The sequence below is a fragment of the Lepisma saccharinum genome, chromosome 13 (genome assembly GCF_977018435.1).
Source record: "Lepisma saccharinum chromosome 13, izLepSacc3.1, whole genome shotgun sequence".
Classification (NCBI taxonomy): domain Eukaryota; kingdom Metazoa; phylum Arthropoda; class Insecta; order Zygentoma; family Lepismatidae; genus Lepisma; species Lepisma saccharinum.
The window spans coordinates 6,021,371-6,165,549 of record NC_139241.1 but is presented as its reverse complement, the minus strand read 5'-3'; the positions used below and the strand labels follow the sequence as shown (position 1 = coordinate 6,165,549).

General features: G+C 39.5%; 1 protein-coding gene across 1 annotated transcript; it reads left to right on the top strand.

Annotated features, from left to right (window-relative positions):
* Positions 1 to 32,947: 32,947 nt before the first annotated feature.
* On the top strand, positions 32,948 to 95,801 carry Faf2 (Fas-associated factor 2). The gene is made up of 8 exons (XM_083133829.1): positions 32,948 to 33,296; positions 47,041 to 47,362; positions 57,157 to 57,343; positions 61,942 to 62,115; positions 67,267 to 67,362; positions 73,641 to 73,812; positions 83,289 to 83,432; positions 95,370 to 95,801. The coding sequence occupies exons 1-8, from the start codon at positions 33,240 to 33,242 to the stop codon at positions 95,547 to 95,549; spliced, it is 1,332 nt and encodes a 443-aa protein (XP_082989955.1). The 5' UTR covers positions 32,948 to 33,239; the 3' UTR covers positions 95,550 to 95,801.
* Positions 95,802 to 144,179: the final 48,378 nt, after the last annotated feature.

Here is a 144,179-nt window from a genome sequence, read left to right as displayed (position 1 = left end):
ATAATTTAAAATAGCTTCAATGGGCGATAAGTAGGAGGGAACAGCCTGTTCCCTCTGTTCCATGGAGGGACCGCCACTGCTTTTAAGGTGTGGTAATATTATAATGGGATTGAGATACAAAACTCTCGGATCCGGATCCGGATTTCTCGGATCCGGAATTTTCGGATCTGGATCCGGATTTTCGATTCCGGATCCGTTTCCGTTTGGCCATCCCTAGAGTCGAGAACTTACAGCTAAAGCGTGTGGTGTAATGTGTGCATTCTGTGTTGCGCATTATAAAACAGGGTAAAGTATCTACCACAGAAATCGTCGAACCCCTATTCAAATCTCCTGGGAAACATGCCAGAAAACAGAAACGAGAGCGATGATGATGACCTTGCAGTTCCCCTACAATAAATACGTACCTTCAAACTTCTTTCAAGTACGAGTTTCTCTTATATGCTACAGTGATATGATATAATCCTGTGTAGAATTCTTCACTACATATTTCATTGCACTCAAATATCACGTGCATGAATTATACCCATAAAAAGTTGAATATTGGACACGGCGAATGTGTTTCCCTTCCTCTAGCAGTTGTTTTGGCAACAGCGCGACAGCACGAGCTGCGTATTGGCTGAACTCATATTCCTTTAAAAGCGTACACCGTATAATTGACACAGATCCAATGAAAGAACAGGGTTGCCAAACAAAAAAATATCATAGACTATAAAATATCAACCACCAAAATGTGTTTTAAACTCTTGAAAAAAATGTTTAAAATACATTGTTTTAAACGTTTAAAACATTTGTAAAAAAAGCAGTCTGGAAAATGGTCATTTTAAAAAGTCGTCAATTCTCGACGTTTTCTGCATTGTAAATGTCTGGAACTTATCGGAAATTGTTAGTTTTTGTACCAGAAGTGCAGAAACAAGCACTTAAGATGGAAATTACGTGTAGAATTCGAGATTTCAAGAGCTTTGGGAAATTTCGAATATATCCCGTCCCAAAAATTTCTCGACTTTTTCGGGAAATTGAAAATTTTCCCCGTCCTGAATGTCGGGATTTAAAGAATTTCCCTTCCCGACCCAAAAAATTCTGTCCCGCACACCGCTACCCTGCAGTATAGTAAACCTTATCTCCAAAGGTAAATAAACTGTCCTTGCCATCACTGTACTCATAAAAATGAGTATTTTTTCTATAACGACTTTCACTATAATTTACTGGGAAAAGGTTGACTTTCTTTGGTTTAAAACATATTTAAAACATGTTTAAAACTATGTTTAAAACAAGAAAACATGTTTTAAACAACAAAAACAGTTTGTTTTGTTCTTTTTTTTAAAAAAACATAAATTTTGCCAACCCTACTACTGATGCTTTTGTATAGGATGAAGATTAATGTAAAGAAGACAAAGGCAATGGTTATAGGACGGAAACCAAGGAATATTAATGTGAGATCAAACAGTGAAAGAATCCAGCAAGTGGATAGCTATAAGTACCTCGGATGCACTATAAGCAGTGACATGAGCTGCAAACAAGAAGTGAAAATGAGAATCGGAATAGCAAAAGAAGCTTTCAATAGAAGAAAAAATCTTTTTGTGGACCCATGGACATAGGTCTAAGGAAGAGATTAGTGAAATGTTTTGTGTGGAGTGTATCACTATATGGTGCAGAAACCTGGACGTTGAGAAGAAATGAAGAGAAACGACCCGAAGCTTTTGAAATGTGGACATGGCAAAAAATGGATCGTGTAAAATGGACGGACAAGGTAACAATGTCTAACATTCTTTTAACAAGACTAACCCCATATGCTAATGAAATTATAAGTGATTATCAATGTGGATTTAAACGTAACAGATCAACTTCAGATCAAATTTTTCACATCAGACAGACACTTGAAAAAAGTGGGAATATAATCAAAATGTCCATCAGCTATTCATTGATTTCAAAAAGCATATGATTCGGTCAAAAGAGATAAATTATATAATAATATGGGATACCTTTTGATCCTCGTGAGATGAACAACAATCAGGTCATTATCCACAATCACCTTCGCCATCTTTCGGCCCATCAATTTAAAATTTCTCCGATTTTGTACTTGGATCCATGGCTGGATTGTTTCTTGTGACGTTCCACAAGTACCTTTTCCCCCGGAATAAACGGAACGGGACTAATAGGTTGATTCTTGGAACCATTTGACGTGTCAAAAGCGGAAATGTCTGTTCTTGGCCGAAACTTAAGCAAACGTTCTGCTGGACTATACCCGTGCACTGGAGTATTCCTTAATCTGCCTAAAAGCTGAAGAACGAACTTGTCCATCTCTCTCAACGTGATGCATGAACGATTTGAAAAGTTCTTTTCTAGTAAGTTCTTCACCACCCCAACATTCCTTTCAGCTAGACCATTTGATTGGGGGGTGTACGGAGCTGAGTGAAAAAGCTTGATATTCCTCTTTGAGCAATAAGAGTTCAACTCTGAAGATGCAAATGGTTGGCCATTGTCAGTTACATAGGTTTTCGGATATCCAAAGCATGAAGAAAATTCATCTAAATGACCAATCATGGTGTCAAATTGCATATTCTTTACTCTCCATACCGATATCCAATGAGAATAAGCGTCAACCAGCAACAGGAAATTCATGTCTGAGAAATGGAAGAAATCAAGATGAACACGCTCAAAAGGCTGCGATGCAATAGGCCACGTTTCGAATGCGGTACCCGGTACGTTGGGCCTGTTATTGGATCGCAAACATGTGTCACACAAAGACGTAACCCTCTCAATATCTTCGTTCATCGTGTTCCAGAAGAACGATGAATGAGCTATTTCCTTCATTTTGCATGTTACCTGGTGGAATTTGTGCAACAGAGTTAGGACACTTTGGATACAAGATTCAGGTACGACCAGTCTTTCGCCCACGAAAATACATCCCTTCTGTATGTGGACATCATATCGCCTGTCGAATATTTTTCTGAGAGGATGACCTTTTGTTCTCCCGATGAATTGTGGCCATCTCCCTTGAACATATTCGAAGACTTTAGAAAGCTCAGGATCACGTTGTGATTCCAGCGAAATGCGCGTCAACACCGAAGATTCAATAAGATTAAGAACAACCGGCTCAGCTGTCAACTGACATGCGAAATCATCATAATAATAATGAACTGGATCATCTGCAATACAAATTCTAGACAATGCATCAGCCAACTCATCATGAGGCGTGTAAACAGTTTTGAAGTCATATTCTTCCAATACTAACTTCCATCTGTTTATTCTGCTGATGGCTAAAGCAGGCAGGTTACTTCTAGGATACAGCAGGTGAGATAAAGGTTTCGAGTCAGTGAACGCAACAAAATGTCGTCCAATGAGATACTTGTGAAAGTATTTGACTCCACGGACTAATGCAAGTGATTCCCTTTCTAATTGAGTGTAGTTCCTTTCCGCAGCGGATAAAGTACCAGCCATACACATGATAGGCTTTAGTACTCCGTTTATCTTGTGCATTACGGCTGCTCCCGTAGCGGTAGGAGATGCATCCGACATGAGGTATAAATCTTTGTAAGGATCATACACAGTACGTACTAAGTCCTTAGATAGCAGATCCTTGACATCCTGGAATTCCTTCTGATGAACATCTGTCCATGACCAGCGCACCCCATTCTTCAACAAATCATATAAACTGGCAACACAGTCAGCTAGGTTTGGCAGGTACGAAGCGTAATATGTGACCATACCGAGAAATGACTTCAATTCGCCGACATTAGTGGGTGGCTTACACTGAATTATTTTATCAATGTTTTCTTTCAGAGGACGAATTCCCTCCTGTGAAAGAGAATGTCCCAGATACTTCACATTTTGCACAAAGAACACAGACTTTTGTTCATTTATGCGGACGCCATAATCGGAGAAAAGATTCAGCACCTTTCGTGCTGTGACGAACCCTGAGAGGTGAGAACTCCCAATCAGAATGTCAATGCCTGGTGGGTAGGTATACTAAGTTAATGTGAACAATTTAGATGACATCTCAATTACAAAACACTGAAATCACACCAAATTCTCACACGTGACCCCACCCATCTCATCGGTAACGCTGGTAGCCGTGTTAAAGAATTACAACAATTAAGCTTAAACAAACTAAAGAATCTTGACCAAAATTACCCTAAAAGTTTATGTTCACCATTATTGACCTCAAGAAGTATAAAACCGCAGCAGAAATGAACTTATGCTTTATACTAAATTCCGCTGTCACATGTCCACCCTGTATATTAAAATGAACCCATCTCCGTTGACTTATTGACGCACCCGAAAGATGAACTTAATTTAAATTCTTTCCCGATAACGAATACGCTAAGGTAAAAGTAAGTAACAATTTATTGAGTTATTATTCATGCACGAGTGACCAGTAAGAAGTGAACCCCCCACCTGTAAGAGATCACTGACATTAGTATGCACATGGTTATCTTACATGAATTGAAATCTGTAAATTAATAATATTCACACTAGAGAGTTGATTTATGAGCATTTATTAACTAAAACAATTGCAGAAATAAGATCTGCTGGATTTTATTTTGAATTACGACGAACACATAACACAACATTTTGTGTAAGCAACATTTTGCACCTTACCAACATGCCAGACAATGGCGTATTAATACGTGAATATCAACTGATGTGACCGTGGTCTTTTTCCTTAAAATCGATCACACCATGCTCATTGACACCGTCAATTATTACGTGTGAAAATAATTTGAAAAATTATCATTTAGATCATTTTGACGTTGCTGACGAATACAATTTTATACCATTTCAACGTATGAAAACCAACAACGAAATTTGTCTATGTAAGTTTTAGCAGCCAAAATTATTGACAGCTAACAGACGTAAACATACGTTACAAAATCTCTCATTCGATATGAGGTAAATTTTGACAAATATCACAGAAAATAATGAATGAATTGAGCACAATAAATTAAAATTATATGCAATAATTAATATTTACACAGTCTTAGGCAGCGAGAGATTTCCTCGTCAAGATGGCTACCCTTAGCATGTGCTTCGCGCGCAAATTAACGACGTTTTAAGTTCCGTATTATGGCCATAATATACGCACACGAAAGCTAGCTTAAATCACGTATAATGCCGATGAGTTTCATGTATTCCAAGTTGGATTTGAGTTTATCCGTAAGCACTTAGATAGAAAAGGATTCCTACTTACAATGCATCCGGGTCCTTCAATTTGTGAATATTGAGCGAAAATAAAATTCACATATCCGCTCACACCTTCACTTGCGCTCACAAATTTCTCGTGAAACAGGTAATCTTATCCTTTGTGGGTCATAGGCATCCTTCAATTTGGATGGATCGCCTATAAATGGACCGATGTCCCTTGATATCTGCAGCATCAAAACAGCTCACTTCTGCGTCTACCATATTTTCTCCCCGAACTCCTGAATCGCTCTTCCGCGACCCGTTCCTCACGTTCAGATTCCAACCTGCGATTTCCGGCATCAAGTCCAATTCCCAGTGCAGAACTGCTTTCACATCCAACGTATATCCGAGAATGATTAAAACCCATGGTTTAATCTTTGTTTTTCACAAACTCGCCAAATCACATTAAAGAAAGAAGCATTTTCTTGCTGGATCCCGTTCGGAAATCAAGATCAGTTGTTACCAATGAACCGTTCAAAAGATCTGTTACTCGTATCGCGCTGCACAATGTTGCCAACAGATATAAAGATTTTGCTCTGTGAGTTCCCAAGAATATAAGCATGCGCGCAGCAACAGCCGTGGTTAATTTTCAATAATCATTATCAATAATATAGAGAAAAACATGAATACAGTTGAATATAATATGACTCGTATAACGATACCCGTTATAATTGGCGCCCAACAAGAGGCTGAACCCAATTAACACACAATTTCTTATTCCTTACAACATCCAACATGAAGGTACACTCAAAACACAAATTTACACACCATAACAAGATTAGTATTACACTACATTTACAATATTAGCAATCATCACTCAATATCAAAATATTTACATATATATCAACTTTTGATTATAGAATCTTTACAATATGTGCGAAGTTCAAATCGCACTGGTCACTCAACATTAGTGCACCTCAACTGGTGCTGATTTGCAAATTAAATCTCACGATGGCACGCAGTCCCTACAAAAAGTATGGCCCACTAGTTTAAACAGACCACCGCTGGCAAACGCTAATTTGAACCATCCAATCACAATAACCACCACATCAACTGCTTTGACATCAAAGAAACCTTCAACAAAAAAAAATATATTAACTTTGTACAAGCTTGACGATAGACTTGACATCCTACTCGATGCCCACACCTTTGTGCAAATCTAATTGCGTTTCTCACCAAGCCCCAAAATTTATTTTCAACTTACGCCCCTTACGATCAGTGAAGTGAACTCTACCTTGAACTCAGCACGATCTCTCCTATCAGATCACCTCCATTCCTAACTTGACCCAAGTCTGTGCACAAAAGCAAACCACCGACTTGAACTACCGTATGAAAATGATCTAGAGGGGAGGAACAATAGGAATTAACTTCATGTTCAAACCCGCCGCGAAATTGTACCAACTTGGCAACATTGCCCGCCGCAGGCACTATCTCACTTGGCAACAAGAATATCCTACCCTTACCCTCTAATCTTCATTTCCCTTCAAATCCCTGACCAAGGAATCTCCTTGCTCCCAGGTACTTTTCAGGTTCATCAATATTTCCTGAACCCCTGTAAAATTCCCGTCTTGCATGTACTCTACCCAATACTTCAATTTGTCCAAGGAACATTTCCATAATTTACAATTTTCTATTGATTGATTATCATATCTTTCCCCTGTAACACAATCAATCAATGCCAGTATGGAATTACCACTATTTTTGATGCAAAGATAGGGCCCAACAAAGAGTTCACAATATTTCTTTATTACCTTATCTCTCACACCGCCAGAATTTTGATTTTTAATGAAAACCAAATTTCCTACTTTAACCTTTGGATGAGTTGACTCGTTTGCATTAAGCTTTTTTAACCTTTCTTGCCTTTTATTGAAACTGGTTAGATTTGCCATGACCAATTTGCCATCCCAGGTCACATTATCACCTTCGTTCACAAGCGGAATGTCAGTCAATCTTCTTGGCATGTTTAAACGAAGTTCTGAAGGCGAATAACCCGTTTGAGGAGTAATAGATCCATTCAGTAGATATAAGGCTTCAGCAACGTGCTGTGGCCACTTCGCATGATTTGAATTACACAACACTCTCATCAGGCGATTCAATTCCGAATGGTAGCGCTCAACAAGGTTAGAGCACGGATGATATACCGGAGTATAAATGAGTTGTACCCCCCATGCTTTCATTGCTTCTTGAAAAATGTTTGACTTAAATTGGGGACCATTATCTGAAACTATTTGTTTTGGAACCCCCAAATGTACAAAGTAAATTTGCGATAATTTATTCACAACGGTTATCGCATTGCTGTTAATCACGGGGTAAGCCACCAAGTACCGCGATGCCGCATCCAAGACCGTAAAAAGAAACCTTTCTCGTTTTGGTCCTAAAGTGAATGGGCCTTGCAGATCAACAAATAACAGTTGACCAGGCTTATCCATTACATGTGATCTAGCAATAAATTTAGCCGGATGCTTGTTAGGTTTAGTACGCTGGCATAACTCGCAATCTTTAACGTAGGATTTTATGTCAGATTTCATACCTTTCCAATGAAATACTTGATAGATTTGGGATAAAGTTTTGGCAACGCCAAAGTGCCCCATATCGTCATGACAAGCCCTTAACACCTTTTCGATTAACTTTATAGGAATACAAATCCTATACCGTGAATCTACATGAAAGTCCTTTATGTACAATACATCATTATCTAAACTGTAAGTTTCATTCCATGATCTCGAACGAGAGTTTACCTCCCCTTTATTACCCTTTAAATGGTAAATGATTTGCTTCAAATCGGCATCATCATTCTGCAATGAGATTAACTCCTCTCGAGTGAAAATTTCCTTGACCGACCGTAAGACGGTTGAGACATTAATCAAATAGTGCATGTCTGGAACACCAGGAAAATTCCTGCTAAGTGTGTCGGCCAGCACGTTCTCTGAACCTTTACAGTATTGGACGACAAAGGAGTACTGCTGTATCTGAATGAACCACCTGGTTAGTCTGGCATTCCAAGAGTGAGCAGATTCCAACCATGTAAGAGCTTTGTGATCGGAAACTACAACAAATTGCCTACCCTTAAGGTATGTAGAAAATTTCCCAATGGTGTATAAAATAGCCAACACCTCAATTTCAGTAGAAGTGTATGACTTCTCGTAGGATCTCAGCAATCTGCTGACGAAGCCTAAAGGTTTCATATTCCCCTCTAAAACCTGATAACAAAAACCCCCTATTCCAATCAGAGATGCATCCGTCTGGATGTAGAACTTTTCTTCGAAATCTGGAAAATTCAGAGTGACCTCTTGGACCACCAACGACTTTAAGCGTTTAAAAGCCTCCTCAGCCTCTGCGGTCCACTGCCACTTCGTCTTCAACTTTAACAGAGCATACATGGGATGCGCTATGAGAGCATAGTTCGGTATATATTTTGCCAACCAATTGAAACATCCCAAGATCTTTTGAAGTTGTTTCAAATTCTCCGGCTTACGCAAGTTAACAATGCTTTCTACATAAGACGGATCTTTTGTAAAACCCTGTGTGGAGATGACGTGTCCCAAAAATTTGAACTCTTTTACTGCAAACCTACACTTCTCCAGCTTTAACGTGAAACCTGCACGCCCTAACCTTTCCAAAACCAATTTCACATGCTTTAGATGTGATTCAAAATCCTTAGACTTTATGATGATGTCATCCACGTACACCACCACAAAGTCCAAGAAGGAACCCAACACTCTATTCATAACATCTACAAACACCGCAGTGCCGTTCACAGAACCAAATACCACCCTTTTGAACTGATACAGTATACCCTCAAAAGCAAACGCTGTGAACTTGCGACTATCAACATGCAAAGGCACCTGCCAATATGCATTCCCCAAGTCAAGCGAAGTAAAGAACTTACAGCCTAGAAATGACGTCAAGAGCTCATTAACTTTCATAGGTGCAAGTTGCATAGGTCTCACGTGCTGATTTACTCTCTTCAAATCGACACATAGACGAATCCCTCCATGAGGTTTTGGGACTACTAACAAAGGCGATCTATGTTCTGAATCAGACAGTTCGATTATTCCCCATGCTAGCATTTGATTCAATTGTTCCCTCACTCTATCCCTGTATGCGTAAGGAATGGGATAATTCTTCGCGACGATTGGTGCATCAGTATCTAGTTCCATACGATGTACATATTCTTTGCACAAACCCGGAGTGTCAGAAAAGATTTGTTCAAAAACGCTTAACATTTCTTCGAATCTTAACTTTGAATCACCTTCCAAACTTAGCGATTCTTCAATTTTAAGTTCGAAATTTGAATGCTCAACTGCGGCATGATCAAGTTCCGAAGAAACGTTAGTTATCGCCATATCCGATTCAATGGTGTCCACATCTTTGAGAGGAGTAAATTTTAAAAAGGTTCTACCGTTAGGAGTACTATAGAAAAATGCATCCTCATCAAAATTAAGTTCCCCTTGAATCCCGTAAATTACATCTAAGCCCAACAAAACTGGTACATTTAAATTCTTAACCACAACAAATCGTACATAGTAATCATAACCCCCCAAATTGATCATTAACTTAACAATCCCTTCAACAGATTTTGATTTTGTACCCGAATAATCTATTAATTTAATGTTGGAAGCCGATTCCAACCTTGGCCTAGAAATGAAGGATGAAATTGATTTCCACGCGTTGAATTCAAGCAGACTCACCTCGGCGCCACTATCACAGAGGGCATCATAAGGTTTGCCTAATATAGCTATCTTAATCAAAGCTGAAGCATGTCGCTGAGGACCAGCATTAATTGGTATTTCTAAGTTCATTGAATCGTCGATATCACTCCCTTCGCCAACATCATTAATATGTACAAAACAAATAGCAGGATGTTTTATCTTGCCCTCACCCCCTGCCCAACGGTAAGAGCTCCTCTCCGGTTTTCCGAACTTGGATATTCTCTGGATGGCTCGTCCATCGCATGGATCTCAGCTTCAACTATGATTTGAGAACCAGGTTCAGAAGCCCCTTGTCCTATCCTTCTTAAAATTCCCCTTTTCCTAAGAAAATTCAAAACCAGAGACATTCCTACTCCATTCCAATGTATTCGATCAACTTTTCCCCGCGAAGGATTTCCCAAAAATTCTTCATAAACGTCATATCGAATTTCACCCGAGCTATCAAAAAACAGAGAAGAGATATCGTGTACTTTGACATATCTTGCATCATGAAACGAGACTATGAAATCATTAATTCCTTTCCATTTGTGCCAGACATTGGAATTTTTGTTACGCATTATACGTGCTAAGGGAGGTAGGGTCAACCAATTGATCTCCTTAGTCCTTCCTTTCAACAAATCCAGCGTCTCCGACATGTTGCGCTTTATAGTTTCTTCCGTCTGAAAGTTAAGTATATCGTTCGTACCTATCATAATTATTACAGAGTCAGCCAACTTTGAGCACGACTTTAACCTGCCGTTCAATTGCTCGGTAGTTTGTCCGCTGACTGTTAATCCAATCCTACGATTTCCTTGTTCATCGAAATTGATCTGACAATTACCAAACTTTTGAGCTACTCTGAGTAACATACTGTCGCCGATTAATTGTTTCCCTTCTAACAACGGTTTAATAGCACTCGTCTGTTGATGTGCTTCCATACTACCCTGAGGTGACGCAGATGCAACTCTATTGACTGGAGGTTTATTCAAGCCCGAACCCACATCACCTCCTACGATGTGAGTTGGTTTCCGTTTCCCAACAAGGAATCATCGGCCGAAACCCTATTGTACTGAAAACGTCGTCTTGATTTGGGACTGAAATTGGTGTTCTTTCTAACGCCAGTGGGTGAAGTCTTTAAAGTCTGTGCCCCTGGTTTACCCTCCACCTCATCACCCTGAGACGTGGCGATCGTGATTTTGTTTACCCCAGCTTTAAAACTCTTACCCTTTTGAAGCGGAGCTAGATCTCGCTTCACGGGTAAATCCCTTAATGACTCAAAATTTTCTATAGTATGCATGGCATCAGCAAATGACGAGATGTCCTGCATTACGAAGTGCTCTCTTAATTTATAGGGCAATAGTGAACCTAACTGAGCAACAATATGAGCCTCTTCCGCCTTAGGTTGTATTGAACGTAGCAACTTGAAGTTCTTAGAAAAATACTGTAATACACTTTCTTCAGATGTTTTCTGGTAAGGAGAGTTCAAGATTTTGGCAAGACAAGTACTACGCCATCTAGAACTTTCGTAATGGCTTATGAATTCCAATTTAAATACATCATAAGAAATCAACTGAGCCTTTCTCTCTGCAAACCAGAGCTTCGCACTTTCAGTCAATAGTTTAGGAACATATTTAATGTAATGCGCTTGATCAATTCCATATAACTCCAAAAGTTCCTCTACCTTTTCCAGGAATTCGGTTGGAGTTACATTCGTGATCAAGCCATTAAATTTTGGGAATTTTACTAAATCCTGGGGCTTTATGCTATATACTTTCACAGGAGCAACCCCATGAACAGCATTAAAATCAGATTGTTCCTTCTTCCCTTCAATCTCTCCCTTAGGATCGTCAACTTTTTCCCCGTCCCCACACATTTTAGATTTTCTGTGCCTGGTTTTTAGATAACCCTTCTTTCTTATCGCTGAATTAACTCTCCAAGATTTCTCTGCATCAGTCGATGACTCTGCACTAGAAACACAATAGCCTACAAATGGTTTTCGCATTAAACCTGACTTGACATTCCCTGCGTCCGAATTGTCCGTGGAAGTGGCCTTATCCAAGCGACCCACCCCAGTGATTTCAGTTACCGAGGGATCGACACTTTTACCCTTAACCGGTTTTTCTTCACTATTCTGCATTTCAAATACCTTATGAGGACTCCCCTGCTCCCAGCTGGCCATAACCTTGCTAAACCTATCCATGGAATTCTCGAGAGACTTTAGCGTTACCATAACTTCTGGCGGCAGAGTATTCATAACCGAAGTTTGAGACCCTAGGTGCTGAGAAGAAACATGCACAACCGGTTGGGAGGATGATAGAGACTCCCTCTTTACCACTACCACTTCACTATCACTGATCGCTTTTCCTAATCGATAATTTTTAGGAGCTCGATCGGAGACCTGACTTCTACCTGCAATCTTAACCAACACCTTTTCTACAATTTGCCCTTCCAAAGATCTAATGTGACTTTCATTATCAGTTTTAATTTGTACCAACGATTTCTGCACACCCTGTACTTCCGAATCTATCCTACGTGCCAATTCATCATACTTCCTTTCTAACCCTTCAGCTCTATCCATGCATTCTAGTCTGTATTGAGATACTGTCAAAGTGAGATCATGAAGACCCTCACCTGTTTTGACCACATCCTGTTGCAAGTCTAAGATACATTTGCTGGTATCACTGAGGTCTGACTGAAGTTTCCCCACCAACCTACTAGTGTGAGCGGTAAGTTCAGACTTCAGCAATTTGTTACTGTCATCCAATTCTGACTTCAGCAATTGGTTACTGTTATTTAATTCTGACTTCAGCAATTGGTAACTGTCATTTAATTCTGACTTCAGCAATTGGTTACTGTCATTTAATTCTGACTTCAGCAATTGGTTACTGTCATTTAATTCTGACTTCAGCAATTGGTTACTGTCATTTAATTCTGACTTCAGCAACTCAATACTTGCTTTTGACGCTTGGAACCGTTGATCATTCCTTTCATCACTCTGCTTGATGAACGCGAGCAACGATTCCAACGTCACAGGTTCGTTTTCAGTTCCCATTTTTTTTTTTTTTTTTTTGCCAAAAATTTAAAATAAAAATTTGCTTAATGCCTATAAAACTTTTAACACTGACGTCTCGTAATCTTAATGTGGCGAACCCTGAGAGGTGAGAACTCCCAATCAGAATGTCAATGCCTGGTGGGTAGGTATACTAAGTTAATGTGAACAATTTAGATGACATCTCAATTACAAAACACTGAAATCACACCAAATTCTCACACGTGACCCCACCCATCTCATCGGTAACGCTGGTAGCCGTGTTAAAGAATTACAACAATTAAGCTTAAACAAACTAAAGAATCTTGACCAAAATTACCCTAAAAGTTTATGTTCACCATTATTGACCTCAAGAAGTATAAAACCGCAGCAGAAATGAACTTATGCTTTATACTAAATTCCGCTGTCACATGTCCACCCTGTATATTAAAATGAACCCATCTCCGTTGACTTATTGACGCACCCGAAAGATGAACTTAATTTAAATTCTTTCCCGATAACGAATACGCTAAGGTAAAAGTAAGTAACAATTTATTGAGTTATTATTCATGCACGAGTGACCAGTAAGAAGTGAACCCCCCACCTGTAAGAGATCACTGACATTAGTATGCACATGGTTATCTTACATGAATTGAAATCTGTAAATTAATAATATTCACACTAGAGAGTTGATTTATGAGCATTTATTAACTAAAACAATTGCAGAAATAAGATCTGCTGGATTTTATTTTGAATTACGACGAACACATAACACAACATTTTGTGTAAGCAACATTTTGCACCTTACCAACATGCCAGACAATGGCGTATTAATACGTGAATATCAACTGATGTGACCGTGGTCTTTTTCCTTAAAATCGATCACACCATGCTCATTGACACCGTCAATTATTACGTGTGAAAATAATTTGAAAAATTATCATTTAGATCATTTTGACGTTGCTGACGAATACAATTTTATACCATTTCAACGTATGAAAACCAACAACGAAATTTGTCTATGTAAGTTTTAGCAGCCAAAATTATTGACAGCTAACAGACGTAAACATACGTTACAAAATCTCTCATTCGATATGAGGTAAATTTTGACAAATATCACAGAAAATAATGAATGAATTGAGCACAATAAATTAAAATTATATGCAATAATTAATATTTACACAGTCTTAGGCAGCGAGAGATTTCCTCGTCAAGATGGCTACCCTTAGCATGTGCTTCGCGCGCAAATTAACGACGTTTTAAGTTCCGTATTATGGCCATAATATACGCACACGAAAGCTAGCTTAAATCACGTATAATGCCGATGAGTTTCATGTATTCCAAGTTGGATTTGAGTTTATCCGTAAGCACTTAGATAGAAAAGGATTCCTACTTACAATGCATCCGGGTCCTTCAATTTGTGAATATTGAGCGAAAATAAAATTCACATATCCGCTCACACCTTCACTTGCGCTCACAAATTTCTCGTGAAACAGGTAATCTTATCCTTTGTGGGTCATAGGCATCCTTCAATTTGGATGGATCGCCTATAAATGGACCGATGTCCCTTGATATCTGCAGCATCAAAACAGCTCACTTCTGCGTCTACCATATTTTCTCCCCGAACTCCTGAATCGCTCTTCCGCGACCCGTTCCTCACGTTCAGATTCCAACCTGCGATTTCCGGCATCAAGTCCAATTCCCAGTGCAGAACTGCTTTCACATCCAACGTATATCCGAGAATGATTAAAACCCATGGTTTAATCTTTGTTTTTCACAAACTCGCCAAATCACATTAAAGAAAGAAGCATTTTCTTGCTGGATCCCGTTCGGAAATCAAGATCAGTTGTTACCAATGAACCGTTCAAAAGATCTGTTACTCGTATCGCGCTGCACAATGTTGCCAACAGATATAAAGATTTTGCTCTGTGAGTTCCCAAGAATATAAGCATGCGCGCAGCAACAGCCGTGGTTAATTTTCAATAATCATTATCAATAATATAGAGAAAAACATGAATACAGTTGAATATAATATGACTCGTATAACGATACCCGTTATAGTGCGTTCTCATTGCACTCCTCAAGAGTAACTCCTCCTACTAAAATGTCGTCTTGGAAAATGGAAACCTTGTCTACACCCATCAATATCTGCTCCATCGTGGCTTGGAAAATGGCACTGGCAGAGTTTACTCCGAAGGGAAGCTTCGACTGTCTGAATAACCCGAATTCCGTGTTGAAGACAAGGACCTTCTGAGCCTGTACAGATAGGCGTAACTGAAGGTAAGCTCTTCGAAGGTCGAATGAAACGAACCAACTGCAACCAACCATCTTGTTGAAAAGGTCCTCTATTTTAGGTAACGGATGTCCCATCTTCCTAAGTTGCGGATTTACAGTGTTCTTGTAGGACACACATAGCCTTAATTCACCGTTTTTCTTACGAACAACAACAAGAGGAGAAGCCCACGATGATGATTTGATCGGTTCAATGACTCCGTCACTAACCAACTTCTGTAATTCATCCTTGACTGGTTCCTTAAGCGAGTACGGGACGTCGTAATATCTCTTGATCACTGGTGTAGCATCGTCTTTCAATGGCAAGTCTATCTCGAAGCGCTTGATCGACTTGGACATGTCACCATCAAAAGGTATAGGAAAATCTTTCCTTAGATTCGCAACCAGTTCCTTTATTGCTGATGGTTCAACAGTAGTTGCAACCATCTGAGGAACATGTGAAACAAAAATGTTTCGCCATTCAGGCATGAAAATATCAATCCAAGATAAACCCATAATCGAACGATTCAATTTTGTCTTTACAACAATCATATCTAAGTTATGTTTCATTCCTTGAAATACAACTTCAACGTTAACTTTTCCTAAAACACCAAGACTATTACCATTTGCTGCTTTCAAGATGATAGGAAAATTGTGTATAGTGCAACTTCGCAATGAAGACTCAAATTGCCTACTGTCAATTAAAGTATAAACAGAACCTGTATCCACTAGGAATGGAATCTTAGAATTGTTGACTTGTAAGTCGATAAACAACGATCCCTGTGTATGCCAAACAGATTCACTTTCTTTAGTAACGAAAGTAGTGAAAATTTCTGGACACTGAGCGTTACATTGGATACAGCGGCGCTGTAATCAACAAATTCGCTCTTAGATTTTTCTTCTTGAATATCTGCAAATTTGTGATCTATGGGAATGCAGGGCACATTAAAATTTGAATAATCAATGGATGATTCTTGGATTTTATGTTTGAAATCGCTGTGATTGTTAGGTACAACCGTAGGTTTTGAATAAGCTGGAACATTAATAGATCTTTCATTGATATGTGTGTTAAGCACAATGTTTGTGCTAGAAATCAATTTGTTTTTGCTAGAATTGTTATATTCTCCCTTCTTGCAGGCTGTTAAGAAATGATTTTTCTTTTTACAATATCTGCAAGTAGCTCCGAAAGCTGGACATTTTCCATTAGGATGAAAAGAATTACAATTATCACACGGTTTACCAGAATCATTGTTTGATTTGTTACCAATGTTCCTTGTATCAGTTTTACTTTGTCTGATGTTCATTCGAAGATTGCCCTTGTACCTGTTTTGGATTTGCGAAGTGAATTCAGTAGGAGTTTCAGAATGTTCCACAGCAATCTTTGAGTGACTTTGGTTAACAATTCCCTCATTTAATTCTAGCTCGTTGAGATACATGGCCGTATCTATTGCCTTTTTCAAGGTCAAATCAGGATCTGATAAAAGTCTATTTCTAACACGCACACTTCTCATACCAAGAGTAAATACGTCGCGACACATTGAATCAATGAGATCACCAAAATCACATTTTGAGGCTTGCTCTTTGATTTGCACAATGAAATCAGGAATGCTTTGATTATCTTTCTGTTTAATAAGAAAAAACTTATGCCTTTCAAGTACGAGATTCTTCTTGGGCTCATAATGGCGGATTAATGTTTGTTGAATTTGAGCAAGACTGAGCTCTGATATTGATTTAGGTTGTATGAGATTGTATAAATCAGCATACGTTCTGTGTGCTATTGCCTAATCTGTGCTATTGCTGCTAATAGAACATGCTTAGCCTTATCATCGGGAATGTCTGAAGCTTTGCAGAAATGCTCGAATCTATCGAAATATTGTTTAATACCTTCCTGCTCCCTGCAGAATTCAGAAAATTGTGACAACTTTTGCATTGTGTACAGAGATTCTTACCTCCAACAGAAAGCTTGAAGAACAATCACAAGAAATATGTAAAATTACGAGAAGTAAGTATCAGATGAAGTTTCCAAGATCCTCGTCGCCATTGTTGGGTTTTGATGACTTTTTAGACATACATGACAGGGACAATACACAGACTGATGGCGAACAACATTTAATAACTAGGTCTGGCGTTCAAGTTCAATCGGCATACGACAGAAATTATAAGTGATTATCAATGTGGATTTAAACGTAACAGATCAACTACAGATCAAATTTTTCACATCAGACAGACACTTGAAAAAAGTGGGAATATAATCAAAATGTCCATCAGCTATTCATTGATTTCAAAAAGCATATGATTCGGTCAAGAGAGATAAATTATATAATATATTAGTAGAGTTTGGAATACCTAAGAAGCTTGTTAGTATGATAAAAATATGCACCAGTGAAACAGAAAGTAAAATTCGTGTGGGTATTAATATGTCTGACAAATTTACAATTCATGATGGGTTAAAACAAGAAGATGCAATATCTCCATTGCTCTTTAATTTTGCCTTAGAATATGCTGTTAGGAAGGTAAAAGAAACTAAAGAAGGACTAAAATTAAATGGTGTGACTCAGTTGTTAGCATATGCAGATGATGTAGACTTACTGGGGGATGATGTGAATACAATTAAGAATAATGCTAAAATATTTTTCAAAACTGCTAAAGAGATAGGTTTGGAAGTTAACAAAGAGAAAACTAAATATATGCTTACAGGCCGAAACCAAGTGTTAGGTAATAATCAAAATCTAATTATTGATAACAACTCGTTTGAACCAGTTTCCAAATTCAAATACTTAGGAGTAATATTAACAAATCAAAATTATATTAAAGAGGAAATAAAAAGTAGGCTTAATTCAGGAAATGCATGTTACTTCTCTCTTCATAAACTTTTGTCTTCTCGTTTAATATCTAAGAAACTAAAAGTTAAAATATACAAAACAGTAATTTTGCCTGTAGTATTATATGGGTGTGAAACTTGGCCCCTTACATTGAAAGAGGAACATAAATTGAGAGTATTTGAGAATAAAATCCTTAGGAAAATCTTTGGACCTAAAAGGGATGGGGAGACAGGTGAGTGGAGAAGGTTACATAATTTAGAACTACATAATTTGTATTGATGTCCAGATATTATTAGAATAATTAAATCAAGAAGACTTAGGTGGGCAGGCCATGTGGCACGAATGGAGAGGAAAGAGGAGTTTACAGGATTCTTGTTGGGAAACCTGATGGTAAGAGACCTCTAGGAAGGCCAAGACGAAGATGGAGGGACAACGTTGAGATGGACCTAAGGGAAATCGGTAGGGATGGAAAAGAGTATATAGATCTTGCTCAAGATAGGGAAAGATGGAAGGCCTGTGTTGCTGCAGCCATGAACCTTCGGGTTTAAGAAGGCTAGAGCGTTAGTTAGTTAGTTAGTTAGTAAAATGGACGGACAAGGTAAGAAAAGAAGCCGTACTGAAAAGAATTGGTGAAAAAAGATCTGGAGACCATCAAGAAGAGGAAAAGAAACTGGTTAGGACACTGTCTAAGAAGGAACTGCCTGCTAAGAGATGCCTTGGAGGGAATGGTTGAAGGAGGAAAAGTCCGTGGAAGAAAGATCTATCAGCTTATGGATGATATTAAATTAACTGGGTCGTATGCTATTATGAAGCGTAAGGCAGAGAATAGGGAAAGCTGGAGATTGCAGTTAAAAACCTGCCAATTAGGCAGAAAACAATGAATGAATGAATGAAAGATAAGATAATAGTTTCCTGTATAAAATACACATATAAGTGCTAATACGTGTTTTATTGAGATATTTATATACTTCGCTGTTGATAACGAAAGCCGATGAGAATGGAGAAGAAATAACAAGTCGATCTTATTTCTGTGTTCTGGGGATAGCTGTGTTCAGTGTCCTTAGAGATGAGGGAGACTCTTTGATGTCTGTTCCTTTTGTACGTTTTCGATAGTATTCCAATCAAATATATTCGAATCCCAAATTAATTGTTTATGTTTCTTGTTATAACAAAAACTCTCCTCCCCGGAAGAGATTGGGGGGGGGGAATTTCAGGACAAGATCATTGGTGGGGGGAAATTCCCCCGTGGATTTCGCACCCTGCGTTTAGAGCACTCGGGTTTACACTCCAATTTCTTCAATATAAGAGGTGCTATGGTAAAACAACAAAAAGGTACGCAGAGTTTTTAAATTTCCTGCAGTAAACGAGAGTATGGCAAATTTATGTATTTTTCCTACTTTTACGTCGCTTTTCCGCCATATTGTTTAATTGTTAGTAAGTATCTTCTTTAATGTCACATTTCTTCCCACTTTTGGGCAATCGCGACAATGACTACGAGTAGTATTCGAAGTCGGGGTGCAGGAGAAACTCCCCCACCCCCACTGCCACCAACACCAACCAGCACAATCTAAGTATCACCCAACCTGCCCACAAGTCGAGACGAAACTTTGGTCTGTCCCGTCTCATTTCGAAACATTCTCTTTTCCAGTCTCCTTTTATGAGATGAGACGGGAAATGTCTCGTCTCGTAAGCAACACTAACGTTAACAATAGAAGTATCCCCACGGATGTCGTTAGGGGGGGCACGCAGGGGCACTAGCCCCGGCAAACGTCCACATGGCCCCGGGAAACTGTTCTGTATTTGCTAGAAATTTTACTTTGATGACAAATATTGCAAAATAATTCTTCAGTAAATTTTGCTTCCGGTTAGAAAGACTTCTTCAATTTTCAGTAGCACAAACCCAAGCAAGGCATTTCTTTCTTATTTCCCTGTTTCTTGCTTGTTGAACACAAACATATGTATTGGGAGGGGATGCAGTTAATGGTTTTGTGGTCCCCCCCGGTCGGGGAAGTCTGAGCCCTATTGAAAATGCATTTTTCCTTCCCGCTGCACACCAGATCCAGGATCCCCCCAAAACCCGCACTTTCTCTTCATCTGGCCCTGCACTGTCTCCATGAGCGCCGAAAGGACGACACAGACAGGAAGATTTAGCTGCGGGTGGCTAGAACTTTCTGCGTTAATTATTTTATTGTTCAGAAAAGATATACCCATGCGTTTCAAATTCCAAGAACAGAATTCTATTGCTTGTCCCTTTTTCGGCGCGGGAATGAATGGCATAACGGTTCTTCTCACATGCACTCAACCCTCCTGTTATTGACTGCCCTGCAAGGAGAGAAAGGCCACTTTCTGAAAATTCGGAGAAACATCGAAGCGGTCGGTTGATCTGTTGATTTGGTGGACAGTTGATATCTGTCAGTTTGAAGTAGGATTTGTTGTCCGAGCGGTGGTAAACTTCTGTAAACGTGAGAAGATAGCATCACGAAGTGTTTGTGATCTCGTTTTCCTACATCGCGAGTAAAATGTCGAATAAGAAGCTGCCAGATTGTCTTCCTCTGGAAACAATGGATCAGGATCGACTGATCGACCAAATATCCAACATATTGGCATTCTAAAAGAGAGCCTGACTACCACACAAGATCCTGGGTTCGACTCCCAGGGTGGTTGATCTCATGTATTATGAAGAATAAACCATGTTTCAATTAAGGAAGGAAACTAGGTATGTAGCAATTGTTTTTACAGCCGTCTGCATGCTCTATAAGTATTATGTTACAAAATTTGTATATATTTCTGACTTTCTGTGATTTTTCTTCATTTAGCCTCCACCTGCAAATGCGGAAGATGCTGCTGCTTAGGTGGCTAGGTTGGCTAGACATACAAATATAATTAATCCCTAGTCATACAGCGAATAATACTTATAATATAATCATGAGTTATGGAGAAGCAAATAACTTATCAAGCATTTTCTGTTTCTATTTATTGTACAGTGGTTAACAAGGTGCATTACGATGCCAAGGGTCCTGGGTTCGAATCCAGGACTGGGCGTGTGTGTTTTTTATGATGGTCCTCTCATCAATTTCACATCACTCATCTTCATCTTCACGATTATCCAAAAAGTGTCAGAAAAGCGAAGTAAAATAAACCTAATCAATCATTTATATATTTCTATATTACGCCGCTTTTCTACCTCTTGGGTTAAATGCGACGATGAGGAAGAATTATGAGCCTAAGGAATGGCGATGGGACAGACATGATATAACCATACCTGTCCAATGTCCGAACCTTAGACCTCTGGTTTCGTAGCGTGTTATACTCAGTGGAATTCTTAGGAAGAATGGGTCTTACCCTCTAAGACAGCAGCGGCGTTAGTCAGCGCGGTCTCTCGTCGTCTCATCAGTCCGCAGGACACCCACACGTACGGTTGTGTGCAAGAAGTATATATTCACAATACGACCTTGTCTTCATCCTCAACCCAGCTCTTAGTGCTACCAACCTTGTGGCTATTTTATAAATCTGTCCATTTTGGCCTTGCTGGCCCTGACGGAGGTTTTTGTGGTTAGGAGACCTTGTGGCCTATCGTCAGGGCCAAGGTCTTGCCCTTGTTTATATTTACTAAGCCACCTTAACGTCCTGTCGGTCGCCTTGTCGGTAACCTTGCCCTTGACTAAGAAGGGGGAGGGAAGGGCCTTGTCTCAATCACACGCGTTGATGATGATACAAGTGTATGTGACGTAAGTCATTACTTGCTATTAGTGTCTTAATACTTCCTTGAAGGCTACGCCCTGTTTTGCAACACAATGAGCTGTGCGTTACAACTGTAAAAGTAGGGTGATAAGAAGCAAAGTTGTACGATACATAAAAAGCCATGTTTAGTTCTTCTAAAACCTTACAATTATCGAGTTCGTGTTTTAAGTCCACTGTATGCACAGTAAGGCTAACCGGGGATCCGAACCACTATGTGACTCCACCGGGCATCGAACCCGGGACCCCTTGATTACAAGGCGGAGACGCTACCACTGTGTCATCGAGGAGGCCGAGAAAAACTTACAATTAGTCAGTAAAATTAATATTGAGGGAAAAGGCCTGCGAAGAGTTCTTTCATTCGGTTGCGCTTGGTCATCACATCGAGTCCCATAGTTTCGAGAGCAGAATTTGCTTCCATATCGCTTTCAAGAACTTCCCAAATTGTCCTCACGATGTTGGAACAACACGGAAATTTTGGAACTAATACAAGCAGGCACATACCCAGGGAAGGGGCTCGGGGGCTGCAGTCCTTTCCTGATATCCTACAAATATCTGATTTTAATAATGTGTAGTAGTAATTAAATTTACTTCATTAACAGGATTAAACATCTTGTATATGGTAAGTTGCAATATACCAAGAAATTAATCTTCAGCGCATTTACTCGCCCCCCCCCCAACTTTTTCGTCTTTAGATGGCGGCTGCCGATAAGGGATAAGCCCCTTCCGAAATCAAATTCTGGCTACCGGTCTGACCACCAGGGATCGAACTTTGAACCTTTCGTTTGATTGATTAATTGAACTGGTGTTTTAAGTCCACTTTATGCACAGTAAGGCTAATCGGGACTGGACCTACAGTTTAAAGTGAGATCGGAACAACTATGTGCCTCCATCGGGAATCGAACCCGGGCAGGTTGTTGAACCTGCCGAACCAAAGACGAGAGCGTAATCATTTGAGCGTGTGGGAACTTTGTTTTATGCAGTGCCATCATAGTATTCAGTTTTCCACACATAAATAAGATTAATTTTAAGAAATTAGACGTGTGCATATAATTTCTTATCTTCATCATTTCCCAAGTGAACAATCAGATGCCATAGAAGACTCGGGCCCGCCCTTGAACTAAGAGATACCGGATTCGATTCCGGTATGAACTGTATACATGAGATGCCTAGCTTGCACTCATTAAGCACACATTTCATATTAGCACTCTTGCCAATACTTGTAAACCTGGTTCCAGCACTTTATATCTAAAACCACCAAATTTACAAATCTAGAGACTAATAACATTGTTCTTGGTGTATAAGCCATTAAGCTAATGAGTTCATTCTGCATTTAGTTTCCCGAATAATGGCTGTGTATTTCGCGAGAGTATATCCGTAGACTGTTGGGGACTACAGAAGAAAATTATGTTCCTTCCCAATTTATTGATTGGATTGAGTTGGTGTTTTAAGTCCACTTTATACACAGTAAGGCTAATCGGAACTGGTTCTACAGTGTAAAGTGGGATCCGAACTACTATGAGCATCCACCGGGTATCGAACCCGGAACCCCTTGATTACAAGGCGACGATTCTACCATGCGCCACCGAGGAGGCCCTTGATCCATTTCTTTCCAAGTCTATATATATATATACACACACATACATATATAATGTATGTATACAACATAGGCCTATATGGTTTATAAATAGTTTGTTAATTTATAATAGTTTGATAGAAAAAATCTTACGTTTGGGTCTCCCCAAACTGATCAACCTAGCTACGTCCCTGAGTATCCCCTTAGGCCTACTGTCCCCAAAGGCTCGAGCAAATCCCCCTTCCTCCACCAAACAACTTCCACTTCAATGAAAGGACATTCACAAAGGAACAGTCATGCCCAGCTCGAGAGTCAAACCTGGAACATGTGAGTTCCTCAGTTAAATTATGAATTTTGTGTATAATAATTACAACGGCAGTTCATTCGTGGTAATTCTGAATCGGCAGTTTGGTTTGCATATACACGTATAAGCGGGATAATATCCAGTTTTAGAAGGCTGGTAGCGTTGAAGCGAGGAGTCAAACAAACAAAAAAAAATAATTACGAAAAGTTGTTTTGTCTTTATGATCACTATGCACTGTGAAAGTTTGTACGATAAACCTTTTTATAAGTTGTCAATTCTATCTTTTTCGAGACTTGAGACAAGAACGAGAATTGCCCTCCGAAACCGAGACGAGACTGTCAGCGAGGCATTTACAAATAAACACGAGACATACATTTACAACTCTCAACGAGAACGAAACCAAGACTGCCATGTCTCGTCTCGATAGGATCCCTAGTGATGAGGTTGTGAACCAATTAATTAATGTGTTCGGGGAAAGAGATGAGGCAGCTTTTTCCGCAGTACAAAATTCAAAATATATTTCAGTATGTGATATAATGTTATATACATTATTTCCTTGTAATAATTACACATAAACTTAGCTTTCAAATGTGCTGTGCAACTGATGTAATCTTCTCAGTGTATTTTCTCTTATCTGCACAAAATATTTTATCATAATTTGCGTAACAAATGAAACACAGACTGAAAATGCTTTATGGAAAAGAAAGTAAAAATAGGCGTTATAAGTAAAGTGAAGAATGTGAAAATTCTTATTTTGCACTACATGGTTTATGGTAAATTTCGATAAATATAAGTTTAAAATATATTTTTGAAAATTTGATCAGTAAACAATTTTACAAGCAATAGTTTTCTCGTGACTTGATGAAAACACGCACACAGCAGAACTTTTTCGTTTATCTTCCACGTGAGCAGCAGGTATATTTAATAGAAGAATGACCATTATAATGCATAGTTTTCCCTTCCATTATTTAACTCTGCACAGATTTGCAAAACTGGTGTACCCGTTGGCTCTCCGTGGGCTACCGCTACCCCCAGTAAACTGGACGCTCGAAGCAGACGACAAACGAGCTCTCTCTGAGTAGTGACGTATTAACATGGCGGGGCGTGTTTTTCAGCGCAACGCTAGCCTCGCAACTTTTTGGAAGTCTGGTTTTCCCCTTAAACTGAACGCAGAGAAACGTGAAAAATTGCAGGGGTCATTTTCTCAGGGTGTAGTTTTTAAAATTGCTTTAAAAAATGAGTGGAAATGTCCATTTGGCCTGTTGGCGTAGTTTATAAACGATCTGAAGGATTAAGAAAATTAAAACATTCATGCGAAAAGCCGCAGACCCAGTTCGAGCCAAGGTCTGTAGAACGCTTAAAGCGTCTGTGAGATTGAGTGTATGAGACATACCCTGTCGTTGAACAAAGTTCAATGCTCGAAAGATTGCATAACTCTCCGCAGAAAAATATGACATATCGGTTGGTAACATATACTGATGATGAGCTTCCGTTTTTCCTGTTACATAAAATGTACAGTCCACGTCGTCTCCGCGCTTGGAGCCGTCAGTATAAATAAATGTTGCCTTAGACCATTTTTCCTTATGATTATGATGTTGTTCTCTATCTTCGTAATGAATATCCAATGGAGCGACTAATGGAAATTGTAGCTGATAGATCAGCGGTTGGGTATACGTAAATGATTGATGATATGCATCCCGATCCATATTCGCGATTAAAATTACCACCTGAGCGCTAGTGTCGCTTCCAATATGGCCGCTCTAAGTAGGATAAATCTTTGTTTACATTCAGCACTAGTACAAAATAGCAGCGTGTTGTCATGATTGGTATGGTAGAAAACGTTTAAATTACGCATTATTTTTAAATATTGCGAATGCGATGTGAATTCCAGGTACTCTAACAAAGGTGAAGCTATACTGAGAACGAAGCATTTAATTATGATAGGCAAAAATAACACCGAAAATGCACTGGCTGCCCAAAGCAGTGCTGTAGGGCTATCATCTGCACGTCATGTTGTAACTAGGGTCTCGGAAATTATTTGAAAATAAAGGAATCGAAATTGCCTACTTGAAAAGCTGGGACAGGAGAAAATTGCGAACATATCGTTGCAGTTCTTTCTCGTAAGAGAAAGGTTGGTTTAATAATAGGCTAATATTCACGATTTCATGACCAGGCTATACTCACTGAAAAAGGTCATCGTACTGAATGAAACAGTAACATTAGCATGTCCACCTTTTTTTCTGGTTACATTTGACATTAATTCTCAAACTATTTTCATCTTCTCTCCTAATCGACTTGCACCTGTTCCAACTTTCATACATACGTAATACCGGTAATACATGGACGCATTGGGTAAGACGATTCATGATTTTTCAAAAAGAAAAGCTTTATTTATAAAGTACAATTTAAAACTTTACTTTCATGGTAATATATATTTATCTCTCGAAAAATAAAGTAAGCAGACTCGTGCATTCTTCGTAATTTCCTTGTCGAATTACAGTGTTATATCTCCCATACTAATCTTCTGTCAATTACGTTTTCCCTGATTTATTAACAAATTTAATTTTGTTGATTCCACGGGGTGGAAACAAATGAAAACTTTTAATTTGTTCTGACCCATAAAACGATTTAGAGAAAAAAAAACCTGAACACTAGACCTTACTCTCTCGCATATTTCCCATGCTTTAAACGACTACAACACAACGTATCCTACTTAGAGTACTTCCTGAAAATCCCACCAGATGGCATATCGGTTAATTTTAATCGCGAATTATAACAGTGTAGAAAGTAATTTGTGGGATGAGATGAAGTGAGAACCTGCACGGTTTCCCATTCTCGTTGCAATGCAAATTCTTTATTGAAAGGATGAGCATTATTTTCCCAAGTTTTTAATAAATATTGGGTAGTCAATTTTTGTCTACAATGGGTTAGTGAGGTTTCGTTACTTTCGAAATAGACGCTTACGTTTGGACTGGATTTCATGAGTCCAAGATAGATACGTAAAGTCTGTCTTTGTAAGACATAAAGCATAATCAAAAAGAGATCGGAAGCAATGTTTGTAAAATAACAGCATTACATAGGGGTTGCTCCCCCATCATGTGGTCGCGTGGCAGCATAGAATATTATTTAATTGTCGTCCTTTATTTTCAAGATAATTAATATGTGCGATCCAATTTTCTATCAAACCTGACTCCCAAATAAGTACCTGTTTCAACGACTGGAATATTAGCTTTGAATTTTTGAATTTGAATTTGAATTTAAAATTTTGGGAGCGTCAGCACTTAGGCTATTTTGCTCCCTTCACATTATACGGGGGCCAGCCCCTTACCATTACATATAACAACTCTAACGTTGCATTAAAAATCTTAAAATATTCTGACTTCTGTTAAAAGCACACACAAAGACAAAAACAGGACAACACACACAAAATTATACTGGCCATAGTGCCAGTCGCCAGAGCCTCGTTAGTCTTTAGTCCAGGGTGCACTACGTGGAAGTGAGGTTGACTTTTGGGTGCCTACGTGCAAGGTACCCCTTACACCCCTGGAATATTAGCTATCTGGGTAATTGTGTTCGGATATCTATGTTGAGTGCGTAAATTGAATATTATGATTTTTTATTTTGGACGAGAGAATGTCAAACCCATGTTACGTAATGATTTATCGATCAGAATTAATTTCTTTGGGGTCAGTAAACCCTGTGTTGCATCTGGGGTGGTCCAATAATAGCAAAAATCGTCGGCAAATTATAGGATTTTAAATTGACCATGAGGTACAGTATGAAATTGTTGAGTATTGATATTGAAAAGCAAGGGACTGAGGGGGGAACCCTGAGGTAACCAATGTCGTTGTTTACCCGGTCCGTCTATTCTATCCTCGAACCAATACACGAGATTGCGTTCGTGATATAAATGCCATAAGATATATGCAAGGTTTGGGTAAATTTGGAGTTGTTCTACATGTTTACAGAGAAGTGTGATGGGGACTGAGTCACATGCTTTGTCGATATCCATAAATAGACCAAAACAGTAATCTCTCGTTACTTTACTATTTTACTATTTTGTACAGCTTCTGTGAGGGTATTGATGACATCCTGACTGCCCAGGCCTAGCCGGAATCCCATTTTGGGTGGTGGGGGGGAATAATTCCTTCTTTCCAGGTTCCAAGTTATCCGTTGATGGAGTGTTTTCTCGAATAATTTCTCAATGACAGATATCAACACAATAGTACGATACGATTTGGCGTCGTTCTTTGGTTTGTTGGGTTTTAATATTGGTATTACAATGTGATTTGTCCATTCAACAGGGACCTGGTCACCTCGATGTATATAATTAAAAATACGAACAATAATTTCGAGACCTGAATCGGGTAAGTGGTGAATGATGTCATAAGTGATATCATCATATCCAGGGGCCGTATTTTTCACCGATTGTAATATAGATCGGAGTTCGGAGACCGTTACTTTTGGAAAATCCGTTGTAAAGGTAGTGTCCGTGTTGGCCCGAAAATGTTTTCTAGGTGCCATGGAAGGTGGGGTGATAATATTCATAAACTCGGCTTCCCATTCATGTGTTAAGGAGCTGTGACCAGTGATGTTCGTCTACGCGTAAACAACGATAGTCTACATTCTACACGTAGACTATTTTATACACGTAGATTACGTAATCTATGTAAACAACATGGCGAAAGGTGATAACTTAGCGAAGGGCGCCGTGGAATTAAAAGAAAATTATACTGCATATCAGTTGCTGATGTGTGAGGAGAACTTTACATACTATTTCTTGCAAATTTGAACAATTTCTCACCTAGGAAGAAAACTAATAAAGGAAATATTCTAGTGTTTTATGGGAAAAAGACCACTCTTGCTTCACGACTGCCATCTGTTGTTTTTTGCATACTATTTATTTTCTTCCATAGTTGGTAATATAAGAGAAGAGAATTTTTGTTGTAAATAGGGTTCTTTTCATTTCGTTAGGAACCAATATAGTTGAAAATGTCACTATCCTTTCATGAAAGCCTTGAAAATTAATTTTAGTGCACTTTAGATTGTCTACGTAGTCTATGTAAACTATAACCCTATGTAATCTACGTGTAGACAACACATGTAGACGTAAACTTATAGTCTACGGCACATCACTGGCTGTGACGAACGATTTTTGGTTTGCGAAAATTATTGAATTTCGTCCAGATCGTGCCGATGGATTCGGTGCGATCTAGGGATTGAAAAATTTGTTTCCAAGCCTCTCTTTTCACTTGAATGTATGTTTTTTTTTGCTTTCGCTTGTAGATGTTTCAGTTCAATCCACGTGTCACGCGATGGGGCCCTGCCATAGATTTTCCACTGGTATTTTTTTCTGATATTTAATATTGCCGCAATCACTATTCCACCACCGAATGGCTGGAAAGATATCATGTTTTCTAAACGCTTGTCTTTTCCCGCAATTATCGAGAGTTAACGTGAGCAATGAGATAAATTGAGAGTAGGATATTGCAGCAACTTGATTGTCACTGTCAGTGGGATATAGTTGCTCAAACGTTTGTGCAAATTTATCCCACTGAATAGTCGCGTTCCTCCATCTTCTCACTGGAACATTAATGTGCGGAGTAAGTCTACTGGTCGATGAACTCTGGGAATTGAGAAGAAAAATGGGGTTGTGATCACTGCCCCGTAAATCATGATTTTATACCAAGTAAAATGTGGAAATAAATCCTGGGATGAAATAGTTAAATCAATACGTAAAGGGGTATTTCCATTCCGCGGGTAATGAGTTGGTGTATAATCGTTATAAATAATAAAATCATTCTGAATGATCCAATTATGAATCGCTAACCCTAGTCTGTCCTGTTTTTTCCCGCTCCATAGGGGTGAATGTCCATTGAAATCTCCCAATATGATATAGGGTGCCGGTAATTCTCTCACAAGTTCCTGGAAAACGTCGAGTGTGATACGTTGAGATAACTGGTGAGAAGGTATATATTGATATTATAGAATTATAGTAACCTGTCGGTTCTGTACCTTCACTCTGACTGCTGTGATTTCAACTTGAAAGTCGTTTGTTAATTGTAGTGTGGGAGGGAGGCTTAAATTATTGTGGGGTACATTGTCATGGACGTAAATGGCAGTACCATTATACTGAGTGGGGAACCATAAAGAATGTAGTGTGACAGCGTATAGGTTTCATGTTGGGTACCTTTGACTTCTTGTAAACAAATTTCCTGGGGGTGGTAATCTGCAATAATATCGAGTAATTCTAATTGACGGGCAGAATAACTATTGACATTCCACTGTAAAATATCCATAGTATCGACGTGTTCCTGTCTTTCCTTGAAGAAAATTAAGAAATCTCTTACCCAGTAATGATTAACCTGGATAAACCTCCTTTATTAAAGGTGCTGAGAAAGGTAGAGTGAACGTAATATCTGACTAATTTACTTAGTTTAGTCCCGGTGGTGATAAGTTGTGATATTGTAAGAATTGGATTAAGTTATCAGTAAGTTCTTGCTTATTTTGTAAAAGGGGTATTTGATCTTGCGGTGAGGCCAATTTGACTAACGTCTCCCAAAGTTGGTGGATGAGATTGACACGTGGAAGTGTGATTACTCTTGTGGGACTTGAGCTTTTTTCCGTCTGCATATTCTAGGACTGATAATTGTTCAGGATGGAAAGGTTGAGGAGGGAAGGCCCCATCTCCTATCGGTGGAGAGGGATGTACTGCCGAATTTATTTCGTTATCAGTATCAGAGCTGGAACTGGAGTCAGTCCGACGATCCAAGTGTTCTTTACCCTGAGCCTAGTCTTTGTTGTCAAACTGCCGCGTGCCCGATGGCGGGGTCTGGGAAATTTGGTTTGTTTGTCGGAACCCACTGAGGCGTCGGTGACACTGGGGCCTGCTTCCGGGTTGACTGTACTAGGTTCTTCTGTTTGCAACGCTGTGAAAGGGTTTTCCCAAGCGCTGAGGAGTGGGCCGATTTGACGAGAAGCCGGAATTATTTTGCTGGGTTTGAGGGTTGGAAAGTCCCTTTTATTATTAATCGGGTTGAGTATCTCTTCCCTTGAAGGAGGGGCCAAATATGTTCCCATTTTTTTTTTATTGCGTCATGGTAAGGTAAATTTTCCATGGCCGTCCTAGTTTGGATTTCTAATTCCTGTTCCCAGCTCTCACAGTTGCGATCGAGGGCTTGCTTATAGTTAATACAGAATGGGGGCTTGGTACAAGGAGTATCGTGTCGTTCGGATCCGCAGTTACTGCATATAGTGGTTTAGATCTGCATTGGGCCCTGCCGTGCGAGTATCTCATACAAACGGTACATTGCAACACTGCCCGACACGGGGTTTTACTTCCATAACTTCACTATTTATGATCACCTTTTCCATGAAAAGTGATACAAACTAATTTTGTATCAACTAATCTGGCTGTTTCGTCAGCATTCCATTTTTTTTCTTTAGACGTTTGGCACTTATAACTGGAAAGGGTGAAGTTATCCCATTAAGTACATCCTGTTCTGTGACATCCAACTCGATGCCATAAACTAAACCTTCTCCTTGGACTAAACTTTGGGGAATTTTTGTCCGTACTTCAAGGTTGTCTAGGAAAGGGGTAATTTTGACAAAAACGTTGGCATGTTCTGCGGAATTGAATGTAACACGCACGCGGTTTTTTCGGCATTGTTCTATTAGATATACTGAAATGTCAGCTTTTCTCAGCCTATTGCCGAGGCTACCGGCAGAAAGTTTGCCAATATTTCTGTTCAACCCCTCTAATAAAACTACATAGGGTCCAGGGATATCCGAAGAGTACCAGTAAACATTGGAAGTGCGTGATTCCTGATCTGGCCGCGAAATTTTTTCGTGCACTGTAGTCTCGTCACTCACCTCATGTGTCCGTTTACTTGGACCTTTTGTTAATTCAAGCATGGAGATATCTTCTGTGACGAGGTGGGGATGGTGTGGTCGACATAGAGAGAGAGAGAGAGGAAGAAAGAGAGACAGAGAGAGAGAGTGAGAGAGGGAGGGAGTATTCCCTTTCTTACACCTTCTCCTCTCCAATTCTACAAGTCCTTCTGCCGCCGAACGTTCCTGTGCGTCCGTCATGGGAGGTAGTTGAATGAGGCCGGCAAATGCCGGCTTCCACACACACCAATTTAGATTCCCGCAAGATGTAAAGTAATAACACTAGAACACGTATCAACGGGATATGAGTCGAAATTAACAAAGTGATCCTATCTCACACAACACAACACTACTTTTTCAGCGCACTCGATCACGACTTGATCCTTTCGCCGCGAAGTCTTGCACACGAAATCTCTGGTTAAATTAATGGACAGAATAGGACAACAAGAAACAACACGTTTCGCCAACTGAACTTCATCATAATTTGTTTTCGTGATGATTGCAGGATGCCTCTCAATCAAGATGAAAACTGCACTTCCGGTGCTAATCCTCGCCTATGTGGAAAAAGAAAGAGCCTGCTGCCACACGCGTGTCAGCAGTAAGAATAAGCGTCAAAATTGCTCCTGCCACGTAATTCTTCTGCTAAGAGGATGTTACAAATCTTAAGAACAGATGAAGACGAGAAATATGCAAGTTTATGACTAGTTGGAAGGAATGTATAGATAATTTAGAACTTTTTTTAGAAAGCATTTAGCGATATTATTTTAATGCTAACAGAACCTAACCTAACCACGAGAGCATTTAGGTTTATTATTAGAAGACTCGCGTTGAACAAAACTTAAAACATTTTTGTGTAAGTAATTGCTAAAACTTCACAGTATGTGTTACAGACGTAATTGCATACCTAACATGATCAAATCACGATAAAACAAAGAACAAGTCTGATGCCACGCGCATGCTCCTTTGAGGTTACAGCAAAAAAAAAGAACGTGGCAGCAGACACTACCAAAACAATTGGCCCTCGGGACATATAGCAAGTGCCCCTGTGTCCTCCCGTAAGGCTGTCTCAGTTGACATTAGTAGCTGAGTTCCGTGCTCGTATCACAGGCGTACTGTTACGAATTCATGGACAGGAATGCTCAACCTCGACCTGTTCAGTCCGATATTCACATATATATTTCATACAGTAGCGGCGATTAGGGTGGGTGAGGGGGCGGTTTCCCTAGTTAGCACTATGCTAACCCTTATGTACAGCCAACGGCAAATTGCACCAAGGGAAAGTAAAATGTACTTGCACCCCTTCCCCCACTGTTTGCACCTTGAACTCCTAGTTTTGGAATCCAATCGCCGCCACTGATCTCTAATAATTCATACATAGAACACACTGTATACAAAATAGGTAAGTATATGTGAAATTGTCTTTTAAGAAGGACTCGTTATCGCAAGATGGCGTTAGTTGCGTAAAACAGCTGGAGTGAGTTTTCGCTCATTCATTGGTCGTCTTTTGTGATGCTGTGTACAGTCTTTAGGGAGTTGCGTAAATTTGGTTGTATCTGTATGTGAGATGTAAACAGTGAAAAGATACGGTAGTCATTTGGTAGTGAATGTTTAAAACAGTACATGTGTGAAATTAAAAACATGCATTCTTGTGCCGTACGTCAATCGTGAAAGTATCTTCTGTAACATGTTGTGATTTGTTTCTCATATCGTGGTGTTAGTTGAAAAGACAGCAATCATTATGGCGGATAACCAGGATTTGAGTGCTGAACAAACTGAAATATTGCTGCAGTTTCAGGTAAACATGAATTTATTTAATTCCTGGATATAAATAGCATGTACTACAGATTGTGAGAAGTTCGAGTCTACGGAAATGAATGTGAGAGATTGTGTACGTAGAAAACCACTTTGTTTTCTTGTGAAGTTATTGCCATATTAAAGTTTTCATGCATAAAAAATGACCAGTAGCCGTTTCATCTAAGGCAGGTGTAATTTTTGCAGGAACGAATCCAAATACGTAAAGTATACATTGATAACTATCTGCTGAATGCAATAGTTTCCCTTGGTCAATTGATTTAAATGATAAACTTACGTGAAGTCATACATGCCCTGGATTTATTGACGTGAATAATAACTTTGTATAAAATAAAAGCTTTGCTTGACCCGTCGGACCTATTAATAGATGCTAATAGCTTCATTATACATGCACCTGTTACACATCATATGGATTCTCTTCGGTACTACTTTACTATGCCGGAGACACCTGTCAATGATTTATTTTGCAATTTTTTACATCGCTAACGTACTATTCTGCATTGCGGAACATTTATTTAGGTGAAATAATGAATTTCTAACGAAAATAATATGTAACAGTTTCATACATCGGAGACACATTTAAATCGGATATTTTGTCTTTCTCGTGGTTAGTACTTACCAATTGTGTATTGCGGAACATAGTGGAAGGTGCCATTATGCTTTTTGCACGAAAACAAACACTTTTTCTGCTGAAATAAACCATTTTCCTTAAGGCTACGGAAAGCACGTCACGGTGCGATATCGCTTGCTTTGCGAATGATAACGCTTCTTTTGTTTTCGAATATCAATGTTTCCAACTCTATTGTGCATGAAAGTTTTAAAAAACCGAGGGTCATGTCTGGAAATTGTACATTTTCATGAAACATTGTTCGTTAGCCCCTAAGAGCATCCACGGGTAGCCCCACAAACCATTGACGTTAGCCCCAAAAACCATCCACGGGTAGCCCCACGAACCATTCACACGAGGTTAGGTTAGGCCTGTTAGGTTAGGTTCCATTAGCACTCATTTCAGCCCTAAATTCATCGAAAAACCAGTTTCCTTTCTCGACAAAAAAGCGCACGTTTCTCGAAAAAATCGCACGTTTGGAAACCCTGATCCCAATAGCGAGATCGCGTGACTTCTGATGCTAGAGCCATCTGCAGGTACATCTTGGAAACAACGGCATGATGTTGTCGATTTTCACAAAATGCGCAATATTGTTACATGAAAAGTGATTATTTATTGTTCTGCTACATTGTACGATGAAGTTTTAGGAAGAATATATATCGTCAAAGGTTGTAAACCTTGGAGAAACTCATTTCTGTAAGTAGTTTCTTGTGTAAAATTGAAGAAATGTGTCTCCGTTGTATGAAACTGTTACCAAATAATGCCTATTTCTTATATTTGCGAGTACTTATTGTTCTTCCTTATTTCCACACAATATGGCGATAGCTTACCTGTTCATCGTGGGTTGTGCCAGTGTTTTGTCGATTTCAAGTGTGCATGCAGTGTTGCAACCTAGTTCACCAAAAAATACCTAAATTTAAAAAAAAAATTAAAAACACTTCACGAAAAAGAGTTCAAATTTGACATAAGGAGTAATTATTAAACCATTGACGTTAGCCCCACGAACCATCACGGGGACGAAGTATGCCTACTAGTTTAGGTTAGGCCTGTTAGGTTAGGTTCCATTAGCACTCCTTTCATTCAATTTAGCATATACGGACAACATTGGTTTTTCTCGAAAGAAAATACACGGAATTTTTTTAATTTTAACTTTCCACGTCCTGCATTCCACTTCTTTCTTCAAGATTCCGTGTTGAATTACAAATTCCACGGCATCTTCCATGCCCGGCAACAACTTCACGTCGCATCTCGACACGTCATCTTATAGCGAAAAGACGGCGTGGGTTGAAACACTGACTACGGTGTTTACGTCATCAAACACATGGAACATTGTGCTCTCATGCAGAAAGCATATTGCGGAAGCAGCAATAGCGTGTCGGAAATAGATTTTCGTTGAAAACCACATGCATTCGCATTAAAATGGATTAAAACTACATTACCGAACATCAACAACGCTACAGAAAATGATTTGCGTAAGTACTTTCTCCTGTAAATTTGAAGAAATCCGTCTCCGGTATAGTAAAGTGTTACCTTCGCTTCTTGTTTAAGGGACATAAATAATAAAATTTTTCATTACCTTTTGCCGATCGGCCGAACACCTCTCACTCGTTTATTTCGTCGGTTTTTGCAGTTGTACTTAACTATTGTGCATTGCAAATGATTGTTTAAGGTGTGATTTTGCTTTTCTGGTGTTTTGTAACGAAAATAATGTCAATAATAGCCCCACAAACCATTCACGGCAAGGTTAGGTTAGGCAAACATAGTGGTCGTAGTAATATCGTGAAAAAAACATGATTTACCGCTACGATGACAGAAAATATCTCCAAGAAGTATCCAAATGCTAGAAATACTCATTCCAGTAAGAACTTTCTTGTGTAGAAATGAAGAAATCCGTTCGGCCGATCTTCAACTGTTACCGCACTCATTGTTATAAATTTTAAGGCTGCAGACTATTTTCACCAGGTGGTGAGAATAGCATATAGAGCTATTTTCACCAACAAAAGTAATGGTAAAATTCTTATCTCCGAGAAACGTATGTATTCAATTTTACAGGAGAAAGTACTTACTGAACTGAGTTTCTGTAGACTTTAGAAGGTCGTCAGAGTGTTTTCTCCCGTCGTTCAATTTATCCGGCCGGTAAATCATGTATTTTTCGACGTTAATGTATCTCCGATGCACAAAAGCTGTTGCCTCCATTACCTTCCACTATGTGAATGTTCCGTGCGCTTCATGATGTAACCCCCGGTCAGTGTTTCCAAATGCGATTTTGTAACTGTGAATAACAATTTTAACTGTGTTTGCCTTACCTAACCTAACCTTGCCAAGCATGGTTTTTGGGGCTATCCGTGCATGGTTCGTGCTTATTAAAGGGTTTTTGGGGCTATCCGTGCATGGTTTTTGGTGCTAGGTATTTTTCGGTCAAGAACGTTGGAAACACTGCATACCCACTGATCATCAACAACGCTAGTCAACCTTTGGCCGCCATATTGCTTGTTATAGAAGCGAAAAACAAGGAACAATAATTACTCGGTATGTCGAAAATAGAAAGAATTTTTGTTTAAAAAGCAAAATCCCATCTTAAGCAATGTTTCGCAATGCAGAATAGGTAAGTACGAATATTAACAATTAGGGAATAAACGAGTTAGAGACGTTTCTCGGAGATTGGAATTTTAATAAAGTGATTACCTGAATCATACCATAACATTGTCTTTTATCAATTTTTTTTAACCCTTTGGTACTGTTGCTGAAGTTACTGCTAAGATGTGAAATTACTTCTGTTACCAGGTAATGAGAATACCAGAAAGTGCTGAAAACCTGAAATTACATGATTTGGCATTGGGAAGTATTTACAGAAGTAATTTTAATGCTAAATCTGACATGCCTAACCTAACAAGAAAATCATTTAGAAACTTACGTCATGTGACATATTAGAAGCACAAGCACCTTGTGATATTGTCCCAACTCCATAGTGTGCAAAAGAAAAGAAAAAAGTACTTGTCGCTGACATGAAGCAGGCCAGGTTGCCGAAGGGTAGGGTTACTGATCCATTGTACCCCCCACCCCCTCAAAAATTGTTATTTTTTTTTAATTGACAGATTTCGGTATTTTACATAATATAAAATTGGTCCAGCATTCCAAAAACACAAATAACAGATATTTGATCTCAAGAGTATGGCGAATGTAAGTAAAAACTTGCCATTTCAGAGTACTTCGCCGCTTTTTATTAGTAGGAACCATTTGCAATGCACACTCAAATAGTGAAAGAACACATTGAAAATAGCTATCAATCCAAAATCTAATGTTGTAAAATTATATCAGCTGTTGTGGATGTTGTGCTGGATGCTATATTCACTTGCGAGAAGTATTTGGGCTGTTCTGCTTCACTGTAAGATAACAGACGTACTTTACTTCGCAATAACACATTTCGGAGAGCTAAGGATTACTGAAAACATTCATAAGCAACAAAATCTTCATAATCGATGCAACATATTTCACTTCCTCGAAAGAGTACAGAGGGTCAAGGGTATCATTGTAGATCATAAACATGCACAGGTTAATATGTGGTGAAAATAACTAAAAAGCTAGCTACACCACCCCACCTGGTGGAGATAGTCACTCCGAGATTTTAAAGCAATAACATATTTAGTTTTAGTTAGGAAGAATTGTGCGTCATATAGCAGTATTCACTTTTATATACCTCAGATGAAGAACCGGTGTCTGATTGATTTAACCATGTATTTTAATTCACCCAGATAAATGAATGACAAGTTTTGGTAACACTTTACTATACCGGAGACGGATTTCGTCAAATTTACAGGAGAAAGTACTTACGCAAATCATTTTCTGTAGCGTTGTTGATGTTCGGGAATGTAGTTTTGATCCATTTTAATGCGAATGCATGTAGTTTTCTACGAAAATCTATTTCCGACGCGCTATTGCTGCTGCCGCCATTTGCTTTCTGCACGAGAGCACAATATGCGCTATTGCTGCTGCTACAAGATGACGTGTCGAGGATGCGTTGTGAAGCTGATGACGGGTGTGGAAGATGCCATGGAATTTGTAATTCCCATGTCCGTATATGCTAAATTGAACGTAAGGAGTGCTAATGGAACCTAACCTAGTAGGCATACCTCGTCCCCATGATGGTTCGTGGGGCTATCGTATGTAAGAAATATACATTATTTTCGTTAGAAATCCATTATTTCACCTAAAGAAATGTTCAGCAATGCAGAATAGTACGTTAGCAATGTAAAAAATTGCGAAATAAATCATTGATAGGTGTCTCCGGTATAGTAAAGTAGTACCCAAGTTTTTATGTGCAAAGTATACAAATACATCTTTCAGCTAAATTACTTTCTGCATGACATTTTGACTTTAAGTGAAGAAATGTGGCAGTATAATTAAATTTTTAAATTTTCCTGTTCATCAGTGCATTTACAGTTTTCTTTTGAGCAGTTAAAACCCCTTTAAATTTTTCTTAGTGAACCTATGACAGGTATGCTTAATTGCAGCAGGTGTAATTGAAACAACTATAGTAAGTTTATGTGCGTAATGAAAAGGAAGTTTGCATTTATCCAAAAAGTTGATGATAATATTACAGATCTTGTTCACTCTCATTTTTGTATTGGCCGAAGTTCCAGTTGTTTAATTCTGAACACATCATTGTACACTCATATTTTTAACATCATTTGATTTCTGCACATGTTTGTCCACATATGCTTCATCCTCATGTATGTATTATCATGTGGGTAACAGTTCGGTATAGTGGAGATTGATTTCTTACTTTTTACAGAAGAAATTACTTGCGGAAATCATTTTCTGTAGCATTGTTGAGGTTCAGGAATGTAGTTTTTATCCTTTTCAACGCCAATTCATGTTTTCTTCCTGGAAAATATCTCTCCGACACTGAATTGCTGTTGCTGCCATTTGCTTTCTGCACGTGAACACGATGTTCCGTGTTTTAGATGACGTAACCTGCAGTAAGTGTTTCAAACTACACATAGTGTCTAGGATGCATCGTGAAGTTTTTAACTATGTTTGCCTAACCTAACCTTACCGGAAATGGTTTGTGGGGCTAATGTCGATGGTTTGTGGAACTAATGAGGTATTGCATAATTTCCAATCTGGCCATGGAATTAGCTATTTTTCGGTGAATAAGGTTAAAACACTGCATTCACACTCCAAATCGACAAAACACTGCCACATCGCGCGATGAACCAGTATGCTATCGCCATATTGTGTGTTAGAGAACCGAGAAAAGGCAGAACACTAAGTACTCGTAAATGTAAGAAATAGACGTTATTTCCGTTAGAAATTCATTATTACACCTAAGGAAATGTTCCGCAATGCAGAATTGTATGTTAGCAATGTAAAAAAGTGCGAAATACATGATTTCTAGGTGTCTCCACTATACAGAACTATAGTTTTTCTTGTATGTACGCATTGCTTGCATGATAGAATTATTTTCCTGTAGTTTACGGTTATTACAAGCATAAGAAAACAGTTTTTTCTTTGTGACGTTTCAGGAGAACACACGCTCCTTTCATCAGACATTTATTTTCATTTTGACTAAAGATACAGTTATAACAATGGTTAGTAATTTTTAAACAAAAAGAATCTGTTATATAACTGTTTTCTTATGCTTGTAATAACCGTAAACTACAGGAAAATAATTTTATACAGAACTAGTACCATCATGTGTTTTCTGATTGATAAGTGAAGTACATTGACAATATGATCATAATTATCGGAAAGGTTGTTGAAGATAAGGTTATCGTGTATTATTTTGTAGATCTTAGTCTTGTTGGCATTTCCTATAGAATTCCTATATGCAACAAAAATTTCTCCAGATGCTGTGTACTTATAAATGTAAGCATAAAAGCAGCATTTTCTGTGATACTATAAATCCGCCAGAAAATGACATCGTGGAGATCTGTTATGGGAAATAATGTACCTCTGTTACCTTAGCCTGAAGGCTATATGCACGTGATTGTAGCACCCAATAAATTTGATTCCGATTGTAATTTTACATTTTACTCTTCGAATTTTCATGTGTTCTTGTTGTATGTGTAGAATGAAATTTGCTACAAAGAGTTGTGAAAGTGAATATTCATAATAATTAACAGATTATATATTTAATTGAAGAGCACAAGGTTCAAAAGCAAAAATCATAATGATAAACATGTCTGGAAAATTTTCATTTTTGGACTGGAAAACCTCGAAATGTAAGGATATTTCATAATGAAAAAATGTTAGCAACCTTGAACCAGACATTCATTTGCTGTTGTCTTGATTATGGACTGCTGCTCGTGTGTGTGTGTGGTGCAAAGGGGTTTTGTAGTTATGTTAGGTATAGGACTCTTAGTATTTAAGCAACATCTCTGAATGCTTTCATGATTAGGTTAGCCAGACCAGGTTTATGGCTTTTAGCATCACATTAATTTCCCTAAATACTTTCAACATCTCATCATGTTGGTGCTGGTTTCAAGCATGACATCTGTTTGATCCTCGTTTTGGCAGTAGTCTGTGGAATGCCTTGTCAATGTGAAGCAGACATATTTGCATAAGGTATTTAAATCTTTTTATGGCTGATCCATTGGACTTTTCGGAACTGCAAACGGTTAATTTGGCCCAGGTTCCTTCTGTTTTATTGTGATTTCATCATGCTACAAATGCAATTTTAACATGGTTTAGTTTCGATTTACTTCTGTTAACACATACTGTGAAGTTTTACCGATTACTTCTAATATATTCTTTCGTAGTTAGGCTAGGCAGGCTAGGTTTGGTTCTCTTAGCATCAAAATAAAGTCCATAAGTGCACTATACTAAGGTTCCAATTTACTTCTACATTAATCCCACTAGTCTACGATACTTACAGTTGCTTGTCAACGGCTCAAAAAGTCACTTAAAACCCCCGGTACGAGGCCACTGCTGCTCGCAACATGGAAAAGGTGATGACCAATCCTTATCAGGCCAAGGGGGAACCATATTGACGCCACCCACATGGTCGGTGGCCATCTTGATGTCAGCCATCTTGAATTCAACTTCAGAATTTTAAATGGGAAAGGGGTGATATGATATTTCAAATCAGGCTAGAATTTCACGAGAAATTCATTGATGTAGGTTGTTTCGACGTATCTTTAACCAGTAAAAAGTTATGACTGAATTATTGTACCAATTTGCTGCTTTTCAAGGTGTTAGAAAAATGTGTCTAGGGAGAGAAGTTTGCATGCCATTGCACACGATTTTAATCGGATACATTCACGAAGAGCTGCGCATTATGAATGGTTGTCGCGAACAATTTACAGTGGGACGTTTCCATTGAATTAAAAGTCCTTCAAAGTGACAAGGCTAATGTTTATGTTCATAAGGAAGTTCATAAACAGAATATGCGACCCTTGTTATCTGATAACTAACTTTGGACAAAAACTGATTCACAACGTTCTGTTCTGGTGTTCCTCCCTATTGAAAAAACTGTGTAAAAAGTACCTTCTTCCATAAGCAAGGATGAAAAAACCTGTTTATTTAACAAACCAAGTAGCCCTAAGCATTTCAGGTTCCGTTGATGGAAAATTGACTAACCAATCATGTTCCACACAGCACGCCAGACCATTAACTTACCAGCACTAACCATTCAGCTTTGATCTGTCGAAAATGGGTTATCAGATAAAAAGCATCGAATATTCTGTTTATGAACTTCCTTATGAACATATACATTAGCCTTGTCACTGTGAAGGACTTTACATTTAATGGAAGCATCACACTGTAATTGTTCACGACAACCATTCATAATGCACAGCTCTTCATGGATGTATCCGATTAAAATCTTGTGCAATTGCATGCGAACTTCTCTCCCTAGACGTCACTTTGATCTCGATGCGTTACCGATGCACTAAACAAATTTTAAGGCATTTTTCTAACACCTCGAAAAGAAGCAAATTGGTACAAGAATTCAACTACATTTGGAGTAATCTGTCACTGTTTCTGCTCTTGCTAAACTTTGACCTCTCTAGCAGAAACCACATTGTGTTGTCACTACCTTTTGGTGGGTTAGCCAGGATGCAAATATGCTACACTGAAATGCACAAATGTATGTACAGCACACTAACAGGTACCAAGATAATTGTGTAAAATAAACTTCTTGATTAACATAAAAGAAGATGAGGAATGAACCACCTCATGGCAACAGTATGTGCGTAAGTGATGCTTTCAATTTGCTCCTCGCGGTCCTGCAGATAACATTTTCCTGGATTTTGATGGACACAAAAGTTATCTAGGGATCGCAAGCATGTTGAAGGTATAGGTTGGGTTGGACTAATGAAAAAGACTGCTAATGTTTATGTACTAGAATGAAATTCTTTGTAACTATTTATGTATTAGATTCATAAATGGACAGGGTTTTGTTCAGACTTCAGCGGTGTCACTAGGTTTTGCAATTCATTGATAACTATTTGTCTGACTTCTAATTGCAATATAATTATAATTTCTTGTTTTTATGTCCACTTTAGGCTCAAATAGGCTAATTGGGACTGAACCTACAGTTTAAAGTGTGATCTGAACCACTGTGCCATGCTCCTCCACTGGGTATCAAACCCGGGAACCCTTGATTACAATGTGACGATGTTACCACTATGCCATGAGGGAGGCCAGTAGTTGGAACATGACTTTCACAAGTTGTTTGAACTTCTTGCCTAAGCAAGTTTCCAGGTTCAAATCCCAGACTGGGCATGGTTAATCTCATCACCACAATTAGCCAAAAGTAGGAGATAAGTGATGCTAAAGAACAAAAGTAGAAGTTGTAGTGGATGTTAAGACATGTAAGCCTTTTTTTATCACATTGCCTTCCCTACCGTACATATACAAATATGTGTTGAACAAAAATTAACCTTTCAAAGAACACATCTGATTTTCTTGCACGTACCATTTTTTAAATGAAATTAAATTTAAGGCTGATATTTATTAGGTGGTAGATAATAACTGACAATCAGTATTGCCACATCATTCAATGGAAATGAAGTATCTCTGTAGTGCAACAACACTTTCAGTCTTGTGTCCTGTCTGTTTTTCATTGAATTGTTGGCATACAAGTCCTGATTCTGTTTCCAGAAGTCAAGTATGCACTCTTTGAAAGAAGGTGTGCGACGGCAGCCTCCTATTTGAAAAACGTTCCCCATACAAATGCAGTGCTATTACTTCCTGTCTCGCCATAAATGAGATGCATATTTGCCAGCTCCTCTGCGGTGTATGCAGCCATCACTATTGTGCCTGTCGATAACACCTATCAGTGATTATTGCGAGGTTTTCCCAATACGCCAAGTTCACGTCCTTCCACTCATACATATTCAACCGCAAATGTGTGATGGTAACCTGATGCATGGTGATGCTGATATCACAGTACTTGAAGCACGAATTGCAGCGACTGGTGCTTTCCTGCCAGAAGAAAACTAATGTGTTAAGGCCCCTAGCGGGAAAATACCAAAGTCAAGGCCACGTCGGCCTTTCTGCATGTTGGTATGTACAAATATCGACAACACAACATTGCCCAAATTACCTTGCCCGGGTCACCCATGCTAATCACTCCATAAAACCCTTCCCTACCCCATAACTTTAACAGACCCATTTGCTTCCTTTGGGAAATCCCTTCCACATCAACTTGACACATCTGCCATGTGCTTTTTTGAATAGAGCATGCCGTATTTCTTTGTGGAACGCTCTTCGCCGCGGTCATATGGTTGGCCATTGTGCCACTATTTCCTTGTAAACGTAATTTTCGCAATTTTTCCTACTTCAATAAATCTGAATGGGTGTCATTTTCGGCATTTCGTCACATGAACTTGTGTGTTTATTTTCACTTGTAGTATCACCTCCTACGCATTAGAAATAAACTTTAGAAACACCCTGTATATTGTTACTGGCTTTACCGGTTGTAGCGCAGTACTCTTATGCAAGTTACCAGTTTTTCTCACATTCCTACTTCAACACTGAAATTTTAGCCTTTTGCCGGAAATCGAATCGAGGATCATTGGCATCAAAGGCAAGAGTGGTAACCGTTTCCTGTGTCATTAAATGAGCTGGTAATTTTTAACTTTAAACACATCATATTTCATTTTGGTCTTTTTTGGTCATAAACATCCAATTTTCAAAATTTGCCAAAAGTTAGTTTTCAAAAATTCTTCACATTTTCCATTTTTCTTTTCAAAATTGGAGGACAGGCATTATGTGTCCTCAAAGAGTGGTCTTTTGTCCTGATTCCCTGCACATTTGGTCCATACAGCATTCATAGGACTGAAGCTAGATTTGATTGTCCAAATTTTTTCCCACATGGTGGCAATGCTGCTTTCCTTGTACGTTGTTATTATTTTCCCCCTTAAAATACTATCAGCCTATTTTCAGCACAACTTTGCAATTTAGTAGGAATGTACCACCGCTACATACATTTTTCCTTCACTTTGGTGTATTGTTGTGGCCGCAAGGACATGCCGAATACTTTTTTTTTTCGATGCTTTTCTTCTTTGGACCTTTAATTTTCATTATCTTGAGGTAAAACATGTGAATTTTACCTCCACTAAAAGCTGACATTAAAAAAATAATAATAATAATAATAATAATAAAAGGCTGGTTTCGCAACAATCCAAATTCCGCACCATAATTGTCATATATTTAACCCCACACTGATCTCCATATCTATTTTCCCTGATATTGAGAGCAATGTATGCGCTCGAAACGTTAGAAGCTAACTCCAATCTAACCTGGTTGGTAACCTGAGAACACCTGTTCGAATCACGTTGCCAGGAAAGCTATAATTCCTAAAAAGCATGTTGGTTGCCATTTGAAACCGCGATCAGTATAGAACAGAAATCAGTGGGGAACTGAGCTTAGGTCCACTATATGGTAGGATCCTGTATGGTAGGTATCCTGCTTACTTTACTGGAAGTCAGTATTCATGCACCTACTAAGAGTGACAAATTTTAGAAGAAAACAAAACCTGAAATTTCATTCTTTACGCCTCTTTAATTATCCTTGATCAACAAAAATTGCTTCTTTTTGGTGTTTTCTGAATAAATCGAACCTACTGAACATAATATGCAGTTCAAAAGACATAATTTTCTTTTTTAATAGTGATCAATGATGATATGGTGTATTTTTGCAAAGTTTGAGGTAAATAATTCCTACAAGAAAGAATCAATTTTTTCTCATAGGTATATCTTGGAATTGCAGAAAAATGTTATTGCTGATCTTGAAACTTTTTTTATAGTAATGGTAAGATCACAAAATGGCCACCACACGTTTTTCATACACTACTATTTTATGCTCATATGTTTCGAATGACATTTTTACCATGCAGTGAGGCACTTTTGTGAGGACACGTAGGGCATGCCTATAATTTGAGGGGGGACTCATGTTGCTTTGTACTAGGGTGAAGTGACTTCCTGCAATGTTCTTTTCAAGGCAGGGGTAGAAACGTATCATAAATCAGTGTTAGGTTGATCTTAACCATAGATAGATTTTACTTTAATAAGGAGTTTTATGGCTTAAAATATATTATGGTGATATTTCAGTGTGGCTAATAATTGTAACCCGTTTCTCCCACAACCAGGTTTGATTGATTGATTGATTGGTTTGGTTTATTTTACTTTGCTGTTCTGCCACTTTTGGATAATCATGAAGATGGGGATGAATGATGAAATGCATGAAGGGAGTCATACCCAGGCTGTGATTCGAACGTGGGACCTCGAGCATTAAAGCACGTTGTGCTAACCACTGAATGAAAGGTGTAGACTGGAGATTCCACTGATGTGTATAGCTCATTCGGGTCGTGGAAATTATCCCCCACTCCAGTTACGATAAAAATATGCTGTCTCAGAATATGTTTTGACATTAATTTTATTGGGTTAAAAGAAGTGCAATGCTTCTTAAAGCCACTTATTCTGTTTGTTTGAAGAGTTGGCCGATTTTTCTGGCAGTCGTGCTGGTCCAATTGTGATGGACACCACTGCTTTTATTCTCCCACGTATTCCTCCAGTGGAGTGTCATGTGTTAGGTGTCTTTGTGACATCTCCATCTGTTTACGAAGCAGAAAAGAATTTCTTTGCCTTAGTCGGTAAGGCATCTGACTGCCACATGGGAGACATGGGTTCAATTCCTGGTGTGGTTGATCTAAGGTCGGAATTTTTCCACCCTTCTCCCCACATAAATCAGCTCTGGGTCTTACCCAGTCTCAAATCAATGGGTAAAAAAGTGAAGTACTCCCCTGTACTTGGCACCATGCCATGAAGGCATATAGGGACTGTGAAGACTGTGGAGTTAGAGCCCCATGCTTGCTTTATTATGGCCGGATGTGATGTGATCAGCACCAGACCAATACCCACCTTTACCCCCCAGAGTTTCCTCCAGGTCCCCACTTTCTACGATGCTGGGTGGGTACCGAAGCTGCTTGAACAGGTAGAATGAGTCTGTTTCCCCCCGCCGGGGATCAAACCTGGGTCTCTGACATGGTAGTCAGATGCCCTAACGACTGAGCTTCCGTGGCTATTCATATCAATGGGTACCTGCGGGTTAAAGAGAGAGACAGCATGGTGCTGATCACGTTACCTCAAAAATTGCCGAGATCGAGAATGTGTAGGGCCCTACACCCCCATTCCCTAAATGTGCCTTCATGACATGGTGGTATGTACCTTTTTTCCCCTTACCAGTTGAACTGTGTGCTGCGCAATTGGTCGTTAGATAAAACTGTCACCTTTTTTCTTTGCTTACTTTTTGTCTCAATCACTTTTATATCTATCCAGTGGAATATGTGGTGGCATGTGTTGAAGTTGTCTTTGTTATACCTCCATTTGTTTACATTAGTAGAAATGCATTTATTTTGAATTTTCTCTTCAGGCACTGAGTGAACTACATGCACCACACGATTCATTCTTTTATTTTGGACCTAACACTTTTAAGCCGTTTTTTGTCCGCTATAATATCCATATAAAACATTACACCACATGATTGCTCATGAAAATATAACTGTCACCTTTTCTTTACTGCCCATTATTATTGTACAGCGAAAACAAATAAATAAAAGAAACATTTTTAAACTCAAATACTGAAATTTACCATAGTATTCTTTCCATTGCAGGATTTAACTGGCATCGTTGACATTGAAGTGTGCCGAGATGTGCTACAGAGACACGGGTGGGACCTGGAGGTGGCCGTTCAGAATCAGTTGAACATTAATGAAGGGATTCCCTTAGTGTTTGGTGACGCAAATCATACGCCGGCAGTAGTGAATGATAGAGCTGCTCAGCGAGTGTTCTATTCACCACCTTCGGAACAGTACAGAGGAGGAATAGGAGGACTATTTCGTTTTGTCGTTTCGATAGTCTACCAGTTCTGTTACAATTTTATGTCACGGTTCCTCCAGTATGCATTTCAGTTTTTCAGACCGGACCCCAGGAGATGTAAGTATGGAAAGATATTGTCTACATGTTGTTGAATATGTCTAAGAAATTGCAACATATTTGCATTTTTTTATTAACACTTTAACTGCTATGTGTATCAGATTATTACACCACTTGCAGGCAGCGTGTGTAGTTCTTATGCACACCTCCTTTGAAAATAAATGTGTGCATGAGTTTCCACGGCAGCCTGGAAAGGACATGCTGTCTTGGTTTCCAAGTTTTCTCATAGTTGGTATGGGAATCAAGTTTTGAAAGCAACTGCCTTATACAATACTACATTCTATACAAGTGTTTTATTAGACTATTACCAGTTTTTAAACTTGCCCTCTAGTCATACTTTTAAGTTTGTGAATAAACATTACATTAAAAAAAATCTATTTTGCTACTACAGGATGTGTGTTGTTATTATACACAGCCCAGGGAAGACAAAATTTTATAAAGTACATCATACAGGTCGTGTACATAATAATTAGGGCTGAGCTGATACCACATTGAACCGATACCGATACTCTCACCGATACCGATGCTTGAAAATTGTAATATTTAAAAGTTGTTCAAAATATTGAATAATATTAATGTATAAGTATTCCATTTTCATTATATGCATTAATTTACCAAGATTTTGCTTTAAAATATAATGAGAATATTGTTCATTTGAACTAAATTGTTTTTTTTTGTTGTTTTTTTGTTAATCAGACTGGACCTACAGTTTAAAGTGGGATCCAAACCACTGTAAAATGTGCCTGCACGGGTATTCAACTTTACTTTTTTACAAAGTTACTTTCCGATACCGATAAATCGGCATCGCTATCGGCTCAGCCCTAATAATAATCATAATCACCGTCAAAATAGCTTTAAACTGGCAGTTAGTGTTAAATTGAAGTTTTGTATAATTACATTTATGGACATAATCATTTGTATTTTTGTTTCTTAGGTTTAAGTTCAATCATCTTTTTTTGTTCTTGTTGCAGGGGTAGAGAGTGATCAGTGCAATCAGTAAAAGTTTTTTGTTACTTTTTGTTTTGATGACTACAATTTGTGAATGCATCAAGTGGCCATGAATTGATTTTGTCACTGAAGTTTTCGGGTTTGTCTCTCAACCTGGGCATGAGTGTTCTTTGTGAGTGTCACTTCATCAATTTCATCTAATCATCGCTTCTCTTCATCCTTGTGATTAGCGAAAAGTGCTAGAAAAGACACTAAGTGACAAAAATACGATGGTTTTAATTTTTTTTTTCTTTACTGCATTTTAGGGAGTACGAGAAGGCTGGTGGAGAAAATAATACAGTTGAGAGTGCTTTATATGTAACTCAGTTCTGCGTAATTCTGTTTTATACATAAATTACTGTAGGTCCCGGCTAATTATAATTTAAAAAACATACTAATTAAACCGTATTTGTACATATTGCATTTATATGTAACTTGGTGTTATACATAATAAGTTTTATAAAATACAGTTGATTTGTACGTAAGCAAGCTACAATAATGTCACAGAAGTATACATTTCTTGTCGTTACAAAAACACAAGGTGAGTTTCAAATACGAAGCATGATAGGCGAGCATGTTGGCGGTCGGTCTCGTGTTGCAAGAAAGACGAGTGCGGTATCACAGAGAAGGCAAGCAGAGCCAACATGAAATCAGAGGAGATAGATTTGCTGCAGTTGTTCAGAACATGAGATGCATTTTCTTTTGCATGTAATCATGATACGAAAGTACACACGTTAAAAAGATTCCAATAGGTGGCATTTGCTGTGTTCCAGGATGAAAATAGAACAGCGGTTCCTTCAGGGGAAGTTTTCAGTTGCTACTGGTTGGCCGTTGAGAAGGGAAAGAGGAAATGTTAAATGTTTAACCAGAAAGTAAACTTTATTTAGGAAGTGGGCGCTAATCTACATAAAACTTAAGAATCAAACTTTCAGATTCGTTAATTTACCACTTTATGACAGAAATAATCTGTATTACATATATCTTCTTCCTCAAAATAGGTACATTTATAGTATTTTAATAATTATATGACATGGTATGTAAATCTGACTTGTAAGTAATTCTTAGAGGCACACATTTTTAGTAAATAAAAAAGCAAAATTTTGGTACAAAAACAGTCTATTTCGGGTTCAAAAGTGGTAAATAAAATAAAATTTCTGTGTTATAGCTGTGAAAAATCGGATCAAAAGTGTTATATAAAATGACATTTTGGTTTTAAAATGACATTTTGGTTTGAAAATGATGAATATAATCCTAAATTTGATTTAAAAACTCCACTTATTACACAAAATCAACATATCCCTTATGCAGTTAACAGAGTATTAAGTTTATTTATGTATATAGGGTTCCATTTTTTTGCTTCTCAAATATTTACAGTAGAATTAATCAATTTTCCGTGAATTGCATAAATCACAGGAAAATTCAGAAAGTGTCACGTCGGTAAATAAAACTCCAAATTTCGTGTTTAACCTCTTGAATCCCAGCCTGTAGATAGAGAGCAGAATCCCACGACCATGCTATGCGGAGAGCATTAGGCAACACCTAGTGATAGTGCAAATCATCTATCATGTTGGTAGCTGATTCCATAATTTTTGTATTCAAATGATTAGATTTGTTATTTTGATTGATTTGGTGTTTTAAGTCCACTTTGTGCTGAGTAAAGCTAATCGGGACTGGGCCTACAGTTTAAAGTGGGATCTGAACCACTGTGCCATGTGCCTCCACCGGGTTACGAACCCGGGACCCCTTGCCACTGCGTCATCGGGGAGCCCCTCCAATGAGTAGAATTAACATTATTCAGTACCCCATCAGACACATGTAAAGGGACGTTGAAAAACAAACACAAGAAAAAATGTGAAAATCCAAACTATATTGAAAAAAGTGTCAATATCGGATGATCCGATTTAGCATACTCCATGTCGGCTCTCTTTGTTAGTCCATGCACACAAATATTTTACAGCATGCGAAAAAAAAATGCTTCAATACATTTGCCAGGTGTTGATAGTTCTTCAGCCACGACGGCAGGATGAAAATCATAGTCATTTTGAAACTTATAACACGGATTCTCACGTGCATCACTGAAAGGATCATTCACACATGTCCAATCTCCGACAGACTTTGCCTCATCTTCCAAAAGGAATATATGTGAATATTCAGACTCGCTACAGTCACTCTCCTCTTCTTCCGGAACATAATCCGACGAACTACTATCCTCCTCCTCCTCCCATATTTTTCTGCTTTTGTTTTACAAAATATGCAACAAAACAAATACACACAGGTCTCCTCAATAACACGGTTACGCACTTTCAGCAACAGATGGCGTAACGAGCATGCTTTGCTCATTGCTTGCGATAATCACATGCTCAAATGATGTCACAGCAACATGTAGACTTCGGTTCTTCCCAACCAGAGGCATTCGTACTTTTGCTTGGCCATTACCATGCAATAATATTTCCCTTTCAGCCAATAGTACCAGCTAAGTACGGGCCGTACGTAGTGGTAGGAGGGCATGCAGGCTTGACTACGTAGAGGCCATACGTAGTGGTAGTCAAGAGGTTAAGAGTCTATTTTGCATTTTGCAGTTCATTTCTCATCATTTCATGACAAAACAGTGTAGGAAAATGCACCTCACACCTTTCAGAAACATTAAAGATTAATGTTGCAATGTGTTATTTCACATTTCGTGTTTTCATCAAAAAGGAATTTTGCATGCCTCTAGTAATTCTCAGTTATACGTATAATTTTTACTTCATCTTGACATACATATAACTCAGGTTCAACTGTATTACTTTGTTGAAATACAACACAAAAACCGCATGATAAAAGATGTGCTAAAAAACCTCCTGTGCCTTTGACTCCTTCCCCGAGTCATCATTCATGACTGCAATTTGTGTTTGCAGAGAATGTGTACCATTATGGGAGTCAGCATGGCAAAGCTAGTGCTAGAAGGGATGGGAGAGCAATGGAAGAAGAGCATTAGATAAATGCATGCAATAACAATGCAGAAAACTATTGGGAATTTGGTTTTAATTCAATTTTTGTTATTTAGCATTGGTTTTTTGCCTCTTTTGGCTAATCGTCACGATGAGAATGAGTGAGGGTATGATGACATTGAGGAAAGGACATCTACAAAGGACTGCCATGCCGAGCCTGGGATTCAAACCGAGGACCCCTGGTGTTGTAGAGCATTATCCAAACAACTCTGCCACAAAAGCTGGATTGAGGAATGACGGGTTTTGTTAATAACTTCTTTTTTCTGCAAACTACTATCTGGCCATGCTCTCAGTCAAAAATATGCGAGGGATGGCCTGTGGAGATCTGGATCCTAGATAATATATTTTTTAATGTAAACCCAGTTCTTTAGAAATACTAATTTGTCACTATGTTGTAATTAAATTGGTCACTATTTGGCATTTTCATCAGTTAAATCAGTAATTTTGGTTGTTTGACTATTAACAACACCTGTTGTTTGATCTGTTCTGTTATACTCTCGCTTCTCGTCTCAACAACCCTTTTTAGTCTTAGGTCACCTTGATTCTCGAATCCACTACATTTTTTGCTAGTTTCTCTCCAGTTGATAATCCTCATCTCCAAGTAAGTCTTCCATCTGCCTCTGACTTGGTGTTCCTCCCTCTCTTCCCTGTTGTAATATTTTTGGAATAAAAACTTCAGCCATTCTTGCTAGATGTCTATATTTTTCATGTTAGATTTTGTTTTTGTGATTAAAACTCTTGAGAGGTGTTGAATGGCTGTATCGAAGCCAATGCCAAAATAAAAGTGATGTAAATCTTCTTGGGACTACGCTTGAGCCCACACCACTTCCCTACCTTTTACCATCACCCTAATTGTGACACGTATTCCTGGAACTGCCAGTACGTGAATTTGCTGTTATTTTTTTCCTTGTATCCATTCCACCCCTACATGCGATTCCTCGCCTTTTAACTTGCACACTGAAGTGCCATTTTGTTTTGAGACTCTTTTTTTTTTTTTCTATGAATGAAGAGTGCTTTGTGAATGGAAAGCACGGATGCTTGGATAAGGTACTCTTTATGTATTTTTTCACTGATAAATTGCACATTTTGGAACTCCAATTTCTTTTACCAAGGTTGAAATTTACTTTAACAATTATTTCTACAATATTTCGTCTTTCTTCTATGAAACTTTGAAAAAATCATTAAACATTCGGAACCATTACCACAATTTTTCCAGAAAGCTTTTCCATGTCCACCAATCGTTATACTGTGTGCAGAATTTTGCTTTTTCAGTTAATTACTTTTTCATTCTATTTGATGCATTCTCTAGCTATCTCAAAAGAATCATATTCTACTTTCAGCTAGCTAGTGTGGAAAATGTAGGTTCTTCAGAATCTGCAGGTAGAAGAACAAGGCGAGATGAGGTTTTCTGTTCCCATGGCATACAGGGGACCAAAAGCTCATATTAGTGATAATATCCAAGGGTACTCAGATACCAGGTGACCGGTCACCATGATCCTGAAAATTTTCACCTGGTGCCTGAATTTCCAAATTCAGTTCTATTAATTTTTTTTTAATATTTCGAATTTGCTTAAATGGAAATTTCAATTACCTTTTTTTTTTAAAAAAAATAACAATTACAGTATGTGTTTTTTGTATCATGTGTATCATTAAATTAGAGGAATAGACGTGCTATTATAAATTTTTGCACTGTTGCTAGCCGAATTTTAACATCTGCTGCAATATGGTAGAGTTGCCTGTAATTATTCATACTGTTACCAGTATAGTTATGTGCAGCTCCTGAATGGAACTGTTCAGATGAACGTCTCCACTGCCACGGGTTGTGTCTGAACAGGCGAACAATGTTTCCATGGCAAACTGATTGCCAGACTTGCATCTGCCTAAGCGTGGGACACTTCTGCGCATGCGCACCTGTGTTTCGACAGGATTGCAAATGATATTGGTAGATACAGTATGCGTCACCATGTACATAGCGTTATTTAGAATGGCCAGTCCAGTGCAAGAATTATTTACTTTTAATCCAATCTTCTATGAATTAATAAGTCAGATGTTTTCAGGTCACATTTCAACATGTGTAGCTTTATCTTAAGCTGCTCGTCAAGTCAACCTTGCAGCAGGTTTTATGTATCAATCCGCGCGAGAACTGAGCTCAGAATCTTCCGTGCCAGTCTTTCCTCAACCGCCGAGCTGCTTACATCGCAGACACTGAGAAAATCCACAGTATTGCCAACCGCACAACACATCAAAACCCGCATGCATGTCAAGTGGAATGTATTTTTGCTTCTCTTTGTCTCCTGAAACATAAAATTTTAAAAGTACTTTCTGCGCATAGATTATTTAATAAATGTGTCATTACTTAATATAAATGCGAAATATCTTCGAAACATGAGAGCGTGTGTGTATATTTCGAGCACGCAAAAATAAAAATGAACAAAGATAAAAGTAAACAACGATAGGCCCTCTTGAATTTAACGACAATTTTTTTTTTTTGGTTTAGAAAGAAATACATTTATGAAAAACGTGGTTGCTTCGTCCGCAATACATCCGTTCCTGTAAGACACACGCAATTCAAGTTATACCACCAAAAAAACATGATTTGTTATTGGTGATATATACAATCAGGTGCATTGTCTGTCGCTATTACTCTGGTTTCAATTTATGAATCACTTCACTAAACCAGGATTCAAATCTTGGTCTGTCCATTTCTTGCGGATAATCACCCTTCCCTTTCTTTGCGCGGAACAGTAAATATGCACCTTCAACAAAGCTTTCATTGCCGCCAGTGGGTGAAACAATAAGCCTCCCCTTTCCCCTCATCGTTGGTTTCTTCAGCCCTGGCGTGGTTTTGCATGCTGGTATCCTTCCATGTTTTATTCCCCCTTCCCCCACCCACCGAGTTGAAGGACGTCTCGTCCAAATAATAAACATGTTTCTTCTCACTGCGATATCTTTTAATACCGCGGAGATTCTTTTGTCGTCAAAAAACAAACAATCGTTTCCTCTTGCTAAACTCAAACAGCAAATCATTCAACACCCGTGATACAATTCGTGCGCACATTGACGGCAAATCACCTCACGCCCTGTTTTACTTTGATCTTGTTGCCGCAAGGAGGATTATGCATTCAAAACAACTTGCTTGTCTTTGAAGAAAATTTCCCTTCGGACGAAGTCCAAAATAACATTCGGGTAAAACCGCGTGCTGAACAGTAGATTCAGCCATTCTCGCCGCTCTACAATAAACATAGGGTTAAAAGAGTGGGATGTGCAACACTGGTATCGCCGATTCCACGCGTTCTGCAACGCATTCAGTCTCGCTCGACTCGCTCTAAAGTTTCAGTGTCTTTTCAACGCACTACACATTGCAGTTGGCGAATCTACGGTTCTAAGTTCGTCTGCACAGTGATTGCAACCAATTAAGTCCATACCTGCTAATGGATGTACTATTTTGTCTGTATATTACAAATTAAATAACTGTTTTCTTGCAAGTATGCAGTTGTGTCGGAATAGAACCCGTCTCAGTGGAACTATGTTCTTGCGCGCACGTTTGGAACTACATATGCGAAAACCTGCTGCAAGGTTGACTTGACGAGCAGCTTAGTTGGATTCATAGCTTTCTTGGGCCTCCCCGATGGCGCAGTTGTAGCGTCGTCGCCTTGTAATCAAGGGGACTCGGGTTCAATACCCGTTGGAAGCACATAGTGGTTCGGATCCCACTTTAAACTGTAGGTCCAGTCCTGATTAGCCTTACTGTGCACGAAGTGGACTTAATATTACCAAACCAATCAAGCAGTCATAGCTTTCTTAGACCATGTTTGGAGAAAAAAGCATCTGAATTATTTTTAGTTTTGTGTACCCATGGGCATATCTGTGTGATTCCTTCATTCCTTAAAGCACAATTGCCATGTAATCAAAGGGTCTCAGTTGACAATGCTGCATTGCAAGCATTGTGTTTTTCAACTTTACATTTCAGCTGTAATGACTACAGGCTGTAGTTATATCAATTATGTATGGTGCAAGTTGCCTATGTTACAACCAGTGGCGTAGCAACATATCACGAGACCCTGGACGAGATCAGAATGTGAGGCCCCCATCCTTTCTTTACACTTCACATCTCAATGTGAATCGATACAAAATCTTCAGGGGTACGTCAGCAATTTATCATATTTAAATATTATTGATGAAAATGATATTTAATAATTTCACTCATGCTAAAAATGTCTTTCTTTGCTTTCCGGGAGCTGAAATCTGAAGCTGTAGGAGAGGCCCATACCTTGGGGAGGGGCCATGATCCCCCTCGAACCATGATATATTATAATGTGAAGATATAAAAACCTGTGCAAATGAAATTGACAATATTTCAGATAATGCAAGAATTTCAATTTCGTCCTTGCATATTGAATGGGTAGTTTGGGGAGAGAGGCATGCTCCAGAAGTTTGCAGTCTGTAACTATGAGTATTTTGTGTTTTATAGCCATTAATACAGGTCAACAAGACATCCTGATTTAGTCGGGACAGTTCATTCTTTCTAATCCCTGTCCCAACTTTTTTTCAAACTGCAGTATGTTGTGGAAATGTTTGGATTTTTTTTATTAACTGACATTTAGACATGTTCTCCATTTTGATAATCATTGCTAATACATATAATTTAATTTATAAATATATTATTTTCTAACCATGGAGTAATCATGGCTGTTCAATGGTGCTGGTATACGAAATTAAAAAAAAAAATTAAAACATTGTTCATTTGCGGAACACACAACTATTCAAATACTTCTGAGAATTGAATGCAACAATAAGCACCAAGCTGTATGCCATGTGACAACCTTTGTCTGTAAACGACTGTGTTGCTGATGGTCGAATCGGGAGTGGGGGTGTATCGGAGAGTTGATTTTTTCAAGTTACTTTGGAGCAGAACATTGGAACTCCACAATTGCACAGCTGCAAAGATAATAGCTGGCAAATTGTTCATCACCATTTTCATTCTGTTTTTACTCTACACCTTGTGTTGTTTTAAGAGATGGAATTATTTTGATGCGAAGCTGAGTTGACATCTGCTTAGTGGCATTTTTATTTCAACCCATTATCATCACACTGTGGAAAACAGACTGAGTATAAATACAAGGGACATGCTACATATTACTTTGCCATTGGGTATACACTTAGCACTAGCTTCAATACTAACTTAACATTGGTAATCAATCCATTCCATTCCCTGATTATTAGCAGCTTTCTCTATGTACTGATAAGGCCTCCCTGATGAGTCATATTGTTCATCACCTTGTAATCAAGGAGACCCAGGTTTGATACCTGGTGGAGGCACACGGTGTTTCAGATTACACTCTAAACTGTAGGGCCAGTCCCAGTTAGTATATCTGTTCTGTGCGTAAAGTGGACTTGAAACAAACAAACAAAAAAATAACCTCGATGTACTGATTTTTTAAAAATTATTTAAGTCCATTTTATGCACACATAGGCTAATTGGGACTGGATCTACAGTGGGATCTGAACCACTGTGAAATGTGTCTTCACCGGGTATCATACCCAGGACTCCTTGATTACAAGCGATGATGCTACCATGGTGCAATCGGTAAGGCCCGATGTACTGACTTTCCGATCTGGTTATGTCATTAATTCTTACAAGTATCATCTAATATGTCCTATTCCTAATTAAAAGTCTTATGATTTGAGACACTCGGGACTTATACTGTATAAAAATGCAGGGCCGTCATGATCAAGCTAGCAGTTTCTGTTTAAATTGGTGTCTAGCCATAAGTTGAAGATTTTATGTCACTGACGATTGCATATTTCTTGTTTCAGTTGTAACAGATCCCCTGCACGATGTCTTATCCTTCATCCAAGAGTACGAGACCAAATATGGAAGCCAGCATCCTGTTTTCTACCAGGGCACCTACAGTCAAGCTCTTAGTGACGCCAAACAAGAATTGAGGTTCCTCTTAGTCTACCTGCACTGTGACGACCATCAGGATACAGGGAATTTCTGCAGGCGAGTATTGCAACTGTCACTGCTATTGCTCATAATGTTATTAACCTTAGCATGCCCTAAGTAGGCTAAGTGGGGGAAGGGTCTATCATGCCTACCACCTCTTGTTATTAAATTTTTCCAACTGTGAATGTTTTTATAAGAAAATCAAACATTGTTCCCTAGCATTTTCTCAGTGTTTCTGTATTACTTTTGTTTATAAAATCTGAAAGGTAATGTATAAGGGTTGCTCAAATGAAAGTGAGACTCTTGTTTTTTTTTCTGGAATGATTTATTTGTTGGAATATATGAACATACAGGAAGTAAAAGTGATCCATGGGTGACATCCTCTACACATAGTCACTTTGTCTGTTCAAGCAAGTGTCCCAGCACGTCACAAGGGTATGGATACCCTGAGCGAAGAACGTCCGTGGTTGACTGTGGAACCAATCTTCAAGGCGTCACGGACCTCAGCATCGTTGCCGAACAGGCGGCCCTTCATATGTTTTTTTTAGTGGCCCGAAGATGTGGTAGTCGCAGGGCGAGAGATCGAGGCTGTAGGGAGGATGGTCAATTACTTCCCAGTGGAAACGCCGCAGCAGATCACGGCACACCTTCTGCCTTCAAAAATTGAATAACTGCTCGCTGGGCCCGTTTGGACGAATCCATGTTGTGAACATGCTTCTGCACATGTAAACAACACACTGCACCGTCAGACCATACCAGGTATTCATACGATGTATGCTTTCTTACATACAACGCCACCTACCAGAGCAAACGGAAAGCTCTGCATAGATAAGCTACAACAAAAGTGTTAGTTTCATTTGGGCAACCTTATACAAAGGAGGCAAAATCCACATGGTGGTGCTATCAGCCCCTCCCCCTTCCGATATGTGTTCTGACATCACACTTTTGCCTGTAACAGTACAGTTGGTTGGTAATGATGATAATTACGAGGGTCGTTCAAGTCAATCGGGGACTTTTTTTTTTTAAGAAATAGAAGAACAAATTTGAAAGTGTGGTAACTGGATTTATTTTTCCACATAACCTCCTGCTACAGTTATACACTTATCCCAGCGTTTAACTAACGCCTGGAATGATTCGGCATAGAAAGATTTATCATTACGGCGGAACCATTGTAGGACAGCATTCTTCACTTCATCATCAGTGTTGAAATCTTTTCCTGCCAGGAATTCCTTCAGGGGTCGAAACAGGTGAAATTCACTTGGCTCTAAGTCAGGACTATAGGTTGTGGGGGTGGTAATATTCCCCAGCCGATTTCCTGGAATGTGCGTTGACCGGTATGCGGTCATGCATTGTCTTGCAAAAAGAGAACACCCTTTGTGATGAAACCCGGACGTTTCTTCCGTAAACTCTTATGCACATCATGCAGAACACACCAGTAATGCTCACTGTTGATCGTGACACCATGGGGTAAAAAATCAACGTGAATAATCCCCTGTTTATCCTAAAAGACACACTCCACGCGCTATATTTCCCAGGAATGACTGCCGTGGGCTGTGATCCACCACGACCGGGATCGTCAGTAATAGAGATACGGCCATATTTGAAGCGCTTACACCATTCAAATGTCTTACTGCGACAGAGTGTCTCATGACCGTACTGACCCTGAAGTCTTCTGTAAATTTCAGCAGCTTTTCTGTCCTCGTTCACTAAAAACGTCATCACAACACGATGTTCCATGTAGACGTTCACACTGTTGTCCGCCATCTTGAATAACGGTCTATTGAGAAGCGTGGGATATGAGCACCGCCTACCAGTAACAGCACAAAGTTGCCAGTTCCTACTGCATACAAAACCTCCAGCCTAGGCATCTATTTAAACCTGAAAAAAAAATAAGTCCCCGATTGACTTGAACGCCCCTCGTATAAGTAGTGATCAGAACTTTAGGTAAATAAATGTTTTTTCTGCGATAAGATAGAGACCCTCGTTTTTGCCAACATTCTGATCATAGCCTTATATGTCAACACAGCAAATTTTATTTTACATAAAAACACATGTTTTCCAGTTTTCCGTATGTAATACATATTTTGCAAATTTTCATTTTAAATACATAAAATGGCTCATTGACTTCAGCTACCTCGAATTCCTCAAAGGAAAAATGTTTATTCTCCGCACCTCTTTCATATCGAGAGTGTTAAGTTCGTTTTGTCTTTGAACACGGTCTCTGGCAGACTTCTGGTGCCTCGCCTACGATCCTATTGGGGGAAAATATTACCCCCACTGGATCTAATGCACATGTGCTAATGTCTAAATGTACATAAATTTTTATGAAAAAACCAAGGTTTTCAAACTTTGTGCCAAATTGCACGTGTTTTGGAAGATGAAGTAGAGGAAGCTTTGGAAAACTTCAGCGTTAGTGACATTTCGTGCTTCAAATATGCAAGAATTGTTTCTCACAATTTTTCTCACAATATAAGATGCTTTTTAGAGATAATCATCACAGATTTACAATAGAGAAGTTGGAAAAAAAACTATTGTGATCCACTGCAACTCTTCCAAAAAATAGCTCGCTAAGAGGTAAGCATTTAGAAACTTATTTCAGGTGTTTAAAATGCATGTAATAATTTGTTTTTGGTACCAAATGTTTTTTTTTATTTTTGTCACATATTTTCCTGTTTTTATCACATATTTTCAACATTTATGACACATAAAAAAATAAATATTTCTGAGTTTTTTAGCACATAAAGTTCCGTTCCCTAATTATAAGTATGGAATTTGGGACTCTTGGCCACAAACAAAGGGGAAGTGAGATCCAAAAAACATTTACTGTTTGAGTGTTGATTCTCTCTATTGATCAGGATTGAGCAAGGTAGCACTGTTCTGAAATTAATTTGTTTCAACCACTTCAGGTAAGGTAGCATTTAGGTCCTAAATAGGCCATTATTTATAACACTCGGAAGCATTGGAAAGAGGTTCTTAAAGGGAAGACATCTCCCTCCCCCTGAGTATTTTTCTTTCTGATGTAATCTTCAACTTTTGCATTTATGCTTTAACACTATCTTCACCATATCTTTAATAACTATCCTGTTTTTTTACTTTTCCCTCGAATTGTCCTTTTTAAGATGGTATATTAAAATCTACAAAATATAATATCTTTCTGTGAAATTTCATTTTATACCTCCTGCAACAGCGGGAGGGGTCAATTTGACCCCTGTAAATTTTCATTTATGCGTGCAGCAATATCAGCATTAGTATGCGGTTTCTGTGTCATTCTGTCTTTAGCATGTTCCCACTAGTCACAGTTTACATGTTATGTAGGTACTCTTCTTGGCAGTGGCGGCCGGCGGCAACTATGATGGGTAATGCCAACGTGATCAAGAAATCGAAAAAACAAACAAAAAATAAACTCTGCAATGTCCCCCCTTCCCCCTTGACGTTGCGCCACTGGCCAAGATGTTCATCCTCGTTTGGTAACGTGGAATAAAACGTGTGTTTAAGTAATAACGTTCTAATACGATTCATCTTCACTCACTAACCTATCTTTATACACTACAGGATACTTCCCTAAAAATATAACAATTACAAGAGGAAAGAAAAAAACAGCTCCTATCACCTTCTATTCCCCCATGCACACGTATTCCAACTGGATGTCGAAAATATCTTTGTTACGAAAAGAAATTGTCAAAATGCCAAAGGAAACTCGAATCATCATAGGATTTTTTACTTTTATATTTTAAAAAAAAGTCTGGATGGCCCTCTTGGTGCATCTATCTATTATCAAAAATGTTCATTTAGCTTTGGAAAAATACTAGGTTCGTTTCTCCAAAAGTAGGCAGAAATTACTTCCCGTCTTACAAATCAGTCGTATTTAGCGACTTTTCTCTGAAGGTGGCAACTGTGTCAACACTGCGAAAGTTCCCTCGCTGTGCCAGGTGAAGACGGGCATGGTTTCTTATGGGCTAACCCCGCCCCCTGCCACTTTGTTCTGAGCTCATGGTGGAAATGTTCCACGCGGAGACTTCTTCAACCCTCTGCTCGTGTGCCAACTTGGTTAGGTCTATGGGTTAGGCCAGCTCTTGGGTGGCACGGACTGTTCCCTCGCAAGGGTACGAACGAAACAGCTGGCGTTGCAGTGAGGAGGTTGGGGCGGTCGTCACGTCAGTTTGATCGATTGCAAGATTCGAATCTCCTTGTCTGTAAACTATCAATGTATTCATTTAACAATACTTGGCGAGGTATGCGTTTCTTCTTAGGGTAGTGCCATGGCACGGCGGCTCTACCCTTTGAGCCGCCGCTGCTTCTTGGACCAGGATGGACGTCTCTGAACATGTGACATCAAGTAGCAATTTCTCGTAGTGAAATGTTGTGTATTCTGGATTGTTCAGTTGTTCATTATTATAATTTGTATTTGTAATCACCTAAACACTTTGATTATCATACATAAAGCACAGATAATAATATAAGTTAAAAATATGTTCCAATTCTAAAATAATTAGAATTTTTAAATGCATTTCTTACAAGGGGTCAAAATGACCCCTTTCCGCTATTCTAGGGGGTTACCAAATCCTTCGCCATTCTAGTGTTAAAATTCAAGATATATATATATATATATATATATATCAGATGGTAAAAAGTAATATTATTTATTTACTCTGCAGGTTCACTCTCACATGTCCTGATGTAATTGATTTCATTAACACAAACATGTTGTTCTGGGCATGTTCGGTGACAACCCCGGAAGGCTACCGTGTGTCCCAGGCACTGAGAGAGAACGGCTATCCGTTCCTGGCTGTGATTGTGCTTCGGGACAGCAGGATGACGGTCGTTGGAAGGTAAGGATTGCATTCTTTGATGGTGCAGTGTGTGATGGCATTTCTTCAAGATCGTTTGTCCAGTGATTAATTTATGTTCACTGTGGTTGAAGGAAATTGCTGTGGTAAAATATCAATGTAGATGAATTAAACTTCTGTAGCATTAAAGTGTTGTTCATTTCATCTTTTTGATGACATTTGACCAGCAAGTGAGACTAGAATCAAAAGAATGCTGAAGGTACCAATTTAATGAAAATTAAATTTTGCTGATAAAGTACTGAATTGACCTGATTACAAGTTGTTTAGATGGGTTGTTTTTGCCTGGGTTTATAAAGAGATACAACCTGGGTGTTCTCTTAAAAGAAAAAATCCGGGTCTTTTTTTTTTTTTTTTTGTTTTCAAACTATGCTTTAAAATGTATACCTTAAATTGAAATACTCTGTTTTTCCTGGCAGTAATGCATACGAACATTCAAATTGTATTGGTTTAGTTGACTGAATCAGAGCACATTTCATATTATTTTATTCATCAAAATATGTCTCGTTACTACCTGAATAGAAAGTGATAATGACTTTCTCACACCTTTGAAATGATTAAACTAAATATACACTAAATGTCCGAAAAGTCACGCAACCAAGATTTTGAATGTACATAACTTTGGTACAAAAAGCGATTGAGATGTGAAACTAAGGCCGTGTCTGAAAGGTGCAAGACCGTGCTTCAAGCGAGCATACTTCGAGAATGGTCTTGGAGTGCGGTCTTGAAGTCGTGGACTGGAAGTGAAGATTTTTCGAACTGCACTTCGACTGCAGCGCCAAATACGATCAGTAGATATAACCGAGAACACGTTGGTTTTCCACGTTTTAAACACTTGTTTTTCACCACAGAAATCACACAGCATTTGTAAATGCTCTAATACATACATTTCCACACATTAGAAGAACTGTAACAAACAACTTGCAGGCTTTCTACCTCCGTGATTTCAAACAAATGAAGAACAAGTCCACTTGTCACGTGACCGAGCCTCCAACTTCGTGTGCTCTGCACTGTGGTCTCGATTCCTCGTGAACTTGATGCTTTCGAACTGTACTAAATGACGTCACTTCCGTTAAGACCATACTTCAAGTATGTACTTTGTACCTTTCGGACAGAGCCTAAGACTGGCTATTAACTTTGTCTATGTGGGTATTTTTGACACATTAAACAAGCTCCACATGAACGTTCAGTATGCGGTGTAAGCAAGTTTTTGAAAAAAAATAAATAAAAAAACAACAACATAAATTAAAAAAAACTGTGGAGTCGCAATAATTTTCAATGTGTATCAAAGGTCTATGTGGGTGTTTATCGAACTGATAAAAAAATAATAAATTTGTACATATTTTATGAATTACAAACAATTTTATTGGGTTAATTATGACATATTCATAAAAATGTATGTTTTTCAAAATTATGAGGTGTAATGGCAACATTGGTTTTGTCAGAGGGCAGCACCAGGTGTGCCCGACATCTGACTATGTTATGTTAATGCCCAGATGAAGTAAAAAGTTTATTTAAAAAATTTGAAAAATTTATTTTTCCGAAAAATGGCTAGGTTAGTTTTTTCCGGATTATGTAATTATGTAGTCTCGGGTAGAAGAATACAGGTTACCTGGTTGCCATGGCATCTGAAATTTTTCAAATTCAGTGATTTTTTTTTAAAGTTTGTAGTTCAATTATGGAAATTTCCATTACCTTTTTTTAAATGAAGAGTACAGTATTTTTTTTTGTTTGTGTATTTTCTGTGTCATGTGTATCATTAAATCACAATAATAAAGATACCATGATATTTTTTTTGACTGTTGCTAGCGGAATTTTAAAATCTGCGATAATGTGGTAGAGTTGGAGCATATATATTAGAATGTACAGAGTAGTTATCATGATGTTACCAGTTGAGCCTTCTTTAGGAAGGCCACGGTGGCACAAGAGAGAGTTATTTTTAATTAAATCTTTTATTAATTAATGATTTAAATGTTTTAAAATCACATTTCATAGCTTATCTTAGTTGGATTCATTGCTTTCTTAGCCTGTATTTGCCCCCCCCCCCCCCCCCCAAAAAAAAAAATGAGAGAAATGTGTGCTTCTGATGAAACGGGCTGCTGCCTGAATTATATTCAATTTTGTCGACCCTTGAAAATACTCATACAAACCTTACTGGTTACTACCGTGCGTCCATTTCGATCTGCAGCCGAGAGATCGGGAGAAGCATGGCAGGCGGCACTGACGGAGATGCCGACATTTGCGGCATGAAATGCCCGCTTATTTTTATGGACATATGCAGACATTTATATAAATATTGCAAAACGAGCACTAACCTGTGTTATAAGAGTATGGTTTTAATTTTAGTAGCTTAGTGACTGTATGTGCCGATGATTTTGACACGCCCACCTCTTGTGAAACACGGCGTAGAGGTTTGTTTGGAGAACGTTCTAATGCTGCACCAATATCATCGAGTTTTGCTTCGGTTAGAATCTGTCGTTTTTGCTTAGGTGTTTTAAAATTTAACGATACAGTTTCTCGTAATTTAAGGACAAGATATCTAACCGTATCTCTGTGTGGAGTTGAAACGCATGGGAATTTCTGTACAAATTACCTACACACGTCTCTACACGAGTTTGTTTTCACGTAGGTACGTGTCATACATAAAAAATCTTTGTTCTAACGTGAATCTTGCGGCTGGCATTCCAATCGTCTCACTGACACGTCACACATACACACTACAATAACACAAACAAGTAACTGCAAGTAACCAAGAATAACACTCTTGCGCACAGTACGAAATTAACACGCTCTTGGTTTACATTGCTCGCCACTATATTTACAACTCTGTCTTCATCTAGTCGCGAAGGAACAAAAAACTCGAGCTCAGATATTTCGGATTGCGAGGAAGCTCACGAAAACCATTCACTTTTATCGGTTTCGTCTGCAGTGTAATCCTGATACAGTGTTGCACATTCGAAACCTCCAAACGATTCCCATCGCCACAAAACTCTTTCAAGGATATAAACTTAAGCAGGACGTTACTGATGAAAACCATGATTAAAATGCTTTATTATCTGTGGCTCTTAACATTGTTTCTATAGCGTATTTATCTGTGTATATAAGAGCAGAACTTGGATGAATTACAGAAGAACTTTTGCGTGTTATAACACAGGTTAGTGATCGTTTTGCAATATTTATATAAATGTCTGCATATGTCTATAAAAATAAGCGGGCATTACAGGCCGCAAATGTCGGCTTCTCCGTCAGCGCCGCCCGCCACGCTTCTCCCGATCTCTCGGCTGCAGATCGAAATGGACGCACGGTACTATTTTACCAATTAAATATATAACCACAGGTGTTTGTTGACCAACCTGTTAATTAGTGGATGTATCCAGACTACAAAAGGGCCCTACAAAAGGGAATGGTGTATTCAGACCTTTACTAATATGCATTCAAAGTGTGCTTACGTATCTGCATACCTCTTTATTTTTTATGATTAATTTCGGTGACCATTGTCACCATCCACATCATAATTTGTAGTAGTCTCTTTGTGGGCTTTCGGTATGCACTGTTACACTGATGGTCGCTAGGTGTGCTGCTATTTCTGAATTGTTTATTGTGTCATCTGCTGATACTTGGTTTTACTTGTTCAAGTAACGGAAGCCAAATGTGGTGGGATTGTCCATTATCAGTATTTAGTTCATGGGGTAAATGCATAATGACTAGAGGCACATATTTTTGGTAAATAGAAAAGCAAAATTTCGGTACAAAAACAGAGCCAATTTCGGGTTCAAAAGCGGTAAATAAAATGAAATTTCGCTGTTATAGCGGTGAAAAAGTGGTATATAAAATGACATTTTGGTTTTAAAAATGTGAATATAATCCTAAATTTGTTTTAAAAACTGCACTATTACACAAAATAAACATATCCCTTCTAATAGCACATTAAATCATTAACAGAATGTTAAGTATATTCCTGAATAAGTGGTCCATTTTTGCTTCTCAAATATTTACAGCAGAATTAATCAATTTTCCGTGAATTGCGTAACTACCAGGATACTTCAGACTTCAGAAAGTGTCACGTCGGTATATAAACGGTAAATTTCGTGTTTAAGAGTCTATTTCGCATTTTGCAGTTCATTTCGCATCATTTCGTGACAAAACAGGGTAGAAAAGTGCACCTCACATCTTTCAGAAACATGAAAAATTAACATTACAATGTGATATTTCACATTTCGTGTTTTCGTCAAAAACGAAATATGCATGCTTCTAATAATGACATGTCTTTCCTTCATTTTTGTTTGCTACATGCTTGGTGGTTTCTGCACTGTGGCCATGCAGTCTAAGGTGCAAGCTTTGGGCTCTGGCTATGGGACACGTGCAGGTTCGAGTCTCCTGGGGGAAGCGTAACAACTTTTCTCCTGAGATTTCAGCTTGTGTGTGGGACGGGTAGCCACCCACCATCGTGAGGATACGAATGAGTAGCATAACCCGGTCATTGAAAACCTACAACAACTGGGTGTTCGTCATGGTGACCACACGTCACCCCATAAATGGTTGGATGAGTGAAGTGGTCAGTCGGTAGGTAGGCCCTGGCCCTCACGAGCCGATGTGCCAGGGGTTTAACATTCTTTGTGGACACTTTCTTGGATTTGCTGGTTCCTATATCTGATTTGTCTTTTTAGTGATTCTTTTTTCTGTCATTTGATTAGTGCTGTTGAATTTTTACTTTAATCAAATAAAATAAACAGGTTCACGGATACATAATTACATTTCATGTGTTAATACTTTTATAATATTAATATATTACTGCATGTAAAGTCCCATAACATGAATAGACATTTACTTTTCAAAACCAAGCTTTATGTAATATACTTTTAAATTCACAATAATAATAATAATAAGATAGCAGAAATTTGTACTAAATTGCATACTATGTATAGAAATGTCCAATCTGTGTAGTTATTGGTAATTTTATCAACACACCAGTGTGCTCATATTGGCCAATACTGATAATGTACTGAATCCATAGTTTTGCCACATTGTTTTTTGTAATTCAAATGTTATCCTTAGTTAGAAATAAAAATGGTACCTTCTGTTATGTGAGGAAACCAGTATGAAGAAATTTCTAATTGTGGAATTTTATATTTTCAGGTTAGAGGGCCCAATGGAGGCATATCTGTTAATACAGCGTCTACGTACAATCATTGCAGATAATGAAGTTTCCCTAATTGCAGCAAGAGCAGAGAGGTAATAGTTGTGTGTAGATATTCTTGTATGTTGCATCCTGTTTTCATTGTTAGTGCTTGAGCCTCAGTGGTCCAGTAAGAACAGCATCTGACTCTCATGCAGAAGATGCAGGTTCAATCCCTGAGAATTTTTTTTGCATATTATCCTGCATAAGCAGCTCTAGGACTTCCCCAGGCTCTTATTATTGGAACAACCTGTGGGCCAGAGTGTGGTGTTATGCATTGTGTCGGCCTCTGCAGGGGAGTGGTTAGCACAGTGCACTACATGCCGGAGGTCCCGGGTTTGAATCCCGACCATGTCTCTTCATCTGTTTCATCATATCATCACTCACCCTCATCTTTGCAGTTAACCAAAACTGGCAGAAATGCAAAGTAAAATAAACAAAATCAATCAACCAATGCATTGCTTCTTCTGTTGCTGAGATCAAGAACATGTGAAGCTGTACTTGCACAATGCAATCTGTGTCTTAAAGGCACCATGCACTGCACGGAGAAGAGCATTGTTAGGGAAGTACTGACAATTTTCATGGAGTGGAAATTTTTTTGTGGAACTATTTGTAAGTATGGTTTAACTTAAGATAGTTAATTTGAAAAAATGAACCTTCCTTTTTAATGTTAGTGGAAGTGGTATTCTGGCCTATTCTCCTTTAATTACATTTTACATATGTTTTTAATAGAGAGAGAAAAGTTTCAGTTTTCCTGGTTGGTTTAAGGATTTTGTGAGGTTTCGGGTTCACAGTGCATAAGTTTGATGTGTTTTTTTAATATAATTTAGACAGCAGGGCTTTACAATTAATATGAGCTGTGCCAGCTTCTGTAATTAGATGAGGCACATGTTTTATTTATGAAGTTGTAGTATTATGAAGTTGTTTATAAAGGTGAAGTGCTCCCGTGTGCTATGCACCACGTCATGAAGGCGTATAGGAGGTGTGGAGTTATGGCCCCACACTTTCATTTTTTCAAATTAACTGTCCTAAGTTGAACCATCCTTACAATGTTCCTTACTTACTTACATGACACTTAACTATATATTTGTTAATAAGTTATTTATTCTTCGTCAGGGCATGGGCCAGAGTTGAAAATGAAAAAATCATGAGTTTTAAAACTTTCTTTTTGTGAAAATGGAAATTTTTAATGTTATTAGTAGGGCTTGGAAGTTGAAGGCCTATAAATTGCCAAAAGAAGACCTATAAAAAGACCTAAAAATATCAAAAAAAGGACCTAAAAACTGAAAAAAGAACGTATAAATGTGATCCAAATTAATTAATTACTTCAGTTTTAATTATATCTTTAATGAATTAAACAAATACAAAATTCTGGTGGTATGGAAAACAGTGCGAAAAAACTGAAAGCTTCAAAACAAGAGAAAGTTGCCACTTACAGTGCGACCTTCCAGACAAGTAACAGTACCGTACCTGCTTCAGTCGTCCAAAAATGTTTTTCTCTTGTTTCAGGGATGGTTCATATATATATATATATATATATATATATATATATATATATATATATATATATATATTATTTCTTTACTACAGAAAGGATGTTTAAGAGGTGATGAACTGATGATGATTTGAACTGAGAATTGGCAGTAAACACGTAGTCGAAGGAAGGTGAAGTTGCAAAAAAAGCCTTTAAGACCTAAAAAAAGCTAAAAAAAGGACCAATAACCCAAAAAAAACGAAAAAGGCAAAAAAGGACAAATAAAACCCACCTTTTTCTGACCTACAATGACCCAAAATGAACATATATTATGTTTTGCCTCGTCTTCGGACACTAGGAAAAAAAAAGGATTTTTCCTCAACTTCTGAGCCCTAGTTATTAGTATACATTACTCAATGTGTTCAGTGTTAAGAAATTTACCAATATAGCAGGTAGTCTTAGTTTCGTTATTTTGTTGAAATGTGAAGGGTCTGCAACATTTATGTAACTAATTACATATTGACGGAAAGCTAGTAAAACTTATTGAGTACCTTATATTATATTTGCACATTTCCAAATTATTTTTTATAAAAAGTAGGTTTTACAACACAGTTTTAGACATTTGTAAAATACTTTTATTTACTTTGTATGTTGTAGTATATTTTTTTAAAACGAAAAGTTTGAATAAATTTTAAATTATTTTGCACAAATCCAAATCGAGTTTAATAAAAGAGAAAGTTTTCTCCTGTGCATTGCTCCGTACCATGAAGGCATATAGGGGTGAAGAGGTATGGATCTAGGCATTCTTGATAGTGGAGGCGATGTGATTAGCATCATGCTCTGGATGCCTTTACCCCCCTCCCCAGGTACTCATTGACGAGAGGCTACATTCCATCCACTACATAAGAAAACATTTATTTTTGATGCCAAGAGATAGGCCTACATTTTTGTATTGACCAAACCATAAAATCAAAAGTTATGGATACACACATTAAGCGCTGCACTGAAGAAATATTCCATGGCTCCCGCTTTAACTCCAACTCACTTCCTGACAAACATAAAAGCATCCTGTGTACTTCAGGAATATTTTTAACAGATGACAAAGTTGATCTGGGCATGACTAGGCAAATGAGAAATATCCATCTTCTTCACGAACTCTTCTTAAGTACGAGGTACAATCTAAACCCTTTTCTCAATATATGTTTTCTGAGAGTGCTTGCAAAGTTTCACCACTTGCGTGATGAAAATTATAACTGGCCAATTAGGAAAGACAGTGTTGGATTTGGCAACAACAGCAGCATCTTCAACTGGTGTAGAAAGAGTTTTCTCATCTTTTGAATTGATTCACTCATGTGTACCGTTTTGGGATGGAAACGGTAGCAAAATTTGTGTTCATACACAAAACAGTGAATAAACTTTAACTTCCTGTGAAGGAAATGACTGTAGACAATAATAAATACCATCCAGTTTTCATCAGATGGCCTTCGTTAGCTCTGTCGAATTGGCTGCTCAGAAGTTCATCGTTGTTACACTGTTAGTTAATGTGTTGAAATTGAACTCTGTGTGAAAATACAATCCGCATATTTAAATTTTAAGAGAGTACACGTTTAAAAAGTTGTCAAAGGTGTTTCATTACTTCAATAATTTAGTTAACCTAAAATTTTAAAACATGTGTTTTAAGTATATTCAGCACTTTTTCAAAATTTCTTAATTTAACAAGAAGAGATTGTAGAACCCAAAACAAAATACAGATACTTCCACTCCACTAATTAATTTGCAGTTCAGAACTTGTAAAAGAGTGTGTTTGACATGTACTTTTTCAATTTTATGGCTGTTGTATCTGATATGTTTTGCAAGTCTTGTGGTGGTATGGCTGTTTTTGCGTCTGCTAGGTGCTGTTCAATTCTCTCATTGATTGATCTGATGGATCTGCTGATGTAATCAGCCTTGCACTCACATTCTGCATCACAGGTTGTCAAGGGGGCAGAGGAAATACCGCTTGTGCTTGTTCAGTTTTTTATTTATTTGCCAAAAGTTTCAGATACAGAACAGAATGACTATTTTATACTAAAACAGTAACAGCACAAAAACAACAAAAACATCAGCTATTTTGGTAGTTGGTTTGTGCGCTGCTTGGATGTTGTATTGGAGAATGAGTTTGGAAAGGCTGTTGGATGGTAGGGGAAGGCAAACCACTTATTCTTTTTGTTGTGAGTTGGTTGTGGTTGTGTAGGCTGCACCATGTGGAGAGTTTGGCTTCTGTGTATCCATGCTATAGAGGTGGTTCATTGATGGTTGCTATCTCGTCCATTAGATCTTCTTCTCTGAAACAGTAGGAGAAGGCTCTTCGGTAGTTCAGCCACACATTAGCCTTTTGCTTGCATGGATGGTTGGAAAGTGCATATATATATATTGGTTGCCTGCATCTGGTTTTCTGTTTGCAGTGGTTGTGAATTTGTCGAGTTGGTTGGAAATTGTAGAGTAGGTGTAGAAGTTAGTGAGGATGACGTATGAATAGGCTGGACAAGGAATTTCATAAGTATTTAAAAACCTGAAAAATGCCCTGGAATAAACATGAAGATTGTAGTGTAACTGCAATTTTAAGTTCCAAGATTTTACATTTTCCTGCTTTACAGATTTATTCTCTGTGGTCCCAATAGCTTAAAATGTTATACAATGTTGCCTCATTTTGCTACCTTGATCCCCTGAAAAATGTAAAAATTGAGTTTCCACTGTACATACTGCAAATGTTTATTATTTTTTGCAGATGTTCAAACATTAATGCAACAGGGTTGCCATATACAAAAGAAATACTGTATATATGAATGTGGATACTGTTTGTAGCTCGAGCCATGGCTCTCAAAAACTGAACTGTAAACGAAGTCAGAATGAGTTAAAACTAGTGTTGAGCTCAACCCATTGGATTGAGAATGGTGTACAGACATGGTACGAATTTGTGACTTGCCCAGGTACTGGTGCAAAGTAACAAACCCCAATTGTATATTCCCAGATTTTTTAGTTTTCCACATTACATATTCAGTCCTCATTGTCCCAATATAACAATAGAATCTTGTTATAACGAGGGGGTGCATTTTTGGATATTCGCATGTTTTTTCGTTGAGGAGAAATCACATGCTTTCAATACATTAAGTCATTTCACTTGATTGGGAAGGTTCAGTTTTATAATGCATCTAAATGCATATTTGACACATTAGTGCATATTTGTACTGTAATTTACCATATTGGGAGTAATACAGTTTGCCTATTACGCTTTTTTATGTGTGTCAGGATTAACCTATGTCGCCTATGGTAATTTTGACAATTGCAATTAATGTAATAAATATGTTATGATGGTTAATATGGACACTGGTTGGTCAAGGACATCAATTATTGTGAAGATCCAAGAAAACCAATCTTTTACCTGTCGGCAAGATCGAAAAGAAATTACTCACACTTCCATATGCCGGCAATGTCAGTAGAGCATTATTTGTTTATTATGGAAGTTTGCACGTGCTATTACTATCACAAGTAATTGAAACATGATACAGTGCAAAGTCTCTTTCAGCCCTTATCATCCATCATACACGTGACACCATGTTTAGAAATAACCACTGATCTTCATGGATGTTTCAATTAACAGCTGCTATGAACTATGTGACCCTCTCCATGTGAACCATAAAAAAGTAATTACAGTGTTTACAGAACTGTGACCAATGTCTAATTTATACATTCACGTTCTTAGCATTGTTTTAATCAGGCATTGCTGAGCCTTTTTTCTGTCACAGGAAGGTGTTAGTGTGCTCTTCCATTTGGAAGGGGGCTGCCTACCTAATGGTGCAGTGGTAGCGTCATTGTAATCAAGGGGTTCCAGGTTCGATACCCAGCGGAGGCACATAGTGGTTTGGATCCCACTTTAAACTGTAGGTCCAGTCCCAATAGCCTTGCTATGCATGAAGTGGACTTAAAAAAACTTTGGCGATTTTTTTTGGTAGGGAAGAAAAGCATAACCATGTTTGACATCCAAAGTGAATGTGCAGAATTTGTGTGTCTGTGTTCTGAATTATTTTATTATCATTAGATTTGACACTGTATCCCCTATAAATAATAATATTTTACTAGGAGATTGTGTTTTTAATTCTTTGTTTGTTTCAGGCAATATTTCAGGGCTTTGTAAATTCAATTTCACATTGTGAAAGGTATGCAGTGCTATGTAGAGGTTACCACACAAATTGACTTTTATCTCAAACAATTTTTTTTGATGGTGTAAGACCAGTTGTGGATATTTGTGCGATTTTTATTAATATCTCTTACAGTATTTTCAGGAAGTACAATATTTTTCCACTATCCTTGCTGAGCAATTATTTTATCCAACCATGCAGGAATTATGGTTTACAGGTGACAGTTCCTTCAATCCTTGTAATTATGTTGGGAGTGGGTGCCCTGGGGAATTTGTTTCTTTATGAAGTATATACAATGGATCATAGAATGACATTTTTAAGACTGGCTTTTAGAATTTTTAGTGCATATCTTACGTAATTTTAATGCATATTTTGGCCTATTTTGGTGCATATGAATCTACCCCCTAGTTATAACATATTCCTTTCTGCATTTTAATTTTTTTCACCTTGGTGCCCTGAAAAATGTAAAACGAGGTTCCACTGTAATCAGACTACAAACGTGCGACATGTCATTTTTGTGAACCCCATAAAATACTCAGATGCATAAAAAGTATCGGTAAATGAATTACAATGAGTACTGGCTGATATCACTTGTCGTTACCTGTAAAAATCACACCCAACCATAGCACAAAATGAGTGAATGATTTCTATTCCATGATGACGTACGCAACTTCTCTTTCAGGAATGAGCGAACGTTTAACCAAACCTTGCGTCAGCAACAGGACGAGGCATACATGGAGTCCTTAAGAGCAGACCAGGAGAAGGAGAGGAGGAAGACAGAAGAGAGGGAGAGGAAAGAGACAGAAGAAAGGTTAAAGATGGAGAAGGAGCTAGAGGAAGTCAGGAGGAAGGAGGTATGCTATACAAGTATTCTTAGTCGAACATTAATTTATTTTCATGTTGAGGGGAATAAACAAACGTGGTTGATAACATGACGTAAGCGAGTTACTAAAGATATATCTGCGAAACTTACTTGTAAATGTTCTATTAATTTCGGTGGCCTCTGCCACCATCCACTTTGGAACTCAATGCTTTACTGTTAGGTTGACGTTGACTTCCGGTTCCTGTTTCCTCGACTACCACTAGGGGTTGTGATGTAGCCATTTCATCTGCTGCACGCTATGGGTTTCAGCTGTTGTAATAGCCAAGACCTTGAAACAATATGACATAAAACTCGCACACAAACCAATGAACAAAATAACCAGTGCCCTAAGCAAACACAAGAGATCATTCCTTTCCCCACTAGACAACCCAGGTGTATATGATGCCCAGTCACACTACATTGGCAGATCCATCAGATCTGTCAACGAGTGTATACAACAGCACTTAGCAGACGCAAAGAAATCCCAACCCACTACCAGACTAGCAAGGCACCTCAAATTCAACAAACACAGGATCCAAAAAGTTTCAGTTAGGCCTACATCACACACCCTAATCGACACCAAAATCAAAGAGACGCATGCAATTATGCACTTTCCCACGAGCTGAATATCGACAGCGGTCAGGCTCATCATGTTTGGCTCCCACTATTACAACAGCTCAAATCCATTGCATGCAGCAGACGAAATGGCTACACCAGTGCCCCTAGCGGTAGTCGAGGAAACAACATCAGGAACCGGAAGTCAACCCAACAGTAAAGCATTGAGTTCCCAAGTGGATGGTGGCAGAGGCCACCAATATTAATAGAACTTTACAAGTAAGTTTTTCGGATATATCTTTAGTAACTCTCTTACTTCTTATATTAATTTCTTTTTTGACTCAAGATATGGGATATGCTGCAAGTTGTCTTTTGCATATACCGCCTGTGTGCATTGACTAGACCAGAGGTTCCCAAACTTTTCCGTTCCACAGCACCCTTAGTGTTTCAAAATTTTTCCGTGGCACCCGAGTCAGAATGTAGGCCTATCTAACACTCAGTTGGTGTGGCTAGGTTGCTTGCATTAAGTTAAAAAATAAACACACACTTCAAATTCGGAGACATTTTGTATGTAAAAAGTACTAAATATGCACTTATTTGGAATAAGTGTCATTTCAGTGAAAATATTGGAACATTTTGTGGTGCCCCTGTAAGCCAGCCATTGCTGGGTGCCGTAGTGTACACTTTGGGAACCACTAAACTAGAACATTGGTTCTCGACCTTTAGGAGACTTCGGCCCATAAAAGTCTCTTTGGGTCGATGAGCCAATCCTAACAATTTACCATATTTGGCAGCGTATGGAATGCACCCCATTCTTTGTACACATTTTTGAAGGAAGAGGATTATCACTGAATATTATATTAATTTACGGTATTTGTATTTCTAATATAAAGTACTATGCAGGTCTACTTTTAACAATAACTTACCTAATATAAGTAGGATAGAATACATTTTAATCTTCTTCGATACACACCTCAAGGAAGCAAGAATGAAATCGTCGAACTTAGAACAGAGAAAATTTCCAGAAATGAAGGTAATGATAAACTTAGTATCGCGGTTTAAGATGCACCCTGTTTTCAGATCTTCTTTTAAAGAGAAAAGGTATGTCTTATATGCCAGCAAATCAGGTACTTGTAAAATACTTTAATTTTGTAACTTCATATATATTAGAGATGGACGAATATAAAATTTTGGCCAATACCAATAAAGTGCAGACATAAAATGTACCAATACCGATAACTGATATTCTTCTGATTCAATATAAGATTCCAGATGATCCTTGAAGTACCTTTTAGGGTTCATTTCCATTCTTAACAAATGTGTGTTTCCAGCTGACTGCAATGCAAAAGAAGTTGCATATTTAGACATTTACTTTTTTAAAAAAAAGTAGGGCATGGGTATTAACTATGAAAATTATAACAAAATGGCAGCATTTTGCATTAAATTATGAGATATTTATAGATATATCGGATTGGTAATGTAGTCAGTAATCTTATCAATAAACTGATACACCAATGCCCATGTTGCCTGATACCGATTTGAGAAATGTATTTTCTTAGTTGTTTGTCATAAAGCGTTGCTATGTGGACCAAAATGGAATATTATTGTGCATATGCAATGAGACCCCCTCCTCCTGCCCTGCTATTCTACCTGCCCCTCCTCCCCACACACAGTGTTTAGCATTCCTCACATTTCACTATTGTAACTACCTTATTTCTTCTACATACTTGTCACAAAGTGAGCGTACCCCACTTTATTTTCGACACTACAGTGGTTACGGTTGAATGCTTGAAATGAACTTGAAGGTTTGAGTGCCCAGAATGTTGATATTGAGATCGTCATTTTCGTAGCACAGTCGAATTCTGTGCTATGTTCTGGCAGATGTTTTGCCGAGATTAATACGGGGTCACATATGTGAAAGCATCTTTCACAGCTGTTCCTAACTCTTTGATTGTGTGATACCGGTTATTTCAAACTCTGCCATTGATGAACCCACAAGGGTGAGGTCAGGACTTTTTTAACCCTTTGGAGCCCAAGGCGATTTTCACAGGTAACCCCCCTTGGTTCCCTAGCCGATTTTTAGCAAAATGCAGAGTTTCAATTAAATTAGTGTAGATCGGAGGCTAATTGCCCTAGAGAGATGAATGATATACTGTTGTATGCAGAATGAACCAAGATTCAGACTATATAAAATTTATGCAAATTCGGCGTATATGTGGCAGGGGGGGGGTGAGAAGCCCTAATACATTGCTTTAAACAACAAAGCCGGCCTTTCTTTGTCGGCAAAATTTTTTCCTTGAAAAAAGACACAAAACAGAAATCGCCTTTTCATGAAAAAAAAACCTTGCAACAATCATTTCTGTTATATACATGTGTTAACAACAATATGAAAAAAGAAAATCTGAATTCTAGCCAAAAATAGTTATGTTATAATGTAAAAACTACGACCTTGACAAAGCGTCTCGATCGAGACAATCAGGCACCTGAGGGTTATCGAAGAGCATCTCGATCGAGACGATCGGGCACCAAAAGGTTAAGGCCAGGCTAGGATTCAGAATTTTTTGCCCAGGAAATGTCTTATTTAGGTAATGAGGCACATGCAAGGTGAAATATGCCAGAACATGGCACAGAATTCGACTGCTATGAAAATGACGATCTCCATATCGATATTCTGGACTCTTAAACCTTCAGCTATGTGTCCATATCAAGCATTTAACCATAACCATTGTAGTGTTGGAAATGAAGTGGGTTATGCTCACTTTGTGACCGCTCTGTATAGTAGAAGATTGCAAAATTATAATGCGAGAGAATGAGTTGTAGTGCTCTTTTCAAATGCATGTTTTGAGACACACACAGGGAAATTGGCAAAAGGGCTGGTGCATGAAAATTCGAAATTGGTGAAGCAAGAACAACTTCCATCAAAGAAGTTAGCTTTCCATGGAAAGTGCCTGTCTCTGAAAGTCTCATAAGTCAGAAACTACTTTTCAGAAAGTTATTTTTCCAATATTTCTTCAGCAACAAATACAGGAAAACATCGTTAATACGAAGTTCAAGGGACCAAAAAATGTCAACTTCGTATTAAACGACTTCGAGTACACTGGCGCCAGCTGCAACATAAACACAATGAGACGGGCTGGAAGTTAGAGCAGCAGGTGGCAGAAGGGAAATCCTCAGCATTTTAAAGATAATGCAATTGTCGAAGACCGGAACTTTTATCAGCAGTGTGAAAAAGAAAACATTACGTTTTACCATGCAACAGACATTAATATGGGCAATATTTCCTATCCAGACAACTGCATTCAAACAAGAAAGAGGGACCTGAATTCTGTAATTATCACATTACCATTCACACCAGTGGCAGATAAGGAGCTGTTGTAGGAGAAGGAAGGGGGTCACTTTTCTTTCTCTTATCCTGCGGTTTTTGTTTCTTTGAAGAAGGTATTCAGAACTGGTTGCTTTATTTTGGATGCCAAAGGAAAGAAGCCTGTGTGCGCACACGAGCAAGAAAATCGTGGCCGAAATAGTTAGAAATGCCCCCCCCCCCTCTCTTGTTTACTGATATAAAAAGGGAGAAGTCACTCTGCCAACAGAACACTGTTTTGGCAAATTTTATGACCGGCAGAGTTGGGAAACATATGAAGCGGGAAACGCGAGGTGCAACATACGTAAGAACGACGTCAACTTTTGCGGGAAACCTAGATGACAACGCATTAAGCAGGTTGACGATCTTTAAATGGCCTATGTGGTTTTGATTATGTGTAACAGTTTCCCTTTTTTATGAAGTTCTACAGGGCACAAGAACACGCTTTTAGTGAAAGTGGTTACTGGAAGTTGTTGGCTACCAGGCCAAAAGTTGCTCGCTCACGGGAAACTACTGAATTTCGAGCTCAGAGCTAGACAGATGGGTGACACTTCCAGGCACCACGCATCTTGTTTTGGAATAGTCCTGCTATCTTATCTCGCATTTCTCATCTGGCACTGGTGAATATTTCCAAGGTGGCACATTCAGCCATGGACATTGACAAAGAATGTCAATGTCCAGCAGGCATTTCGGGCTGCTTCCCTCGAGTGGTCAGCAGCTCTTAGGACAAGGAAACATGTCAAGGTCAAGTTAAAATAACGTCCAAGCTCTCTCCCCATTCGATCTTCTCTTGTCGACTTAGGCAGGTGTCTACTTCGAATTAAGCAAAACCAGTTTTGCCGAAGGTCTTGTAAACAACTTCGGATTAAAGCTTACTTCGTCTTAACCTATCGTATTAACAAGGTGTTCCTGTACTGATGTTATGGCTCCAATGTGATTGCAGTTGCACGGTTGATCTCTGCCAGAAGCACGGCATTTTGTACACACCATAGTTTATTATTTTTTTTCGTGCTAAAATGTTGGGGTAGAAAGTGCACGTTCTACATGCATAAATATGGTATACCATAATTTTTTGCCAGGAAAACTGGTACCAAGATATGTGAATCTTTATTATCTAAAAGATTCGAAACCACTGATCTCTATTATCAACCTTCATGATCAAGAACATCATAAAATAACCATTTACACTTTTGGCTTCCACATTCATGTGCAGTGCCTTCATTTGGTTATCGTCTCACTTTAACACATGTCCGTGTGGTTGCTGGCAAAATCTGATGTGCGTATCCTCTCGACTCGAGCACATAGCACAGTTGATAGCTTTCGAAGCCGAGGTTTCATTAAGTATCTCTCACTGCAGAATGCTGCACGAGAACTTACTCTGATCAACAACATGTTATCAAGAACAGTGCCATGAATGTCAGTATTTGCTTTCATATGAGTGGATGTCTCAAATTGAAGAAAGATTTAAATTCACTTCTGAGTAGTTTGCTAAGGTGATAAGTGGTAAAATGATAAGAGTTACTAGTGTTGTAATGTCACAACATAAGTAGTTTTAAGAATTTTAAAAAAATAAGTATGATTCTTATGTGAGGAAGTGGTTTTTAAGTGAACTTTCTCAAAAGATGTGAAAAATGTGTGGCAGTACAGGGTGGCTACTCATCGGGAATTCTGCATGAATTATTGGCTCCAGAAATTATGCATGATTTTTCCTCTGTAGAAGTGAAAATTTGTGACTATTATTAATCCAAATTGCATTGAATTTGAGTTTGAAATTCTTATACAATTAACAGTTTTTGTATATTAATATATCCTATAACATTTGTGACTTGTTTTTGTAGATGTATTTCGAGTCTGAGTGTGTGAAATGGCAACTGTAAACTCCACCCCTTAAATTAAATATTTTTAACATACATACAGTTTAATTTAGTGGAATTAGAATTTTTGGATACATTGGCATCACACAGACCTCTTTATATATTGTTAATACATAATAGCACGTGTGTGTATTACTCACTTGTGGTAAACTAAATACAGTCAACTCTCGATTCTACGACCCCGGCTATAACGACCCCCTCGAAGTAACGACCCTTTTCCCGGGAACCGTGAAAAATTTCGAAAAAAGTTGAAAAATTGAAGGAAATCGGCCGAAAAATGCATTTTTTTCCCCCAATCATTCCCTTCACCAGCGCTCTACCGCTCACAATTGGGTCTGAACTAAAAATAGACACCACCACACCATGCTTGAGTGATATCCAATAGCACTTGATCTCTGCCTCCCCCCCCTCTTTCAAGTGCACCAATGTTACCCTGCACCCGACAGCCGCTACCCAACGCGCCAGGCTTGTTTTGCCATGCTTTCTCTTGGATACGCGAGAAGAGAAGATCGAATGTGCTTGGATGTTATTTTAAATCGACCTTGACTTGTTTCCTTGTCCTAAGAGCTGCTGAAAATTCGCAGGTGAGGGGGGAAGGGGCAGCCCGAAATGACTGCTGGACTTGCAGTCTTTGCCAATGTGTATGGTAGGTCAAGCTCTTTCATCGATAAATACACCACCGTGAGAGATAAGATCGCAGGAATGTTCCAAAATACAGATGCGTGACACCTGGAAGTCTGGCCCATCTGTCCAGCTCTGACCTAGATTTCAGTAGATTCCCGTGAGTGAGCAACTCTCGACCTTGTAGCCGACAACTTCCAGTAACCGCTTTCATTCAAAACGTGTTCTTTGTTCCCTGCAACACTTCATAAAAAAGCGAAACTGTTAGAGATAATCAAAGCCACATAGGCGAACTGAAGATCGTCAACCTGCTTAATGCGTTGTCATCCAGGTTTCCACAAAAGTTTACTTCGATCTTACGTGCATCATAACTCCCGTTTCCCACTTCATACGTTTTCCTAATTGTGTCGTAATATCTGCCAAAAAAGTGTTGGCTGACTGACTTCTCCCCTTTTTCCTGTCAACAAAGGGGGGAGGGGCGATTTTCTTGCTCGTGTGCGCACACGGGCTGATAACAGGCGAGGGTGGAAGTGTACCCACCCCTCTTCCTTTAACATCTAAAATGGGGCAACCAGTTCTGGATATATTCTTGAAAACGAACAAAAACAGAATAAAAAAATTAACCCTCCCCCTTTTTCCCAGCTTATTTTCCGCCACTGGTGTGCACGGCACTTCCCCCCCTTTTCCCAGCTTATTCTCCGCCACTGGTGTGCACGGCAATGTTGATAATTGCAGAATTCAGTTTATGCTGTTGTCTGCATAGGAAATATTACCCGTATTATTGTCTGTTGCATGGTAAAACGTAAAGCAAGGGACATTTCTTTCTTCTTTACACTCCTGTTAAAAGTTCCGTCTTCGACAGTTGCGTTATCTTTAAAATGCTGGAATGCTGGGACTTTTCTCTTCCGCCACCTGTTGCTCGAACTTCCAGCCGGTCTCCTTTGTTTTTATGATGCAGCTGGCGCCAGTGTTTTGTCTAGCATCTGCAAAGCTCTTGCTTGCCGATAACAGCAATGACTCATCCAGCGCGAAGGAAAAAGTTATTGTTTTGAATCTAGCAAAGCTGTTTTCATTTGACGATAACGAAATTCGATCTCCAGAAAGGAAAACAAGAGTTAAAACAACTTCATGTTCTGCGCCTTCTGATAAGCAAAACTGTAAATTTAATTCACATCCGCTTTTCTTCAGAACCATTCATGTGAAGAAAAAAAAGTGCTCAAAGTAGGAATGGTCGCTGAGATCGATTAATAAGACATTATTCAAGGGGAAAACTTTTGGAGGAGTGGGGGTATGACATCGGGAATACTCCTAAATCCAACATTAAATCATCGATTAACGTGAGAGTAAATAACGATGTACCATTTTGATATGTAAAAGTGCGCAGTTTCATAAAGCTTGTTCATTTTATGCTGATGGGCTAATCGGGACTGAATATACAGTTTAAAGTGAAATTCAATTCCAAACCTAAATGACTTTCGACTGGGACGCTGTTTAATGATGTGTCCTAGAATACGCATTGGGTGAAGACAGATTGCAAGTTGCACGTTTCCTTTTTCACACTGGATTACAATGCAAGTCAAGGAAGGAGTTTGGACTGCTCCCTTCAATGGGGAAGGGGGGAGGGTGAATGAAGTTGGTTGAAGCAAAGAAAACGTGTTTAATTTTTGTGATGTATTTTACACAGCCTAAACAGAATGAAAATTACAGCCCCGCCTTTTTTTTTTTTTTTTTTTTTTTTTTGTGTCTGGTACCTATAAAGGTTGTGTTGTTTCTCCCGAGAGATCTAATCTTACCAGTTAATCTTGTAACAGACAATGCTCCACTAGACACGTATAAAATCCAACATTCATTCTGCCCGATTATCTCCCGACTTTTGCTGGCGCCAGTGTAACTGGTGTCAAGATTCTTCGAGTTTCGCTTGCAATAAGTGAGAGATTGTTTTCCTTTCCATAGGTCTCGGTGCAAACGACTTTCTCATGAACTATAATATTAAGAATTTCCTGGAAAAGCAACGACTGTGCACAATTGAAAGAAAGTAACATTATTTTTTTGTGAAAACGTTTTCATGTTCTATTTTCCTTCTCGCAACACGCGTCCTGTGCATAACAGGTTGTATAACTACCAGGATAAATGGTGTTACCATCTCCTATGCATCTTTGTGTCCGTTTGATCTCCGTTTAAGCAGAAAATTGGGGCAAATTCCAATAACGACCCCTTCGAAATAACGACCCTTTTCCCGGGAACTTTGAAAGGTCGTTGAATCGAGAGTTGACTGTAATGTCTTTTTTTAAAAAAGAAACTTTAAAAAAAACCCACTAAAAATGCTTACTTACGTTTAGCGAGTAGTTCTATGTTGGTTGAGCAACGTTTAGGGGTTCCTACTTTCCCCTTCTCCAGGCTTCACTCGGCATTAGCATCCTACATGCCACGTCACTTATTTTAAAACAAGGATTAGGTTAAAAAGTACATTTGGACATAAAAAATGATTTGTATATCTTGTCTAAGCGTTGATAAAAACTTCCAATGTCGGTATCCCTCCCATTAAGCAACCCCGTAGATGCTATAAAATGTCTACTCCTAAACTGTTAAAACGTCTCGCCTCTAGTCATCCATAATGGAATCTGGTCCTTGTTTTAAAATAAGTTAATATTGTTAATATACTTGTGTGTATATGTGTGTGGGTGGTGAGAGGTGGTAATACGTAAGGTTGAAATTGAGAAAACATCTGCTTGCACCCTTGAACTTTTGGAAAATTAGCCTTGAAAACCAGGAACTATACTTGAATCTTATCATTGTCTTAGAGTCGCCACCCTGCAGTACAAGGAAAATATTTTCAACATCTGTTGTAGAAGTACAAGTATACCATACTTGTAATTGTGAAATATTTTAATTAAAATAAATCTTTGTGCTTGAGTTGAGGGTTTATGCACATCCAATTTCTCCGGCAAGTAGCATGGTTCCACCAGCTGCACAGGTGTGCGTTCGACCAGCACAATAATCATCACTACATGTTACATGTGCCATTTAAGGATACTAATAACCATTGTTTGCTTACAGGTGATACAGCAGCAGAAAATAGATTTTGTATCTAGAGTTCCGCAAGAGCCAACCACCACTGATCCGGATGCAGTTCATGTAGTGATTAAATTGCCCACTGGCCAACGTCTAGAGCGCCGATTTCTTCAGACTGACACTCTGGAGGTAAGAAATCATCTCACTTTGTTGTCAAGTTTATTTTTAAGCTATTTTCCACATGCTTGTAAGGATTTTGCAACATAGAAACCCTCAATCAAAATGTTCTCACTAACATCAGATTTTCAAACCTTGTGTGTAAAAGAAAGTAAAGTCCTCCCTTGTGCTTTGCACCATGCCATGAAGGCGTATGGGGGGGGGTGGAGTTAGGGCCCCACACTTCCTTGATCACGGCCGAAGGGGGTGGGGGGTGATGTGACCAGCACCATGCCCCTGGCTGCCTTTACCACCCCACTCCCCCTTGCAGTTTCCTCCAGGTACCCACTTTATATATGATGCTGGGTGGGTGCCGGGGGAAAAAATCCCAGTTCTCCCCACCAGGGTTTGAACCCTGGTATCTCGCATGGTAGTCAGATGGCCTAACAACTGAGCTACCGCTGAAACCTTGTGTGTACCGAAAGTTATATGCAGAAGCGTGAAAGAAAAATTCGAATCAGATTACATTTCCAGCACCTTGGTTTAGTATCTGGTGGAGACACATAGTGGTTTGGATCCAAATTTAAACTCAAGGCCCAGTCCCGATTAGCCTATGAACTTAAAGTTTTGCTCAAACAAACTCTGTACATTTTCAGCATACTATGGATACATACAGTGGCTCATATAATTGGATGTACACCCACATCTTCTATGAGAATGCATCAAATTACCTGTTTGTTATGTTATATATTGTTTCAAAGCATACGTAAATGTTTTGCTTGGTTACTGTTTAGCAAAATACATCTTGAATTTGTTAATTTTTTTAAATATTGCAATAGTTACAATGTGAAACATAAACTAACTAAACTAACCAGATAATTCAATGTACACTAATAAAAATGTGCCATTAATTAATTAAATAACATGATGATATTTGTTCACTTTGTTCAGCACACACTCAAATAAATTGCTTGCAAAGTGAAAATTAATGAGCATTGATCTCTTAATCCTCTTTTCATGTTACATTTGCTTCCACTTGATATTCCTGAGATAATTCCTTTAGTTACTACTAAGAAAACCCACATCCCCTAATTGTGCCATCATGACACGATGCTACATGCACTTTACCTTTTACTACCAAAAATCCTTAATTAGATTTCAATCTAATGATTAATCTCTTGTTTCAGGCCATTGAGACACATTGTAACTTGAGGTGAGCCGATACAGCTTTAAACCGATACCAATACTCTTACGGATTCCCTCCGATACTGATACCAATGTTTGAAGATTGTAACAATTGAAAGTTTTTAAAAATATTGATTAATATTAGTGGGTGAGCATGCTGCTCCAATTATAAGCATCAATTTACCAGAGTTTTGCTTCAGAATAGTAGAAAATTACGTCCAAATATGAAAATACCTGTTATGGAATAGCAAAATATGTTTTTTTCATTAATATTGGTACAAAGTGAATGGAAACTCCAAATTTTGCATAACTTCCAGGATAATTAGTCTCGGGGAAAGTGGCATGTGGCATTTTTGCAGACCCCACAAACTATGGAAATACCAGAAAGGTATTGGCCAGTAGCAGTAAATAAAATCAAACCGATACTTTTTGATGCCACGATTATCAGCCGATGCCAGTACATCGACTCAACCATAATTACCGTATTTACGCGTGTATAATGTGCACCCTGTTTTTTAATAGGGAAAAGTGACAAACAATTATATCTGGTATATAATGTGCAGTATAATCCAGTTTCAAGAAATGTCTTTCTTAGTTGTAGGTCGGAAAGCTATTGTTATGCTGATCAAGAGTGAATGACATCATACCTATTCAATGAATCACTTGTTGCTATGTGGACCAAGAGGAGATGAATATCACTTGTGTATGCCATGAGTTACCAACCCACAGCACTTCTCCTCTCTGGCTCCACTGTGTTTAGCATCCCAAAGCTTTCACCCTTTAACCACCTTAATTATTCTGTAATAGTAGAAAGCGAGATCAAAGTTATGTTATGGATTTGCAGTGCACAGGATGTTATTTTCTATTATTTCTTGCCCAACAAATACCGCTGATATGCATTCCATGAGACGGGAGGTGCATTCTCGAATTCCGCCAGAATGACACTGCTTTTCTTGGTGTCGCAGAACATTACATTACAAAGTAAAAAATCGTGGGAAATGGCCTTCAAAGTTTTATACGAGATTTTCCTCATTCCTTCTTTACTTTTTATAAAAAATACTTCAAAATATGTACTTTTTTCTTGAGTACATAACATTTATACGAGGTACATTCAGGACCCTCAAATTAGCAGCACAAGATTTCTTCCATTAAAGCATTTGCACACTCCATATATATAATATTATTTGGCCAGTAATACATTTTAATTATAATTTTTTTTCTTATCTTTTCTTTCATCCAAAGTACCATAAAAATCCGAATGTTCCTTTATTTGTGATGGTTATTTGAACCGCATTTCACATTAGTGTCACTATCTTGAATGGAATTCTATTGCAATATTCAGAAACTACAGGATTTAAGCTTTACAACGATATATAACATGATAGAGTTCCGTAATCATGAAAATTCAATGCAAGTGTCACAAAATCATGGAATGACCTTAAACGGTTTCATGTTGGCTGTCCAAATTATTCTGTGCATAATATGCACCACAGTTTTTGGGAGCAATAATTTTGGAAAAAGTGCGCATTATACATGAGTAAATATGGTATAAATAATGAAAGCCTCATTTAGCACCTTATGCTTTCAATTATACATGTACCTTAAAATGATAAATGAATCCAAAATTAATTTACCTCTCAATTTTCTTCAAAATGTTGACCCAAGTTGTGAATATGCTGACAAGTAAAGGGCCACCTATTGGTGAAACAAGTTTCCCAGTAATGCATATATTTATGGAAAGTACTAATCTTTACTAAGGTACAGGTGAAGTATTAGGGGCAATGGGTGGGAGGTTAAGGAGATAAGGGGTCTAAAAGTTAACATGGGAGTCTATGGGAAGATCCTAAAGCACTAGTGTTTCACTCCAAATGTAGAGTGGTGAGATTTTTAGAGGAAATGAATGTCCAACTACTGAACACAACCAAATAATAACACATTTTGTTATGAAAATTGAAAGTAACACTTAGAGGGCTACCAGCCACATTTCAGGTTTACCACATTTAAAGCATGGCACATTTCACAGTTTAACGTGGAAAACGGTGTTTGAATTATTGTGGCCTTTACAGCATTTACCAATTTTAGTCTTCAATTACTCAGTGTAGCCACCAAACTGATATCTTTAGATACAATGTAAATTCTGCAGTCATTACAATTTAAGTGCAAAGTTGGAACACAGAATGAAAACATTGTATCACTGTGAACTCTGTTGGATGAAGCTTCTTTGCACTAGTGATGTGCTGAAGCTGAAAATTTACAAATGCCGATGTACTCACCGATAATTTTTGGAACCGATACCAATGTTGATATTTAACCAATTCCGATACAAGATTATTCAACAGAATTAGAATGTTATTTTCAGCATGACAAAAATACATTTGCTACATACGTTTCTATTGCATGTGAAATAAACGTATTTGCATAAACATTAGTTCACAAGAAATTCTTTGAAATTCAACTTCAGAAACACGAGTTTTGGAAGCACTTCTGGAAGTAACCTACTTCTTCTCTTATTGCAAATCTGTCCAGCAACACTGAACACTCATTCACTGAATACTGATGCAGCAGGTATCCCAAGTTTTTTCTCACCACTTTCTTCAGGTTTGGATACTCATTTTTGAATTTCCAACACAACAGTGGATCCTGGTCACGTGGAATAGTTAGTTCAGTAATGTACTGTTCTATTTCTGATTTTGAAGTAGGTTGATCCTCTGAATGAGAGTTTGCAAAAATTTTATCACAAAAACTTCACAGTGATAAAGATCCATAACCTAAGTTTCAATAAATCTTACAAATTTAAAATATAAAACTTATTAGATGGTTGAACTCTAGTATTATTGGTACTGATTTAAATATTGGATTTTTGCTGAAACCGATGTTGATATGTAAGTTTCTGCTGATAATCGCACGTCTGTAATTGCTTCGGCACATCCCTACTTTGCACTATTGTTGTATAATTCATCATCATCAAGTGTTTCTCGGGTAGCATCCCAACAACAGTCTGCCAGCAATTATGGGCTCCATTGTTCTTGCTAGCATTTTCCCACACCTGCAATAGCCTCATATAAACACACTCCATGCTCATCACAGTTGTTGGGGAAAAAGTCAAGAGGTGGAGTTCAAAAAATGAATTTTCAAAGACATATTGCATCCCATTTCTTCATAACATGACAGCATATTTTCTACCAGTTCTTTGTAATTCTCAACTTTGTGGTTTCCAAGAAAGTTGTTTGCTACCATGTTGAAAGAAGCACTCCAAGCTTCTTTGTCAGTACCACGAAGCACTTCAAAGTGTAAATCCTTAAAACAGCTTGCAAATATGTGGCCCCAGAAATACACCTTGTTTTAACTTTCTTTAATTTTTTCTTGTTGATTTTCATTGTCCTTCCCTGGCCCTCCTTCCGGATCTCATGCCTTATGAATCAGTAAATATGTGTGCATTTTGTTATGGTCTTGCATCATATTGTTCTGACAGTTAAAATAGTATGGTTTTCAATCTATTTATATATATTTCCTTCAAAATCTTGAAAACCTGAGGTAATTGACAATTCCAGGGTGGCTACTCACCGGGAATTCCTTGAATTCTGTGAATCTGCTTGAATTTTTCCACGTAGGCGTGAAAACTTGCAACTTTTCTTAATCCAAATCACATTGAATTTATACATATTTATTAATGCCCTGAGGCAAGTTTTTCACAGTTTAAGTTTTATTTTTATCAAGGGAGAAAAAAGAAAGCTACGTGGAAAATAAAACAGAATTCTCCCAATGATGTTTAAAGCCTGAAAGCTAAAAACCCTATAAGGAAACCCATCCGCTAAATCATCGAAACTTCCAGAAACAAGTCTGCAGTTAGTGATTTTAAGATGTTATATGGTTTGACATGCAAAACGTGCTTCAAATTCATCAAAAACCAACCATACCCTGTCCCAGCTAACTGTAGAGCAGGGCTGCACATATTGGCAGAGGACGAGGAGGGAAATCAAGTGGTGAAAGTGCAGCGTTGCCAACCGTACTGTCCTGACCATACATGTACGGACGTACGGTCCAGACCTTAGTCCCTACGCTAAATGCACGGCTTGTCAAAATTTGCTCTTGCAGTTTTATCCCTAATATTTCCCTAAGAAATTCTTAAACCAATCGTACGGACCTGTAGACAAAAATACGGTTTGTTTGCCATGTGCGTTTGGTACTATCCTTTTCAAAAGTTTGCAACGCTGCATAGCGAAGAAGGAAATGAGGTAACTCCCGTCCCCCATTACACAATCCCGTTTCTCTCACTGTTCATTGGTCGAGCCATCTCGCGTCACCACTTGCACAGAGACTTGTTCTCGTTCGCCTGGTCTACAGTTAGCTGGTACGGAGTTTAGATCGACATGCATCAAACTACTTACAACCCCAGATTACTTCAAAAGACACCACAGAATATCTCTCTTTACACTTCCATTACTCTCTTTTATACAACGTGATCGCCACTATGGCTTTTCTTCACATTACTCACAAAGTTATAATTTGTACAGTGTGATTGAGCTCTTGCAAAATTATTTTTTATACAATGTTTTACTACAACTGAAGCTTTAATGAACTGTCATAAAGAGTTGTTCTTGAGATTAACAGGAGAGTAAAAGTAAATTCATAATTTATGATGTGTGCGACTTACTCATTTTTATACAGATTAATTCGCATTCTCAATAAATTAATGAAAAATACAAAACTTTTGTACTTACGTGTAGAGAGTATCTATTATTTCAAACGATGTTTCGGGAACAACTGCTCCCTTCCTCAGGTTCTATTTCTCGGCTACCAGAAATATGTCATAGCCGAAAAAAGAAAACTGTTCGGCTTCGGTGAAGGCAGAATTTGGAAAATTTTTCTAAAACCTTTACTACCCCCATAATCCCATGTTTGTTAAAAACCATCACTGTAAAAACTTCTCTGTCTAAAAACCCTATTTACAATTAAAACGTTAAAAAGATGTCCACCTGTTTCACTTCCCTGTGCTGAGTAAAAGTGATTCGTGTGAGCAAGAGATTTTCTGTCAAGCAGATCATGATGTTCAACATCAATAAAACTCAAGTGTATTTGAAAGTAGAAAACTGAAGTTTCGAACTGTGGGAAAGAAAACTCTGCTGATGGTAAAATAAAAAATAAACTTGAAAAAACCACAAAAGAAAATATTAAAAAAAAAAAATTGTACAAGATCGATTTGTCCGTGCCAGGATGACAGGGTTGTTGTTATGCATCTGAAAAACAGGGAAATGTCAGGGGATTTTTCAGATCATCTTGAATTTACATACATTTTGGACTCTGCAAGAGATAAAGTTGCAAAATGAACAAGTGGCTCATTTCCATTTCCAGATTCGGTGCTTGTAACTACTTCACAAAAAGTAAGGATGGGCCGATATGAAATTTTTACCGATACCGATAAAGTAGCAATATAAAAATTTACTGATACCGATAATCGATATTCTACTGATCCGATATAAAGTTCCAAATGGTCCTTGAAGAACCTGAATGGTGCCTCGTCGATGGCACAGTGTCGATTCTTCGCCTTGTAATCAAGGGGCCCCCAGTGGAGGCACATAGTGTTTCGGATCCCACTTTAAACTGTAGGTCCAGTCCAAATTAGCCTTACTGTGACACAAAATCAATCAATCAATAACCTGAATGGACCTCCTTGATATGTTTGTGCTTCAAAGGGACTGCAGTGCAAAAGAAGTTGCATAATTAGACATTTACTTTTTAAAAAGTAGTGCATGGAGATTATCCATTCAGAAAGTACAACAAATGGCAGAATTTAGCACTAAATTAGAAGATATTTATAGATATATCGTATCGGTAAAATAATACACTGGTCAAAAAAATTAGGGGAGCAAGTAAGAAATCCGAAATGAAAGTTGGTAAGTCAAAAGTAGCAATGTATTTTGATTAGGTGAGTGTGTCCTCAACCAGTACAATACATGTCTATTGAGTCATTAGCACAACAGAGTTCTAGGGGTGATTTCTACAAGGTACTGCACAAAATCAGGAGAACAGCACGGTGATAAGACAACAGAAATGGACAGATACACAACAGATCCATACCTCTAATAAGGCGTGTGGTCGCCATGAACTGCTATGACAGCTGCACATCTGTTTTGCATGGAACCAATAAGGTTATCAACGACAGCCTGTGCGATATTCACCCATTCCTCCAGAAGGGCCATTTCCAACTGTTGCAGAGTTGTAGGCGGCGCTGGCCGAGCAGCAATGCGTCTTCCGAGTGTGTCCCACACATGTTCAATGGGATTCAAGTCTGGGGAGGATGCTGGCCATACCATTCGTTCAATACCCTCATCCTGTAGCATGGCGTCAACCAGACGTGCTCGGTGAGGTCGGGCATTATCGTCCACAAAAATGAAACGATCACCGATATCTGCAGCCGTTGGGACAACATGAGGCCCGAGGATCTCATCCCGGTACCGTAAGGCTGTCAAAGTACCGTTCCGGATAATGTGCAAGGGGGTACGTCGACCAACACTGATCCCTGCCCATACCATTAAGCCACCGCCACCATACTGAGACACTTCGCGCACATGTGCGGGATAATTGCGAGTCCCACGTTCCCTCCAGATGAGAATGCGTCGATTATCTGACTGGAGACTGAAACGCGACTCATCCGAGAAGAGAACTGAACTCCACTCTCCATGTCCCCACTCACGATGTTCCACAGCCCACTGTCTGCGGGCCCTACGGTGTTGGGCATTCAGAGGGACACACACCATTGGTCTTCTTGCATAAAGGCCCCTTTCCCGCAGGCGATTTCGTACAGTTTGGCCCGAGACTCTTCGTCCTGTTGCCAAAACAAGGCCGCGTTGCAAGTCAGTTGCAGTTTGCTGCCTATTCCTGCGAGCCGACAATGCTAAGTACCGGTCTTCCCTAACTGTTGTTGACCGTGGGCGACCTTGCCCAGGCCTCCTTCGTACTGTACCTGTCTGTTGAAATCGTGTCCACAACCTGGAAATGACACTGCGTGACACACCAAGGGCTGCAGCCACCTCACGTTGTGTTTGCCCTGCTTCCATCCTCCCAATGGCTCTCCATGCGCTAGATTCCCCTAAATCGTGTTGTTCTGCCATCGTTCCTATTCAACACTACTCAACTGAATCCCACCTGCACTTAGGGTCTGCCAGCACCACACAACCGGTGTTCCCAAGTGACCTCGTGATTGCTCCTCATATCACAAATTCTGCCACGTGCCTTATGGTGTCACTAGAGAGCTCTTCATGCTGATGATTCATCACAGATGAATTTTACTGGTTGAGGACACACTCACTTCATCAACATACATTGCTACTTTTGACTTTCCAACTTTGGTTTTGGGATTTCTTGCTTGCTCCCCTAATTGTTTTGACCAGTGTATATTAATTTTACTGATAAACTGATACACCGATATGCCTATATCAGCCGATACCAATAGAGTACTGATTAATCTGTCCCGTCCCTTCTACATAGACTCATAGAAAGTGAATGTAGTGTGCCAGAAAATGCTGCTTTTTTTTGTTTGTTCATGAGCACACAATATCTGGAGAAATGTTTGTTGCGAATTTTGATGTGCTTTTATGCATGCAGAATGAAATTTGCTTTGAATCATGTGGTGAAAGTAAACATTCATAATAATTAACTGACCAGAGTATTTAATTAAAACCACATGGTTCAGAAAGCAAAAATCATGATGATAAGCATGTCTGGTAAAATTTCATTTTTTTGCTGGAAATGTCAGGGAATTTATTTTTTCTGGAAATGTCAGTAATTTCCCTGACATTTCCAGAAAAAATAAATTCCCTGACATTTCCAGCAAAAAAATGAAATTTTACCAGACATGTGGGATCTGAACCACTATGTGCCTCCATCAGGTATCAAACCTGAAACCCCTTGATTACAAGGCAAAAATGTCACCACCATGCTATCAGGGATGCCAGCATGTACAGTCACGGACACTTCTGCATTGTAACGATACCATTCAAAATGAATAGTGCAGTTACAAGCCAGAAGCATCCCCATTGATCGCATCATACTGAGACTGAGTATTAGCAGCAGTTATAGTAAGAATTTTATAGTAAAAAAATAGCTGAGGAGGTAAAAGGGGGTGGGGCAACACAGCCAATATAATAATATCACGTCACGTGCAAAATTTCATATACTCATGGCAAAAGTTGGGCTATGTGAGCCGTAGCCAAAAAGTGACAGATAAGCAACGTAAATAACGTAATTCAGTCATTCAATAGGGTGGGTGAATAGGTTGTCACAGATATTGGAAAGATCTATCGGCAAAAGCAGATATTTCTGCCAAAGTTTAATTCAAATACTGCCTCTCTTATGTACAGTCTATTCTAGAGACACCCATCTCACGAGCTATTGGAAATGACTGCATTGCGATCGACGGTTTGGCGATCCCTAATTTGCAGTGCGGGCAAGAGGTCATACATGGGGGAAGGAGCTGTGCAAAATAGAAAGCAAGATGCTGAGGCACTGAAATGTCTGGCACCAAAATGTTCTGAACCTGTTGTAAAGGCATCTGCACAAGACAACTGCAACACATTAACCCGTTAAGTGGGGAGCCCAAGTTGTGCTCGGGCATTTGAATTTGGTGGCTTTTTTGTGCATTTCAGATCCGGTCAATGTTCCCGTAGCTGGGAATTATTTTCTTTAAATGGATATACAGTAGTACGTACATAGATACATTTTGTTTGTACAGTTTGCTTGAATGTTTGTGTGTTCATTCACCTTTCTCTCATTTACAAGACATGTAATGTTTTAATGTTATAATGTTATCCATAGCCATGTGCCCTCTGGGACAGGGGCGGACTGGGGGCTCGCTGAACTGGGGTCTAAGATTCAACATACGATTTACTTTAAATTATGTGTGCAGTAGTTTCAATTCCCATTTAGATTTAAGTTTTACACACACACACACACTCACACTCACACTCTCACTCTCACTCTCACTCACTCACTCACTCACTCTCTCTCTCTCTCTCTCTCTCTCTCTCTCTCTCTCTCTCTCTCTCTCTCTCTCTCACTCACTCACTCACTCTCACTCTCTCCCTCCCTCCCTCTCTCTCTCCCTCCCTCCCTCTCTCTCTCTCCCCCTCCCCCTCTCCCCTCCCTCCCTCCCTCCCTCTCCTTGACAATGTAGTGAGACAGAGAAATTAGCGGACACACAAAACAGAAAAAACTTTTTCAATAATACCATGGAAAATACATTTGCATTTAGGAATATATGTATATATTTATTCTTTTAACTTATTATTTGACAAATTGACATAACAGAACTTCCATTGAATATTGTTCAAAGTTTTCATATTACATATTGGAAAATATATATATATATATATATATATATATAACTTCCGGTTCCGTCTTCTGTTTCTTCTCACACCGATGATGCTATAAATTAGCGAAAATTTTGAATTTTCCTACTGTCCGGTGAGTGTTTCCTTTTACCTTATCTGATTTTTATATATATATATATATATATATATATATATATATATATATATATATATTCCTTTGAGTTATTATTTTACACATTGACATGTATGTACATTTATGTACATATTTATTCCTTTAACATATTATTTTAATTAAAAATTGTTATTGTGAACATAGTAATTTCCGATTTTTCAAGGAATATTTATATATATCTAAGTAGTTAGTTTCTAGAAAGGAACACAATTGTTATCTTTTAAGTATAAGTATCTAAAACAGTTTCAGTATGAAACTTCTCAAAACAAGGCACGGCACACAAGCCAACATGACACTCCTTGCAGTAAATCCTGGTCTCCCTTCTGAGTTTCTTGCCTCTTTCATCTCTTGCCATACAACATATTTTGCACGGTCTTGTTGGGGCAGCTTTTTTTGTTGGAGGAAGGTATTTTGGAAAATGTCTTCCAGTTAGACGAGATGGTTTTGACGTCAAGGCTGGTCTTCCACTTCTGACACATGGATGTTCAATCTTTGGTGAATACTGCTGCATCAATCTTCCCACTGCAACTTGTTCATAGTACCACCTAATATGCTGTACAGCACGTAAGAATTCAAAACAACAAGTCCATCAAATGTCTGAACTGTTTCATGTTCATGCTCCTTTGGAATAACTAATTTCAAATTCCGAACTTTCATCACAACTGGAATCCTCAAGAAGAAGTCTAATTTGGTCCGTGCTTTGCATTTGCTCAGCCATTCTCTCGCATGAAATAAACGCAAGCTATTCCCGCTCAGTTAATAATACCCTGCTGCCGTCTACAAAAACAACTGTGCATCGGATTCCGCATAGTGTACGCAACAATACCTGAGAACAATTTGCATTACCCAATCTGAAGTTGGAATAAGCTTTCCTGCCCGAACCTAGTTCAGGCAACCTGCTTAACGTTACACATTGCAACCCCGAACACAGCTTGGGTAACCCGCTTGTAACTCAATTTATAAAATCGAAACACCCACTTAAGGGGTTAAAAAGTAAGAATGAACTAAAAAATTCCTCACAGACAGTGGAAGAGACCAGCTCTTCTTAAAAAGCTGAAAACATTTGTTATGCTGTCATCGTCTCCCAACATGGATGACAAGCAGTTGGGAAGATGAAAAAGCTGGCTTAGGAAAGCAAAATCAGCACATTCAACAAGAATATGCTGAACTCTTAAAATGACATTACAGACAAAATGTGAGAAAAATAAAACTTGAATGTGTCTATGTAGGAAGCGAATGCTATAATTCTGTTGCCATTTGTGTAATTAACTCTTCATTTTCCAGGACCTGTACTATTACGTATTTTGTCATCCTGATTCGCCAAACACGTTTGAAATAGCAACAAATTTCCCAAAGAAGATTCTACAGTGCAGGCCATCTCCGGACAAGCCGCACGTGCTTACGCTCCGCGAGGCCGGCTTCCAAAGGGGTGAAGTGCTGTTCGTGTACGACCTGGAGGCTTGATTCGACCAAAGGATCCATTCCGACGGTTGCGATCGGCAGAGACGGAAACTCGGTCTGAAGATTTGCTTCTCGTTACCAAGTAATGAGACTGATTTTATTCTTTATTTGTGGGGAAAGAACAGGTGTTGAAGGTGGAGATGCAAAATTCATGTTCTATGTTGCCAACGAGTGTCTGGAACATTGTATACTTTTATACAACCACTGTAAGTAGCTGTTTGTGTGATCAAAAAAAATATATAACACTAGTAATAATTGGGATTGCAGTTCTTAATATTAGAGAAGTGTTTGACAGCAGTGAACATAAACATGAAGAAATTGTGTTTTCTTAACTATTTTTTTAATACTCTCAGGTACTACTGGAAATGTGGCGGTCATCATACGCATACGTGCACGTGCCACCTTTCCATGCACGAAGCATTTACAAAGCTTTTGTTAAGAGTAAGAATTCTGTTGTCCTTTGTCATTGGAACCTGGGGAGTAGTCGAACATAAACAGATTCTGTGACTGTGTAACCCTAACCTACACCCATGATACTTCTGTGCAATTTTACCATTCTGAGGTTGATAAGTGTTCAACGATTATGAAGCATAATTATTTTCAGCATTTCTTTTCTTTAAAAATAAAACTTTCCAGGAAAGAGTGGGCACCTGATCAGTTTTCTTTATTTGCATTGCAGATAATATTGGGCAATATGTGGAAAATTATGTTTTAATTTAAAAAAGATACAAGGGATTTATAAAATCATATAAAGTAAAGAGCAATTATTGAATACGATACGTAGCCCTTTGTAGAGTCTGTGCTTGCAAAATCGTTTGTTGCAGAGCTGTGCAATGAACATGATTTTATAAATACCCTGTATTGCATTAGTACGTGAAGAGTGCCTTGTGTATAAAGAGCTAACTGCCATTCGTTTCGAAAGGAGGTCAAAGAGAGGAGCTCTCATGCTGTCACCAGGCTCACCTGTGTTTGTGGCTTCAACTTTGTTAACTTGAAATAAACTCAAATTTGAACAATTTTAAAAATGTGTACTTTGTAAAATAAAGACTGTTATTGTAAAAACAAAATGCATTTCTTAGTTCAGTTTGTCATAATGGTGTTGGTTATGCTGGCCAGTTCATCTTATTTGTCATAGCACCGACCTCCATAGTGGAGTGATTAGCACATCTTTGGTTCGAATCCCATCCGGGGTGAAGGTGTTCTTTGCACGAGTGTTCCTTCATCATCATCATCATGTGATCACTTATCCTCATTTTGGCAATTAGCAGAATGTGGCAGAAAAGTGAAGTAAAATATATCAATCAGTTTTTGTTGTAGCCTTTTAACCCCTTAAGTGTGGAATTTGTTGAACAACTCGCTACTGAAAAATGTTACTGAAAAATGTAGGTTTTTTGTCAAATTCAGTATACGCCCTCCGCATTGTGCTGCTATAGTGCTTTGTTTCAACTATATTTGATTTACTGTGGCGTATGTAGAGGAACACAGACATTTGGTGAGAAATGTAGCAAGAGAGAAAAAAGACTAGAAAGAAGAAGGGAAAAATTAGTTTCGTCTTTTGCCTCTCTTCCTACTATTTTTTGTTTCTACTAACAGCTAGAACTATCTCACCAAACGTCTGTGTGACTATATACGTCACAGTAAATCGAATATAGTTGAAACAAACAAAGTCTATATATACGCTTTCCGCACTACAACAGCACAATGCAGAGGGCATATATATACGCCATCCACACTTAAGGGGTTCATTTCGCCACCACAGTTCCCATGGGGTGTAAGGGTTGACTCTGTCCAAAGATATCCAAATGCCAAGCTGTGATCCACATAGTACACCCTAGACTGCATATTGCCAATTAATGAGGGTCTCCTTGGTGTCTGAACTCTCAGCCAGTATTATCCCCTATAGGAATTTTGTTCTCTGCTGTCCATGTGTGTTTGTAGTTGTCCCTTCATCCATCTCATTCACCTTCATCTTCACGGTTAGCCAAAAGTAGCAGAAAAGGAATGCTAACTAACAAAACTACAAATTCAAATAAACGTACAGTAGCAGATGATTAACTGTTAAGTGACAGCATGGCATAATCGGCAAAGTATGAGGTGGCATAATTTTTGTTCTAATTACTAAAACATACATGTCCTCTCTCTGCATGACTGTGAGCTAAACAAAATTATTACATACGTGAAGATTCGTGTTCCCATGTTGCACTTTTTTTTTTTTTTTTTGGCTCGCTGCCTTCAATCACTAAGGTACAGTGTCTGGAGTGGAGATGGTGGTGCTTCACGTCTTTGTTTATTCCCCCAAACAAGTGATGTTCTACCATTTCAGCACACTGTACTATCCAATTGTGCAACACGGAAACACGAATCTTGACATACGTAATACTTAAACTGCGTTTACCACATCCATCATGAAAATTAGTTTTTTTTTTGTTTTTGTTTTTTCATAACACTACCGTCATTACTTTCAGAGATATTAAATTTTAATTCGAGCATTACTTAAGTTCAGATTATTCACTAAAAACATCTGCAGTGTTCATGTGAGCACTGACGAAACAGTTCCAGCATCTAATGTGTTAACGTCCTTCCTGTGTGCAGGGAGGATTTGCCACTACGCTATAACTAAGGGGCCAATCAGGCTGTGACATACAGAAACTTTCATTTCTTTGACCTTCCATTTTTATTTATCCACTCTTCTGGCTTATTCCATTCTTTTTCATGTGTGTCCGTGAAGGGGAAGGGGTTGGGGGATAATTATACCAGCACCGACAATTCGTACCATACACGTGTATGCACATGACAATCTCTAATTCCGCAAGCATTTCTCCTGAAGAAATTATTTTCCAAGAAATTCCCAACACTGACATTGTAGAAAACAGAATTAAGCACTTTCAACGTAAGACCTTTCAAAATTTACAAACTGTTTGCGATCCTGAAAATGGTTTGCCAAAAAATTGCATTGGAAAATTATTCTTTTCCGACATCCTAGTGCTAAAAATTCTGGATTAGCACATACATCATGGTTTGCAAAACCTTGAAATGTGTGATGAGACTTTCTCTGTCACTTGCAGGGCAAAATAAATTACTTTTCACTTTGTTTGCATGAGATGGTGGACGTTCGGAGCTATATCCCTTGATAACACCATTAAGCCTTGTTTCCATGATAACCAAAATCTCAATATGCTGACCAAGGCAGAATTTAATTTTATTTTAAAACATAAACTAAACATTACATTTCAACCTTCTAGCAAGGTCTTCTGGAGACTCTGTACAAATGAAATAAGGTACAAAACAGGAAAATATATATATATATATACACAAAAATCACTCCCCTCCACACACAAGAAAGTCACCTGCTGAACGTTTAGTTTATGTTTTAAAATAAAATTAAATTCTCCCGAGTCAGCATATTGAGTTTTTGTTTTTCTGTATCCCTATTAGATGAGTAAATTTAAAGTGTAAGAAAGCTTCCATTACAACGTAGTCAGCTGTTTGCGCAACAGTTTTATCCAATCTGTTGGTAAGAAATAAGAACATTACACAATTTAAATATTGGCTTTCAATGAAGAGTAGAAAATGGCATTGTACTTCAGTGTAGCCAGTGTATTCACAAATTTTCTGAATAACTTTTAGTTGTGAGAATGTTCAAACATCAGTGTCAGTAGGAATTCTTAAGGTTCGGCTGGACTTTTGGCCGATGCGAGGACAGATGTTTTCAAATGTTTCTCTCCTTTCAGAAGACAGTTATGATATTCCAAAATCTGAAAAATTTCATCTGCTTAGAATTCCTTCTACAGCATTAACGTGAATCTTTGTAGTTTGCTTTTGCTGTTTAGATATTCTCGATAGTTTTGTGGCTTTGTAAGTCTATTAAATATTGATAATACGTGGGTTGTAAATAAAGTAGTGGCAACACTGTCAAGAAAAGGTGATAACACCGTGCATGTACTATCAGGCAGTGAGCAATGTGAGTTTGGGCCCATGTCGATGTGTGGAGTGCCAAAAGTGGTTGGTACAGCGAGTGCTGTGGTGTATGTACGACATTGAAATGAACACCATTTTCTGTACTGCTCTAAAACATGTTTACAAAGGTAGAACATTGATTGTGGATCAAAATCCAGGTTGCCTGTGGAAAAAATGTACGACAATGTCAGCAAGACTTGCATGAAGCCTGTAGCAACAATACCTGGCCATATCTGATGGTTGCATAATGATGTCACCATTGTGCAACCATCAGGTAAGGCTAGTTATTGGTGCTTCAGGCCTCATGCAAGTTTTGATCACATTCTTGTGCATTTTTGCCATGATCAAACATACATTTTGATCCACAATCGCTGTTCTACGTTTGTAAACATGTTTTAGAGCAGTACAGAAAATGGTGTTCATTTCAATGTCGTACATACACCACAGCACTCGCTGTACCGACCACTTTTGGCACTCCACACATCAACATGGGCCCAAACTGACATTGCTCACTGCCTGATAGTACATGCATGGTGTCATTACCTTTTCCTGACAGTGTTGCCTTAAATTTAATATTTTAGATATATACCATATTTACACGTCTATAATGCACATGCGTGTATAATACACACCCTCATTTTTGATGGGGAAAAACAAGAAAAAAACATATCTCGTATATAATGTGCAGTACAATTCAGGTCCCAGAAATGGCTTTCTTAGTGTCGGACTAACATTTACGTATTTCATTTAAAATTAATCAGTAGATCATAAAAACGAGCTTTTCCTTGCTTTCGTAGCGGCTGCATTCACCATGCGACCTTGAACTGCCAGATGTTAGGCTTTCCATAGGAGAGGAGGGAGCAAAGTCATCAACTGCCCGTTCAAGGTCGCGGTGCGTGGTGCTTACAATAGATGGATGACATCAACACAGCATGAACTCGCACCAAGCGGGAGGGTGAAACGTGCGTCGCTGCTGATTGTTTGTGAATGGGTTCATGAGGCATGGAACTCCATGTCCCTGGAAATGGTGATCAAAAGTTTTAAGGTAACTGGAATATCGAACAAGATGGATGGATGGAAGTGAGGACATTTCAGACAGCTTGTATTAGTAACTGAGAGTGAATGATGAAATTAAGTGTAAACGTTATTTATTTATTTATTTACGTGAGTCAAGCTGCAATAGTGCAGTAAATATACAGTAGTTATTTATATTTGGTAAGTGTTGACGTAATTATTTTACCTTCATATTTGTTACAGTCAACTCTCGATACAACGACCTTTCACAGTTCCCGTGAAAAAGGTAGTTATTTCGAAGGGGTCGATAATGGAATTTTCAACTTAAACGGAGCTCAAGCGGACACAAGATTCCTAGGAGACAGTAACCATTTATCCTGGTAGTTATACAACCTGTTACGCACAGGCTGCACATTGTGAGAAGTAAAATAGAACATAAAAACATTTTCACAAAAAAAGTATTTAAAATAACGTTATATCTTTTTAATTGTGCACTAGAATTCTTATAATTCTAGTTCATGGGAAACCCATTTGAACTGAGGCCTAAGGAAAGAAAAACTGTCTCTCACTTATTGCAAGGAAAACTCAAATAATCTTGACACCTGTCACACTGGCTCCAGCAAAAGTCTGGAGATAATCGAGCAGAATGAATGTTGGATTTAATACGGGTCTACTAGAGCATTGTCTGTTAAAAAATTAACTGGTAAGAAAAGATTTTTCGGAAGATACAACACAAACTTTCTAGGGACAAAAAAAAAAAGAAAAAAAAAGATGGCGCTGTAAATTTTGTTTTGGTTCGGCTGTGTAAAATACATCATAAAAAAGTCACGTTTTCCTTCCTTTGACCAACTTCTAATTCACCCCCTCCCCCATTCCAGGGAGCAGTCCATACTCTTCCTCCACTTGCACTGTAAGCCAGCCTGAAAAAGGAAACATGCAACTTGTGATCTGTTTGCACCCAGTGTGTATTCTAAGACACATTGAACAGTGTCACACTCGATAATCATTTTGGTTTGGAATTGGATTTCACTAAATTAAACTGTATGTTTAGTCCCGATTAGCCCAAAAGCATAAAATGAACTCAAAACAAGCTTTATGAAACCTGCGCGTTTTCAGATATCAAAATGGGAAATCGTTATTTACTCTTCTCGCACGGGAGAGTTTCTGTTCGGTCGATAATACGAACCAATTAAAATTTTTCTACCTTTCTCAATGTTAAGTTCAACCCACACGATTTCACAGTCACGGTTCAGATCCTTTCAAATTTTGCTTTCCTACTTCACATTCACGCACACCATCACACCCCCCTCTTCCAACTGGCCGATCATTTTGAAAAATATTGAAGTGACTCACAAAAGGCAATTCATTGTCTGGAACAGTGTCGTTCAGCCAGGTCTCCGTAAACACCAAGCAATCGTAGTTCAACAGCTCCGTCAGATGAGTAGTACAGTCGGTGAGTTTATTTTTTATGCTTTGAGCATTTTGGTAATAAATTGAGAGGGAGGTAGAGTTCCGTTGGAGGGGCCCGGGGTTCAGATGAACGTCACCACACAGGAGCGCAAGGCACAGGAAGTAACGGTAGCTGGCGAGGGTTGTTGACTTACCTCGAGGGTGCGGGTCCTGTTGTACCGGTGGCCGAGACATGGCTGTGGAGAGCTCGGGAACAGTTTGAATAGCAGGAACAAAGTAACTTCTATAACCAAGTATCCAGTTCGTGATTACAGGATCCCTAGCCCACATTGACGAGCCAGGGTGTAACTTCACAGTCTCATGACGTTGAAAAACACAAATGGCACAAAACACTACAAGAACACAGGCTGAATTTGAGGAGCGAAGAAACGTACTCCGTCTACCATCCGCCATCTTTGTTGTCCGCTACAAGGTCGATTTAAAATAACATCCAAGCATATTCGATCTCTTCTCGCGTATCCAAGAGCAAACTAAATCACAGTGGCAAAACAAGCTTGGCATCTTGGGCAGTGGCCGTTGGCTGCAGGGTAACATTGGTGTTCTTGGGGGAAGGGAGGACAGAGGTCAAGTGCTATTGGATATCACTGAAGCGATGGTCTGGTGTTTATTTTTAGATCAGACCCACTTGCGAGCGGTAGAGTGCTTGTGAAAGGAATGAGTGCGAATAAAATGAGGGCAAGATGCATATTTTTTGGCCGATCTCTGTTCATGACAGTTTCTAAGGCGAAAACGAATTTTGTGGAAGTTATTTCTCCCACGCAAAATACCGCTTGATACGCCTCCCGTGTGATGGGAGGCACATGCTTTAATAAACGATGCTGCTTTTCTCGATGTTGCAAAACTTTTCAATACTAAGTGAAAACTCATGGAAAACGGCCATTTCGCTTTTAAAATTTATTTTTTAAAATTATTATTGCTAAAGAAAGACAATCTGTAGATATATACATGTTATATGCAGTGACATAGTGAAAAAAAAAAATGCGTGATTTCATTTTGGCTGTCCCGAATTATTCCATGCATAATATGCACCACAGTTTTTGGGGGGGGGGGGCAAAATTTTTGGAAAAAAGTGCACATTATACACACGTAAATACGGTAGACCATTTAATTATATTGAATTAGAATTTTTGGATTAATTGGAATCACACAGACTCTTTATGTTGTTCATATATTTGCCTTTGTATGTGTGAGGGTGGTGAGAGGTGATATTACATAAGGTTGAAATAGAGAAAACATCTGCTTGTAGCCTTGAATTCTTGGAAAGTTCGCCTTGAAAACCAGGAATTTTACTTGAATTTCATCATAGTCCTAGAGTGACCACCCAAGCAGATGTGATTTTTCAGATTTTGAATATCGTAATGGTTTTCCGAAAGGAGAGAAAAATTCGGAAACATCTTCCCTTGTGTCATCCAAAGGTTCATCATGTTAATGATTTAGAATTCACCTCTTTTTAGCGTATATTGTTGCATACAATACCATCCCAGGAATGCATTCACATTTACAACTACGTAGCGCACACATCAATGATTACATCTCAGTGAAGGAACCGTCAGTTGGTGTTTGATTCAGTGTTATATTGTGGCTTGGTATTCCACCAGTCTTCATACCCTGCATATCAGGTTGAAATTGAATTAAGATGACCAAATATGTCATGACGGATCCGGCAATCTGAAAACACATAGGAGAAACAGTTTTAGTTGAAGAGCAAAAATAATGATGTTGCAAAGTTTATGGAATGCAGTAAAGGATAGGATTTAACTCTTACCTACTCCCGGCCTTTGAGTGTCTCTTCATCAATTTCATCAATCATTCCTCATCCTCATCACTGCAATTAGCCAAACATTGAAAAGTTACACTGAATACCAAAATTCAAATTGAATCTTATCTAATCCTAAAGCTGCAGTTTAGCATATCTCGCAAATTCAGAGAATTTTTCTAATCCTAATTCTGACAATATGAGGAAAATCTTTGTTTTTACCTGTCATAAATGTCAGGAAACCAACTAAAACACACACTAGTACATTTTGTCTGTTAATTATAGTCACTTCATCATTTGTTGAAATCTGCTTCTCTACAATTGGTGATTGAAATAAAACTGTGTTGGAAAGAACCAATGAAAGAAGTGCAATGCATGAAGTGATCAAGAAAAGGAAAACAATGAACTAAATGCCTGCTAAAAGACACACTGGAAGAAATGGCTAACAGGAAAGGTATCCAGGAAAAAAAATATATAAATGGAAAAAAACAGGCAAGTCATTTTTCTGTTGTAAGCGAGGTAGTTGCCATGTTGAAGCTGTGCTGGACTTTACAACATGCTTTCTTTCGTTTCACACATTTTGACACTTGCATTCATCGAGTCATATGTTTGTGGACATTTTCATTTACATATCCAGTAACGATGAAGAGGTTTCCCTGTAATATCAAACAGGTGATTTCCAGATAGGCTTCTGAACTTTCGAGAGCTTCCCCTAACACATCTCTCCACTTCAATCCCTGAAGATGAGAGTGACGTTAGCTCTTGTAAGCTTGGAAGCCTATCCGGAAATCACCAGGTTGATATCCGGAGAAAAACTCCATCATTCGCCACCAGGAAAACTTCAAGAATTATATCCAGTAATGTTTTGAAATTAAAATGTCATTTTATGGAGGTAACAAAAGTTGATTTACCTGGTTTTCCCCCTGACCCTTCAATTAAGACATGAAGCGTAAGGGGCAAGATCAGAAAACCTGGAAAACCCTACGTGTGATGGCTGAGAACAATGCAAAGGTCAGCTGTGTCTTTTAGTTGGCGAATCATTCAGATGCAGAAATGGTGAAAGGCAAAAGTCCCCCACCATGGTCTAAAGCATCAGACTTTGATCTGTGGCTACGGGACGCATGCTAGTTTGAGTCTTCTGGGGAGAAGCATAACAACTTTTCTCCTGAGATTTCAGCCTGTGTATGGGCCGGTGGCTATGAATGAGTAGCGTACCCTGGTCAAGGAAACCTACAATGATGACTGTCTGATGTCACTCTGTAATTGGTTGGATGATCTCTCACCTCTGCTGAGGCATGTGGGTGTGAGGCCAGCAGTCGGTGATGAGCAGTAGCATATTCTCCATGCGGTAAACCAACTTGACTCTCATATTTTTGTACGAGGGAGAGTCGAAAAGTAACCTGAATATAACAATAAAAATCAGAATAGTGTAGTAGGTAGTTGTATATCACACATAAATAACAAATATATATATATATATATACTCTTCTGTTGTACATACCAGCACTAAGGTGATCAGATGTCCTCTTTTATCCGGACATGTCCTCCTTTTTAGGTGTCTGCTCGGCATCCGGGCCGTTTTTTTAGAAATCTGTAAATGTCCTTTTTTTTTTTTTTGGGAAGAGTATGCCAGCGGTCATAGCAAATGTGTTACATAGAAAATACTTACACACATAACAATCATCATATCACTTGGGGTGCGTTAAGTATTTGAACAATGTCCGAGTATTTGATCCAGTGTACAATATACACTTATTCTGTATTAGCACTTGTTTATACATAAAAATGCGCTAATGATTAACATACTATTAATACTCTTTTGATCGAAATTCGTATTTGTGAGGAATCGTCAGTTAAAATAATTCTCACAAAAAGAGCTTGTGCTGATGACTGTGCAGATTTGAACAAATGATGAAAAAACAATATGCATCATTGTGACCAAAAAAATGTAAACAGTGTTCCAATTGAAACACTCAAATCTGGTGAATACCAGATAGGCTAACATCAACAAAGCCTTCTTCAATGTAGGGAAAGCCAAAGGCATGTAATAAAAACCTAAAGTATGCAAAAAGTGCAGAATAGCAATTTTTGGCATGATTAAGTGAAATAGGCACTAACGCTCAAAATAGGCATTTATAGCCACTATGAAAATGTGTTTTCGGACTAGAAACACCATGAAACGAACTTTAAACATTAACCCTCTGCTGGGCACCTGGGGTCCCTTGAGACCCCACAAGTGTTTTTACAGGGCAACGACTCAATTATATATACCTGTGTCACCAATGGTGAAATATCGTATTTTGATTTATTTTCTATAGCATCGTCATATTATAACCGAAAAACTAATATTATTTTTTTGTTAGTTGGTCCTAAATATAATGCCACTTTGTACAGGCACTTGGGGCCTTTGAGGACCCCAATGAATATTTCGATTTATATTTCTTCTAAAGTTAATTCTGTATGACATATCTTACTATAATAAAATAAATTTAAGGTGAAATCACTTATTTGAATTACAGTAATGATTTGCATGCAATATATTATCCACCAATTTCAATTTCCTTAAAACATAAAGCTGGGGTCTTAAAAGGCCCCAAGTGTCCATCCACGTATTATTCCAACATGCCTAGCAGAGGGTTAAAGCCTATGTTTTACTACAAAGAAATAAAATAGGCAAAATTCCACACTCTAGTCATTTGTATTATTCTAACTCGTTGCTTCACCATTTGAGACTGCAGGAATGCACGTAGTCTCTAAAAGTAAAGTGCTCCCCTGTGCTTCTCACCACACCATGAAGGCATATAGGGGGTGTGGAGTTAGAGCCCCACACTTCCTTGATCATGGCTGAAGGTGGGGGTGATGTGATCAGCACCAAACCCCTGGCTGCCTTTACCCCCCAGAGTTTCCTCCAGGTTTCCACTTAATACGATGCTGGGTGAGCGCCGGAGCTGCTTGAACAGGTAGAAATGATCCCAGATCTCCCCCGCCGGGGATCTAACCTCTCTCGCATGGTAGTCGGACACCCTAACGACTGAGTCTGTGATTGAGTGATTTGGTTTATTTTACTTCGCTTTTCTGCCACTTTTGGCTAATTGCGAAAATGGGTATGAGCGATGATATGATGATTTAGATGAAGGGACACTCACAAAGAACCACCATACCAGACCCGGGATTAGAATCCGGGACCCCTGGCATTGTGTTATGGTGTGCTAACCACTCTGCCACGGAGATCGGGCAGTTCCTTTTCAAGTTATACATAGGCGATACAGAAACATGTAGTGAGAATTTTGATTATTAGGTAATATTTACTTTCATGAAATAGCAAAGCAAAAGTGTAAATTCAACAATGATCTTTCACAAAATATCCGGCTTTTAAAAGGATGGAAGAAACGAATATAAGGTGGCTGTCACTTTCCCATGCTGTTGAAAGAGTGCAAAAATGTTCTTGGCATTAAAATTATATTTCTTGACACAATCTAAACTACCTTAAATTTTAATTCATTTTTTTTTTTTTTGAAATAAGTTAAAATTAATCTTACTTGTTACATTTGCATTCCCTTGTGGGGATATTTCATTCTAATATCCAAGAATGAGAAAAGGAGTAAAATTATGTGCTTCAAATTGTAGATATTCTTTGTTATTTCTTAAATAATAGATTAGGCGATTGCTTTCCTTACTTAAAGGTAAAGGTAAGAGGAAGTTATTGAAAGAGATCACCTGAAAAGTATCTGTGAGCAAGGTGTTAGCAAGAGTTTTTTTAATATTGCTTAAATTGTGAGTAATGGCAAATGTGGTGCAATTGTTTGGGGTGTCCTCTTTTTTTATTACTTTGTCCTCCTTTTTCGCCATTCTCTGTCCTCTTTTTTGAATGTAGGTGTCTGGTCACCCTAACCAGCACTGCATGGTCTGATGGGAAATGTGATGTCAGAGATTACATCAAGATGACCACTCCCTTGGAGATATGCACCATATAGTAGAGGAAATATACCGTTTCACCCGGGAATAATTGCAACACAAATGTTTTTTTGAGCCAGATTGTGCGAAATGGTATAGTGAATAATATATTAAAAATCCGCCATGCAAATGTTTGGGGAAAATCTGCCATCTTAGAAAATGGCGGCCAAAATTCAACTTGAATATTAAAAAGAGTTAATATCTCGAGAACGGTGCATTGTACTCAAAAAGTAAAGATAAAACCAAAATGAAAGAACAGAAAATTTGCTAAATTATGGTTTTTGTTTGATAGAGCTACCATAAATCTTAATTTAATTAGAAAAAATTCAAATATTTTCTTTGATTTTTAGAATTAGCGTGAAAGTTGGTTTCTGACACAAAAAACATCAAATATGTAGAAACTATGTAATTTACGTCGTAAAGTCACTGAACCGAATTCATAGCTTATGACTTCCTCTAGAGATTTTTTTTTTGTTTCGTGCCTTTAGAGTCAGGGGTTAAGGAAATATGGGGTTTAATGCAGAGTCATGTGTTTCCCTAAATTTACCTGTTCCATTTCATATGATATTGATTGATTGATTGATTTTCTTTATTTTACTTCGCTTTTTGTGCCACTTTTGGCTAATTTTCGAAAATGGGAATGAGTGATGATATGATGAAATTGATGAATGGATACTCACAAACATCCATGCCCAGGCCGGGATTCGAATCAGGGACACCTGGCGTCGTAGCGGGATTATGATATTGGTGAGAATGTAATACATTGGTTTCTGCAGTGTTTCATTCAGGCTGCATTTGCTACTTACATGTTGTTTTTGTTGTTCAAAAATGTATGCACACAGTAGCGGCGATTAGGTGTCTTAACTTAACAAGAGGGGAGGGTGGGGGTGGAGGTGCAAGGATAGTTTACTTTCCACTGACTGCAATTAGAAAGAATCGTATTGAAAATTAAATTCGGGCAGATGATTTTGGCTCAAATCGACTGGTAGACAAGACTTGGAATTAAGAGACCATAGTGCAGGGACAAAAAGTGTGTATAGGGGAGGGGGACTGCTCCCCATGCCCCCATCCCTAATCGCCACCACTGTCAATACATTGAACTAATATGATACGGTAAAATACGATACGGTTCGAAACCGGTCACTTTGCCTTAGAGTCCATTGCAGAATTTTTCGTAAATACCTGGTGCTAACATGTTAAATTTCAGCATTTCCTCTAGATACAGACTTGCAATTATAGTACAGGTGTTGCCCCTGATGCAGCAAAAGGAGAACATATGCATAACTGATTGACGATGTAAACTCGGCTTTAATGAAATTCCGAAGAATATAGAACATCCTAATGTATTGCAGCCACATAGTAGAAGTATCCTGTTATCTTTCCGAGTTGAACCAAATGTAGATAAAGATTTTTCAGCACCTCAGAGCTTGAACTTACATTAGCGTCTACTTCTGAATTGAGCAGGCCAACGATTTATTGAACGTATCTCAGAAATATGCTCATTTGCAATGCACTTTGCTTCTTCAAGTAGCATGAAGAGAGCTGCATAAACTATGAAATGACCCGTTGTGCCTCTGGCTATGGCTTTTCCGGATTGATTTGATTTGTTTTATTGGGTTGGCAACTAAGTTCCCGCCGTTTTTTAAGGAAGGTGTTAAAAGGTTAGTTTTCAATAAACAGATACAAGTAGTTAATCAATAATGTATTCTCCTGTGTTGTTTACAACGTTTTGCCAACGTTCAACAAGGTTTTCAATACCTCGTCGGTAGAAATCACGTGGTTTAGACTCGAAAAAGTCATCCAACCAAGCTCTCAATTCTGCATCAGTATTGAACGAAACTCCCCGCATAGCATTTGAAAGAGATCGAAAGAGGTGAAAATCCGTTGGTGCCAAATCTGGAGAGTATGGTGGGTGTGGCAGCACTTCCCAACCATGAGCTTGAATGGCGTCCTTGGTCATATTGGCGATATCAGGGCGGGCGTTGTCGTGCAGCAAAAGAACACCATGCTGCCGATTCGGTCTTTTCTCTTGAATAGCCATGTTGAGTCGTTCCATTTGTTGCACATAGAGTTCCGCGTTGATTGTTTGGTTCTTTTCAAGCAATTCGAAATGGAGAATCCCTTCCCAGTCCCACCATACGCACAACATCGTTTTACGCGGATGAAGTTCCTGTTTCGCGCGTGGGGTCGCTTGTTTCCCGGGGCTCAGCCATTCCTTACGCCGCTTCATATTCATGTAAAGGCACCATTTTTCATCGCCAGTAACGATTCTGTGAAGAAATCGTTCCTTGTGTCCATGGGTTGCACGGTGCCGAGCAAGCAAACCAGCGGAGATTGTGGCCCGTTGATTTTTGTTGGTGACACTTAAAGTGTGAGGCACCCATGCTCCACACTTCTGAACCTTTCCCATCGAGTGAAGATGCTTCTCTACAGTAGTGTGGGAGCAACCCATTGTCTCTGCCAGTTCCCTTGTTGTTTGACGGGGATTTTCATGCAACAGGTGGTTCAATGGCTCTTCATCGAACTCAACTGGACGGCCAGAACGAGATGCGTCTTTGAGGTCAAAATGTCCTTTTTTGAACTTCGCATACCAATCACGGGCGGTTCTTTCAGCTATAGCACCCACTCCATACACAGCACAAATGTTGCGAGCAGCTTCTGCGGCCTTAGAACCTTGATTAAAGGCAAAAAGGAGGAGGTGTCGAAAATGCTCATTCTTCTCAACTTGACATTCCATTTTAATGATCTGTAAATAACAAAAAAATGTGTCTTAGTAACAAAGAAACATAAATTTAGGTCCTCTTTCGCATGATGTACACCTTCGTGCCAAACGTATTTAATGTAATAGAGATTTTTCCAATTAAAAAAAACGGCGGGAACTTAGTTGCCAACCCAATAGTTTATATTACGTCGTTTTGCTGCCACTTTTGGCTAATCACAAAGATGATTTAGTTGGTGTTATTAGTCCACTTTATACACAGTAAAACTAATCGGGACTAGACCTACAGTTTAAAGTGGGATCCAAACCACTGTGCAATGTGCCTCCAACAGATATAGAACCCAGGATGCGTTGATTATAAGGAGATGACATTACCACTGTGCCAATTACGAAGATAAGATGGACAATCACAAACATATATGGACGACACAACATGAGTCTTTCTGTGGCAGGTCCTGCGGCAAATAAACGAGAAAGGTGATCATCCAGGGAAATCAGCGATTTCCTTACTTCCAGATATGCATTTAGTCCACATTTCACTGTATTTGTGGGCAATCAAAGAGGTAATCACACAAACATCATCACACTTGCTCAACCAATATTTCTGAAAGCACTCTGTATTGTAGCCAATGAGAACTTAGATAGTCATCCGTAGCCCATACTAGAGCTGGGTGGTTTTCATGGCACGCTGAGTTTCCTAAGATGTGTTGTTTATCTATTGGCAGATTCATGTCTTCAACAAATCCTTGATATCATTTACGGAGGTAATACTGTTAAACGTATGATCACAGGGAAAGCACCTCACTTCCAATCAGTACACCTGGAACTGCATTTTGAAGACTAGCGAGGCTCTGGTGTCCGGACTCAGTATATTCCCTGTGGGGCTCGTGTTGTTTCTGCAGTGTTTTGTTCAAATGGTGTTTGCTACTTACATGTTGTTTTTGTCCCCTCGCCTCTCACCATCGGGGTGCTTGTTGTAGGTGAGTTCCCTTGCCACTCACCATCGGGGTGCTTGTTGTAGGTGAGTTCCCTTGCCACTCACCATCGGGGTGCTTGTTGTAGGTGAGTCCCCTCGTCTCTCACTATTCGGTGTTCTCGCCAACCTCAAGTCATTTCCTGCTCAAATTGGTATCCCCCCTTTTCTTGGCACAGTCCCAACCGAAGATACACACCATTGGAAACATTCTGTAACATCTCCAGACTAATTTCATTTGACACTGTACAAATTCTGTCTTTCATTTCCTCGATATCGTTCGGTTTGGTTTAAAAAAAACTTTGCTTTTAAAGTATCCCCAGTGGAAGAAATCAAGAGGTGGCAAATTGGGTGACCTCGGTGGCCACTCTATGGTGCCCTTCTACCAATCCACCTGTCAGGGAAAATGTTGTTCAGCACATTGCGAACAAATAAAGCAAAATGAACTTGAGCTCCATCTTGTTGATACCAAACATTCGCGAATGCATCCCCAACGATAGTGTGTATTTCAGGTATTATCTCATTGGTCAACAAATGGACGTACTTTTCAGATGTCAAATTGCCATCAATGAAGTATGGCCCGATAATACGATTACACAATATTCCAGCCCAAACGTTAACTTTTTGCGGGTGCTGTGTACGATGCTCCCTCATCCAGTGGTGGATTCTCAGTGGCCCAATACCTAATGTTATGCCGGTTGACAGATCCACTCAACTCGAAGGTAGCTTTATCGAAGAAACAAGTCCACAACAGAAATTGATTATTTCTGTCGAATCGTAGCATCATTTCATCGCAGTATTGAAGTCTACGATCATAGTCGTCTCTGATGACTTCTTGTACTAGTTTTATTTTGTACGGATGATACCGATGCAACTTCACAATTCTAAGGATAGATGTTTTACTTACTTCGGTTTGTTGAGCTACTTTTCGACTCGAAGTATGAGCATTTCTTGAAAATGCATTAGAACTTCGAAAGATTTCTCGTCGTTTGTAGCAGTTTTAGGTCTTCCACATCGTGGTTCATCCCCGACTGCTCCAGTTCTTTCGAAGCGATCAACAGTTCGATAAACAGTAGATTTTGAAATAGGTGCACGATTCGGGAACATGTCGTTGAATAAATGCGCAACGTCTCCGTATGATCGTTCCCTATCACCAAACCCCCGCATCATGAGAACTGTTAACCATTCCCTCTCTGACAATGCCATCGTTGACAGAATACGAACAGTAATGGATTTTCTATTCTTTCGTAGACCTATTAATACTCCAGTACAATTCCCCCCTCCCCCCTTCGTGAGTTGCAAAGAATGCACACAGGGATACTGAAACTAAATGTAACCGCCAACTTTCACATTCTGTAAGGTCTCACCTCTTACACAACGATCGCCTTCAGCACGCGACCTTCACCATGGTAGATTACATTCAGCTCCTCACGCTGAACCGACCTGGTGGCAGCGAACTGCGAATGCACGTCAAGGTAATCGCATGCCCGCATAAGTCGCCAGATGGCAGACCAGTAAACAATGAACAATTCAGACGTTTATGCTTTTCGACGTTGGGAACGGAGAAAAGGCAGTGGTGAGCGGGTAATTAAGTTCCGGTCACCACAGGGGCGAGGGGACTCACCTAAAACAAGCACCCCGATGGGAACAAAATACTACTACGTCCACGTCGTTGGTCGTGGGTTACGCGAAATGTATTAAAGAAACCCAGTTATTTTCTTACGTAGGATCCGATTCTACACTACAAAATGGGGGTTTCCATTTAAAATTTCACAGTTTCCCCCACCCCACCCACAGGGGGCAGGTGTGGGGAATCAAGTGTGACATCATTGAACAGCTTTCTTTCACTTATTAAACACGTATTTTTTCGTTTTCCAATTTGATGTGTATTTCTCACGATATTTGACCATTCCGGGACTTTTGGACCACCTGGTATGTTCCTTCAAAACTGTGGGTTGGCATATATTATCTTCCAAGTTATATAATACAGGTATAGGGCAAGTTTTCAATAGGTTTATTTTTTCTTCTCTTCAAATTTTGCTGCCCTGAAAATTTGCAGCTCTGGGTGGTGGCACGGTTTGCCCCCCCCCTTTTCCGCCAACCCATTGAGATTAAACAGGTGGTGCATGAACTGTTCGCAGTGAGTCTAGAATTTTTTTCTGATGGAATCAGGGCATTAGTGAAACTCTGACAGAACTTCATTGAATGCAGTAGAGACCATGTTGAAAAGTGATGAATTGTTTCAATCCTATTGTACAGTGAACGGCAAAGATCATGGTAGGCAAATCGTACACTAATTAAAAAATATTAATGTTACTTTTTGATTCTCCTATGTGTATACATTTAGCTTTAAGGGAAATCGTTCATTATATGTTATGCAAACTATTAAAACAAGCTTTTAACCCCGAATTTAAGTAAATTATTTAAAGAACGTAGAGACTGGTTTATGCAAGCTGTTGATGACGACGTTTCTACCCCAGTTGTAGGCAGGAAGGACAAAGGAGCTGAAGAGAAAGTGGGTGAGTGGCTACTTTAAAAATGTGTACTCTGTGCTCAGTTCCACTGTTGCAAACAACCTTGACAGGAGAAAGCTGCTTGTTCCTTTCTTGTTTCTGTACCATGCTTGGCAGAAGAAGTGTTGCTGCATGAAGGGAAATCCAGGTCCAATTTTCAGTGAGAAGGGACATTTTATATAAAAAAATCGAAATTGACAGAAAATTTGAAGTTGTCCTGTTGGACTCCTGTTTTTGTTTTACTTGTCTGTGTTGCTGTTTTATTTCTATTATATGTAATTAATCTAGATAGGTGTGTATAATAATAATACAATATAGTGTGACTTATAATCACTAAGCCCTGGATTTGTATGTAATTACATATTTTTTCCTTTTTATGTAGGCAAGCAAAAATTGCAAATGTCGGTGAATTTCGATGTTAGGAACAATATATGTGAATTTCATGTTATACATTTTGAGGTTTATTACATATTTGTTTATATAACATTTTTTTTACATGAATTGCGATATATGGGCAATTGTGGATTTTGATTAATTGATTTGCTTTATTTTACTTCACTTTTCTGCCACTTTTGACTAATCGTGGAGATAAAGATGAGCGATGATACAATTAAATTGATGAATGGACATACACAAAGTTACTAGTTGCACGCCAGACAGCAACAATTTTGTGGCACATGTACGGGATTCGCTTCTGGTTTCTCTTCAAGACAGTCAAAGTAATAGTTACAATGCTGAGACTGTATTTTATGTAGCTCATGTATTGTCTTATAATAAGGTGGTTGACCGTGTTATGGCCATGGTTCCTGATATGGCCACCCACTTCCCCCTATTGTGAGCTAGCTAAGAAAAAAATCGGCTAAATGGCATCAGCATCCAGTGAGGGGGCCTCCTAATGGGTCACGTGATCATTTCTCATCCAGCCAGGTTGAGCAATATGGCGTCAGGTGCCTGTTTTGTGTTTTTCATGTGACCTCTTCCTGTTCTTCTTTGGTAAGTCCCCTTTCTTTTATGCACATTTTGCAAAGACTGCTTTCATGAAAACCATCGTACTCTATTAAGTTTTTAATGCTCTTTCGATTGGTGTTGTCGTTGATGGCGTATCTCTTACGAGTTGTTCATAATCGCACGATTTTCGTTAAAGCTGACCTGCTCCTGATATGGCCACCCAGGTGTTTAAAAATAAAATAAGCTTATGTTAACATAGCAACAAAAACTAACTTGTGATTTGTAACCAGTAATTTGTTTTAACAATCTCATTTTTGTCTTGGTTTGCCTTGAATGATTTCAAATCTTTGTTTTTTTGAAATACATAAATTGTAATGTCAATTTTGTAAACAACTTCATTTTTAATGGGAAATCCTGTTTTGAATACACTTTTGGATTACAAAAAGGGTTACTTAGTATCATGTTTATTCCTTTTACACCAAAATTATTTAATTTTAGTAGAACTGAACTATGAAACTGAAATGAATCACGATTTGTAGAACATGGAAAAGGGTGGCTATATCATGTGCACATGTTCCTGATATGGCCACAATGTAGACTTTTGGAATTTCGTTTTTTTAGACCAGTAAAACTATTTTCATGAGGAATGTAAATTTCTTTTATGAAAGTCCATTAACCTGAGAATGATTTTAAAAAAATATTTTGATTTGGTTTCAAAATGGCGGCTAGAAAAATTCTCAAACCTTAGCATGGCCATAACATGGTTAACCACCTTATTATTAAAAAGGTAAATTTTTACAATTTTAAGTCCATATTTTACTCCTTATTTTGGTGAAAATAACTAAATATGTATTTACATATTTAGTACAGTTCTACTACATATAAATCCGTTCCTTGCTAATTACTATGAAAAATCCCATACTTACTGATTGCAACAGAGTCATGTCCAAAGGGAACACCCCACATGCAGTCATTTGGACTTTCCTCTGGCTTAATTCATTCGCAAACAACTGCAACTGAAAAGAAATGATTAGCATCAGTGACAGTGTCGAAAGGTGGGGGGAATGGCCCTTTTTGAAATGCTCAAACTACACTCATGACACTGCAATCCGCTCATGCAGTCCCTCCAAAAGGCTTGCTGAAACATTTGCCAAGTTTCGCTTAAAGATTTTTCCAGTTTAAAGCATAATTTCACACAAATATGCTGCTCCACCTGGTTCTTCAATTTCACTGCTATGAAGCAAATGCGACGAGAGCCCATACAGCACAGAAATATCCAAAAGACATCCATTGGATATCTCTTGGATATTCAGGTCGAGAGTTCTGGATATCCAATAGATATCCAGGAATATCCAATAGACATCATTGGATATCCCCTGGATATTCATTTGTCCGCATATGTGATGTCCAGGGGATATCCAGAAATGGATATGTTTTGGACGTTTCTGAATCACTTTTGGACATGTTTTGGGCATCGAGTGGGGAGTGCTTTGATTTAGATATTTTTGTACGTACTTTGGATATCGTATGGATACAAGAAGTAAATTATTTAGTCTAAGACTACATTTTGATATTATCTGGACATTATATGGATATAACAGGGAAGTTTATTATTATTGGGGTGCTCCTTTCACGTAGTGCACTCAATAGTCAACCTCACTTCCACATAGTACACCCTGGACACGTAGTACACCCTGGACTGCTGACTAACGAGGCTCTGGCGACTGGCCCCATGGCCAATAAAATTCTGTGTTTTGTGCTTGTGTGTGCTGAGCATCTTTTTAGCCTCAGCTTTTAACCAAGGTAAGGAAATTTTAGTTTTCAGACACGCTTCAATTTTTGTTATAATAAGGGGCTGGATCCCGTATAGTGTGACGGGTGCAAAATACCCTCAGTGTTGATTCAAATTCAAATTCAAAAATTTATTATTATTATTTTATAACTTTATTAGGGCACCATTTAGACATCAAATAGATGTCTCCTGGACTGAATTATATATAAATCCTTAACTGGTAACGTGGGGTGCCTACATACCCCAGTCACTTTTTGCTGGTGGATAGTTCAGCACTTAGTCACTATAGGGCACTGTGCTCCCGTATACCTCTCAGTCGGTGCCTAGCCTTCACACGTATAGGATCAGCGCTTTGCACAGGGTGAGTAATCTTCCGCTGGAAATATTACAATCCTTGGCTGGGGTGAGATACACCCCACGTTCCCATTAGTGTAAGTTTTTTGTAATCGGGCTCTGCATCTTGTTTAGTGCATTATGGAGAGTGAGAGGCACCGAATGAGACAAGATGACCCTGGGTTTGAAGAGTGGGCCCACAGCACACTTGATGAGGCTAAAAGCGATCTTAGTGGAGATGATGACTCTGAGGTGGATCCAGATTTTGTCAGTGACTATTTGAGCAAATCCGTGCTCCAAAACTGTATGTAAGAATTGTTGAAGTTCAGGTTCAGAAATCATTATGTTTGCTGTGTTTTCAAAGTGCTTGGTTTTGCTTATTGCTGTGTTCATTTGAAATTCAGAAAATGCACTGAAACATTTAATTTGAGTATACTATGGTGAATAGCTATAATTTCAGGATAATATGACGTTATTGCCTCATTTATGTACTTGGTTAAGAAATATATATATATTTTTTTGTGCCAATTATTTTTCCTCTGCGATCTTTTCCACTTACATATCTTCCATGGAGACGAACAAATATATAAAAAAATAGTTTACATAGTAGGTTTTACATTATAGTGATCGGGAGGGGGGGGAGCAAAAGTAGGGTGTGAAACCCCCACCTTACCAATTACGCTACAAAAAAAAACACGTTACCAGTTAAGGGTTAAGAAATCGCACAGAGCTTGTTCTTTACTGCTACATTTCGCAAACTTCCTGAATTCAAAGTGGCTCAACCAGCGAGAGACAATACACTTTTACCTGCACTTGCGCGTGCATATGTGATCGCTGTGACACAGACAATGGCCACATGAGTTTTCCTCTGAATATCCAGGGCGGGAGCTGTTTTGGACGTAAAATGGACATCGCTAATATACATGGATATGAATATTCCTTGGAAATTTGTGATACTACAAGCGAGCATTGACCCGATTCTTGTCTGCATTGTATTCTAGCGTTTCTGATTCTAAGATTTAAAAAAGTTTAAATCGATAATAATAGTAAATAACAAAACGCTCACCAACAATGAAAACAGTCACAAGCTTCTGATTCACTCAGGCGTAAAACATGCGAACTGAAAATGATGTGCATAGCTACTGTCTATGCTAAATATAAGTAACAGTTTTTTTCTACTTGAGCTAAGCAGGATTGACTCGATTTTAGTCTCGATTGTATTGTAGCATTGAGTAAAGCTAAATCAAAATTTTCTGATTCTAAGAAAGAAAATTAAATCACTAAATGACAGGTGAATAAGTTTATAAACACTAATGCTTTAATGCAATTAGTAGATGAAGTGCCCGGGTTCTGAAACCGAAAATGAGGCTCGCCTTAATGGATTTCTCTTGTAAGGCATGAGCCTCATTTTCTCGCAGTGTTGGCAACTCCTCACTCGAAAAAAATCACCAAGGTTTTTTTTTAAGTCTAACCACCTAAAGCAAGGAGCTGGCAATACTGCTTGAGGCTTCTTAATGGTTTGCTCTTGTAAGGCATAAGTCTTATTTTCTCGCAGTATTGCCAACACCTTACTCGAAAAAAATCACCAAGGTTTTTTTTGGTCTAACCACCTAAAGCAAGGAGCTGGCAACTTTGCTTGAGGCTTGTCTTACAGTGCATAAAGCAAAGTTGCCAACCTACTGGTTTTGCCATAGCTTTTTACAAAAAAAAAGAGAGAGGAGAGAGAGAGGGAAGAGATAAACAATCGACAGCCTACCTACAACTTTTTTTTGGTCTAACCTAGCCTCAAGCAAGGAGCTGGCAACTTTGCTTGAGGCTTGTTTTAAAGTACATAAAGCAATTTTTGCCAACCTACACACACTGGGCAAGGAGAGTTGGTACTACCGTAAAAGAGAGAGGTGGGTGGATGGCAACACACGCGCGCGCGCGTGCGTGTGTGCGTGTGTGTGTATAATATGTAGCATTATTAACTAGAGTGTGTTGGCAAACCACCTGCAACTAAAAAAATAGAGATGCCAACGTTGCTGTAAGATGAAGAGAGAGAGAGACCTACAGTAATAAGCGAATGCGCCATATCGTAATTTTCCAACTCCGTATATCGTGATTTTTGTAAACCTCTCTCGGGGGAACGATGTGCCACACACACGCACACACACACATGCGCGCGCGCGCGCTTGTATTCTTAAATAACTAACAAGAACAATGAATCTTTTTGGCTTCCGCAAACAGATCAACATGGAAACTGCACCGCCAAATTTCAATAACCTCTTACCTTCCGTGTTATCTAAACTTAATGGTTTACTGATCGTTCACCTCAACAGCATTTGGACGAAACTGAATGACGATGTGGGCAAGATGTTTTATGTTTTTAATAACAATTTACATTTCTACGAAATTCCGATCGACGGGAAACTTCAAATCACCGTGAATCCGGTGAACGCAGGCGAAATCAAAATTTCTACCGGCAAGAACATTTTTCGAATCAAGCACGACAAGATGCTTTCTAACATTACGTACGATGTTTCTGCAGGAGATTACCTGTACGTGGAACTCCTCGGAGATTACGACAAACTTATTCCTCTCTTCGTAGAATTACGAATCGTCTATCCTATTATAAATAACCGTTAACCAAAAATGCCTAACGACATTTTCGGCAACACCAAGCGTGTAGACCATGCAGAAGAGATTCTCATGTTGGACGTTCGAGTTAAGAAGTTGAGGACCGATTTGATTGCTTTGCAGGAGACCTTAAACAAAAGTTTAGAGTCGGAAATCGCTACGCTCCAAACGCAATGTCTCGACCCCATTCTGAAAATCGATTCCGAACTGAAGACGCTGATAAAAAATTATGTCGACGTACCTTCTTACGACAGCGTTCAAAATATACAGTTGAGCGTGGATTCGCTTCAAAACGATTTGGCCAAATTACAGCAATTTCAATCGAAAAATGAAGATTTGGAAAAATTGAAACTCGAAATCGAAGAACGAACTTCCGCAATAGAAAAGAATTTCTCCGAACTTCAAACCGTCGTGAACGATATAGACGCAGAACGCTTGCACGTCGTCGTTTCCAAATTACAAGAAGAATTCACCAGCACGTTGGAAGAAATTAAATCCAAGTTGCAGACTTTGGAAGATACCATGACGAACGTACCATCGTCGGACGAACTGCAGGTCATCGGTAAAAGCGTCGCGAACATAAAAATTCAATTGGAGGCGTATCGAGATTTCGAACATATTCAAACCACCATCGCTACGCTTCAGGCGTCCCTGGAATTGATCAACGAAGAAATTAAAAATATTCACGCTGAAGCAAGAGCGTTGACGAGCATTCAAGACACGTTGAGCACGGTTCAGCAGAAGATCGAATATTTAGAAAATTTGAACGTCGAAACGAATCTCGCTCATTTTCATCACGTACTCGACAACATACAGGGTGACTTGGAATCGTTACGGACGAGCGTGCCTTCGAGCGAAGATTTGGAAAAATTGAAAACGGCGGTGACGGCACTATCCGATTCGAGCGACATCAAAAGTTCGTTGAGCGATCTCGAGAGTAGGGTGGCCAATCTCCCCACCTCCAAAGAATTGCACGCTTTGAAAAGGAACATATCTCGAATGCTGAAACGACTGGAAACGGAAACGGCGAACGTGGAACAGATTCGAGACGAAATCAGTTCGCTGGTGTCGACGCTGCCCACTTCGCAGAGCGTCGCCGACCTTCACGCGCAGTTTACAGAGATGCGAAGCATCGTGAACGATCTTACCGAGAAGAGCTCGAAATTGAATCAAGTCGAGAACCTTCAGAACATCGTCGTCAACGTCAGAGATCAAGTTGGAGTGCTGGAATCCACGCAGGAATCGACGCTGGCCTCTTTCGGTGCCAAGTTGCAAGAACTCAACGAAAACTACAAGCAGTTGAACGTGGAAGTGAAAATCAAACCGTCGTTTTCTACCGTAACGGATACCATAATCGAGCATTTGCTGCCCATCGAAAATAAACTCGGACAAGTTCACAGTAATCTCGTCACCTTCGACACTAAATTCGCCAAATTGTTCACCTTGCAAGCCATCGAAATCAACAGCGTTCCCAATCAACAGAGAATCTCCACGTTCGTCGAAGGTAACAAACTGTACATGTTGCATCCTTATCATCCGTACTACAAGTTTCTCCTCGATGGGACAATTCAGATAAACGAATTTTCGTACTGGTCTCACGGCAGAAAAGCTAGCGTTCCCACCATGACCTTAATATCGAATCGTGGTGTCCAGAAAGCGGGAAACATTCCTCTGGCACGTTGGAACGAAACGCGCAACATATATGAAATACACGAAGACGAAGATCTCACTGTTTTCGACGTGAGTGCCGGCGATAAGCTGATCATTCAAAACACGAGCGAGGTGCCACCTTCTTTGAATCCCATCACGCTGGTGCTTCTCTTCAAACGTAATCTCTAAAAAAAAAAATGTCTAGGCAAGCCATCGTCGAAGAATTGCATAAACCTGCACGCCGCAACTACGAACGTTTGGCTGTGGTAACCAAAGGCATCGACGACCTCTGGCAAAGCGATCTCGTGGAGATGAGTAGCGGCAATTTGAAAAACGTACATAAATGGAACAAGGGCAACAAGTACCTTCTCACCGTCATAGACACGTTTTCGAAATTCGCATGGGCTCTACCTTTGAAGGCGAAAACGGGATCGTGCGTCGCGGAAGCATTCAAATTAATTTTTCGCGAAAGCGGCGGCAGACGACCTCGGTTTTTGCAAACGGACAACGGTAAAGAATTTTACAACGCCGTATTCCAAAAGTTTATTCAAAAACATGGCATTCGACATTATTCGACCTTGAGTCACATCAAAGCCAGCATCGTGGAAAGATTCAATCGAACCTTGAAAACACACATGTGGAAACGATTCACGCTTCGGGGAAATTACAAATGGGTCGACATCCTGCCGGAACTCGTCGACACCTATAATGATACGGTACACAGAACGATAGGCATGAAGCCAGCTGATGTTACGAAATCTGACGAGCAGCGTTTAATTTCTACAGTTTACTGTCCAAAGTACACACCCACGACAAAAAAAAGCTAAATACAAAATTGGAGACCGGGTGAGGATCAGCAAATTCAAACGCACCTTCGAGAAGGGGTTCACAAAAAATTGGAGCACGGAACTCTTTACGGTGGTTCGAGTTTTACCCGGAAACCGACACACGTATATAATAAAAGATAGTAGCGGCGAGATTTTGAAAGGAAGATTTTACGAAGAGGAACTCTCTAAAACGAAACACCCCGACACGTACCTCATCGAGAAAGTATTGCGTAGGAAAGGTGACAAACTGTTTGTCAAATGGCTGGGACTTCCGGAAAAGAGTTGGATCGACGCGAACGAAGTGATCTTGTGAGTACGTGGAACGTGGTGAAGCGTCTACCGGATCCGGAAAGTCAAACGAAGAAAAAGAACGGCGAGTTGCTTCCCGACAGCATCCGCTGTCTGATCGTAGGTCCTTCGGGGTGTGGGAAAACGACACTGCTCGTGGACAATTTTCTCCTCGCACCGAATTGGTTAGATTGGAAAAACAGGCACCTGTACGTGTTCTCGAAAAGTTTGGAGCAATCCAAATACCAGCAACTGATGAAACTGTACGATGGTCTGGACATTGCAACGTTCGCCTCGGAAATAAAACCACTCGACGATTGTCGTGAAAATTCAGTTGTTGTGTTCGACGACGCCATCCTGGAAAATCAAAATGAAATTCGCAACTTTTTCACGCAAGGTCGTCACAAAGGAATGGATTGCTTCTACCTAGCTCAAACGTTTTCCAAAATTCCAAAACAGTTAGTACGCGACAACGCTAATTTCATATGTTTGTTTCGTCAAGATCACACCAACCTCAAGCACGCGTACGATGACTACGTAGGCGGAGACATGAACTACAATCAATTTTCGGAACGCTGCTGCTCTACTTGCTGGAACGGTGACGATTTCGGATTCGCGACGATCGACATGACGAGGAAACCCAACGACGGAAAATACAGAAACAAAATCAACGACTTTCTAAACGTTGCAACGTTGTGAGAAACGACGTATATAAATAAACGTTATGACGAAACGAAAAATCGAGGACGAAAATCTCAAGTTGCGAAAATACCTCGCAAAACGCTTCAAAGGTTGGAAATCCGAGAATCGCGGATTCTACGAAGAGAAGAAACGTCAGGATCAACCTGTGATCGATGCCATCAGCGGTCTAGGTAAAGAAATTAAAAGTGTCACGGAACAAAATAAAAATTTGATCAACGAACTCGTACCGCTCGCAGCTAAAAGTTACCCCGTACCCACGCCCATTTCGAGCATTCCTTCGACGCCGTTCGAACTGAAGGATGCACCGGCACGACGTCGAGCCATAGGTAGCACGTCGTCGTCTTCGGATAAAATCGAGTTGGGACCTTTGGCACGAGACTACCTGAGTACGGGGAAATTCGACAAGGATGATTGTATCCCAGCATGGAAACCAACGAAGGCGGCGGTGTGGTGTGGAAGATTGGGAAATCGAAGGTGACCTTCGAAGGCAACGACATTAAAGTCAATTTAGGCGAGAAGGATAGTTGGACCAGGTATCCGGGTACGGTGGGACTGTGGGAACTCGTTGCCAAAAAGCAGCCGAAAGATTACACCGACGAAGATTACCAAAGTTACAAGGAAATTTTGATCATGACGGATGCCTTGTACCAGAACAACGACGCCTCGCAGAATAGGGTGAAATCGAGCAGCGGCGAGAAGTACAGGAATCTCATCAAACCGATTTGGAACCAGGTCAAAACAGGCAGCGGCGTCAAACGCTACAACACGCTACCCAAAGAATTCGTTTGGGTGGACGACGTTAGGAAACTCGTGGACCGATTGTTGGTGATAGCCGGCGAAGAGAATGCAGGCAACCGTAATTTCTACAACGAGAAGGTTGGCATCGTGGACATGATCAGCACGAAACTTTCCAACTTCATCGTGAACGACGACAAGGGCATAGGTTACCTGATCAAAATCATCAACACGCTGCCTCCGAGATTCTGGAACGTGGCCGAAGGAAAGGGGCTCGTGAACGACATCATCAACAAGTTACCTTTCGAGATGCATCTACCTGGCTACCAGTACTGCGGACCGGGTACCAAACTCGAGAAAAGATTGGAGAGAGGAGACAAGGGTGTGAATCCGTTGGACGCCGCATGCAAAGATCACGACATCGCCTACAACACCACGCAGACGGATCTGGACGCACGTCACGAAGCAGACAGAAAATTGGAGCATGCAGCTTTCGAAAGGTTCGTGAGCAGAGACGCATCGCTGGGTGAACGGGTCGCCGCACTGGGTACCACCATCGCCATGAACACGAAACAAAAATTGGGGTGGGGTATATAAATAACATAGAGTAAAAAAACAACATGGCTTGCATAACTGATTTGCCGCCAGAGCTACTATGTAAAATATTTAAACATGCAGTAAACGGCGATTGTGAGGATTTAGGCGCAAGTCTAAGCAGGAGACGGAAGATATCATTACGTACATCATCACGGATTTTCTTCCTCTGTTAAAAATAATAATATATATATACGTGTCAAAAAAACTTGATATATAAATAACACACATCATAAAAAAATAATTTTTGGTATATATAAATAACACACATAGTGAAAAAAAATTAAATTTCTCTCTAACACTCTGACGACTGAAAAAATGAGTGATCTCCAAGCATTAAAACAAATGCTAAATTTGTCAGTCGAGTATGTAAAAATTCAGGAATTGGAAGTCGACAAACCTTACACGATAACTTCCGGTTCAATCGTTTCTACCCAGTATGGTCCCAAGGTACGCCTGTTGCTCAACGCACAATACAGTCTATTTTTACCAGATCGATATGCTAACATGTTATCCGACGAGAAGCTATCTATTTTAATCGAGAACAAAACTCGAATCGTGTACAAGGGGACAAAGGAACTTCTTGGCAAGAAAACGAAGCACGTAATAGAATTTGTGTAACGACTGCGAGGCCGTAAAAAAAATCTCAGAACATTTATATATAAATAACATACCGTAAAAAAACTACACGAGAAAAATCTCAGAATATATATATAAATAACATACCGTAAAAATAACACATAGAGCATCAACATGAAGCCCAAGGGTATCGTGTACCAGATACCATACTCCAATCTTAAAAATCTAGGTGGCCTCGATGGGTTACTCACCAAGAAACAACGCGAGAAGAAACGTTCTTGCTTGAGCAAAGGACACGGAATGAAATTACTTCTCAGCACACCTCAATTGAGACGCTTGCAGCGTTCGCGGAAACAGCAAAAGGTCGGAGGTTTCATATTCAGCATCCCGGCCATCCTGGCAGCATTGGGGGCCGTTGGAAGTTTGGCCGGCGGTAGCGCCGCCATCGCGAAAACCGTCATCGACTCGAAGAAGAACAAGGCGGAATTGGAAGAACAGAAACGTCACAACCTGGCCATGGAGAAAAAAGGAGGCAAGGGCGTGATGAAAAAGTTAAAAAAAAAAGAAACAACAGCACTCACCAACCGAGATATTGAATCTCTGATCGAACCGTTACAAATCAAACACTTCAGAGGAGTTTTCATGTCCGACTCGTTACCTTCAAGCGTTAAAAGAAGAGAATGCGGAGTAGTCAACTTGGACGGTCAAGAAAATCCGGGCACGCATTGGATATGTTACCACAAAAATAATGATAAAGCATTCGTTTTCGATTCTTTCGGAGGTGTTCCACCTACAAATTTAATTCATTATCTGAAAACGAACAAAACCTCTATATACTAGAACGACGAACGCATTCAAAATTTCGGAGACGTGAACTGCGGTCATCTCTGCCTCTCCGTGCTCGCGTTTCTCTCTAAAATAAATAACCCTACGATCGAGGATTTCCAGAAAGCATTGTGGAACCTCAAACAGCATCACTAGGATGGGCGTGTTCCATCTCACGAGCGAATCTTCAATCTTGAAACTCACGCTGCACGACGACATCGTCTATCCTAAATCCGTGGCTCTGCGTGCATTCTACAGCATGTACCTCATACCTAACGTCACGCAGCACAACAACAAAATTAGCGTCGGAAGCGAACACATCGTCGTCACGCCGGGCCAATACAATCTTTCCACTTTGCAAGCTCAGTTACCCAAAGGCACGTACCTTTCTCAAAATTCGGTCACGCACAGAGTGGAAATCGTATCCGCGACGGAGACCGTGGACCTGGGCACTATGGGAGAACTTTTAGGTTTCGAGAACAACCACCCAAAACTCGAAGCTGGCATCAAGCACGTAGCAACCAACATTCCTAAATTCTTGGCCATAGAGACTCTGAACGTACACTGCAACGTGGCGGAAGGCATGATCACGAAATCTTCGGACGGATTATTAGGAAGTCACAAGCAGACGGGAATCATAGCCACTTTCAAACCAAGTTCCGAGTTCATGGAACCGATCATCTACACGCCCTCTTCGCCGATCTATTTTCCAGTATGTCGCAACCGCATAGACGACATAGAGTTGGTGGTGACGAACGAGAAAGGAGACGTGGTGGATTTCGCAGGTGCCACTACGACGGCCATCGTGGAGATCAACGTATAATAAATAACACACATAGTGAAATGGAGCAAATCGAAAGTTACGAATTGCAGTCTTTCCCTCCCAACCGTCGCACGTTCGCCAATCTCAACGAAGCGAACAGGGAGATCGAATACGACGTGGACGTAGGCGACGGGTTCGTTCATCCTCACAGAGCGGACCTCTACCTTCAATTCGATGTGGTGAAGAAGGAAAGCGGAGATGCGTTCCCCGCAGCAGCAAACTTGATACTCGTGGACAACTTCGTGCCTCACCTGTTCTCGCAGGTGGAGGTGAGGAAACACAACACCGTCATCGACAGAATAGATTATCCAGGCATCACGTCGACGGCAGTGGGAACGTTGAAATTATCCAAAACGGACGCAGCGTACTATCAGGCCGGGGGATTCGAAGCCGGGACCAAAATATCGACGACAAGTCACACGGTGCTCTTTCCCATGCGTCTGCTGCCTGGTTTCTTCTCGGACTACAAGGAGATCATGTGGAAGGGAGGACTGCGCGTCACGTTTCGAAGAGCGGCCAACGACAACGACGCACTGATGCGATACGCTACTTTGGGTCCGGACGGCACCACGCCGCTGCCCAACACTTTACCCGAAGCGGCCAAGTGCGTCATCCGGAGCATGGAATTGAGAATGCCGGTGGTGGAATACGAAACGAACTACGCCCTCAAGTACAAAGCGGAGATCTTGAAAAGTCCGCAGGTGCCGATTCACTTTCACGGTTACCAGTGCGTGCAGAAGATGGCGTCGGGAAGTCACATGGAATTCGACGTGACGACGCAGTTCAACAACATACAGTTCGACATGCCAGATTTCGTCGTGGTGCTCTTTCAGACCGGACGCAATAACGATCAGGAAAAAGATTCCAGCAAGTTCGACGACTGCAAGATCAAGAACGTTTATCTGAAGAACGGTAGGAACGAAGTGTTCCCGCGCGAGAATTACAACCTCGACATGACCAAAAACGATTACCTCAAACTTTACGAAGCTTACACGGCTTACAAACGCGTGACCGAGGGAAGCGTGGACGTGTACTACGCGCCCAGCGAATTCAAAACACGCAGGCCGATGTTCGTCATCAACACATCTAAGAGAAAGCAGGTGGTGGTCAACGATCGAACCAACATCAAGGTCGTGTGCGAGTTCCACGACGCGCTGCCTGCCGATACTCTGTGCAGCGTCATCCTGATTGCAGAGAAGTCTTTTGTGTATGATGTCAAAAATGAAAGAGTGACCGAACAGTTTTAAGTAAAAAAAAAATCACATAATTCTCAAAAAATTATACTGACCGTAGGTTCAAATATTAGATTAACCTGCAACGCAATGTTTAGGATGTACTGCGAGGAACACCTTCTTACATTTGTGAGAATAATCTGGAATAAAAAAATAATAATAAAAAAAAAATTAATTTTAATGCATTTATAATAAATCACACTTGAACGCACAAAGGAACTTCCCCTTTGGCCCTGCGTGTGCCCCATATTCACCCCGTAGGGCGCGGCAGGGAGTTAGTCCCGCTAAAAATCCCAAACCTCCACCTGTTTTTTTTTTCGCATTTGAAGATAAACACTATTGTTCTAATATTTTGGCTATATTAAATTAGAACTTCTGTTACATAAATTGTTTTTTTTCATACATACATACATACATACATGCCATTTACCACATTCTAAGCTAATTTCTAGATGATAGTGGCCCCATGGGAGCGTGTGAATCCCACATTTCAGAACGCAAATCTTGTCGTCGCGTGCGTCCAGGGCAACCTTTCTCACCTGGTTGGTTGTCAACACATGGTCGACGCTCTGGATGCGCTGCTCCACTCCTGCAATTGACGTCCTATTTATAAGGGCTTTGACGTAATCCGCGAACTTGAGTAACTCTCGGACGACCCGCCTGTCCACACCCTTAGCCTTTTTCGTGATGGATCCTTCTGCCCGAATAGCATAGGTTTTGGAGCGAAGACCGGCATCCTCGAGAGGCACATCACCTTTCTTCTCGTCTTTGAGTTTGCCGGGCACCTTCTTGTTGCGAGCCAGGATGCCGTATCGGTTCGGCTGGGGATAGTTTGAGGTGTCGAAAAGGTTAACCAAAGATGGAACCGTGGCCATATCCTTGTACGCGTCGGCTGTGTGAACCTGATATATTAAACTGTCCGTGTCTATGTAGAGAAGCGAGATGTTGGGGCCGTAGTGTGCACGTAATATGTCGTAGTACGTCGCGAACATGTGTAGCTTGCTCAGATCCAGAACCGTGACTCCAACGTAGATTGGTTTGTTGAGCCTCACCTCACCTCGATTCATGTGAATCAGAGCCAGCTGCTCATTGTAAATGGTTCTTGATTTGAATAACGGGGTTGCTACGAGCCTGCGATATTGTGCTTTGTTTGATATTAACCTCACATCTACACGATTTCGCACATTCTCCATAGTTTTCCCGAACACCGCATTGTTCATTAACTTGAAGAAATCGCGATCGAAATCAGAAGTGGCGACTGTGCGATGTTCGGTGTTGAGCTCGATGTATGGCCTCATCCATGGAGAATGCTCGAACATCAAAACTCGATGTACCGTGCGGACGGTAACCCCTCGCTTCATCAACCACCGGAGGTTTTGGTAGTGCAGGACATAACGCTCTTTGGGCACAAAGTCCATGATGAGCTTTGCTTGGTTCGAGCCGGGTGGGCATTTGAATTCCGGGACTGGCGGAAGATCGCAGAACAAATCCTGCACCTTCTCGGAGAACTCGATGTCCACCTCGGCAAAAAATCCGCGTTCCGAATCGTCGAAACCTTCAACGTCGAAGTTGGAGGGATCGGCCCACTCGAAGCCTCCAAAGGGGAGTGGCTTCATCATGCAGTATCCGTAGAGGTTGTTGACGTCCGTGTGCATGATGTAGCTGGACGGTTGCGAAGGGTCGTAACCGGTGGCCATGTGGTGATTGTTGGAGCGTGCGTATCGCAGCGGCACCTGGACCATTCCACCCCGCACGGCACGTTCCACGAACAGCATCATGTCCACGTCCGAAAGAAGCTCAAGCCTGATTTTCGTAAGAAGAAGCATGGCCGACCAGGCCAGTCCGGGAAGACTGTAGAAGTATGCAGGGTCCAGCTTGTAGATGGTCTTCGCAGTTGCACGAAACGCCTGGAACACGTCGGCGAGGAGCGTCACATCAAGTTTGAGGTACGCATCGTGGTAGTCCCCGAGATTTTGGCAATCCAGCTCGCGCCACATGGACTGAGCATGGTTATAGTCATCCTCAGATATGTCCGAGCCTCGCAGCTTGCTATAGAAGTTTGCTCGAGGAGGTAGCGACGTCTCCGCGAACTTGGTAGGGTCCGTGACGTATTCGTAGGGGTAGACCCCCTTACGCCTGAAGAGACCGGCGTCCAAGTTCGGAAAATTCGCAGAGGTGATGAGTGTTTGCTCGTCGCTGAGCTTCCCCGCGAGAGCATCGAGGCTGGCCGGGAGGAACCTCAGGGAGTCGAGGAAGCGAAGCTCGACGGTAGAGCGTGATTCCGGGATTCGAACCCACTTGCTCAAGCTAATGTAACGCTCCTCGTTCTGCGCCAGGACGTTGATTCGCATGTCGTCGTACCCCAAGTGAAGCACCAGATGGTGGAAGTCGTATCCCGAGCCATTGTGAAAAAACACAGGGATGAAGCGCGGGTCCCGGGCCATTAGGTTGCAATCGTTGCACCAAGGACCAACATACCTACCGTTAAAGTGATCGTGGTGTTGGACTTTACGGTTGTTGGCGGTGTACTCCTCGACGCAGACGGGGCAAGCGATGGCCTCGTCGTGTCTACGTTGATCGTCGGGGGACAGTGGGAGCATAGACTTGGGGGCCAATAGTACCTTCCCTATCTCGACGGCCTCGACAACCATCCTCTCGAGGAAGTGTTTAACTGCGTCGGGACCGCGGTACACGTAGGGCTCGGGGGCGATGTGCTGGTCTCGTCGCACCACAACGTAGGCGAAACTGGATGCCTCGTGGAGTTGGTAAGGGGTGGTGGAGGAAACTTCGGGATCGGGATCGCAAGTGGACAGGGGTTTGAGGAAGGCCTCGAAAGCTGCATGCTCCAATTTTCTGTCTGCTTCGTGACGTGCGTCCAGATCCGTCTGCGTGGTGTTGTAGGCGATGTCGTGATCTTTGCATGCGGCGTCCAACGGATTCACACCTTTGTCTCCTCTCTCCAATCTTTTCTCGAGTTTGGTACCCGGTCCGCAGTACTGGTAGCCAGGTAGATGCATCTCGAAAGGTAACTTGTTGATGATGTCGTTCACGAGCCCCTTTCCTTCGGCCACGTTCCAGAATCTCGGAGGCAGCGTGTTGATGATTTTGATCAGGTAACCTATGCCCTTGTCGTCGTTCACGATGAAGTTGGAAAGTTTCGTGCTGATCATGTCCACGATGCCAACCTTCTCGTTGTAGAAATTACGGTTGCCTGCATTCTCTTCGCCGGCTATCACCAACAATCGGTCCACGAGCTTCCTAACGTCGTCCACCCAAACGAATTCTTTGGGTAACGTGTTGTAGCGTTTGACGCCGCTGCCTGTTTTGACCTGGTTCCAAATCGGTTTGATGAGATTCCTGTACTTCTCGCCGCTGCTCGATTTCACCCTATTCTGCGAGGCATCGTTGTTCTGGTACAAGGCATCCGTCATGATCAAAATTTCCTTGTAACTTTGGTAATCTTCGTCGGTGTAATCTTTCGGCTGCTTTTTGGCAATGAGTTCCCACAGTCCCACCGTACCCGGATACCTGGTCCAACTATCCTTCTCGCCTAAATTAACTTTAATGTCGTTGCCTTCGAAGGTCACCTTCGATTTCCCAATCTTCCACACCACACCACCGCCTTCGTTGGTTTCCATGCTGGGATACAATCCGAACACTTCATCCTTGTCGAATTTCCCCGTACTCAGGTAGTCTCGTGCCAAAGGTCCCAACTCGATTTTATCCGAAGACGACGACGTGCTACCTATGGCTCGACGTCGTGCCGGTGCATCCTTCAGTTCGAACGGCGTCGAAGGAATGCTCGAAATGGGCGTGGGTACGGCGTAACTTTTAGCTGCGAGCGGTACGAGTTCGTTGATCAAATTTTTATTTTGTTCCGTGACACTTTTAATTTCTTTACCTAGACCGCTGATGGCATCGATCACGGGTTGATCCTGACGTTTCTTCTCTTCGTAGAATCCGCGATTCTCGGATTTCCAACCTTTGAAGCGTTTCGCGAGGTAATCGCGAAGCTTGAGATTTTCGTCTTCGATTTTTCGTTTCGTCATAACGTTTATTTATATACGTCGTTTCTCACAACGTTGCAACGTTTAGAAAGTCGTTGATTTTGTTTCTGTATTTTCCGTCGATGGGTTTCCTCGTCATGTCGATCGTAGCGAATCCGAAATCGTCACCGTTCCAGCAAGTAGAGCAGCAGCGTTCCGAAAATTGATTGTAGTTCATGTCTCCGCCTACGTAGTCATCGTACGCGTGCTTGAGGTTGGTGTGATCTTGACGAAACAAACATATGAAATTAGCGTTGTCGCGTACTAACTGTTTTGGAATTTTGGAAAACGTTTGAGCTAGGTAGAAGCAATCCATTCCTTTGTGACGACCTTGCGTGAAAAAGTTGCGAATTTCATTTTGATTTTCCAGGATGGCGTCGTCGAACACAACAACTGAATTTTCACGACAATCGTCGAGTGGTTTTATTTCCGAGGCGAACGTTGCAATGTCCAGACCATCGTACAGTTTCATCAGTTGCTGGTATTTGGTTTGCTCCAAACTTTTCGAGAACACGTACAGGTGCCTGTTTTTCCAATCTAACCAATTCGGTGCAAGGAGAAAATTGTCCACGAGCAGTGTCGTTTTCCCACACCCCGAAGGACCTACGATCAGACAGCGGATGCTGTCGGGAAGCAACTCACCGTTCTTTTTCTTCGTTTGACTTTCCGGATCCGGTAGACGCTTCACCACGTTCCACGTACTCACAAGATCATTTCGTTCGCGTCGATCCAACTCTTTTCCGAAAGTCCCAGCCATTTGACAAACAGTTTGTCACCTTTCCTACGCAATACTTTCTCGATGAGGTACGTGTCGGGGTGTTTCGTTTTAGAGAGTTCCTCTTCGTAAAATCTTCCTTTCAAAATCTCGCCGCTACTATCTTTTATTATATACGTGTGTCGGTTTCCGGGTAAAACTCGAACCACGGTAAAGAGTTCCGTGCTCCAATTTTTTGTGAATCCCTTCTCGAAGGTGCGTTTGAATTTGCTGATCCTCATCCGGTCTCCAATTTTGTATTTAGCTTTTTTTGTCGTGGGTGTGTACTTTGGACAGTAAACGGTAGAAATCAAACGCTGCTCGTCAGACTTGGTAACGTCAGCTGGCTTCATGCCTATCGTTCTGTGTACCGTATCATTATAGGTGTCGACGAGTTCCGGCAGGATGTCGACCCATTTGTAATTTCGTGAATCGTTTCCACATGTGTGTTTTCAAGGTTCGATTGAATCTTTCCACGATGCTGGCTTTGATGTGACTGAAGGTCGAATAATGTCGAATCTTGTGTTTTTGAATAAACTTTTGGAATACGGCGTTGTAAAATTCTTTACCGTTGTCCGTTTGCAAAAACCGAGGTCGTCTGTCGCCGCTTTCGCGAAAAATTAATTTGAATGCTTCCGTGACGCACGATCCCGTTTTCGCCTTCAAAGGTAGAGCCCATGCGAATTTCGAAAACGTGTCTATGACGGTGAGGAGGTACTTGTTGCCCTTGTTCCATTTATGTACGTTTTTCAAATTGCCGCTACTCATCTCCACGAGGTCACTTTGCCAGAGGTCGTCGATGCCCTTGGTTACCACAGCCAAACGTTCGTAGTTGCGGCGTGCAGGTTTATGCAATTCTTCGACGATGGCTTGCCTAGACATTTTTTTTTTAGAGATTACGTTTGAAGAGAAGCACCAGCGTGATGGGATTCAAAGAGGGTGGCACCTCGCTCGTGTTTTGAATGATCAGCTTATCGCCGGCACTCACGTCGAAAACGGTGAGATCTTCGTCTTCGTGTATTTCATATATGTTGCGCGTTTCGTTCCAACGTGCCAGAGGAATGTTTCCCGCTTTCTGGACACCACGATTCGATATTAAGGTCATGGTGGGAACGCTAGCTTTTCTGCCGTGAGACCAGTACGAAAATTCGTTTATCTGAATTGTGCCATCGAGGAGAAACTTGTAGTACGGATAATAAGGATGCAACATGTACAGTTTGTTACCTTCGACGAACGTGGAGATTCTCTGTTGATTGGGAACGCTGTTGATTTCGATGGCTTGCAAGGTGAACAATTTGGCGAATTTAGTGTCGAAGGTGACGAGATTACTGTGAACTTGTCCGAGTTTATTTTCGATGGGCAGCAAATGCTCGATTATGGTATCCGTTACGGTAGAAAACGACGGTTTGATTTTCACTTCCACGTTCAACTGCTTGTAGTTTTCGTTGAGTTCTTGCAACTTGGCACCGAAAGAGGCCAGCGTCGATTCCTGCGTGGATTCCAGCACTCCAACTTGATCTCTGATGTTGACGACAATGTTCTGAAGGTTCTCGACTTGATTCAATTTCGAGCTCTTCTCGGTAAGATCGTTCACGATGCTTCGCATCTCTGTAAACTGCGTGTGAAGGTCGGCGACGCTCTGCGAAGTGGGCAGCGTCGACACCAGCGAACTGATTTCGTCTCGAATCTGTTCCACGTTCGCCGTTTCCGTTTCCAGTCGTTTCAGCATTCGAGATATGTTCCTTTTCAAAGCGTGCAATTCTTTGGAGGTGGGGAGATTGGCCACCCTACTCTCGAGATCGCTCAATGAACTTTTGATGTCGCTCGAATCGGATAGTGCCGTCACCGCCGTTTTCAATTTTTCCAAATCTTCGCTCGAAGGCACGCTCGTCCGTAACGATTCCAAGTCACCCTGTATGTTGTCGAGTACGTGATGAAAATGAGCGAGATTCGTTTCGACGTTCAAATTTTCCAAATATTCGATCTTCTGCTGAACCGTGCTTAACGTGTCTTGAATGCTCGTCAACGCTCTTGCTTCAGCGTGAATATTTTTAATTTCTTCGTTGATCAATTCCAGAGACGCCTGAAGCGTAGCGATGGTGGTTTGAATGTGTTCGAAATCTCGATACGCCTCCAATTGAATTTTTATGTTCGCGACGCTTTTACCGATGACCTGCAGTTCGTCCGACGATGGTAGGTTCGTCATTGTATCTTCCAAAGTCTGCAACTTGGATTTAATTTCTTCCAACGTGCTGGTGAATTCTTCTTGTAATTTGGAAACAACAACGTGCAAGCGTTCTGCGTCTATATCGTTCACGACGGTTTGAAGTTCGGAGAAATTCTTTTCTATTGCGGAAGTTCGTTCTTCGATTTCGAGTTTCAATTTTTCCAAATCTTCATTTTTCGATTGAAATTGCTGTAATTTGGCCAAATCATTTTGAAACGAATCCACGCTCAACTGTATAATTTGAACGCTGTCGTAAGAAGGTACGTCGACATAATTTTTTATCAGCGTCTTCAGTTCGGAATCGATTTTCAGAATGGGGTCGAGACATTGCGTTTGGAGCGTGGCGATTTCCGACTCTAAACTTTTGTTTAAGGTCTCCTGCAAAGCAATCAAATCGGTCCTCAACTTCTTAACTCGAATGTCCAACATGAGAATCTCTTCTGCATGGTCTACACGCTTGGTGTTGCCGAAAATGTCGTTAGGCATTTTTGGTTAACGGTTATTTATAATAGGATAGACGATTCGTAATTCTACGAAGAGAGGAATAAGTTTGTCGTAATCTCCGAGGAGTTCCACGTACAGGTAATCTCCTGCGGAAACATCGTACGTAATATTAGAAAGCATCTTGTCGTGCTTGATTCGAAAAATGTTCTTGCCGGTAGAAATTTTGATTTCGCCTGCGTTCACCGGATTCACGGTGATTTGAAGTTTCCCGTCGATCGGAATTTCGTAGAAATGTAAATTGTTATTAAAAACATAAAACATCTTGCCCACATCGTCATTTAGTTTCGTCCAAATGCTGTTGAGGTGAACAATCAGTAAACCATTGAGTTTAGATAACACGGAAGGTAAGAGGTTATTGAAATTTGACGGTGCAGTCTCTATGTTGATCTGTTTGCGGAAGCCAAAAAGATTCATTGTTCTTGTTAGTTATTTAAGAATACAAGCGCGCGCGCGTGCGTGTGTGTGTGGCACATCGTTCCCCCGAGAGAGGTTTACAAAAGTCACGATATACGGAGTTGGAAAATTACGATATGGCGCATTCGCTTATTACTGTAGGTCTCTCTCTCTCTTCATCTTACAGCAACGTTGGCATCTCTATTTTTTAGTTGCAGGTGGTTTGCCAACACACTCTAGTTAATAATGCTACATATTATACACACACACGCACACACGCACGCGCGCGCGCGTGTGTTGCCATCCACCCACCTCTCTCTTTTACGGCAGTACCAACTCTCCTTGCCCAGTGTGTGTAGGTTGGCAAAAATTGCTTTATGTACTGTAAAACAAGCCTCAAGCTAAGTTGCCAGCTCCTTGCTTGAGGCTAGGTTAGACCAAAAAAAAGTTGTAGGTAGGCTGTCGGTTGTTTATCTCTTCCCTCTCTTTCTCTCCTCTCTCTTTTTTTTTTGTAAAAAGCTATGGCAAAACCAGTAGGTTGGCAACTTTGCTTTATGCACTGTAAGACAAGCCTCAAGCAAAGTTGCCAGCTCCTTGCCTAAGGTGGTTAGACCAAAAAAAAACCTTGGTGATTTTTTTTCGAGTAAGGTGTTGGCAATACTGCGAGAAAATAAGACTTATGCCTTACAAGAGCAAACCATTAAGAAGCCTCAAGCAGTATTGCCAGCTCCTTGCTTTAGGTGGTTAGACTCAAAAAAAAACCTTGGTGATTTTTTTTCGAGTGAGGAGTTGGCAACACTGCGAGAAAATGAGGCTCATGCCTTACAAGAGAAATCCATTAAGGCGAGCCTCATTTTCGGTTTCAGAACCCGGGCACTTCATCTACTGCAATTATTGTTTCAATTCCACGATACAGTATGAAAAACTATACATAAAGGAAATACTATGATCTAATATCCGAAACAGATCCTATTTATGTTTATTGTTGGATATCCGTGCTGCGGCAGCTCAGTCGTTAGGGTGTCTGACTACCATAAGAGAGACCCGAGTTCGATCTCCGGCAGGGGAAAACCGGGATTTTTTTTCCACCTGTTCAAGCGGCTCCGGCTCCCACCCAGCATCCTACAAATTGGGTACCTGGAGGAAACTCTGGGGAGGGGGGTAAAGGCGGCCAGGGGCATGGTGCTGATCACATCCCACCGCCTTCGGCTGTGATCAAGAAACTGTCGGCCCTAACTCGACACCTCCTATAGGCCTTCATGGCATGGTGCAAAGCACCGGGGAGCACCTCACTACTTACTTGGATATCCAGTTCTTGATCAGTTCTAGCTATGTATTGGATGTCCAGAAATGGATGTATTTTGGATATCCAGTTTTGGACAAGATCTAGATATGTTTTGGATATCCAAAATTGGATGTGTTTAGGATATCCCGTTTTGAACAAGATCTAGATATGTTTTGGATATCCCATTTTGGACAAAATCTAGATATGTCTTATATATCTAGAATTGGATGTGTTTTAGATATCCCATTTTGGAGAAGATCTGGATATGTTTTGGATATCCAGAATTGGATGTGTTTTGGACAAGATCTGGAGACGTATTGGATATCCAGAATTGGACAATGTTTCTGACAGCCAGTTCTGTACATGTTTGGGCTATGTATTAGATATCTAGAATTGGTCGAGTTTCAGATATCCAGTTCTGGATATCCCATAGACATCCAATGGATATCCAGAAATGGATATCCATAATATCCATGGATCTGATCTGGACATCGTGGTTATCCAGTGGATATCCCTTGGAGATTTGTGCTGTATGGGAGGTTACTGCACGTATTCACTTCGGTGGCTCTATCCGAGCTACTGGCAAGCGTAGCATGATGCGGCAAATGACAGTGTGTTTCCGAAGGTTGTCGCTAGAGAATGCCACCTACCGGAACTCGATCCGAATAGTGGTTCTTGCGTTATAACAAAAGTCAGGTCTTTTTTTTGAACAGACCACGTATCATTTCGTATTGGAGACTGAAGTAAGATGCATTCTTCTTGCAGGTTTGGATATTATAATTTATGGTGCTGTCGCCTTCCTTCGCACCTAACCTTCACAAAGCCCTAATTTTCCATCCTTGTGACTTGGATCTTCAGGACTTAGGAAGATTTCAGATCGAAGGGACACGCGATGCATGTTGTTTGGAATGAGCCAATTGAGACGATTTCAGATTGAAGGGACACACGATGCATGTCATTTGGAATGAGCCAATCGAGACCAACATTTCACACCGTAGTGACACAAAAGGCCGCACAAACCTACGTTCGACTTGTGAAATCCTCAGGCGACACGGTGTGAAATCTCCCTTAGTAGGCCACTATCATCGTCACCTCGAAGTGGCATCTCGTGTTGACCACAAAAGTAAAATGTATCCTGAACCGGTGAGAATGCCCCTCAGTTTTCTTCTTTCTCCTTTATTTTCTGTGCTTGTTCGTTATACAGGCAACATATTACGATTTGACATACACAGGACATGTCCAATGTAGACATTTTAGCGAAAAATCAGTCGAAGCCAAGGGTGGCTCGGTGGCTCAGTTTGTAGAGCAATGGCACGGTATGCCAGAGCCCTGATTTGGTCTGTAATTAACGCTAAAATGTCTACATATGCAACATCTTGCATCTCTTCTCCACATTCATAAAATTTTCGGCTGTCTCTTTATAGTAGTTAAGTGTTTGAGTGTGTCTCGAACCCAGTAGGCTTAAACAAAAGTATTTTTTTTTCCATGAAATTCTAGTACTGCATACATGAAATTTGGTTCGGGCAGAACTAAATCATCACTCAAAACTTTGATTTTCAGTTGATCTGTTCAGCTTATTTCTTTTTTTAATAAAGCGATCCAATACCTTCGATCTCTTCGGCCCTCGCCCCGAACTAGCACTACACTAAGGGTCCGGAAGATCCGCTGTCGTCAATGTCTAGAGCTTTGGACTCGAACTGGAACAATTAGTAGACTTCGTTCCTGTGTGGTATTTAGTCCTTTTTATTTTCGAATCACTAGATCTTGTAAAGCTACCATTGATAGTACCAATGGACACTGACTGATCACTAATCGACTGTATGAACTATCACACTTACCTTTGACATCTCATTAACCGATTCTGTTGAACAGATCAACCAGGAAATTGATGTCACGTATTTATATTCTTACTATATTATTCTAGAACGTTCCGCGGATAATAGACCTACGTTTCGTAAATATTGCCAGTAGTTCGACTCCTCTTATTCAAGAACGTTCTCACTCACGCTTTCCAGAGATTAGAAATTACAACGAATCGTCCTACTTGTGGCGCTACTTTTGTTTCCAAATGCTGACAAGTCTTTATATAGTGCTCAAGTTCGCTGCGACTACACCAAAAGTACAAGAAAAATGTACGTGCAATATTATCAAGAACAGGGTTATAGAACGTTCTCCATCTTGCCTTGATAATTATTTATCTTCTAAAATTATCGTCACATTATTCAAGAAGATAAATACCTAATTTTATGTAGTGTAAACTGAAAAAATGTCCTGGTGGGCTCGAGCCCCCTGATTCCCACCTTGGATACGCGCTATTAACAGTAACAGGGTTATAGAACATTTTCCGCCTTGTCTCGATAATTATTTCTTTCAAACTATCATCACATTATTCAAGAAGACTAAAACCTAATTATATCTAGTGTAAACTGCAAAAACCTTGGGGGGGGGGGGGGAGGTCGAGCCGACTGGTTCCCAACTTGGATATGCGCTATTAACAATAACAAAGCTATAGAACATTCTCCGTCTTGCCTCGATAATTATTTTTCTCCTTAAATTATTGTCAGATTATTCAAGAAGCCAAAAATCTAATTATATCTAGTGTTCGGGGGAGGGTCGACCCCCTGTACCCAGTGGCGGATCCAGAGGGTGCACAGGGGCACGTCCCCCCCAAAATGCTCGAGAAAATTACACTCGTAATATGTAATTTACAAAATTAATAAAAAAAATCTTATTAATTATGTGTACATTTTTGAAAAGTTGTGCACCCCGTATATCGTTAAAAATTGCTGAGTGCCGAACATCATTTGAAGTTGGTGCCCCCTGTGCATTGTTGAAAGTTGGTGCCCCGTTCCCCCTTGGAAGTTGGTGTCCCCGAACATCGTTGAAAGTTGGTGCCCACGTGCATCGTTGGAAGTTGGTACCCCCGTATGCCGTTGAAAGTTGGTGCCTTTCGAACATCGACTATGTTTCTTTCATAAATCGTTTGTAAAGTTTCTCCCTGTTCTTTGTTCCGTCATGAAAGAATTCCTATCCATTACTCTTCCTTTGTCAATCCAACTACACAGCAAGCAAATGGATTTAACGCAATCATCAAACTTGGTTCAGCATGTTTACTCATCTCTATTGGATATAAGAAAGAACAGTGCTCAAGAGTTTGACAAAGTCTTTCAGGAAAGTAAAGCATTTGCTGAAGAGCTGAATGGTGACGTGAAAATCCCAAGAATTGCACAGAATCAAAGACATAGGTCAAATATTCCCTCAAAGAATGTCATCGATTATTTCAGATGTGTTGTGTTCATCCCTTTTCTGGATTATTTAATATCTGAATTTGATTATAGATTTCAAAGAAACCAGATTGAAGTCTTAAACACTCTACAGAAAGTAATTCCGAAATTCATTGTTGAAGAAGATGACCCAGCTAAAGATATAATCGAGGCAGCTAAATTTTATGAAGATGATGTGCAGTCTATTTTAGCATTAGAAGGGGAACTCAAGTTATGGAGACAATTCTGGTTATTGGAGAAATCTACCCCAGATAATCCAGCATAGGCGTACAATTTTTTTTCCTTGTATCTCAACATTAGTAGTTTGCTTCACCTGTTGTGTGCGATTTCAGTCACAACGGCTACAGCTGAGCGTTCATTCTCCAATCTGCGAAAAATCAAGACCTACGTTAGATCTACAATGGGTAATGAACGATTGAATGGTTTGGCTCTCCTGAACATCCATAAAGACAAATTCCAAGTGAAACCAGAGGAGGTTATTGACATTTGCAAGGAAACATTCACGAAAACTACAGCTACAGTATTTGTAGGGTGAGTTAAATGTCTTTAGTAAGTTCCAATTATTTGACGATTGAAAAGTTAAACTGGTGTCCAAATTACTAACAGCTTTATCATGTATCATGCATGTTACTGAAAACGACTCAGGTGCTACATTAAACTAATTATAAAGCAAAAAAGAATTAAGAAATTAAGTAAAACAGACTGTTTATAATATGAAAATACTTCTGTAACTTGTGCGTTTCTGTGTTCGTGAGGAATACGCTATTTTTAATATATTGTTTTTTTTTACAATGTAATTTTTAAATATATTTGTTCTTAAACTTGGCCGCATGTACAGATGACTGGAATTGGTACTTAAAGAAATATTAAAGTATAAAAGACTTGTTTCACCATGGTAAACTTTAATTTAAAGTAGTACTGTAATCTTCATTTATATTTATGTGTACACTTTTGGAAATTGGTACCCCCGCAAAACTGAACCCTGGATCCGCCCCTGTCTGTACCCCACCTTGGATACGTGCTTTTATCAATAACAAGGTTACATACAGAACTTTCTCCGTGTTGCCTTGATAATTATTTCTCTCAAATTATCATCGCATTATTCAAGAAGCCAAAAGTCTAATTATATCTAGTGTAAACTCAAAAAGAAAAGATGGGGGGTCGCTCGAGCCCCCTGATCCGCGCCTTTGATACATGCTATTAACAATAACAGGGTTATTGAACATTCTCCTTTCGTCAAGCATTGTTGTATATACAGGAGAAAAACCTCAGGAGGGTAGTGATTTGTTGAAAAGTTGGCAGAAACAATGGACAATTACAGGGAAGACTAATGGGAAAAATATTATTCAATTCAACCACTTATACCTAAAGAACCTTGGTATCAAGACATTAACTTTTCAAGAAACTCTTTAACAAGCCTTCTTAGATGTCTGCTAAATTACCCTAGCCCCTTAAGACTTGTACACTAGGAAGATTGTGCAATCCCCAATCTGTCAGTGTGGTGCAACTGAAGGAACACCTGATCATATTACATTTGAATGCAGGGGCGTCTTCTGGGTGCATGCGATGCATCTGGCGCATGCGTCAATTGTGGGAAAAGAATTATTACTTTCTTTCACTTCAGATCCAAGAAATGTAATATAAGCTTAGTTGAGCGTTTTCTTGTAAAATAAATACTTCTCCTATATGAAGAAATTTAGAATGTAGAAATGCTCATAAATGTCGTCGCAGAGCAAGCTGTCGGATGGACCGCATCAGCGAAGGAAGATTTTAACGTGGACAAGCGCTGCTCGCGTGCTTCTTCTTCCCTCCCCTCTCCGCTTCTCCCCCCTCACAATTCGTGAATATCGCGTTGGCTGCATGCTGTGAGGTGACAGCTACAGAGAAGAATATGCTTGTTGTTTCGTTGAACAAAGAACAGTGGCAGCGATTAATTTTTCTCCTTGGAGGTACAGTGCAATGCACATTTAGTTTAAAGTTTGGTTTGTTTTATTTCTGGGCCTCTTTTTCAAATTTCCACATGACTTAGTGCAGTATTTTCCCGAAATATTTAAAAAATGACGGAAAATTAAACAGAGGGTGTGATACAGGACCTAATTATAAAACCATTCAACTTTCGCTCTTTCTCGGAAAAACAAGAAATGATAAAAATGATAGACCTTGCCTTTCTTTAACCGGCCTGTGTAGTAATCATAAGGATAAGAAACAGGAGTATGTAAGACATTTCCAAACTGCGCAATACAAGAAAACTAGCTGGTTAGCAGGTTGTGATGTTACAGAGAGGTTGTTCTGTTGGCCTTGTCTATTGTTTGGTGTTGATAAAACAAGTGTGTGTGGACTAAGGATGGATTTAGCAGTTTAAACATACTATCGGTTTCTATTTCAAGATATGAAAAATCTCTCGGTCATATTAGATCAAGTTTAGAGCTTTCGACATTTGGGCGAACAAGAATAGATCTTCAGATAAATCAACAAATGAAAATATCTCTAAAGCTTTTATAATTTTATGAAGACTTCCACATCAGACATCAAACCTGCTGAGTTTTAAACTTTTATTATCCATATTACATTACTTTATACGTTATTCAATATTTAGTAATGTTAATGTGCAAATCGTCAACTATTGAATACGTATAATGCTATCCCCCATTCCATATATGTATGTTTTAAAACATTTGTGTACAGCATGCCCTTTATGAAAATCCAGGATTTGAATGTCGTCTTAATATAACTACACGTGATTATTTTTTAAGAGATATAAAAGAAGCAGGATATAATGGCGCATACGCCTTGTCATCACTTTTGAGGAATCCAACTAAGAAAATAATATATGTACTTACCAACTATATTTTGAGAGAAAATATTGTATTATAAAATTATGAAATTGTAAATTATGAAATGTAAAACAAATGTAACTGGTGCATAGCTGAAAAGCTACAACCAAATATACATTTATAATAAAAAAAAACAAAATAAAATCTCCTTCTTGCTTCGATAATTATTTCTCTCCATAAATGATTGTCACATTATTTAAGAAGCCAAAAATCTAATTATATCTAGAGTAGACTGAAAAATTTTTGGGGGTCGAGCCCCCTTAGCTCCCCCCTTGGATACGTGCCTGAGTTTAGCTAACAATTCTATATATATATTCACACAAAAATGGGGGGAGGGGAAGGGATGATTTCGTTTGATTGACTTGTTATTGATTTTTAGTTATGGTTATTATATGTACAGTTTTTCTACCCACCTGTAGGTGATCGCGGAGATGAGGTTGAAATGAGACACTACCTCTTATGCCTTTAGGATCGGTTTGGAAGGGGGGACGTACTATTCACATTAATACAAGGTTACTCAAGCAGACAAAATGTTAAGAATTAGGTTCAACACAACAGTAGCGGCTGCTAACTATTCGCTCACTCGCACGTGCACACCCAAATAAATGTGCATATATAATTAATTTTCATTATATTTATTAATTGAACGTCATTTCTTCAAACATCAATTGTTCCCGGGCCACATCACCTTCCATTTACTTTCCTACGTCAACTTTCCTATCTGAACATCTTGCGTCGAATGTGCATGAACAAAATTGGAAAGTGCACACGGGTGCACACCGAAGTGGCGCTGTGTTCGACGGTGAGTAGAGGAAGCAGAAAGGTCCTTATGGCTTGAATCAATGGTTTTTAGACTCGCGTCGTTGTCTTCACCGCCTATTAACAATTTTCTGCCAGAGGTCCTAGTTGGTAGCAGTACACTCTTCTCAAAGAACGCGTACACTTTAGTAACACTCTTCTTCTTCTGATACCATGTCTCTAAATCTAAACACGTGCGTGTTTT

Bases quoted from the DNA above. Each gene is read 5' to 3' on its own strand.
- Faf2 (XM_083133829.1), top strand. From the start codon at position 33,240: ATGGCGGATAACCAGGATTTGAGTGCTGAACAAACTGAAATATTGCTG. The intron at 33,297-47,040 runs GTAAACATGAAT...TTTCCATTGCAG, and splicing joins AAATATTGCTGCAGTTTCAG to GATTTAACTGGCATCGTTGA. The intron at 83,433-95,369 runs GTAAGAAATCAT...TTCATTTTCCAG, and splicing joins TTCAGACTGACACTCTGGAG to GACCTGTACTATTACGTATT.